The following is a 142482-nucleotide window of genomic DNA, read 5'->3' on the forward strand; positions in this document are numbered from 1 at the left end:
TCTCAGCCTTCTCTTCTCCAGGCTGAACAGGCCCAGCTCCCTCAGCCTCTCCTCAGAGGGCAGATGTTCCAGGCCCCTGATCATCCTTGTGGCCCTGCACTGGACTCTCTCCAGCAGCTCCACATCCCTCTTGTACTGTGGAGCCCAGAACTGGACACAATACTCCAGATGTGGCCTCACCAGGGCTGAGTAGAGGGGCAGGATCACCTCCCTCGACCTGCTGGAGACGCTCTTCTTAATGCACCCCAGGATCCCATTGGCCTTCTTGGCCACAAGAGCACACTGCTGCCTCATGGTCAACTTGTCATCCACCATGACACCCAGGTCCCTCTCTGCAGAGCTGCTCTCCAGAAGGTCAGTCCCCAGCCTGTCCTGGTGTCTAGGGTTATTCCTCCCCAGGTGCAGGACCTTGCACTTGGCCTTGTTGAATTGCATGAGGTTTTTCACTGCCCAGTTGTCCAGTCTGTCCAGGTCCTTCTGGATGGCAGCGCAGCCCTCTGGGGTATCAGCTACTCCTCCCAGTTTGGTATCATCAGCAAACTTGCTGAGGGAGCACTCTGTGCCTTCATCCAGGTCATTGATGAATCAATTGAACAGGACTGGACCAAGGACTGACCCCTGGGGGACACCACTAGCTACAGGCCTCCAACTAGACTCTGCACCGCTGATCACCACTCTCTGGGCCCTGCCATCCAGCCAGTTCCTAATCCACCTCACTGTGCACTCATCTATCCCACACTTCCGAGGTTGCCCAGGAGGATGTTGTGAGGGACGGTGTCAAAAGCCTTGGTGAAGTCGAGATAGACGACATCCACCGCTCTCCCCTCATCTATCCAGCTGGTCATTCCATCATAGAAGGCTATCAGGTTAGTCAGGCAAGATTTCCCCTTGGTGAATCCATGCTGACTACTCCTGAGCACCTTCTTGTCCTCCATGTGCCTGGAGACAACGGCCAGTATGAGCCGTTCCATCACTTTTCCGGGGACGGAGGTGAGGCTGACTGGCCTGTAGTTGCCTGGGTAAATAACTGGAAGTACTGATAAAACTGGACTTCTTGTCATACACTAGTGGATAGATGGAGTGACAGGAATACATCAAAATTGGATCTTTCAGACGTGTCTATCATTTTTAAATACTCCCTATGAGGCTGTTTATACAAGAGTTTAAGCAGAAGCTGTTTAACTGTTTTGAAGGCAAGCCAGAAAACATTTCCTGCATCCTGGTACAAAAGAAATCTTGGTCCTTCTCAATCATAATTAGCCTACAATTGATTCAGTGTTCAAGTGGAATTCTTTTAAAATTATTTAGGTGAAATTAATGAGATACACAGACTTTACTAGAAAACTCAGAGAAACCCTTTTGCCTCACTATACAGACCTAAAGAAAAAAAAAAAAGGTAGAAAAGATAATTGCATTCTCTCACACATTAGCCTGGAAATAATACTAATCATTCTTACTTGCACTATAAATTTCTACTGTACATTGTGTTAATGGAATATACATTTTCAGCACTGCCAACACAGCAAGAGGCATCAAAGAGTGTTTCGATACCTCTGTGCCCTCAAGGCTGCTGGCTGAACGGAACGGTGGCTCCTTCAGAGATGGCCTAGAATTCCATCACCACCTCATGGGCAGCATTAGTAACCCCCTAAAATGCCATACCTATAGAAAGAGCCCTCTGCACCTTTTTGCGCTTCCTGTGACTAGAAGGCATGAAATTGGAAAGCCATATCCTAGGTCATGCAGAAATTGGCCAGTGTTAAATGGAAGACCGGCTACTCTTTCTAGCCTTCAAAATTCTTTTAGTGAAAGACCAAAAAATTTTATTCAGTTTTCTCATCCATACAGCAAACCGGAGGAATATTCTCACAATATGCAAACTCTGTTATATACTAACAGGAGTGTATTGTTGCACAGCACTATAGCAATCCTTAAATAACACAGTAATATCGTACAACACCACTAGTCTTGCACACCTTACGCTAACCATTTTCCAGCACTTTAAATGTTTACAAATACAAACTGAACGCACCACAGACAAAAGAAAGATATTTACAACAACACTGGGACTCATTCTCATTTAGACTTGTACGAATCAAGCATAGCTGCAGTTAGTGGAATGATGCTAGTGTGAAAGCGGCACAAGAGAGCAATACAGCACACTGCAGGGGCATACATTAAAGCATTTGATGTAATCTGCCCCATGACTACTAGGTGTGCCAATTCATCAAGGCAGAGGAGCGCACCGACATTGTCCTGCGCGGCTCACGCGCTGCCCACGCCAGATGAGAGCTGCTGCACTACCTAGAAGGGAACAGATCCCCCAGCGCTGCGACTGGGAGGCCTTTACCCCTTCCTTGTTTCCACATGGGAGTAACTTGGTCACGACTCAGTCATGAGTTACACAAAGGGGGCAGCAGATACTGCACTCACATCAGAACACGGTATGCTAAAACCAAAATACAAGGCATTGGCCTGCATGGCCTTTGATATTGATAGCTGTTAATCTTACAACTGAACCAGAATTACGGAACTAATGATATCCTGAACTGTACTAGAATTAACGGTCACTTAACTGGCCACAGAGTGCTGAGAACACTTTAAATTTTAGATATTTATTAAGTTCAGCCCAGATGAGCTTCCTGACTACAGTTTACATAAAACACCAATCATGATCATTCCTTTTTTTCATGTGAGACATAAAAAGTGAGGAGGAAAGAAAGCAAAAGCAACACAAAATCTACTGAAGATTTCCAAAAGCTGGGGCGTGACAGAAGAACTATAGTAATCGTGCAGTATAATCAGTGACATTCTCATGCAAAGAGAGAATAGGAACCAGCAGACACAAATATCTTAAATCTGTTTTCCAAACTAGCAAAGAAAATGCCACCTTGAAGATGTTGATAACGTAATTTAAAAAAAAAAAAAAAGAGCATCTTCAAATCTACCGTCACTAACACCGATGAACTGCTGGAGCAATCTAGTATTGTTCCAAAAAGCATTCAGAGTCCAGCACAGTGACGATTGCTCTTACAGAGATGGAAACTGATAAGGTCTGCTAACCAATTTTCAAAGATTATAGCAAGTCCAACTCTGCCATTGACAATGCAGTCTGCCAGCTAGCAGCAATTAGCACATATAAAGAGTGAGAGCTTTGAAATGTTTCTTAAATTGTTAAATAAAGATGTTACTATGAAGTTACTCTAGGTTACTTTATTTAAATTAGGCCAAGAGCCTACAGAAAGACAGAAGGAAAATGTTTTTGCTCTGGGTAATGGACTATAGGGGCAGATATTACATGCACAATTCTACTACTGCTTCTCTTATGTAGGAGCTTGTTCACTTTTTTCACAGGGATTTACAAAATTAAAACATCATGTTTATGCACAGCCATTTTCATACTCATTGCAGGCAATGAAACATATTCATCAACCTGTAAATCTCTGTTATCCCCAATAAGATACTGAGATGCGTGACAAATGACTTCGATGTAACGCATCCTTTCTTATATATATAAATTATCTTTTTTTATTTCTTCCCCATACACATGAGACAAATTAATAAATGTTACTGGTTGCAGACTGCCCGGGAAAGTTTACAGTGCATCATTCCCATGGTGCTCAACAAGTAGTATTTTGCATCACAAGTGCCTGGAAGGCTTCTACAGGAAAATTAACACAGTCTGTCACCAGTATACTGCTAATGGTTATCTCTGTTCATGTCAATTCTTTCACCATACATTTCTGCAATGTCTTGCATGGAGCTAAGGCATCCTTGCTGCCTTCCAGGCTTCCGCGTACTTCTAGTATTTCCTCTCCTACCAAAAGAGCAGGGCATGCTCATGGAGAAAAACAAAAGCCATCAGCGCTTGCTAAGAGAAAGGCAAAACTTTGCTAGCATATTTTTTCACTTGCAGTAAGGCACAAAGGAATCTGGCAAGGGGTTTTTTTTGTATTTTTTGCACTTCTACTCTAGAAAGTTGATTGGCCCTTCCTGTTTCATACGCACCTACAAACATGAAAGTACCAGCAACCTGAAATCTCCCTCTTTCTATTGCTTGAAGGATAGCGGACAGTTAAGGGAGACAAGGAACAAAAGGATATTTAAAAAAGATATTTTTTAATGTTTCTGGTACCAGAAATTCTGTTTCACCATCATGTGGACTACTATACATATTTACTGTTCTTCTCACCACAGTCTAGAGGGTCAGGGATCCTCTCATTACCAGGTAGCTAAATACTTAGAGAAAGACAGAAAGGCTAAGTTCACAAGACAAAAGGGAGCCATTTTATTAGAACTTTCACTTCGTTTTAGGAACATTATGTTAATTTTATTAAAAAAGCTCCTCTGCCAACATTGATTCAGCCTAATTTAGTATTTTGTATGGAACTAAGCCAATTTACAGAGCAGATGATGTGGCCAAATGATTTTCCAAATTCTATCACTTCATATGTCAGACAGAAATGCCACTGAGTAAACAGGCAGCTCACGAGTCCCTTTGGTACTGTTCCTGTAAATGTGAGTAGAATACTTCACAATGAACTAACAAAACAGTAAGGTCAAGGTCATTTAAAAACTGAAATGACATTAAAGTTTTGTATTTGATTAAAGAAGACAAAAAATAGAGTAAAATAGGCAAGACTAAAAGCAATCAATTCTAAATTATTCTGTATAATTCTGCGATTCAGAAACAAGAATTAGTTGATGCCCAGGGCAATGAACTGTTGAAGTTTTAATGCGGAAAGTTCTGCCTATTGCCATTAATAAGAACTGCCCTGACAAATGCTTCTCTTTCACATACCAAACGGGTCCATATGCCCAGCAGCAAGTAGGTAATAAGTAATTAATTGCAACCTCTTCTGAAATCTACCTCAGCATAAGCCAAAACTTTCTGTAATTCTGAAATCTACTTTCAGGGAATGAATAATATATGGTGAAACTCTTCTCGGTGGTGGCCAGTGACCAAACAAGAGGTAATGGGTGTAAGTTGAAACACAGAAAGTTTATTCTCCATGTAAGGAAGAACTTCTTTCCTGTGAGGGTGACAGAGCCCTGGAACACGGTGCCCGGAGAGGTTGTGGAGTCTCCTTCTCTGGAGATCTTCAAAACCCACCTGGATGCCACCCTGTGCCATGTGCTCTAGGTGTCCCTGCTGGAGCAGTTGGTTTGGACTAGATGATCTCTAGAGGTCCCTGCCAACTTCAATCATAGGTCCATGCAGTCCAGAAGCAGGATTAACCTCTGTTTTAAACTTATATTGAAATGTGACAAGGGAAAGATTCATCAAAATAGTTCACTTAACCATACTGGTTGACCAGTGAGGCACAACATAATCATACACCCATCCTGTCAGCAATAGTAGCAATAAAGATATTTTTGTCATAAATAATAATCGTGGACAAAAAAATAACTATAATATATAGCAATTGCTTTAAAAAATTCCTGAAGGTAAGATTTAAAAACTTTTAAAAGATGCTGACATGCACATTATTCTGAAAAAAAAGTTTTTAGTGATAAGAAAATACATCTGCATATTTTAGTCAAAGGAGGACCATGACAGTATTCTACATTTGAGCTTATATTTGTTTCTCCGTGATTTATTTTGCTTAAAATTATAAGCTGATTTTTATACATAATATTTGGCTTCTCTTCTGAAGTTTTGCATCAACAAACTCTATGTACCACTTGCATATGGTAACATAAATTTCAAGAAAGATTTAACTAATTTCAGTTCTCAGAAGCAGAGCCTGCTTCTTTTCGGACTTTTGGCATAATTTCAAGTAAATCAGCACCTGTTCAATGTAAATGCCTATTCTAAGACAGTACAGGCTTACAAAATGCACACTGCAAATACCTATATTTATATGCTACATTGCTACATTTGGTTTTGTACTACTGATATTCCTTCAGAGTATATATTACATATTTGTTCTTGAAAAAGCTATTATTGGTTAACGTGGTAGTTTGATTTACAAGCACTGAGCCATAATCAGAATAACCATGGGAAAAGTTAATACAGTAGATTTTAAAACAAAGAAAAATACAGTTTAACAAGAATCTATATGCATCCATTTCCATTAAATTACAAGGGCATTTCTCCTACAGAATAAGATCATAAAAATGTGACTCTTGTCCCATTTTTACTCATTTATGTGGGGTCAGTGTTGGGGCAGGTCCTCTCTAATATCTTTATCAACAATCTGGATGAGGGTATGGAGTGCACCCTCATGCATATGTGTTTACTCATTTGTGTGTACATTTTAAAAGCCAATAAAATCACAATTTTTATCTTGAAGACTTGCCTTCATGGTCTGAGAATGAAAAAAACTTTTACATGCTTTTAAGCCTGTAAGAGCAATTCTTAGAAAAGTTTTGAAATATGACTTTTTACTACTGTCTAGTTTGTCCTAGATCATTGGTAAAAACCTTGATGTTCTTAGTGTCTGCATGGCAATCTATTGTTTATATCCTTTTGAACATATGATTGTTTATTAGTAAAACATACACCAGAGGAAAATAGTTTTCATTACAGACTATATGGAAGTTTAAAATCTACCTTTAGTTGTCATTTGATGAATGGAAGTAGCTACCAGTTAAGCGGAGTTTACTGTTTTTAAGAAAAAAAATAGAAGTATTAAATTCTCTTCTTTCCTGAGAATGAGGTCTGAAGTTTGGGACAGAACGTCTAACAAAATATACTCCCCAACGCTCATCTACAACTAAAGGTGAGAATTCCTGCAAAGTGTCCAAATCCATGGCAAAATCACAACCCCTAAATAGTTGAAATATTCACTGTGGAACGTTCATGTCAGCCCACTGTCTTAATTCATTGATTTTCAAAATAATTTCTTACCACCTTTTCTGCCAACATTTGAGCTGCTTGAGATTTTATTATGAGCTAACTGCTTTCTTTTTCACTGAAACTGGGTGTATGCAACTTGGCAGTTTGATCAGATACCAAGTGATTTGTCATGTAGGCACACCATGTCACTGGGCTACAGCAGGCCCAGTGGGCATGTTATATGTAGCCTGGCAGCTCTCCATATTAAGCATTATAAGATTTTAAGGACTTAATGTATGTGCAAAGAAAAGAATGCTTTGAGAGGCAGCCTGTAGCACATTCCCACTTCTGGACAGTTCACTTAATTCAGAAACTTCTGTTGTGCATCTTCAGTATCAAGCACTGGAACACTAAAAGCTACATGAAAAGGCAGAATGAATGGCATGAATTCATTATCAAGTGTGGAGTAAGAAACATAGTAAAATTAATGTAAATAACTAAGATTTTGAGTTGAAAAATAAGGTAACTATACCAAAAACCATAAAGTTACAGTACTACCAGTAGAATGTGGACTAAATCACTTGTCAGTTATCATAGAATCCCAGAATGCTTGAGGTTGGAAGGGACCTCTAGACATCATCTAGTCCAACCCCCCTGCTCCAGCAGGGACACCCAGAGCACGTGGCACAGGGCGGCATCCAAGAGGGTTTTCTCCAGAGGAGACTGCACAACCTCTCTGGGCAGCCTGTTCCAGGGCTCTGTCTCCCTCACAGGAAAGAAGTTCTTCCTCATTTGGAGACGGAACTCAATTTTACACTCCTTGCTCTTTGTCTTGACACCGGCCACTTCTGAGAAGAGTTTGGCCCCATCTTCTTCACGTTCTCCCCTCAGGTACTTATACATATTGATCAGATCTCCTCTCAATCTTCTCTTCTCCAGGCTGAACAGACTCAGCTCGCTCAGTCTTTCCTCATACCATAGATGCTCCAGTTCTTTAATCATACTTTTATTATTATTATTGTGTATATATATATATATATATATATATATATTTATTTGTCTGTCTGTCTCTCTCTCTAAAACAAGTTGGTAACTGAGACAACACTGCAGACCTCTCGGGGGAGCTCTCAGGAGTGCAGTTACTTTAGAGATGGAGCTACAGCTCAGGGATTATAGAAGGGGTTTGTCAGTGCATTGTCAGGGGATTGTCAGAACATTCTAATTCTAAAACCTATTCCAGTTCAAATGCTCTTTTTGGGTCTACTTCTATTCCTTCAAATCTTAACATTTTTGAATCTGACTGGAACTGTACATTGACTAAGCTTAGTTTAGTACAACTTTCTAGGTTTACTGAAACTAAAATAGATTTACAGTGGCAGTTACGTCCAAGCACAACTGATGTTTTTGACATATCCATTGTCAGTGCTAGTCTCATTTTGTAAAAAACACATTTTTTTTCTCCTTTGCTGTCACTGTGACAATAATATCCCATGACTTGCCATGACAGCATGGGTGGGGATGGAAGTTGTGATAAAAATGAAGTCATAAAAACATTTCTCTTGGTAACAAAAGTAAACCTAAAGTAGAGTAATACTACTATTTTCAATACAAACATCTAACTTTTCCATGTTATCTTGTTAAAGATTCATGGTTGCTATTTCTGAACTTTGTCATGTATGAAAAGTTTTTTGCTTTGGCTCTTAAGATTGGAGAGTACTGATGAGAGTTAAGCTAATAAATTCATGACTTAGCATTTACCTTGATACTCTACCTTGATATACCTATATTCTATTTTATTCCTTCTCACAATTACAGAAAAGCCCTGAGGAGACTCTGGATGCTGATACAGTATAAAAATGAATATTGATTCAGTTGGGCAGGCAAGCATTATCTGATACAGGACATCTACTTTCTAGTGTTCACCTTTCGTCACTGTAGAAATTATTAGAACCATAAATAAAGTTTCTGCAAAGAAAACCTAACTCTGACAAGTAGCTCTGACACAAGAAGCAGTATGCAATAAATATGTATACGAGAGTACCTTATTAATAGGATAACTAGTATTCAAGGTTCTGTAGTAGCACTCTCAATCGTGCCATGAATCAGATGCAACCCGTATTCCCTAGAGGCCAGCTATTAATTCCTTGGCTAAGTAGCAATAAGCAACATCACTTTAAACAAGGGTTGCTTCTCCTCTACTCCTTAACTGTCCTGCAGCACAGAAATTGTAATAAAGAGGTATGGAGCCCAGCCAGGCAGCAGCCTGCAATCCAGTCAAGTGAATATAACTACACATGGACATGTCTATCTTTCCTTTTTTTTTTTTTTAAACAATTTCTTGTTAAATAAATGTGGTTTCTTAAAATTCATATTATCATTCCTGTAAGTACCTAATGACCTTCAAAGTGTTTGTAAATCAACAGATTGTGCAAGACACATGCTGCATGGCCCTGTTTCAGCAAAAGATACGTTTTTAATTTTATGCTTATGAATAATCCCAATTATGCAGTCAAACATTAACCATGAAGACGACTGAACCATGTTTTAAGTGAAAGACATATGTGCTTTCCTAAATAACATTTTTTTTGCATTTTACATTTTAACAACTTTCTTGACAAATAATTCAGTCAAAAAAAAAGATAATTGTTGACTAGATATTTCTGAAATCTGATAGGTTCCAAGCATTACAGTAATGTTGCTTATGGAGAAATACAGAGTTTACTGACATTTCAACTCTCTGCTCAGCATTTACAAATAAACTGTAATTCTAGTAAAGAAAGAAAAAAGACCAATTCAAAATACACAGAATGCACACCACCATGCATCATTGCAGCACAATCTCACACTGCCTCGAGTAGTTTCTAAGCCCCTTTTGCACCCTTCAATAACTTAACCATCGAAGTCTCTATTAGCTGCTCCTGTTTCCCAAACTGCCACTTAACAGAAGCTCCTGGCACTCAACTGGAACCTGATACACCTGAATCATGAGTGAGCTAAAGCCTGAGGATGGAGGCTATTCTTATTCAAGAACCAGAAAATCAGTAAACAGATTTTAAAAAATCACTACTTGCAGATTCCCCTCCAGACAGCTAAAAGCAGAAGTCCGTATCTACATGAAACAAAAGCCAGTGGGCTAGGACATGGAACACGCTCCACAACCCCTGCAGAAAGCTCAGGAGTCCCTGGAGAAGAGCGATCCTTCTCTGCTGTCATCGTCAGCTAGGATCATGAGCGCCTGACAGCTGCCTGTCTTCATATGCTGCTACTAAGACTTTCAGTGGATTTTTGGTCAAGCCACAGCAGGGGATAGGGCTCCACAATTAAAGACAGAGGCCTGCAGTGGACTCTCAACACAAACTGCCTTATCCAACCTCTGTAAACCTTCCCCAGATTTAAAGTGAAGGGCCTGCCAGAACAGTTACTCTCATGTTGGTTTCTCAGCAGCAGCTCAGCTGTGATGTATTGACGGGCATCCTTCTGTGAGCAGCCTTGTGCCAGCCTGGTCCTGCTTCTCCCAGGCCTCCTGCTGGCATTACTACCCACCCCTTCCTCTCTTCCTCCTGACCATTTGCTTCATACCAGCTCTGGAGGTAAGATGGCTACATGGAGAACTGATTCAACCAGCTTACCCAGCAGATTCTTCTGTCTCCTGTTTACTTGTTGAAGGAGGGGGCGGGAACATACGGATTGTGGCAGAAGGAAGGTGGCAGTGGCGAAAAAGGAATGTCCTTGGACGTATATCATGGAATTACACTTGGCAGTTATCTGTGATTTATGTTATTCAAAAAGCATTGAGTTTTTCAGCTGAGGCGTGGCCAAAATTTTGCTATTTCTATTGGTATATCCACAGAGCCTGATGCGGGAACAGTAAACATGAAGTATACTTTTTTCTCTGACTTTAGGCAGAACTAAATTTAATATTTCATGCAGAAAAAAATAATCAGTGCTTTGCCAGGAATTGAGAGCCCAATTCAGGAAAACATATCCTGGGGCATCCTTCTACAAGGGGCTATTTATGCTTCCTTGCTACTGACATAAAAAAACAAATTACATTGGAATTTGTCTTGTCCTCAGTATGAAAGAGATTTCTTTATGCATGTATAAACAAAAGAACAAAACAGGCCCATGTGCCTTTTACTAATGAAATCTCTATTTTTAAATAGTTTAGTCAATGAATTTGTAGACAACATTTATGTGTTACTCAATATTTGGTCATTGAGACTTATGAAGAGAATCATCTGTTAAAAGTCCTCAAATTGCACTAAGGCACCTGCACCATTTCAGTTCAAACAGGACAACCTGCCGAAAACACGCAGTTTTAATGGTATGGAAAGCTTCTGAGGAGATGTGTATTCTCAGAACAAATGAGGATAATGCACTGCCTTCCTCCTAAGATTCCAGTCATGACGATCTGAATAAAACATTATATCCATGACTTAAATACAATAATGTAAAAACTATGCCTTATCACAAGGTCTAAAAACTTTTCGACCATTTTCAAGTGTACATGAAATTTATTTGCAAACTGCAAACTGAATGTCGTAACAGGAAGCTGCTAGGGCCCAGTTATTCCTTTGTTTTCTCATTTTAACTTAATATTTTTGTGTTCTAAAGGTAATGAACAGTTCTGTTCTCAAAAAGAAATATGTCATTTTTGTTTCAGAATGTTTCTCTAACTGCAAACTATTCTAATCACCAGCAAAAATATAATCTGAAATGTATTTTTACATACTGTGTATTTATATATTTAACTATATCTGTATATTTAACTATTCATTTTTAGCAAATATTATGAAAAAAAAGAAAACATATTTCTACCACTAAGACACATGGCTTAGGATATATGCAGAGAATACACAGTTTTGCAATAAAGTAAAGAGTAAGAAGGGAGAACTGAAAAAAAATCAGGAAATAGAGACCAAAATATTATGAGTAGATTTGTGCAACTCTCATCCATTCTATTTTGCACCAGCCTCTAAGGACCACTACAGATGTTTCAGCTTTGTATCTTCACATTGAGAATGCAGCACGCACACTAGACTTGCTACATTTTCACAGCACTTCTCAGCAAACCTGACTTTCTTCTTGTGTTGCTAAACGAACTCTGAGAGTTCAAAATCGCTTCACTGCAAACCCAGAAGGACATGATCTTCTCAAGCAAACTGTGGGTTTGCTTCTTCTAGGGTACCCTCAACTAAACTATCCTTTTCATTTATCTTTTTTTTTTTTTTTTTTTTTTCAAATGGCCTATTCTAGAGGTCAAAACTCACCAAAGTGCCAAATGACAATGCATAATGCAGAGTTTATGCTTATTCTTCATGCATTCTCATTTGGCACCCATTTTCCTTGTAGCTCTCAGATTCCCCGTGCACTTAAATAACTGACTTCAGAAACATACTGTCACAACAACGTCAAGGCCCAGAACTCCAGAGGAAATCAAAACTAGTAACTTTGAGAAAATCTCTCCCCGCCTAGCCAAGCAGTAAAGGTCAAATAATGCAAATAGGATGAATATCAATCATAACTTCACAAAGATTTAACTGACCACTGCTGCATGAAATGTCACTAAATTGTCACCCAGCAGTTCCTGTAACTGACTGGAAAAGAAATTCATATTTTATCTCCTGTCATCAAATATTACAGGATTATGATAAGCTATATAAGTAGTAAAGTGACTGCTCAGCCTTATCACTTTTGACAGCTAACCCCAGCAAACATTCGTTTACATAATCAGATGTTATTACGTTATTGCTCACATACCACTTTACCAATATTACTTTAACCAGTTTCTTTGATCTCCTCATGCAAATTATTATGGTCCTACCTATGCAAATACCAAGCATATTATAGCACCTTAGTAAGTTTCCTTAATTCCGATAGAAAGTTTCAACATGCTTCACCAATCAAAACACAATCTCCTCCCCCAAACTCGATCTGTGTAGAGTCTTTTAACTTTCTCAAAGCTCAAGGGTTTTTTGTTGTTGTCATTGTCTCTGTGACTGAAACCTTACAACAACTGGTATTCTCTTATAACTGTACCTCCACTTACCTGGTTTATTAGTACCTCTGTCACTTTTCTGTCGAGAAAGTCACTACCAGAATCATCTCTCCCGATGACTAATCACAGAACACTTTTCTTTGTACCTATTTATTTGTTTCATATCTCTTGAGATAGCAGTTCTGGACTTCTCAGAAGCCTGCATCATCTTCCTTAATTTCTCTTTTCTTGTTTATTCTTCCTCAGTAAACTTTACCTTACCACTTCCCCAGCGTTTCATCTTTTCCTGTTTGCACCCTTATGACTTTCAACATATGATTCCAATTCAGATTTTAATATACCAGAAAACACCACCTGAGACATTCTACATATTCTACACTCTACATACTCTGAGCATTCTACAGTACATGGATAATCTATAATTGGCAGTAACTGACAAGGCAGTCTAAGCCATCCTGAACATTCGAATCTGACAGACAGCAAATCAGTGCCCCAAATACCTAGAATAGTTGGCCCATTCTCATGTACCTGGGAAGCTGACTCCACTTCCTCCTGTTTTCCACTGCTGCTCTGGGTTATGTACTTGTTTCCCATGTCTTATTTATATTGCAAATTCTTTGGAAGGAGAAACAAAAGGAACATTTTACTCTACTCATGTTATCTTTACGTTGCTTCATTACACCTCCTTTATCATCTATGCTTTATTATCAGAGATTTTTCTCCTAAGAAAAAAAAAACATGTATTTAATACTTCAACCATTTCATTTTTTGCTATCCCCTTCAATTAAACTTCAGATTGCACCTTGAATTGTTATTAATTTATTCCTTTTACTCATTTGAACTTAACTAAGTCTGAAAGCCAATTAGTAATGTGATATCTTCTCTTGAGTTCTACTTTGAAATTGTTTAGTATTATTTTTCAAGGCTCTGTTTAGTTAGCAATTGAATTCTTGACTCAGGTTCAATGAAAACACAGAAAGCTGTTTTTCCAGATTCTGCCATTTTTTTCCCCAAGTTAGAAAACAGCCTTTCCCACAAATCCTTCTCCCTTTTTATTATTTCTTAGCCAAGAGAGAAAGCTCAATTTTCAAAGCATAACGGTGCTTCGACTTTTATTTAATACATTTATTCCTTGCAACAGTCAAAGTGAAAAAAATCTAAATGAATAAAACATATAGGTAACAACTGTTAGCGGATTTACCTTTAATAGAACAATGTGGACTGAAAGAAGCAACACGTTCATTAGATCCTATGTAAAAGAACAATAAAACTAAAGCAAGGTCTGAATTAACCCTGTAGCACACTGTAAAGAAATCTCTACAACTACTAAGAATGCAGTTTTTAAAAATAAAATGCTAAAAGCTATACTTCCCCACAGTATAGTTTATTTGAGTTTGTTCCCTTTGTAGCATGTTCAGAGCTTACTAACTCAGAGACTTGAATTACATCCAGACTGATTTCAATTATATTTAGATCACTAGCAAGAACTGAAATGTGTAATCACTCAGATACTATGGTTATATTTAAAAAAAAAATCCGCAAGGAATTTGCGCTTTCCATAAAAATTACTTTTACATAGATAAACAGATACAGCAGCAGAGAAGTTTAATTTTCCAGTAAGCATGGGATCATCAGCTATTTTTAAAGTTCTGTCTCACAAGGGCTACTGGCAATGATAATTAGCTAAAACTGACAGTGTACTCACTGTGACATCTTATGACAGGGAAGAATTGTAACACATCTCTACTTTAGCACTTCAACATATTATAATAAATTAGCCTCTCAGCCTCAAAAGGATATTCAAGTTTCCTGTCTTTTTATATTTTTGTGAGTATCATCTCTTCTAGTTCATTACTCTGAGTATTTCTATACCACTCAGTTAACTGTGGGTATGAGCCTCTTTACAGAACACCACTTCTGTATATGGCATACATCTGTTTTCTCAGTACCTTGAAAAGTTTTGTGACTAAAGCAAAGGCATAAAAGTTAACAAACTTCAGTCGCTTCCCTATCTCTATCACAGATCCTTGACACCCTTTCCACATCTGAAAACGAGGGCAACAAAATCTGCCTAAAAACTTCTAAGAGTACTTGAGAGCTTTTATTTTACCGTACTGTTAAGGGGGAATGAGATGTTTGTCAGAAGGCAATGAAAGAGTACACAATATATTCTGATTGATCTAGCACTTTCACCTGAAGTGGATTTTTAAGAATCAGGGTATGTGGTAGAATGACTAGAATTTCTTCTGGCCTGGTGTCTGGAGATGTTTATAACTCTGACTCTTGGACCGCCACCAATTTTGATGATTTCTAAAGCATCGCTTCAGTTCTCTGCTTCTCTAAGTGAAAACTGAGAAAACTCTACTTACCTTCAACAGGATTTTCTGTATTTTTAGTTGTATTGTAGGATTCTTCGCTACTGATTTCATCTTGTCTGCTACTTTTTTCCAAATACACAGATGACTTGTAATATGCAGTTATTAGCATACCCAAGCAAGGCAGTTACAAAGCTGTTTGTGAAAAAAAAGGTTGCGTTTATATGTACATATATGCAGTTGTTCTGCATACGAGCAAGAAATTAGGCAGGAGCCATATATGCAAATTTCTAGCAGAAGTTCAGAATCAGGCCGTTGCCTGAAAATATTGCCTCTATTCAAAAACACTTTCACACTTAGCAGAGCAATGGTACCTATAAATACCCCAAGATCAAAGTTCAGAAGCACTGAATTTGGTGTTTAGAAGTTGAGAGTAGAGGGTAAAGGAGAGGCTGAGATTTCTTTTTGTATGACTGCAGTTGGGAAATTTAGTACTCTAATTTTTCTTTTTCAGTGAAGTATTCATAATGTTCATAGTATAAAAGGGTCTGTCCTAAGACAGAAATTGTATGCTACCTTTAGAAGTAAGTTCCTTACTGCTGCTGAATTACCAATTTATGTTGAAACATACATTTTCCTGAGGATGCTGGATTAGGACTAAAAAAAAAAAAAAAGCAGATCAACTATAGCTCTAAATGTGCTTGGTGAATAAACAGTTGTTTAATTAACATTAATACCTGAGCAGGTTGTGAATTTTTCACAAAAAAAAATAATTTGATTGTAAAGTCAAAATCAAATATTTAATGGTAGGTGTCCTTGACATATATTTTGATATAATTCAACTAAGTATTAAATAGCATTTCCCAGACACTATCCTGCACTTCAGAATTGTAGATTAGGTATTCTACAACCTCAGCTCCCCATATAATATTTTTAACGATGCAGCATAAACTTCTTCCTGATCAAACTTGCAGGTTCAACATGAAAGAGGAATTTGAGTTCATCAGTGAATGAAGCAGGAATCTGTAAAGGAGCTTGGATGCAAAGACATTGCACAATATGTGCAAATTAATCTCTTCTTCCCTTATTGACTGCTGAAATCCCAACACATATTTGCTTAAAAAAAAAAAAAAGGCTGAACAGATAGCGACTACTGTCTTTCCAAGTACTGTCTATCTGAATTTCTTTCTGGACAAAAGAGGAAGTAGCCTCTATTAATCCTCCTTATTATATTTTTGGGATAATACACTCCTTTAATCTCTTGCATAGATTTCACTTTCTGCACTGAACCTATGTTGCAAATACTGTATTTGCTGTCAGATCTATGCATGATTGGTTTCTAAGTTTATAGATTCTTAGCGTCAGGATACTTCTTCTTAGTAACTGATGGGAGTCCTGCCAATGTGCTCTAGAAAAGTTTTCTGATGATATATCAGCTTGTTTTTTTTTCTTTGAAGAAAATCTAGAGATATGTTCCTTGCAATAAATTTCCTTAAGAAACAACATGTTGCTAAAATGTTTTGACCAAAAGCTTGATGAGGTGGGAGATGGGCAGTACCACAAGTTCTTTTCAGTGAAACTTGGACCAACTCTAGCAGGGTGCTACATCCTGTTGGCAACTCTTCCACAGGCTTAGCTACCTCACAACTCTCTGAGCTAAGTTAAATGAGCCTCAAAAGGAAACTTGTTGCCTGCAGAGTCCCACTGAACCTTCTCTGCAAAATGACTAGATGTATAGTTGCCAGATACATTTGCAGATCACAATCTCTAAAATATCTTCTCCAAGTTAAGAGATCTCTATCAGACTTTTTGATGCCTTTCTTCAACGTACAGTGGGCAATGGATTTGCCCGAGTGCAAAAATGTAGAATAAAAGCTTAGATCAAATAGCTGGTTGGGTACAAAAAAGCTCAGGTCTAGCATGTACCCTGACTAAAAATTCAGGGGAAGAGAAATGTCTTTTTTTACTTTTCTTTTGGAAGCTCCATTTCACAGGGAGGCCCAGACTGGGCAAAGAAATAAGGGAATACAGACAGTTGAAATAAGAAACAGATGCTGGGAAAAAGTGTTGAAACAATACTCAGTGTCCCTTCAGCTATTTGTTTCAGCATTCTGAAAGAATGCCATGAGTATAACTAATAACAAAATATATATCAGGACAGTGAGGAAATTAAACAACCCGACAATTTTTGAATGTAATCTTACAGAATAAAAAGTATTGGATACAATTTTACATCTTTAACTAATTATTTATAATGCCATTATTTATAATTTCCATAATTAAATTCAAAACTAACATATTAGTGGACTTGGTAAAACAATTTTGCAAGACTTTATTTCGCAAGTTATTTTGAAACTAAACTCATGGGAAAAAACATAATTGAAATAAATTAACAATTGAAGTGGTGGAACAATACAATTGGAGCAGCTTCACTGGCAAGAGCTACTAAGGCTACTCAGGTTTTGGGTCACAGACACAGTCAAAATGCCAAGGTATCAAACAGTCAACAACCGCAAAGACTTTCTGAAATAACAATCCTATTTTATTTCAAAATCTGCAATGTAGATAGACCCAGGGAGGGATTTTCATGTACCATTAACATTTCTACAGGTCAGCTAACTCCCTGTCTTTTCCAGTCAGACGAACACACGTGACCTCTCCAGTGAGCACTTCAGAGTACTATATTGCAGGGTAGTTCTGCTCTTACACATTTGTGTCCTGCTGGTATACGATACATGAGCTCAGGAAAAGAGAATGTCTCATGGCAAATTGTTCCTCATTTTTCTCCCCTGCCCCCGCAAGCAGTCTATGCCATATAATGTTGCATCCAAAGAATTGCAGGTGGTTGGTTAGAAGGTCTGCTGGTTTTTGAGGAGCACTTTGTCCAGTTACATGCTTTCTGAAGGACATGACACCTCAGTTCCATATCACTTGCTATTGTACTTCCTAAAGGAATCACCAGGAACAACTGCAAAAGCATCTGTTACATAGATTGACCTCCGTATTTCCTCATATATATAATCACATATTTCACATCTTGAACTTTGCCACATTTTCTGTAATAATAACTTTTTTCAAGCTTTCTAGAGCTCAAACATCTGAGAAATTCTGAAATTGCTAACCAACTTCAGCTGCTGTGACTCAGTGTTGCAATTTTGTTTTCAGCTACTGCCCATCTTATTCTTTTCTTCAAAATATATTGGCAACAACCATTTCTATTAACTGCTCTCCTATAGAAGGCTGTTTCAATAATCATCCCTACATCAAGCAATCTGGTTTGAATCAGCAGCAGTATCACCATTACTGCAATTGTGTTTCTCACTTTTCTTTTTCTGCTGAGAACTAGTAATGGCTGGTCTTTACATTTAAACCTGAATAACAGCGGCTGAAATGAATGCTACCTTCTGTAGATAAAAGGTCCAAATTTACATGTCATGAAATCCCAAAGTTCTAGCTCTGACTCATTTTTATATACAACACAGGTGAGTAGTAATTTTTAGACAGACTTTTTTTTTTTTTTAAGAGTTTTCCCATCTCAACAAAGCATAAAACTTAAGGATTGATGTACAGAACTGATTGCTAGCGCTATTCAAAGCTATAAGGACTTGATGCAAGGAAGCCTTATCGTAACAACTCTGAATTACACCCTGAAAGTCAAGATCAGATCTAGGCATTGCATTTGATACTGGATGTTTTTCTAAATTAAACAGGGCTTGTATTTTTGAACATTTCATGCTAGAGAGCATTAACAGGTTAATACAGAATGGTTGAGGTTGGAAGGGACCTCGAGAGATCATCTTGTTCAACCCCCCTGCTCCAGCACATGACATCTAGAGCACAGGGCACAGGGTGGCATCCAGGCCGGTTTGGAAGATCTCCAGAGGAGACTCACAGCCTCTCTGGGCAGCCTCTGTTCCAGGGCTCTGTCACCCTCACAGGAAAGAAGTTCTTCCTCATATGGAGGTGGAGCTTCCTGTGTTTCAACTTGTACTCGTTACCCCTTGTCCTGTCACTGACCATCACCAAGAAGAGTTTGGCCCCACCCTCTTTACATTCTCCCCTCAGGTACTTGTACATGTTGATCAGATCCCCTCCCAATCTTCTCTTCTCCAGGCTAAACAGGCCCAGCTTACTTAGTCTTTCCTCATACGATAGATGGTCCAGTCCCTTAATCATCTTAATCCATCTACACTGGACCCTCTCTAGAAGCTCCACATCCCTCTTGTCCTGGGTAGCCCAGAACTGCCCCCAATACTCCAGGTGCGGCCTCACCAGAGCTGAGCAGAGGGGCAGGATCCCCTCCCTCCACCTGCTGGCAACGCTCCTCCTGATGCAGGATCCAGGATCCCTTGGGCCTGCTGGCCACAAGGGCACACTGCTGCCTGATGGTTAACTTGTTGTTCACCAGAACTCCTAAATCCCTCTCTAGGGAGCTGCTTTTCAGCAGGTCAACCCCCAATCTGTCCTGGGGCCTGGGGTTACTCCTCCCCAGGTGCAGGACCCAGCACTTGTCCTTGTTGAACCTCATGAGGTTCCTCCCTGCCCAACTCTCCAGCCAGTCCAGGTTAACTCAAAACATATGAAAATACTCCTACCTAGTTTCTCATAATTGCAAGTAACAACAGAGATCTTGTAATTTGATTCATCTTTTAAACAACTAATATAGTTTAAAGTAATCAGATATTTTCAGATATTTAACATGGTGAAAGGAAAGGGGGGAAAAAAAAACAGGGAAATAAAATCAGCCAATCATTTACAAATGCTAGAATTCTGTTATCTTCAAAGGGAAACTCTTATGACCCGCTCATCTTTACATCTCTCCCTCATTGTCAAAATTTCCTTTGAAGATTTAAAGGGAAATAATTTTCTTCAACAGAATGAGCTTTCAGAAATACAGTGTGAACTCTTACAAAGCTGTCCCTTCTAGCAATGCTGAAAATTCTTGTTTTTCTTTCTTATACATGATGCAAAAAAATGGATTTCAGCACTGAACACATGAAAACATGGGACACACATGCTTATAAGACCCCTGAAAGTCCCCTTATATCAGCAAGTGTTTCCTTTAGCAATTGTGCTTCCACGTTTTAGTGATAGAAAACAAGGTATTTACTTGTTACAGGGCAACAACAAGGGCAAAATCTGTAAGACTAGTTGTTAATATATGATTAGATTTGACTGTTGAGTGATGTTTGCAGGGATTGTTCAGTGATATTAGAAGCTGGAAAATTTCTCCACCCATATCCACCTTAATTAGTAATTGCATAACACTAAGTTGCATTGATCGACTTTAATTTTTTACTCCTACTTGTAAAAAGAAGTACAGTTACTCAAAGAGAAAGAACATATATAATACTTTCATATAAATGTAATCTGGGGAGCCTGTATCATACAACTATTTTCACGGGTTATTATTCCTATCATCTAGATTCACTATATACCAGAGATGTAGTCCAAAATCTACTTACTAAGACTTTTTATGAATTTGTATTCATAAAGCAAGCAATATGTAACAAGTATTACTTTAAAGTTATTTTAAACTCTTTTCTTTCTGCTGAGTAAAGCAGAAAAAATCATCTGATCAACATATTATATTACCATAAAAATGCATTTCAACATATACTGTAATAAATCTCAGCACTTCTAGACTTCCCACTGGCAACAGCCAACTACAGACTCTACAGGAATTCTGCATTTTGATCCATTATAGTAACTGCAAAACTGCTGAGTATCACTGTAACATTTTTACAAGATTATTGAGCTTTTTAAGCGTTGAAATCATTTGGGTAATAATGACTTCTATTGCAATCAATCCTAAATTTAGCAAACATTTTAAATGAGTTTAACATTTCTTGAAATTGAACAGATCCCCACAAAGGTGTAAGAGGTTTGGTGCACCTGCTGTAGATGATAATGCTGCAGGACTAGGCACATTTTAATAAATTATTTCCTGAAAAAATGAGCTCTACTTAAAATTCATCAATAAATTCAGGCTAAATTTACTGAGTATTCTGAGATACATAAAAATGGAGGATTAAAAACTAGCATTCGTAAACATGGGGTTAAGAGATTGTGATGATCCAGCCCCAGCTCGTTCTCTAATTAACAGTAAACTGAAATAACTTCAAAACACACGCATGGAAGCAATTCATAGAATAGTTCAGAAGATCATACACATGAAGTATGAGGACAAAACAAGAAAAAGTGCAATCCTTAATGTATGACTGAAATTAAAATTAAGCTACTTTAAGAGTTGAAAATTCAAAGGACTGGGATAGGAGTATTATTAGTACTAATTAAGGAGGTAAGGAGTTTTTGCATATCATGTACATAACCACTTTTTTTCTAATGTTTAGGATGCAAAGGGAAATCTACTGAAAAGTCTACGCTGACAAAATCAGAAATTGGTAATCTATCACTCAATAACAATAACGTAAGCTACTGCAAATCACCCATATCAGGTAGACAAGGCTTTCCATGAGTCAATAACAGAAACATCCATAGCACTATACTCGGCAGTAACAGATTTCTAACATCCATTGAGAAAACAATATGACAAGACAGAGACTGCACTGCAGCTTCCTCAAAAATATTGTTAAGATATTAAATAGAACTTAAATACACTAACTATAACTGTTTGTTAAATTGTTAGTCAATTATACAACGAAAGGTATGGAAAGCAAAAACTTGCTTTTCCAAAAGCTACTATTCTATAATACAGTAGAAATGACTTTCCAAGTTTATCACTAGACCACAGAAATCTATTATTCACACAGCCTTTTTCAAGAACCTTCTTGTTCCTTTTGCTATACATAAAGGAAATCCAGGCTCAGCTATTATGTTAATGACTGGATAATCATTCAAAAAGTAGCCTGGAAATTGGCTTCTGGTTTACTTCACTAGTGACTTCATACACAAACATATCATACCTAAAAGAAATTTCTCCTAGAGAAAGTGGGAAAATCCCCATTACTCAGATAATTAAAAAGTGGCATAAATAAATACACAAATAAATAAAACACAGCTTTCCAGTATTTAGTTAGAGTAGACCTCAAATTAACTTCCATAAAAAGTAATGGTTAAACAGATGAGTCACATGAGCCACAGCCAGATTCTTTACATGTAAAGTCTACGCACAGGGGTGCTTATGCACTGCAGATTTTAGATATATGATTTCATCCTACATTTGACAGTCCTCACGTGAACTATTAGCACATAGGCCTAAAGCCCTTCAGTTGGGTTACCTTGACCCTCATATAAATTAAAGTATACTGATAGTTTGCTGACAGTAACTGCAGAGAACAAGTCAGTGGCTATGGATTACCCTGACAATGTTTCCTTTTCCACAAGATCTTCTCTGTCAAAATGAGGAGCTGAATTGGAATTCATTAACATTCTTTATCTCTCTGGAAGTTATGCAGAGAAGTCATACAGAGGCTGAGCTATCAAATTTCTATCTACTTTCCAAAACTACTGGACTGCACAGCAGTCGTGCAGAGTCAAGCCTCTGATCCATCAATAAATTAATGAGAAATCAGAGAAGAAGTGACATAGCATTCCTTTGAAAAACAGTGTTTTTGGAGAGATTAAACTTTGCAAATATAAGCCACAAACCTCTAAACATGGACGTAATTTATTTCCTTGGCTTGGTCACAGATTTGGGCAAGAACACTGAGTAAGCCAAACAGGGCCTTAACATATTCAACTCTTAAACCCTAAACAGTCTAAAAAGTCATGTTAACATACCTGTTAAGGTTGTCCTTCTCAGCACAATTATCCCTTAGGTAGCCATGCATCACTGGGCAGCAAAACGTCAGAGGATGCAAAAACATGAGAGGTTTATTCCTTTCATAAATTCATTTGCAAATTGCTCTAGACACATACTTTTTTCTAACTGGAGTAACCTGAATATATGTGTTCATTTTTTACCCATGACTGGCATGAATGGAAGAATTATAAGCACAGCACATATTGATCAAGATGCAGCAGCAGGGATTGTACCTTCACTGTCAGAGAACTAGATAAAATTGTTATGCGCATGTATTCTTTATAAAGTAACTGTTATTTATTCTGTGTCTGTCAACGATGCATTTGATCACGCTAACTGCGACCCATTTATGGCTATTCACCTATAGTCATCATTGCAAGAGAACTCACATGCATATTTACATGCTATCTAAAGCTAATCATCAGTTTCCAACACTAATAAAAACAAAATGTTAGAGGTTGCAAATCACCCATAAATATTGTTAATGAAGAATCACCTGCCACTTCTGTCCCAGCTCTGAGGAGATTTGAAGTTTAAATGAAGCCAAATAGAAGCACCAGAAGAGGTCAAATAATTCACTTAGCTCCCTTCCTATTTTATCTGCTTCAAAGGAATGACAATCTGTGCACATCTGTACTGCCTCAGCTGCACAGATGCTGCTGCTACCTTGTGAAGACATGCCTGCAAGATTTTCTCAATATTATATCAGACTCTTCTACATATTCTCTCGTGCAGTGTTAAAATAAAGATGCAGGTCACACATGCACATCAAACGGTAATGAAACTTTTTTGTGAGCAGATTTAACAAATTTTCTATTACACCAAAATAAAGAGAAAAAGCAAATTAGAAATGCTGGAATATTCTTACTACATTACTATAAATAATAAATAGGCACCAAAAACTTCCTGAAGTACAAAGGAAAACAATGTACTTGCAAGACAAAATGAGAAAAACAAACTTGCATCAATGGCAGACTTATGTATTAAATAAATGAAAGCTAGATCGAGTTAGAACTAAGACCAGATGGTAGAACATTTGAAGACAAGAAAAATCAGGAAAGCACTGACAATCACCAGCCAAAGCCTTTATCCAATCTATTTTTCAATATATTGAAACGCCAGGCCTAATTTGGAGAATAGGAGGCAAATCATGGTAGATGTCCGAACTGTTTACACAGTAAAGCAATCCATGAGTTCTTATACACCCTACATGCATATTCTAGTCACCTGGTACTAACATGAGAGTTTATCTTCATAGAAAATTACATGACAGGAAAAAAAACAACAGGAATGAATCCTTTGTTGTTCAAATTGTTCATCTCTGTTGACTGCTACTTTTTCTTAGCCACTTTTTATCCGAAAAGAAAAATAAAAACTAGTTTATTTAAACTAGTGAAAAATAAACACTAAAACAGCTAGAGCTCTGGCAGTAACAAGGTTACTATAAACACTATAAAAATGAAGTAATGCTTACCCAGTTATTTCTTCTTTTCAAAAAACATTTTTTACCATGAAGTTTTTTTCAAGTGGATAAACCTTACACATGAAAATTCTTTAACTGATTAGCAAAATCTACGAAACACAGCCAACAAAATCCAGTGACTTCTTTCCAAGAGGAAGGAATAGTAAAAAGGTGAACAGCCTTGCAAACACTCGAAACAGTGAGACCAGAACCCCAGCTTGAGAACTCAGTAGCTGCCTTCCATAGGGGCTGTTTAGATGTATTCAAAATCCATGCTTCCTTTTTTATTAATCTCATTCTGATTCTTTGTGACAGTGAAAAAAAACAAGCTTTTTTTTTTTCCTAATTAGAAATTTCTTAAAAATCATCTAAAGAAACCTCTATAACCTTTGTTTTTTCTGGCAACACTAAAGGTGAGTTCAAGTTTATGCAAGTGTGTATATACGCAATTTTGATGGATTTTTCACAACAGCCAGCCCTCATATATAGACATAATTAAAAGATCTAAATTTTGCACACTCTAAAAGTAATCAATTTAGTAGGTAAAAAATATAAGTTGCTTCTTGGTAGAAATTTCATATACAAATTCCTAGGTAACTTTCTCAGTGAAAACAGCAAAAAAAAAAAAAAAAGAAACTTAAAAGTTTCAGTAACATAAATTTGCTGTAAGCTGAAAAATAAGGACTACCTGTATCTACAGCAGAATTTTTTGAGGTGTGATTCCTTTCTAAGCACTCTGAACTACAAACATGTCTCCAAAATGAATATACACAGACTACCATATAAGTGCTAATGTTTCTTTGAAACACTGCTGTAAAACAGGAAAAGATGTATTTGAAGTTAAAAATAATATATTTTAAGTCTTTAGAATTCAGAAAGTTATATCCAGTTTTTACTGTTTTCACGAGCTTCATTTAGCAATTATTTGGCATTGAAAAGACATCAGATTTTTTCCATTATTTTGTGGCTTGGAAACTGTGCAAGTTTAATCTTTGCCGAGGGACCACGTGTTACATAAACTTATAATATATCACATAATATGCACTTTAAAAAAGATGCAGAGTGCTTTTAAATTAAATCCTTTTGCTGGTTCTGCAGAATATACAACTTTGTAAAGTAAGAAGACATTAATTTTTCATCTCTATTTTTCAACTCCATGGAAGACCCAAAACACTGTTCTACTAACACTGCTTAGGTTACGATTCATCAGTCAGAATTTCCACTACATATTCTTACTCTCAAAATACAACACAAGATTGTTTTTGAGGATGAATATTAACTTCAAATTGTATTTTTGGATCAAACTGTAAAATTATTTTTAAGCCAGTACCTTGTAAAATATTTTTTCAAATAGTAAGTGTCCTAGTTTTTGTTTTCCTGTAAGCTGTATAAAAAAAAACACTTGCTTTATAATCTACATTTTGCAGAGAGGTTATCCAAAATGTAGTTTTAATCTTTTATTCATTTTAATTAAAAAATGATGCATTCATCTTCAAAAGCTGGTTATTAGAAATAAGAGAGTATATTTCTATACACAAAAAGAGTATACTAAAAAATGGGAGATTACACCCATTTTAGCACTACAGGGATTTCATATGAGATATTCTTCCCATATATATGCCAGTATACAGGATTTGCTTCCCATATTTAAAGCAGAGCTTGCTGCTGTCAAGATGCTAGCAGCCATCTGCTACATAATACCTATTTTAATATTGTCCAGACATGTATTTTTCTTTTTAGGACTATAACAGATACCTAGGTGTACACAAAAACAGCTTATGAAATACATGTACTGAGAATCTAAAACACAGAATGCACCTAATAATGCCACTTTTACTTAAAACTCTTAGCTGTCCATAAAAACATTTTAAAATCCAATCTCATTTTTATAAGTGGTTATGGTCTCAGCATAACTTAAGTTCCAACTGCTGTTTTTTTCGAGCCAGAAGGTCAATAGTAGAAAAAATTGTAGTTTCAAGAAACTATTGTAAATAATTATTTTAGGAAAATACTTTCTATTCTAGATCTTAGTTTATACTTTACTGTTTTTCTTTGAAAACAGAACTGCATTTTTATCCTACTAGAAATTCAGTGTAAATGAAGAACAGAATCTGATGAAACAATCCCCTTAATAAGCTTAAGCTAAAACACTACCATCCTTCGAATATCTTGGTAAAAACTTTAAAGTGGGATTCCCGTTAATCATCACTTAATAACAGAGCAGATATTCAATTTGAAAGCAGCACTCTCATCATGAAACAGCTGTTCATTTGCATTATTACTGTATTCTCATGCAGCTTCTGCTCATCACTTTAAATGCTTCTGCAGCTTACTTTTCAAATGATCCTCCTGGAGGGCATTGAAGAGGACTTGATCTTTTCTCCTTTTCTCCACCTGAAGCTAGCCTTTGAGTAATATTTAATGTAACCACAAATTCAGCAGTCATCTTGGGGGCGCAAACTTACAAAAGTATGTTTCCATTTCGAATTTGTCCCTCAGTTAATTTCTCTGTCAACCTGTCTTTCTGCTATCCTGCCAACTCTAATCATCAAGTAAGCCACCGTCCTAATTTTATCCCTGGCCATTTCTCCCATGTTCTTCCTGAGCCAACATATGGCTTCTGGTTAACTCATAGGAAAATAAGCAATACTTTCTTTTTGAAATGGGAGAAGGCACACTCACGTCTGTTTGCAATATATTATACGGAGTTATACTACATGGAGTTAGGCAGTCACAGTGCCCTCAACAGTCCTCCTTATGCTCACAATTTCTCTTTCCCTGGGATGCTCTAGGTTTCTCAGAAACATGAGGCCAGTTATTTGCTGGATCTTAGTGTAATCCAGGTAACTGGATTACAAATCCCAGTCACTATTTCCTGTTAATTGTATGTTGTGTCATGTAACTGGTTTAATATGGCTAATCTAATGAAGTCATATGACATAAAAATTCACCAAACTCTTCAGAAGACAGTAATTAAAAACTGCAACTGACTCTGTTTTTAATACTCTAACAAACCATATAACAAATACATAATGAAATTGGTTAATAATTTAATAGTAGTATTGAAATGTGAATTTCCATTTATGTAAGAAAAAGACTGGAAAATACATTTTAAAATGTCCTTGGTACTAAACAAAAAAATTGCTAAATGAAATCTCTTGACTTTTTTTTTTTAAGACAGAACACAAAAATATGTTGGCACTTGTTATTGTAGACTTATTTTTTCTTACTACCGCCTTCCTAAGTATTTTTGTGTTATGCTCACACCTGCGAACTATGTTTATCAGCTAATGCCACTGTTACTTCTACACTATTATGTGTTCTTCTGTAAAATCATTTTCATTTCACTGCATACCCACCTAAAGTGTTTACATCCTTCGAGTATTAAAGGAGTAGAGTTAATTTTTAGACTTATTCTCACTTAGAATCCATAAAATACTCAGCTTAGTGCCATCAAGCTCTTAAATTCCAGAATCATTTTTGAGTATAAAGAATATCTTAGTGTAATGGAATGATGATCTGGCATGTTATGTTTACATGCTTAGTGCTCATAGTTTTCTTCTCCAATCTATGATAAATTGTTTAATAATTTCTGTATGATACACTTCCCTTTTATAAGCTCCAGCATCCCTATCTTATCTGGTTATTCAGTTGCTGGTGTGATAGCAGAAATATTCTCAAACTACACATATGCAGAAAGTCAAACACAAAAGAGATCCCAGTTTCAGATAGATCTCTTAAATTTCAGTAGGATCTCAATGTTAGACAGATGCCTTTGAGTTTCATTATAATTTCCAATTAAAGGAGCAAGTGCAGAAAAGATGTTTTGCTACCACTAAAAGGAAACTCCTCTGGGAAAAATCAGAATGCAAGCTGCAGTACAGAAAACTGTGATTGCAGATGTACAGAACCTTCCATTTTTGTTGTTTTCAATGTTTGGCTAACTTTATGCACTCTCATTCCCTGAAACAGGTTGACTTCTCAAACTTGGTTCATAAAGAAAATAAACAGAAAAACAATTGAACTAAAATTTATTGTCTCTTTTGATATAAACTGCACTTAATATATATTTCATTATGTCTATACTGCGCATACAACACAACAGTCTATATTAATTGCAAATTTTAATCTATACCCAAAATATGACTTATGTGCATGACTCCTAAGATTAAGGACAGATGAATCTGTAAGGCGGTCTGCACAGTTGCTACCATGCAAGCCAGGGGAGCACATGTTATACTGGGTAGTACTGATGTGAAGCAATGGGAAAGAACCCAGTCATGGCACCCTCGTTCCTGTAATAGTTTAACACTCCTACTTAGATTTTCCTATGCTGCCTTACATTCAGTGCTTCTTGAAACAGAGAAGATAACAGTCCAGAGAAATGCATTCAAGCACTGAAAATGCATGCCAAAAATATCTGACTGCAATACTGATATGATAGGAAAAAAAAAAAAAAAAAAACAGAAAAAAGTTACAGAGTGTTGGAAGTGTTATATGGGGCAATGCCTCAAAGCACCCTGATTGTGACGAGATGACAAGAAAATCTTGACTTAGACTGAATTTAAAAGTCAAAAACTAGTATGGCATGGAGCCAGTGAACCAGCTGTGAGTCACTCCTGACGGCTGCTGAAGTTTGAAAAGAGAAAAAGAAACATATTTTCATCAGTGAAATAACACAGTGAATAACAAGAAATCAAATGTTCTAGAAGAAGAAAATTCGTAAGTATATCTTTAGGGTTCATCCAAAAGCTTCACAGCAAATCACTTCACTGTCCAGAGGAAATGGAGAGCAGAACTTTTGGAAAACAACAAAAAAAAGTCATCACCCTGGACTCCTTTGGCTTGAGAGCCAGGGAACAATTCTAATTCATGTAAAGCCAAGCTGGCGTTGGCTGGAGTCAGGGCATGGTAGCTGGTTCCTTGGCACCATTTTGTCTTCCTCTGTGCTGAGGTATGCAAAGAAAATCTTGACTGGCATATTTAGGAATTCATTTTGGATGAAAAATCAAGACAAAAGGAAACACCTCTCTTATTTTCCTTGTCAGAGCTTTGCTTGCTGGGTTGCTGATTCCGATTCTACACTCAGTGCCTACAAACCCAATCTAGATACAAGATTGTATCTTCAATTTTTAACAACATATAGATTTAGATTGGATAGAGCACATCTCATCTGAACCTGCTTTATATGTAGTCATAATTAAATGAGGCTAGTGATGTGGAATGCTATATACTGCTTGCCACAGATGATACTAAAAGGCAAAGCATATTATAAGATAGCCGTCTGACTTCAGGTAGGCCAGGATATAACTGCCAAAAGTCAGAACTCACCCAGAATAACTGTGATAAATACCTCTTACTTGGAGAAAGAGCCAAAGTATTCTTAGCAACTTCCGGTACACGCTTAATCTGAAATGCAGCTCCTTTTGGAATAAAGTATCTTTAACATATTTGAAGGGACAGGTTCAAAGCAATTCCCATTGGCTTTTTAGTGATTTAAACAAGACATCGACTGCAGCTGTACAACCATTATTGCTTTCCAAAGGATCATGAATGTAACCTGGAAGTCTCACTTTGATGGACTAGCCTGGTCTGAACCTACATGTCTGTAGGTTCAATAAAAACTGACAGCCAAAGCTGATCTCACTGCAATTGGCTTAGAAGGAAGGCCTGAGAACGATTTTGAAACCAAACATCACAATGTGGCCATATCTAAAAGCTATAACCTGGAGCTTCTGTATTAAGAGACAGCTGGTACCAGTTTTGATTTTGTTCTCTAAACACTCAAGCTTCAAAGCAAAATAATTCTAAGCTCCACAGTGCCGCCCAGGGGCCAACTAACTACTGGTGAACATCCAAAGTATTCTCTGAAAGTGATTTTATTTGTATAAATAACAGTGTTCACAGTCATTATATCTAAAGCAATTTCCTCAAATATTTTCAAATACAATTTCAAAATATTTTGAAGACCACAACAGACAAACAGAATGTGATTCAGGAGAAGATTCTATGTTTACAAACATATGCTTAATTTTCAGGCATGAGCCCTGAAAAACTGCAATTCAAATAAAATTGAAAAATATATATACTAATCTATGACAATAACAATACTAGAATAAATTCGCATTAACATGTAAAATATTCTGTGAAGCTTTGCCAAACTGTTTAGACTGAAATCTTACAAAATCTAGAATATATTTAGCTGTGCTTCACTACAGCTATCTAAAATGAGTAATATGTGTCTGTGGATTTTTACAGAACTAAGGTTTCAGATGACTTAACTTCTGCACAACCCATATTATCTCCATAAAAAAAGAAAAAAGAAAAAAAGAAAAAAAAAAAAAAAAAAGCAACCAGGAGATGGTTTTGTTTCATGGGAAAATACGGATGGCATAAAGCAAACTCTGGAAACACAGCACTGCTTATTCGCATAACCTCCGAAACAAGAGTTTCATGAGATTAATGAGGTACGAAAAACAACGCTAATCTACTTATAAAAAGATAGATTATTCAGGGGGAAAGATGGCTTTTTAGGGATTCAGAGATGTTCACCGTTACCTTTTTAGATCTGAGACTGAGGACAAAATGCAACCGTTTCCCTTTGAATTTCCTTATGAATCAGGGAAAAAAAAATAAAAATAAAATGGCCCCTTTACCCGCGTTCTTAGGGGACGGGATTCGGCGGCAGGCGCGGGGGCAGCCGCAGCGCCACAGCGCTCACCTCAGCGCAGCCCACGGAAACGTCTCGAAGCGCGGCGGGCAGCGCGGCGGGCAGCGCCCCCGCCACAGCCCCCGCGGCACGGGGCGGCGCGGCGCGCCTGGGGAGGCGGAGCCGGGGAGGCGGAGCCGCGCAGGCGCCGCAGCGCGGCGGCCCTAACCAGCGAGGCGCGGCCTAGAGCGGCCGCCACCAGCGAGGCGCGGCCTAGAGCGGCGCTGCCGCACGGCGCCTGCGCGCACTTTCGCTTCGCGCCGCCTTTGAAACGGCGTGGGGCTCCCGGCGGCAGCGGCACCGCCACCGCCATGGCGCCCGTGCTGAACCTCAACAACGAGGTGAGCCCGCAGCGCGGCCTGCGCCGCGGCGGAGCCGGGACCCGGCGCCGCGAGCGCTGCTGGCGGCGGCCGTTGGGGGCGGGGAGGTGGCGGTTGCAGGTGCAGGCGGCGGCCCTTGACGGGGGTGGCGGTTGCAGGTAGAGGCGGTCGCTTTTAGGCTTCTTGGAGAGGAGGAGCCGCGGCTGGGATGTGTACCGGGCCGCCATGGAGGCCTTGTGTGCCGCGTGCGTTCCCCAGGCCCTGCTGGGGCGCTCACCCAAGTCTCCACCTGCCTCTCTGCATCCTGGGTGGCAAAAATTGGAGTTTTTTCTTGGGAAGTGTAGGGGCTGGGAATGAGTCATTAAGGAGTTAGAAACAACTTTTCCTCTTCTGTAAGAAAACAAGTGTCTTGTATTTCGATCAGATTTTTTTTTTCACATTGAAACATCAATTTTGTGCCTATCTGACTTATCCTGGGTTGATTGCACACTTTATGTACCATACGAGTGACCCAGATGAATAGGCTTTTTATGTGCCTTTAGATAACGTGCTTTATCTAGAGAGCTGTAGATAATCTTACTACAAGTGTATTGGACCACTGTCTGTGGGTATTAAATGGGTATTTCCGAGAATTCTAGATAATTCATAATCTCTCCTTACAGCCTCTGTTTTGCCATCTGTAGAATAACCAAAGACTGCAGATTCTATCAGCATTCCGATTTATTTATGCATCCATAAATGCATTCAGTGTGCGTTTAAAGTAGGTGATATGATCAAGGCTGATGCAAAGCCCAAGAGAGGGTAGAATTTAGCAAGTGGAAGACAGGTCATTAGCATAAAATGTGGTCTGTTATGATAGAAGACATGAGCATCTGTGTAATAACTTTACACATGCTTTTAAGGCTTATTACTGATAAATATAAGAGCAAATGTAGGTGAGTTACTATCAAAATGTGCTGGCAGATCACTAAAGAAAGGAGAGAGCATTTCATTCCCTGTTAAAGTGAGAAGCTTCTTAGTAGAAGGAATGATTGCTCATCTGTTAACAAAGAGACACTTTGTGTATTAGGCATTATGTAATGAAGAATGGCCATTTTTTTTCAGGAAAAAACAAAAGAATAGAATGCATTTCTGTATGAAAGACTGAAACTCCTGGAAGATGTCAGTAAGAGTGCTAATGATGCTTTCGCTTTTTGAAGCTCAAATAAGCACTTATCCTACTAGGAAAATACAAGTTAGTTTTGAGAAAGATCCATAAAGGTGGGAGCCCCTAGTAGAAAACAAATAAACGCTAATAATATCTGCATCCTGAGGAATAAGGTTTTGCAGGGGTGGAAATCCCAAGTGCCATCAGGAAGGACAGCAGGTCAAGGTGGCTAAGGGTAAGAGGCTTCTTGATGGAACCCTGGTGCAAGTAGGTTAAACTTTTTTTTTCTTCACCTATGCTTTTTCAATTGTGCTTTAATAACAGCTGTGGTGACTATTAAAATGTGTGGACTAATTTTTTATTTATCTGCATGTCTTCTCTGTATTTATCACATTTACTGAGATATTCTTATAATATTTGTTCTTTCTTACTAAATATAGGGCGAGGAAATTTGAGCATTAAGAAAATTATTTCAGAAAGTCTAATGCTTTACACTGAATGCTGGATTTTTCTTTTGTCTGTCTGTTCCCTTTGGTAAGGGAAAGACTTACTGCAATTGAAAAGCAGCTCTAAAATATGCACTTTTTGCTTTCTGTAATCAAAAACAAGATGAAATCATACAGGTTCTCCCTTTCCTTCCTCTCCTCTCCCCTCTTCTGGTTAGGATATATGAAATGATGATCTGCAGAAAGAACCTTAAGTAGTACTTAAATAGCTGATAATTGTTGGTCTTATCTGTATTTGCAATAGTTTCATATAAGGCTTTGCATGTCTAGTTGGTTTTGTTACCATTACATGTTTCAGTTTTTGGCAGAAGTCTGTCTTTGCTTCAATTAGTTATTAATAAACTATGATGGCTGTTAAATGATGACATGTTAAGAAATCTTAGATGATAGGTTTCAATTTTTTTTAACCCATTCATCTTTTGCATAAAGAAAAAAAAAATGTTTCTCGGTGATCTAAATTGGCACCACTCCTTATGTTCCAGGCTGTTTTATGTATTCCTATGAACTGGAATGGCACTGGTAAAAGCTATACAGCACCTGCTTTGTACAGGGATAAGATATACTTGTCTGATATTCCTATATAAGGATAGTAAATTACTGCTCCTATAGGTTACTTTAGTCCAATGTAATTGTAAATGTATAGTGAGAGGAGTTTGTTTAAGGATTGTTGTTTTGGAATGGCAAGGTTCATAGGGCTGTGTGCTTTTTTTTTTTTTGTGTGTGTGTGTGCGTGTGTGTGTGTGCGTGTGTGGTGGCGGCGGAGGCTTTTGTGTTGTTTGTTTTTCCTCCTATCAACTACATATGAGTATGCTTGCAGGGTTTGTTTATATTAAGCCATAGTTAGTCTCGTCTCGCATTTAAATTAAATATATAGGCACACAATAAGAAATCTTAAAATATTCCCTGTGCTATGTATGTTTTCTGATTTAAAAATCTTTCTAATAATTTTTAGGGGTCCTATCATAGATTTAGTACTTGAAAGTGCATATAAATTAAGCTCTTCTGAAAACATTTGCTAGATGGCAGCACATAATCATACACTGATGCATGCTTAAAGGCAGATACCTCACATATACACAACACAATACACAAGAATGTGAAACTGAAGCTTGTGAATGAAAACCAAATCAGACTTGCATTCATGCAGAACTCATGCTTCCTAAATGGTGTTGTCTGTTTGAGTATGAAGTAGCAGAGCATGAAAATAAGAGTTTGTTTACCTTTTTTTCTCCTTTTTTCCCCTCTCCTTCCCCTCCGAGTTTTAGAAGTCAATTCTGTGTATAATTAGCTAAATGAATTAAACTCAAAGCTCATGAAATGCCAAAAAACAGAAACTTTGTATGAATAGTTCTGAAAATGTGGCCATTACAGCACTTGTATAGATATACTTTACAAGAACAAATTTGAATGTCAGTAAGATGTCATGTTTCATAAAGCGAATTGAAATCATCTTAGAGTGACATCTGTCACTGATGTCATAAAATTTCATATGCTCCAATGTGGGTTTTTTTTGTTGTTGGTTTGGTTTGGTATTTTAGGATGAAACAAACACGCTAGGCATGCACATATCATTTGTCTTTACACATCCATTTAGTCAACTTCTGTGTTTACAAAAAAATCCATGTGTTGCTTATGTTAACTAAAAACAATTACTTCCATGTTAACTTGTCCACTCTAGAAGAGTATTTTGTTAGAGTTGGTAGAAAAATGTGGTTTGCCTAATGGAAGAAAAACTGTTTCCCTCAAACGAATTGAATTTACCAAATTTGTAAGTTTACATATTACATGAATTTCTCTTGAACTTGCTTTGAATGATCCATCACATGTTCAAAATGCTTTTATAGAAAAAAAGATTTTACAACATCTTATATGTTTAATAAAAAGTTGAACTTTGTTTATAAAACCATGTTTTTTGGGTAATGAAAATGATGTGTGAATAACAATTATTATTATTTCTTATGTTCTTTTTTCATAATAGATATAGTTGAGATTTAAAAAGTATCTTAAGACTAAATGCAGTTATAAATGTGTTTTCAGTCTTCTAAGCAAAGTACATATTTGAAAAAAAGAATAGAGAGAGAGCTTAGTTACTACACTGTAAGGCTCTGGATTCTCTTTAGGGAATGTTTGAGTCCCAAAATTGGATGTTGTGATGTGTTAGCATGTCAGTGCTCAGGCCCTCTTATTTCGTAGTTTTAGGGTTGATATCTTGACCTCTCAATTAGCTAAACTGCAATTTAGATGAGCAAGATGTTCAGAAAGTAGCCTGGACCTGTGGTTAGGGTTTTCGGTGGTAAACAGTGGAGTCAAAGCTGGATGGCTGGATGAAATGATCATGGCTGAAAGCAGTCATGCAGAAAGCTGACAGAAATAGTCTTAACTTATGAAGGAAGTCACCAATAGTAACTAAAGAGATCTTTAGTTACTAAATATATTTCCAAATAATGCGTATTATTTGGAAATGCGTCTACGAAGGCCTAGTTTGCATGGTGTGACAAATAAATGTTGTGTTTTCTGTTAGCTGGTTAGACACAATTAAGATGACTGAAGTAAGCAGAAAATTGGTTGTTGCGGATAAACTTCCTTTTATGCATGCCTTTGCACCCAGTTTGCTTTGTGTCAGCTTGTAAATGAAAGGCCAAATGCATTCTTTAACAGTAAATCACTTTTTGATGATCTGGATTTCCGTATAACAGTGGAAAAATCTTTTATCTCATTGGGTTATTAGGTTGAATTTTAAAGAATTCCTTTAGATTTTTTTTTTCTTTCAGCATATTATGCCCAAGTAGCTCTTCTTACATAAGGAACTTTCCTTAAGTATATTCACAGACATTATCAGTGTTTAAAAAAAAATCTAGACTGAAGCTTTTAAAATAAAAGTTGAGTTCTATAGGGGTAAAAGGTATTTAAAGCAGTCTTAAGTAGTAGGTAACTATCTCAGCTCTGGAATCCAGGATTATCTTTAAAATAAAGTAGCTGGTCCCAAAGATCCCTTTCATGGTCTGTTCTCTCATCATTGACTATGTTAGAATCTAGAAGCTTCTTTAGGGCAATTTAGTAGTTGTCTATACGGATTTTTATGGTTGCCTAAAACAAGCTAGAAAGTGAGGTACAGAGTGACATATCTGACCAGTTGTCTGGTACTGGATTGAACTGAGATCTATTGTCTCCCATAATTCAAAATACTCTCTTTTGGGGGGGGGCATGCCTTTGTGTTATGAAGGAAATACTGTTCCTTTTTAACAGCGTTCAAAAAATGTCCAGTAGCTGAGAAATCTGATTTATAGGTTTCCTCAATGTGAGATGGGTTGCATCCTGTGATCTCGGTCACCTGCAGCAGAGTGCATTAATCACAAATATTAACAAATGTCAGTTCTGGGCCACTGTCCAGGAAAGAAAGTAGACTTAATGGGGCAAGGGGAGCCTCGTCTTGTACAGACACACCTGAGGGTGCATTTCTTTAGAGGATGTCCTTGACTGTGCTCCAAAGACTACTTATCTAGCAATTAACATAAAATTTATGAACAGCCTCAGAGGAAATACTAGATCTGTGGATACTATACCACTGAGAAAGTTCTTACTGGTCTACAATTTAGTTCCCTTTTACTATTTTATCTCTGGCGTATGAATCTAGTATAATCATGCTCTAGCTCCTATCTAGCATGTTGGCCAAGCCTCTCTCTTGGAAGTAGAAGCAGTTATTTTAGACTTTCTCAAATTGAAGAAAGTCTGTAATTTTAGGCTTTTCATTTCTAGCAAAATGCTTCAGACTTCTAGACATTTTCAAAGGTCTCTTAATAGTGTTTTGAGCCACCTGTAAGCATGGTTAAGCTGTATCAAATAAATTACATGTCTTAGGGAACTTACGACAACTCCAGGTTTATCAGCCACCATTTCCAAATTACTGTTAAGACCAAGCCGTTAACACCTAAATATTTTGGGGAAAAAAAAGTATTCTATGGTTGAAATAATAGCTCTGGGTGACTTCTGGCACTGTCAAGATTATCATAACCATGGTTTGTATGTGGTTTTAAATACTTTATTGAAGCCAGTCACGTATTCTCTTATGTGAAATCAATCTAGTATGTTTATGTAAAAATACCATCAAGTTATAAGAATTAATTAAAATGTAACTTTTAAACAGTAGAAAACTTTCTAGACAAATAAATAGCAAAAGGACCAAAAAGTGTGTGTTTTTTTTTTTCTCCTCTGTGAGTATTGGCAAATTGCAGCTTTTTGCTGTAAATTATAAGCATATACAAAGTTAGAAAGTAAAAGGAACTTTAGACTCCAGATTACTTGGGAATAATCATATTTTAGTTCTATGGAAATAAATGTTTAAAAACTTCTTACTTTACTTGTGTAATAATAAATAATTCTAAGTACAACAGTTTCTTGAAGGGGAAAAAATGTGCTAGTTTGGGCTTGAATTCTGCTTAAAACTGTTCAAGTGTTAAATTACTAACATTCTTTTACAGACCATGTAAATGTCCTAAGGAAAAGGTCTTTTCAATTCTATCTCACAGAGTATAAGTTTGGAAATTTCATAAGCTTTCAAGATTTTTTTCCCTCCCTAGGAACTCTTCCAGCAGCTGCTTCCATGGTTTCTGGGGTTGCCACATCATCAGTTACACTATAGTAACAGCAAAATCTCATCAGTAGTTAACACAGCTTTACTTTCAGCGGATTACTGAGCAATTAAACATGGAAAACTATGCAGTTATTTGTTGCTGGCAATATTGTATACAGACAGTATTAAACTACTGTATTTCAGGTCAGGAATGAAATTTTTCCTGAGTTCAAGTGGTTTATATGAAGTGTGTGTGGTAGGCCACGTAGACTAGTAAGATGCTCTCATAAAACAAAACATCTGTGGTTCCTTGGTGCGGTAGTGTACAATAATGAAAAAAGCATGCAAACACAGTCATGAGAAACTCAGTAACTCTTAGTTTGAAGGAGTGGTAAGATACTTGCAGCACAGGGTATAGCTTTTTTATTTTTTTCCTGTAATAGATTTGAGATTTTTTTTCTGAATTAACAGGAATGAATTGTGAATTGTTAAATGACGCAGCACTGATGGCATTCCACTTGATTTGTCTTATGCTATGGAGATCAGTAATGGAGAGCAATTAAGACAAAAAGAGTTTTCAACACAAGTGGGTAGCTACTAGACTCGGGCTTTTTTTGATTATGTTTCATGTTAGAAAAGATATGCTTGTACTGACTTTATTTGAAGAAAGTATTTGATTACATTAATATATTTCCCTTGAAAAGATGGAATATGCAATGATCTATGTTTATTAATTCTGGGATTAATAAGAAATGACAAATTGTGTGTGTGTTTGTAATTAAATACTTAGAATGTAAATGAATTGTGATGTTTAAAAAATGCAAATATTTGGTTACAGTTCACTTTTGTTCTGGTGTATTTTCTCTTTGGTAATTGCTTGGCTTTTGGGGCAGTCGTGTCTTTCCATTCTATTGTTCTTATATTGAATTAATGGGACAAAATTACGCTGAAGTATTTCTTTAAAGGTTCTTAAAGAACTTCCCTTGAAAATCAGTAGTAAGCTTGACATATGTATCTCCAGGATCCCTAGAATAAGCTAGGAGCTCAATTCACAAATTCAAGTTTCAGAATAATGTCCAGAGATTGGTTGGTTATGTTGGAAGCAGTTACTGTGTGCGTCTGTACTTGTTCTAATTCTTCTCATCTGTAGTCAAGCAAACATTGGATATCGAGTAACTCTCAGCAGCAGATTTGGATGATTATTTAAAAATTATTGTTGAGTAGGTTGTTAAGGAGAGTTAGACTGAATGTTCTTTAAAAATGACACAGTGTGAAAGAGTACAGTATAGAAAATGTCCCGACCAGGAGCAGGAGTTGAGTACCATCAGTTGAGTATTAGAAGGGATTTGATTACCCTTTTTTAGGTCTGACTTTTGTTTCTGTTTTGGAGGAATTAAAGATTTACTTTAATGGCTTAGTGCTCTTTCCTAAACACACTTGCGCCTTACCTTAGCACACAATATAAGCAGTGCTTCTGGAATACTGGAATAGCTGTTTATTTGGAAGCTACTCTATTTAAAAAAAATCCTTGAATGAAAGTGTTCTCAAGAAATCCCACCCTCTTTATAAAAATAAATTGCTGGAAGCTGATAGTGAAGTACTACGGAAAAATGTAATTTTGTGTAAGCAGTATATGTCATGCATCATTGGAGAGAGCTACCACTAAAAGCCAAGTATGAATATTTGAATCTCTAAGCAATTAGGGGAACATTTCCATTTAAAATTATTCCCATTATGATATACGAAATAGTTAGTTCCTTACAATTCTTACTGTGGCAGCAGCCACAATGCTTTTTCAGAGTCAGTTGTGCTTCTCTACTGTTTAATGAGAGCATGCTAGTTAAGTCTGATGCAGATATGCCAGCATAGAGAGAAAAGAGTGAACAAGGTTGCATGAGAGGTTGATAAAACTGTTTTGCATAGCTACTGGGTCAGAGGAATGAATAATGGATTTCATCCAGAGGCAAAAATCATTGGAGACCTACTGTAAAGGAAATGAGTAGCATAGGAGCAGGAGTGCATAACTCTCGCTTTGTTGCATGATAAAATAGGAATTTCAGAGGATAAAAAGGAAGAGGGCAGTTAGGGTGATTGCTGCTGTTGGAACAGTTTGGAAATAGAAAGGCTGATGGGAGGAGGGGTATAGCTGGTGATGCTTCAAATTTGCTGTGTTGATGCTGTGTTGGTAATGAGGTGTGTTGGACAGGAGGAACTAAAATAACGGATGAGTAGAGCTAGCAAAGAAAGGAGGTGCATGTGGTTGACATGGAAAACGGGGAGTCTGAAGAAGAAGGAAGCAGTAAGTTTCAGGAAAAGGAAATCCCCCAAGAGAATCAGCACTGGATGTGGGGAAGAGGTTCTAAAAATCTAACAATAAGTGTACTATACTTAGATTAGTAATGTGAGAGCAGCTGTCCTGTTAGAACAAAGAAGGCTGCAGAAACCTTACAACACAGTCATTACTAATACTGGGATGGCTATAGTACATCTTTTGGATTTAGGATCTTGGCAACTGCCTGATGGAAAACTAATTGTGTGAAAGTATAACTGTTAGACAAAAGAACAGTGTCAACCAGACATCTAGCAGGATATTTAAAGTTCTTTATTCCTTCCTTTATATTCATCCTTTCCCCCCAGCTTCTACTTTATGTCATAGAAAACTTTTCAGGAAGAATGGTGATTATCAATTTTCTCTGTACTTTTTCAAACAAACTTAAATATTTCACTTTTGCACACCTATGTGTTTACAAAAAGATTCCATCGCAAAATCAATTTTATTTTTTCTGGTCTCCGAAGAATAAGGAACACTTTAATTAGTATAAAAACTTAATCCAGTTAATCCACTAGAGAGAATTCTGGTTTTCCCTTCCAAAAATACTGAAAAGTTGCATGGCACCCCTGGTAAAAATAGCCATGGCCTTGCTTTCCATTTTAAGATTTTGCTTGGATATTGTTGCTTAAGTTTCAGAAGCAGTACAGCCTAGTGTCTTACAGCTTTGTGGCCAGAGTGTCTTAAATTTTCACACTAGTCTAATCAGTTCATCCTCTGCCTCTACAACTTTCTGCTGTATTATCCGTGGAATTGCTCTTTTTAAACACTAGTCAATGTCTGTAGCTGTTTCTAGTGACGTGGAATGGTGCATTTGCTCCAACAAAATTTTATGGCAGTATTTAAAATACTGGAAAGAACTGCATTTTCAAAGGTAAGTGCAAGTTTTACCTCTCCTTGTAGTATAATCAAGAGAATAGACACACTAAAGGAAGATGCACAAGCGTATGCGCAAAACTTTCGTTTAGTAATCAGATGAATCAGTGGATGCTCCAAATGTAAGTAATTTTATTATTGGTAATCTGCTTATCAAATGGTTCTGATTAGAAATCATAATCTAGGGTATATCTGAGAAAGTATGTTGGATTCTTTGAACTTGCAATTCCAGTATTAGCAACTTAAAATGCTCTTTAATTAAACAACCTTGATGAAAAATGTTGAACTTACAGAATCCTTTTTAAAGGAATACTCCTAATCTTTGAAGTACAAAACTACCTAAGGCATGTCACTGTTTACCACTGCCTTGTTGGAGAATACCATGCATCAGGACCTTGGATTAAACTGCATCCTGAGTGAAGTCTTTAGTCCTGTTGACCAAATCTACCGATCTTCTCTATAGCTTTGTAGAGTTTATCTTGGGGGCGAAAATTTTGAAGTACATTAAAAATAGACTTTGGAACGTAAGCATATGAAATCACTAATACTCTAATAGGAATCCTAGTGACATTTTAAGAGGTAATGATGTTTGTAAAGTACCTTTTGGCTCTTACATCCTTACCAGTAAGCTTTATAGATTTTTTTTTTTACTCTTAGCCAGCCTTTTCTCTTAGCTTAGTTATTCACAGATACTTCACTACCTTTCAGTATCTGCAGATAGCAGTGAGTAGCAAAAAGTCTTTCGATTTTTGATCCAGTAAAGAAATCTTGGTTTTAATTTGGATCTCTATTTAAATTTGGATCCCTTAAAAAATGTGCATAACATCTGCCTTTCAGAGCTTTTAAAGTTGATTTGAAAAGCTTAATCCGAACAAATGTTGGTAAATATAAACATTTATGGTTTTTTTTTTTGTTTTTTTCTCTTATTGATTAGGTACTAAATAGCTTTTCATAAGGATTAAGCACACAGGCCTCTTAAATAGGACATCTTCAGTTGATAGCTATACCTCCATAGACTCTCCAAATCTATTAAGAATGTGAAGCAAAATGGGCTTTTGCATGCTACAATCCAGACCCTACTGATACAGCTGTTACTTTATAAGCCTGCCATAAACCTTATGGATGTAGAATAAGGGAAAATGGTCCAATGCAACTACGAATTTGTGCTTCTGTGCCTGTTTTTCTTGTGAGATAGAATTAAATGATATTCATTTTTTTAATGTTAGATTTTGTTGCAGTATGGTTTGTATATCAAATTCAGGGTCAATACTTACTACATTATAGAGTAATCATAGAATAATAGAATTTTTAAGGTTGGAAGGGACTTCTAGAGGTCATCTAGTCCAACCCCCCTGCACACGCAGGGTCACCTAGAGCACGTGGCACAGGACTGCGTCCAAGCCGGTTTTGAAGATCTCCAGAGAAGGAGACTCCACAACCTCTCTGGGCAGCCTGTTCCAGTGCTCTGTCACCCTCACTGCTAAGAAGTTTTTCCTTAAGTTCCTGTGGAACTTTTGATGCTTCAGTTTCTGACTGTTTCCTCTAGTTCTGTCGGTGGCCACCACTGAAAAGAGACCAGCACCATCCTCCTCACTGCCTCCCTTGAGGTACTTATAGACACTGATCAGGTCCCCTCTCAGCCTTCTCTTCTCGAGGCTGAACAGGCCCAGCTCCCTCAGCCTCTCCTCATAGGGCAGATGTTCCAGGCCCCTCATCATCCTTGCAGCCCTGCGCTGGACTCTCTCCAGCAGCTCCACATCCCTCTTGTACTGTGGAGCCCAGAACTGGACACAATACTCCAGATGTGGCCTCACCAGGGCTGAGTAGAGGGGCAGGATCCCCTCCCTCGACCTGCTGGAGACGCTCTTCTTAATGCAGCCCAGGATCCCATTGGCCTTCTTGGCCACGAGGGCACACTGCTGCCTCATGGTTAACTTGTCCGTCCACCACGACGCCCAGGTCCCTCTCTGCAGAGCTGCTCTCCAGAAGGTCAGTCCCCAGCCTGTACTGGTGTCTGGGGTTATTCTTCCCCAGGTGCAGGACCTTGCACTTGGCTTTGTTGAATTGCATGAGGTTTTTCACTGCCCAATTGTCCAGTCTGTCCAGGTCCCTCTGGATGGCAGCGCAGCCCTCTGGGGTATCAGCTACTCCTCCCAGTTTGGTATCATCAGCAAACTTGCTGAGGGAGCACTCTGTGCCTTCATCCAGGTCATTGATGAATAAATTGAACAGGACTGGACCAAGGGCTGACCCCTGGGGGACCCCGCTAGCCACAGGCCTCCAACTAGACTCTGCACCACTGATCACCACCCTCTGGGCCCTGCCATCCAGCCAGTTCCTAATCCACCTCACTGTGCACTCATCTATCCCACACTTCGGAGCTTGCCCAGGAGGATGCTGTGAGGGATGATGTCAAAGCCTTGGTGAAGTCGAGATAGAGACATCCACCACTCTGCCCTCATCTATCGAACTAGTCATTCCATCATAGAAGGCTATCAGGTTAGTCAAGAACATATTCCCCTTGGTGAATAATATTTCTCTAAAGCTATTACCGATCATGTACCAGCAAGTTAGAAGTGCACATTCTAACTTTTAATGGTGGATGAGGCTAATACTTTGATTTGTGGGTTGTGGTGACTGAGGGGATGGCACGTATTTCTTTCTCCTTTAAGGAAAAATACTGTAAGATAGAGCTTGCAAAAGAGAACTGGTAGAAAAAACTTTGCTGCTTGCAGGCTAACACAGGCTCTCTAGGCAGATGGCCTCTTCTAGCTGCTATAGACTCAGATGGGACCTTTCCACAATATTGACCAAGGCAGAAAATACTCAACAATGTTACTTTTGGAATATTTTTAGATAAAAGGAGTTTGTGGGTTGTTTGTTTTTTGACCTTTTAAAAACTAGAGTAATTCAAATGTTCTTTAGACATAATGCAGTTAGTTCAGTGAAAAGCAACTTCTAAAGTGGGATATGAGTTTTCAGTCTAATTTGACTATCTTTTTTGTTTAAGCCACTTGTGCAATTTATACGTAAAGATACATATCCTTCTTGATGTGGAGGGAGTAGAAACATGATAGTGAATATTTAAAAAAAAATAATAATGCAACACAATCTCACCAGAAAATCAATCCCGTTGCATTGCTGCGTTGTACCATATCCATTTCTGCCAAATTTTCCTTTTTCTTGGCAGCAGTTCAACAACCCAGGCTTGCATAGATGTTTGCAATACTTATAATTAATGCAAAAATGATACAAAGTGGTAAGTCACATAACTGGGATATTCTACCAAATGTGCAAATAAACTAAAGGTTGTTAAGGTTATGTGGGGAGTGCTTTCTTATTCATTTGTTTTTAAAAAGTTCACAATTTGAAGGAAAAAACAAACTTAGTACTCTCCTGATTTACTCATGTTATGTTTATGCTGATAATTTTCAGCTGATACGGTAGCTTTTTCTGTTACTGTCTTTGTATGAAATCAAAGGATAAGGGGACGTGAAATGCACATGTGTCCTCTAGATAGAATTTTGGTTTAATTAAGAAGTCCTAATATAGAAATCCATTGTTCTGAGCTTGGTTGTGCTGGCTGCCTTGATCTCATGCCCCTGCAGCATTTCATGGAAATACTTTTAGCAGTGTGTTAGATGTGGATTTTCAAGCTCAAGTCCAGATGATGAATTAAATCTAAGGGAAGAAATTGTTTTCAGGTTGTTATCATTTTGAAGGACTTCTGCATTTTTCTTCTTCCCCAAGCCTCAGCATTGCTGATATGGTTACCAACACACTGATCAATGTAGCCTGGCATCTGTGGGCTGTTTTGACAGCTATTTCTTATCCGCAAGTTTACAACTACCAACTTTTTTTGGTATATTTTTTGTTAAAAGTATGTACTTAGCCAGCTCAAGACTGGTTTAGACTTGAGAGGCTCACATGTTCTCTTAAGTTCTGCATGGAGCCAGATTCTTTACAATGAGACGTCGACTTTGAAGCAATAAATCTATTAAATTTTGGTCATTGGCTATAAGCAAGTAATTCTATACTAGCCTTACTCCTTCCCAACTGTCTCAGATCCTTTGAATCACTTTTCAAAACCTTTAGCTGAGAATGATCTTTGCTAGCACTCTGAGTACTTACTGTGGTTTCCACTTGGAGAAACTGTTAGAAATGACAAGAGTTCTCCATATTTACGCAGACAGTGTTGTATTGAAGAAATACTCGTGTATCCATGTTTCTGTTGAGAAGGTACAGAGAAAGCAGCACAGATTAGACCGTGAAAGGAAAGTTTCTCCATAATTTGTAAGGACTGTGTCTATGTTGCATTGCCCCAAGGATGGTGGCAACATGCCCATGGGTCTAGAGTGCTCTCTGCTCCCCTTGAGCGAGCAGCTGAGGACTGGGAGGATGGGGCTCTGGGGGCCTGAGAGGCAGCGGGTGCTTTGCGTCTAGACCTGCTGCGAGTGGCCCCATCTTGGGCATTAGCACGGGGAGCTCTGCAGATGGCTGTGCTTTAATCCAGAAAAAATTGTGTCCCTTGTTTCAGAGTTTTTATTTATTTGATTGGATGTGCTAGGATATAATCCAGTCCGTTTGGTTTGAACCTGTTTACTTGTAGCTGGTAGGGTTAAAGGTGTGATTAATGCTGCTTATTGCACAGAAACTTGCTAAACAAACGGTATATTTCCTAGCCATTGCTTTGATCTGGTTTGGTACTCTACCTCTTCTCTAACTTATATTTTAACATTGTTTTTCTGCCCTGAAAATTATCACTCATGTGACCATAACAGGAAGCCAAGAGGAGCTGACCTGAAATCTAGCCTTTTTTGTTGTTTTGTTTTTGCTTGGTAGCTGTATCTTTTCTTTTTCTTCCTCTTTTTGTTTTACTTAATGTATATATTTGTATAAAAGCATTTATTTACATTTAAATTTTATTTATTAATGCTTTCATAAAGCTGTCTTAGAACTGAACCCCAGTTGTCCATGTAGGTACACTTAAATCTTTCTTTTGCCTTTACCTCTCTCCTAGTTTATATATGCATTATTGCAAATACTTGCAATAATTGAAAATTGCTAAAATCTAAGGGTGGTTATTTTCAGGTATATTCACACATATAAAATATGTACAATAATGCAATGATCCTTTAAAACAGGGGGAAAAAGGAGAAGTAAACTTGGCGATTTCTAACTTTTCCTAAGAATCTAAATATCCTTAGATCTTTCAGGCTGCCATTCCAGATGAGAGAGAAATATTTGTAGAGAAGTTCCAGAAACATTTTTTCACTTGGATTATTCACTCAGAAGATTATGAACTATTGTTAGTTCTGGCGAATGTGTGATCCAACCACAGGTGTTTTGAATTTTAAAATTGTCTGTTGCCAAATAACACCAAAAATGAATGTTGAGAGTACTATGCTGCTATGGAAACTTCTTGGTTAGAAAGACTTCCAAGTAACTAAAATGAAACCAATATTTCTGGTGTGCCCCAAAACTAGGAAAGGAAAGAACCTTGGTGAGATATAAAATGGAGAACAAAGTCTAATGTCTTTCTTCCACGTATTGGAGAGACATTGAGTACTCCTTTAAATACATTTCACTTTTTTCTTTCTTTTAGCGTAGGGCTTCTTACTGCAGCTTATGTTCATGTGCAACTTCAGCAGCATACACAAATGCTTTTGAGTATTAATGTTGTTCCCTTTCTGTTGCTGAAAACTGCAACTTAAGCTGGGACTTCTTAAGCAAATTTCCTATTGCAGCAAAGCTAAAGAATCTAATGTATGCTTTGGGGAGCATCTTAAACAACTTGCTCCTTTCACATTGTGCCATTCTGATGTCAGCAGAGGCCACCTTTGCTTCAGTGTCAGCAATGCTTCTCTTGCTGTGAAAGGTTTCTGTAGATGGAAGTGAGACATAGCTGTCACCTGTGACTTTCTTCAGCAGTTCTTTCACTAGGCTCAGTGGGAGCAAGTATATGGTAGTCTGTTGACAGTGCTACGCTTAGGTATATTAAAAGGGATCCTCTTCTGAGGCAGAATGTATGATACATTCTTGGTATTTTTTTAGTGTCATTTGCTAGCCTACTCATATCCTGTCAGATGAGATCTGTTAGCCTTGAAAGCAAAGGAAGAAACTCTTGTGAGAAGTAAACTCAGAACTCTTCCTTTTATTCATCAAGTGATAACACAAGAATTCCAGTTGCTTTGAGGAAAGTGTTTTCACTTTTCAAGTGCGGGAATTGCTCATGTCGAAACACTTGTTGAGGGAGACATAAGACACTGTTTTCCAAAGCAGATTCAGACATGTCTGTAATATGACAGGACTTTATTTAGGACAAATCTCTTCAAGCTGTAAAAGAAAATTTTGCTTCAATGACTTCCCAGCCTTGAAGACAACTTTTTTTTTTTTTTTTTTTTTTTTTTTTTTTTTTTTTTAGGGATATCATCATTTTTGGGGAGCAGGATGGAGAAACACTCAATGTGTATGCATGTTCATATAACATTATGGATTTTTCAGAATGCTCCACACTTGAATTGATTACTTCTTTTTACTTGATGAGGATAGATGCAGAGTCCTCCACTGAAGACAACAGGATGGTTTATCTATTCTGCTTGCTAGTACAGGAACTAGGACTAGACTGTGAGCTGGCATGCAAAGGCAGAAGCAGATGAAGGAACTCCAATCCATTGTCCAGTCCTGGTTGTTCAAAGGTTTAATACTCTGTTTAAGTGCATTATTGGGTCAGGACCAAGATGTTCAGGACCTTATGGGCTGAAGCCCAAGGAGAACAGTTATATGTGCTTCAGACTTCTTGGAGGAAGGAAGACATGGCCATCTATTTACTGGCTTTCCTGCCTTTTGGAAGCAGGGCCCTGCTGCATAAGTAAACTTGTAATAACTTTTAGCTTCAAAAATTTAAGACATGCTTTGTCTTGCACATACTTTCATGTACAATACTAGCTATTGTATATGGTAACATAATAAAATATTTTAGATTTCTTGTAGATCTCGTAAACCTACACAGAACATCTGATATTTCAGGATTTTGAACAGAAGATACTAAACCAGTCCTGGGCGGAAAAGTATTATTACTTTTTTTTTTTTTCCCCCCCCTTTTTAATCTATTGGATTAATTTTTTTTGAAGAACTTTTTTTTTGAGGTACAGTTAATGCTGTGTTTAAGAGTAGACATGTACCTTTCTTGACACATCTACAAATATTTAGTAACACTTTCCTATATTTTTTCATAATTGGCTGAAGGGTGGCTTGGTTTGGAGACATATTCCCTGAACAAACCTCAAAACAAGTTTCAAAAGTAGCCAAATATAACATTTTATTGTAATGTAATGTTCCTCTGAGAAATTTGCTGCTGTTGTCTTCAAAATCAAAAGGCAAATACCTTTTGATTGTTCATGTGAATTTCTGTGTAACGTGAGCCTAAACACCAAGCATTATGGATGAAAAAAGTTATTGCCATCACACATCAGAGGCCCTTTCCAAAGCGTTTGATTTTATGATTGAATTCCTTAGAGCTGTTGTGAAACTTTAACATATTTTTTTCTTATGCTCTTCACATCTGTGAGTGATCTAATTTGCTTTATCCAGATTTCTAAGTTTATCGCTAGCTTTTGTAAAATGTTTGCATTTTACCTGGGAAAAAAGTTAATGTATAGTTTGTACTAGAGGATCAAACGAATGCAGAGAGACTAGTTCCTATTCTAAATGTGTTGTCCTTTGTTGCATTTAATTAAAAATTAGCTTCATTTCAAGTTTTAAGTACATATATCAACATTTTTTACAGGTGGAACTGATATTCACTATAGATATCGGATGAGACACTTGTTCGTTTTGTTTTGTTTTTTAATGCTTTTATTATGATTAAACTTCCTGCAATAACTTTAAGATGCCAAGAAAAGGCTTGGTCCTAGACAAGGAAGAAGTTGGAATTAAGTTTAGGGCTGTCTTCTAAAAACCATTTTCCACATTGTAGAACCACTTTCTTTTGATTTGACAAACGCCATCATGTTTCTTTGTACCATGCCAAATACACCTAGCCTTTAGATCAGGGCTTTCTTTTCATTGCCAGGTGCTGCTGTTACTAGCAGTGAGTAGCAGCTGTGAGAACTGCCAGCTGAGTGCCAAGTTACTGCCTTAACATGACTTCTTGTGGAATTGAGGCAATTCTGATTTAATCCTCTCAAGGTAACATGCACTCCATGGGCAAAGATGCAAAAATGCAGGAGCAAGTGTAGTTCTTTCCTGGCCATTAATTTCTTGTTGCTCCTGCCATTGTTTGCATGTCACTTTGAAATGGCCTGTATGCAGTTGGCTGGTGTGCATATTTTGGGGAGCTCTTCCTGTATCTTGTAAGCTCTTGGGGAAATGGAAGCCTGTCTTTGAGATACTTATAGCCATAAACTTTTTTATTATTCTCCATTTTATTTTTATTTAGGATCTCTAGTAAGAGAAATACCCATTCTACTTACGGTGGCAGTGGGGAGCATACGATGACTTAGGTGTGATTTCCAAAGATAACATTTGAAACCTGCTAATGTGTATTTCAGGCTGTTATGTTATTACCTAGGTTTCTTTTAGTGAAGAAGAATACATTTTCAAAGACTTCTTCGAATTTGCATAGTTTGTGGGAGAAGTCACATCAATTTGTCCTATTCCTTATAACCTCGCTTATAATTTGATAGTCATTAGTGCAGTTGCTTGTTAGATGGCTTTATTCTGTGGAATAAAGCAATGTGTTCAAGAAAGGAATGCATCTTATGGTCTTTATTGCAGAGTCCTTGAAATGTTTCTTTCCCCTACCTGGCTCCTGAATTTCCAGCAATTTTGGAATGTGCAGTTACTGATACAGAAATCATATGGCTTGAGATGCGCATGGCTGTAATTATTCCTTTGAGTTTACTACCACCTATAAAAAGATAAAAATCTTTGTTGCCAAGTCTGAAAGTAAGGTTAAGTCTGATCTTGTCTTAAAGCTGAAGCCATTTTAAGGTTTACTGTGAAAAATCGTTTTCTTAGACATTTATAACAGAAATATATATTATTTGGCATGAGAAAATATTTATTGTTTTTGAAATTGTTGGCTGGGGTGGCGAGAGTGTTCTGTTTTCTCAGGAAAAACATCTTGCTTTTTAACCTGAGGAATTGATAGTTTAATGAGTCCTATGAGCCATAACGGTGGTCTAATAGTCATTTTTTCAGGAATGTTGGAAAAGAGCAAAACTCTTTTTGATTTCTGTCCCAGAAAACTGACTGCTTTCTTGAGAACTTCATGAGTACTTCCAAGAACACAGTTGATGCATATTGTCCCGTGTGAAAGAAGTAACTGTGGATTACATAAACTGATAGGTCTGGACTGCCAAAGCGCAAATACCTTCCCTCATTCCTGCTGTCATCTGTCTACAGAACGTTCATTGGCTGGCAGCTCTAGAGGCTGGGTCTTGGCTCGCTTGGGCCCCAGAAACATGCTGTGTCTGCATTAATATTTCTATTTAAAAATACATTGCAAAATATTTTGGAGGGGAAGTTAAATATACTTGGTGTTTGGTTATGCGTGAATTATTTGAATTCAAACGTGTTTGTAGCTCATGGATGTTTTTAATAACTTAAAAAAAATACTGAAACTCCTTATGAGAAGGCATAGGGATGTTTAGATGATAAGGATGTTCAGGTGTTTTGCATCTGAAATGCCAAACTATGTACTTAGTGATGTGAAATAGGAATGTATTTTTCTTAAAGACAGATCAGAAAACTTGTAGCAATTTCATTCATCCTATAAAATGCAGTATTTATGTGCTCAGAATATAGGTAATGTAGGGAAAAATATGCTAAGGAATAAACCTTAACTTCTAATCTTCTGATATGTTCATCCACTCTTCTAGCTATTCTTTCTAAAAATATCCACTTATTTAAATAGTTTTCATGTCCGAAGTTCCACAGTGGGCAGTGCTGGCATGGTTGGGTTTGTGCAGCTCTATCCAACATGTGCTGTCAGACTTCCGTGTGCGCCCTGGAAAAAGCATGTGTGTAATAAACTCGTGAGGCTTAAATAGGGCAGGTCTCGCGCAGACATGGCAATAAGCACAGACCTGTGTTGTATGTTGTTAACTGGAAAGAAAATGCTTGTGAGTCCATCTAATAAGCAAAATTGTTTTTTTTTTTTTTTTTTTTTCCCCTAGTAGGGTTGAAGTATTGACTCTTGCTGCTCAGACTTAAACAAGACACCACTTCTCAGTATTGACTGGTTTTGCTCCAAATCTTCCTACTTTTCCCCCTTTCTCTCTATAGGTGCCAATAACTCCAGCCCCTTCTCTACTTGCAGCAGTTGCAGTGCTAGGCAGGCTCCCTTCTTTGGTTGGACATACCAGGAGGCTTGGCAGCTCAAAATCCTTCACCAACAGGCCTTCACCTGCCTCTAGAAATTGTTTAGCTCCCTGATTCAGCAGTGCTCAGCACTGGTCAGGGCTTAAATAGTTAGTTGTGGAGGTATCCAGGCTATAGGCTGGCTGTAAGTAGGTGAACTACTTTTTATTTTTTATTTTTTTTTATTTTTTTTATTTTTTCTTTTTTTAAAAAAATAAAAATCTTTTGATCTTTTTTCTTTTTATCATTTTTATCTTTTTTTGTTTTTTGGGGTTTTTTGTTTGTTTTTGTTTTTTTCTTTTTTCTTAGTAAGTGTTACTTTCTCATCTTTTTGGTGACAGTGCATGGGATCAATGAAAATAGTCTTGCTGGTATTTGAGTATGCCCCAGAAGTAAAAATTAGAGAATTCACCAAAAATAGAAATTTCCCTCCATGAGCTCTGATTAAAGCTGTGCCTTCTGCCAAGCTTGTTGGAGACTGGAGATGCTGATACTCCTAGTGAAACTGCATTAACAAACAGTGTTAATGCTTGGGCATAGATGCAATTGTTTCGATGGTATGTCTAAATAATTAGATATGATAGAAATCTGATGTATAATAAAGTGCTGCCGTTTATTAATTTTTATTATTGTGGGAGAGAAATAAAACCAAATTATCATTATCAAGTTTTTTTTTTTTTAACACTGAATTTTGAAATATATTTTGGGTGGAGCAGAGGACCGAAAGTAGACAGTGAAAATAAATGTTGTGAGGAGGAAATCTTTTTTGTCAAAAACAAAAGCGAAGTCAGGCACACAGAATCTGAGAAGTGAATATCTACTTATATAATTAAATAATGTTTATTTTGGGGGGGTCTTCCCATACATATTAGGTGTTTCATAATTAAAATATTTTCAATGCAATATGTTACAGTAATGGAAAAATACTGGTCCATTTTTAAGTGAAGGTGAAAGGTGAGTCTCTTCAAATCTTTAGTCCAGTGTAGTTCTAAGAATAATATTAAAGAAACGTATTAAAGTAGTCAGGAATGTCTTGTCTCGTGTGTCGACCTCAGACACATTTTTAGACTACTGGTTGTTCTTCCTCTGATGTTTATGGAAACAGCATGATTTTTGAATGAAATATGAGTTCTGTTTAACTAAGATATGTGTTAACAGGGGAACGAACTCTATTTTCAACATTTTTTGTTGTTGTGATTGAGCTGATTTACAAAATCAGTGTCAGTGTAACAGATGTACATGAAAACAAATAAGAAAACCAAGTTTCATGATGTTTTCCCTCTTTTGACAGGTTGTGAAGATGAGAAAAGATGTGAAGAAGGTCAGGGTGCTGACTATTCGCCGACTAACCAGACACATTGGGAAATTAAAGTTGAAAAAGTCAGTTTTTAATATTGGTATTCTTCTTCATGTTTTTAACACTATAATAATTATCTTCTGGAAACAACAAAGACATGGACAGACTAACCACTTTTCTATTGAAGAACAAATTTGAATATGTGCATGTTTAATTGAAAAACCAAAATATGAAATAGATCAAGATTTCTAAAGCTATAGCCTGCCTTGTAAAAAAAAAAATATATATATATATATATACACATATAATATATAAATGTGATATAAACTACAGGTCTACATAAACATAAAATATGTTTGCAAAGAATGCAGAATTATTTGAATCAGATTTGGTCCTCTCCCTGTATTTTAGGTACTGTAATACATGATGTCTGTCTGTTTTTATTGTATTTTAGATGCAATAAAAATGCTAACAAATAAGTGGTTTTGTAAAGCAGAACTGGGATAACCTTCCCCCACACACTCACTTCACCCAAACTATTTAATGTCTTCAGACTTAATTCCGATCAGTTGCAAAACCTTTTTACAGCACTTTTAAAAGTGTGGAGCTTGAGCTTTTGGGTCATTGTACTGTTGAAAGTAAGTCATACAAATCTTTCCTCTCTCTAGTAGGCTGAAAGATTCTACAGCAAAAACTTTTTTGTTTGCATAGATACACAATTTGTACTTCTTTTCCTTTCAATAAGTGTTTTTTAAATCAAAATTTTGTAGAATCTATTTTTAAAGCTAACTGTCCCAAAGTGATCTGGAAACTTGCCACTGGATACAACAAAAGGGGAATCTTGTTACTGTGTTTGAAGTGTAAATGAGTATGCTGCCTGTCTGCCCACTCTCCCCCGCGAACACACACACCCACCCAATTTTATTCAATTGTGTAAACAAGAAACAGGTCCAATTATCTTGTATGTTTTGAAAATACAGATTTTAGAATTTAGTAATATCTGAGGTTAGTGTCTTTTATCAGCAGAATTTTCAACAGGAAAAGCATAAGGTGATGATCACTCTTAAAATATTGCTTGTAACACTCCTCTGTTTTTGTGTTTTACTTGATATTACCACATAGGAAAACCATGTTAACAAAGGCTTTTTAATAAACAGATTTTGTTTACAGGGGCTCAGAAGACTTGATATTGAAGAACCAAAAAAGAGCTGAGAGACTGATAGAAGAAATCCATGCTATGAAGGTAATATCATATATAGATATTTAAATATAGTTTATTTTAGAAATGAAAAGCTCTGTCTCTTTTGTGGGACTCTGTTGTTGAAGCTTGCCTGAACTGTTCCCAATGTCAGCTTGTGCATTTTCTATAACACAGGTGGAAAACTGTGAATATTTGCATATTTACCCATTCATTTGCTGCATCTGTCAAGGAGTTAGGCTAATTTATTGGCAATCTCTTAAGTTTGTGTAATGCTACTAGTATCCTACTTTTAATTTCAAAGTTCTTTAGCTCCTGCAGTTTAAGTTGTAAGAGACTTATAATGATTGGTGGACAGCAAATGGTGGATGACAAGTTGACCATGAGGCAGCAGTGTGCCCTCGTGGCCAAGAAGGCCAGTGGGATCCTGGGCTGCATTAAGAAGAGCATCTCTAGCAGGTCGAGGGAGGTGATCCTGCCCCTCTACTCAGCCCTGGTGAGGCCGCATCTGGAGTACTGTGTCCAGTTCTGGGCTCCACAGTACAAGAGGGATGTGGAGCTGCTGGAGAGAGTCCAGCGCAGGGCTACAAGGATGATCAGGGGCCTGGAACATCTGCCCTATGAGGAGAGGCTGAGGGAGCTGGGCCTGTTCAGCCTGGAGAAGAGAAGGCTGAGAGGGGACCTGATCAGTGTAAATAAACATCTCAAGGAGGATGGGCCTCTTTTCAGTGGTGGCCACTGATAGGAAAGAGGAAACTGAACTGGCCACAAACTGAAGCACCAAAAATTCCACAGGAACTTAAGGAAAAATTTCTTAACAGTGAGGGTGACAGAGCCCTGGAACAGGCTGCCCAGAGAGGCTGTGGAGTCTCCTTCTCTGGAGATCTTCAAAACTCGCCTGGATGCCACCCTGTGCCACGTGCTCTAAGTGACCCTGCGTGTGCAGGGGGGTTGGATGAGATGACCTCTAGAGGTCCCTTCCAACCTTAAGCATTCTGTCCTTACAGCTGGCCTTTTTTAACCTTCAGACTTGCAGTTAATTAATACAGTTCTCATATCTTATCTCCAAAGCATTAGCTGGTATGTCATTATATATATATATATTTTAATGCCCTGTCACTTTGTACTGATCATCTCAGTTTTAACAGATTCTTAATACTATGTACATTGAAATAAAGTGCAAAATTCCTTCTAGGATTTGAACACAGGATGTATAATCAGAGGAAAATGTGTATTGACTCATTTGTTTTGTTGAAAGCTTTAGTGGTTATCAACCTTACCTACATTAGCCTATTTTCTGATTATTTTACTGATCTTCAAACAAAATGACAATTTTAAAGGCTGTATTGACCAGTAGGAACAGCTTTTTAACAAATTTTTAAGGTGGCATGGTAGTGTCATGGGTTTTTTTTTTTTTTTTTTTTTTGGTTGTCTTTTTGGGGGTTGGTTTGTTGTGTTTGGGGTTTTTGTTTGTTTTTACATAGTATTTGCAAAACAAGAGAGTCTCAACAAACCAACCGAACTTAAACAAAATAAGCTTTGGCTAAACAAAAGTGGCCGCACTACAGTAGCATAAAATAATAGTCAAGCTAGAAGACTGTCGAGTAGAAACATACTGCTTTTTTTGGCTAGGTGCTGCTATGTTTGTATTGCTGGGTGTCACAAACCATAGTTTGTGTCTTTCAGTCACTTTCATATGTCATTTAAAATGTCTGCTGGAATAGAAGGTATGGGTATTCTGAAAGAATTGTAAGAGTGTATGTTGAGCAACCAAGTGTGTTGCAGTTGTTAACAAAATAGCACTAAATTTACTAAGCTAAACAGCACCAAGATCTTGTCAAATGGGACTCCTGTGGGGATTCCTGAGGGGATTTTGGTGCAAGATCATTGCTGACAGAACATCTTCCAAAACTGTTCATGTCATCTATGTTGTGTTTTTACTTCCAGGGTTGGTTCATACTGATGTTTCAAAGTATGCATGCACTTAGGACTATATGACCCACTTAGGACTATATGCTGAAAAGTAGGAGACTGGTTCTGGTATTAAGGGTGTGACAGACTCCTTTTGGCAGAAAATTTTTCACTGTGAGATTGTCATTTGGTCAAGTGGAGAGATATGCAGAATTAAAGGAAAACATCAATTGCTAGTAGTGAGTCATTGATGCTACATAAGTTTACTGAGTCGAGGACTTTTAAGTGTTAACTCTGAGAGTCATTGTTAAAAGAGGATGGATGTGTAATCTGGAAAGCTAGAGGCAAACTCAAAATTTTTCTTTGAAATTGTTTATAGAAAGAGAGGAGTCTTAAAAGTTAGCAACTGAGAGCAAATGCTGCCTTTTCAGGCAAACAGCTATTTAAATGATCTCAGTTGCCTGTGAAATGGTTCCATGAGTGGTCTTTATTGTGAAAATGTGCCTTTAATAATGGTATTTTTATAGCCAAAAATTGTGTTTCCTGTTTTCTTCAGTCTTTAAAAATGAACAAATAGGCACTTTACTGGCTCTACAGTATGTTTGTTTCTTAGTCAAAAGAAAAATTCTTATGTGCTTACAATGTCCTGTCAAAAGCTATTCTTAGCAAGATGGAGATACTTGCAATCTGTGTTTTTCTTAATACTGAAAAAATTACCTCCAGGAAGAGGAGCAGGTAGAAAATATAGTCTTTGGCAAATTTCTTTACACAAATTATTAAGAGTACTTTTCAACTTGAAAGACTTTAGTATAGCTGTCAACATGCAGTGGTAAAACAGGAAGAGGAAAGTTCTACTTAAGTTACAATTTCTTTATGGAAAACAGGAACCGCTTGCCCTGTGTGCCAAATTATATTCCTGAAGATGAGGAATGATGAAAGATTGAGCAGGCTTTTTGTGTTAGTTGTGGAAAGTGATTGTGGGAACTTGGGATGGGCAGGTCCTTGAGCTGAGTAGATAAATTTACTTGTGGATGTAGGATAATAAGTATTAAACTGCTTATTGCAGTCATGTTCTGTAACTTAGTAAAAATAAGATTAAGAGCTACTACTTTGACACTGCCTAGCTGGGCCCCTCTCCTTGGTTTTAGGCAAAATATTACGTATAAACTCTACTCAGTATTAATTTGCCACATTTCAGCTCCCATATGTGGGGAAAGAAAATGTAAACTTGATGATAAAAAAGAAGTGTTAAGAGTATGCTACTCTAATACCGCATGGTGATCACTGAAGTCAAGAACTTACTACAGAAAAGTAAACTTAACTCTTTTCTTTTATTTTTAAACTCTGTTTTTTTTTTATTCCCTATTCCATTACTAACCTTTAAAGGTATGTAGTTTCAAATTGTGAACAGCCTAACAGTTGATTAAATGAGACTGCAGATCACTGGATGCTTGCTTGCCTAGAATGGTAAGTGAATGCAGGCTGGATGAATGATTCATCTGAATAGTCCCTAGAGATGTGGGGTATGACTCACATGTATACAGTGTTTAGAGTAATATACACCTGAAGCTGTGCAGAGCTGTGAAGCTCTTAAACCTTTCTTGTTTTTCTCAGTTGCTCTTTTTATTTTGCTTCTTCCTGTGTTTTCTTTTGTCAATTTACTTTTCCTTTACAAACCTCCTCTCATAGCTTTCTTCATCTGCTAAAGCATAAAGCTTTTAATTCCGGTGCTGATGTACTTCTTGCCCTGCAAAATCACTGTATTTTACCCACTGGCTTTGGTCCTCTCACACTGTCACTTAGGTTTGAGGAGCACAGCAACCTGTAAGACCAGAGAAGCTGCCCACAACAATAATTACTCTGGCCAGAGTGGCTTGCAGTTAGAAAATGAGTGTTACTCCAGGATCTGTATGCTTTCATCTAAAAGTTTGTTGCTTATAGCTTTATTTTTTTAATTGATTAAAGCCATAAGTGTAGACACTGTCTTTGTGAAAATCCAAGAGAAGTAAAGAAATAGTACTTTTTTTTTTTTTTTTGAGTTTTCCTCTTTTTCCTCTCAGTTTGCAGATAGCACTTCTTTCTAAACATGATTTTTTTTTTTTTCTTCCAAACAAAAACAGACCCAGACCACCTTTCCCCTCCCACATGTTTGAAAAAAAGCTTTTTAGAAACTGCTAGCACGGACAAGTACCTGTTTGGAAGGGTTTTTGTGCTGGTGCCCTTGGAAGGCACAAGAGGAGGGTTCTATTTTGCAAGGGATTTATTTCAAACTTTAGGAATCAAGACTGGAATTCTGTGATTTGTTGATAGCTTTTTGTTAATGAAGAAATTAATGAATGTGGAAATTAGTTACAAATTAATACAACAGTAAAGAGAATTCAGATTTCCCATGTAAGAAACCTGCATATTTTGTCTTTTGAATATTGTAGCATTATCTATTACGGCAATTCTGAATTTTTATGTGGTAGGATCTCTTCTATCTCATTTCCACTGCTTCTTCATTAACATCCTAGTGTGGACCGTTACTAATTCCCATTTAGAATAATGGAGAAGAGAAAGTGCTTGCTGACATCTGATAATAGTTGGTGATAGTTTTTTCCTCTCTGGGAGTGGATCCAGACACTTCTAACAGTTTCACTGTCAACAGGATGGTCTGCTCATTTTTCAGGTTCAATATTGTCAGAGAAGTTTGCCATCTGTTTTGTAGTGACATTTCATTTCTGATTCTTGTGGGGTTTTGTTATTAGAGCTAGAGATTTAAGAAAAGTTAATAGGCAAACACAGCTAATACTGTCTCAAGCACAACAGTCAGAAATAAACATTGTGGGAAGTGAGAGCAGTTAAAAATTCCAGCTACGTGGATGCAGGAACTGGGTTAATTGTTTGCAGAAGTTGTCAAAGCTGTTGGAATAGAGCACTGTTTTCTGAGTTCTTCGGCAGTTTTTGTTTTTTGTTTTTTCAAAACCATATAAAATATTTAGTGACTCATGAAAGCTGGGGGGGAAAAAAGAATACAATGATCCTTGCTAGGCCTTGTGCTATGATTCTACTTCTCTGAAACAGACCACTGTATGTGCTTGCAGGAGATGTTTTTAGTGTTTATCAAATGTGCTTTTGTGTTAACGGATTAATCATCCATTATAGAGTACTTATCCTATTTAGGAAACTGCAGTACTTAGTTGTTTACACAAAAATAGCTCATACCTAACAAATTATTAGCAATAGTTAATATATTAGCTGTTATATAAAATTAGCAAGAGTTATCTTGAATTGTTTAAATGTCTGTGTTAAAAATTGATTCCAATTTAATACAATTTAGCACAGTTTTGATTAAAGATTTAGAACTCTTTTTTTAATGTCATAAGAGGAAAATGGTAGCATTAAAGCAAGTGATGATATACCTGTATTGTATGGAGGAGATATTGAAGACAGGATATTTGAAGTGCCTAAAAGGAAAATGTTTTACTTGTTTGGATAGAATAGCACTTGGATAGTAGCATTCTTAAAATGGCTTGCAATGATCCATACTCTTCTGTTTTTAAAGTTATTGCTGGAAAAACAAGTCAAGGCAATTCTTTTCCATTTAGAAAATAATATCTAGTGACTTTATTGCAAGAGGAGAGAGCAGAGGGAAAAGAATTTTCTCCTCATCTTGAGCTTACAAATTTTAACAAGGTATGAACAGAGGCAGCGTTAAAAGACAAACTCTTAACAAAGTTGCATTTATGAAAGCCAAATTGTTTGATAAAGGTAAGCTTTATTCATATGGGTGTCTTTAAAATCTTTAATCTTGGAATAAAAATCATCCAATTACAGGAAAGTAAGATTTAGAAAGGTCTTTTTATTCAAACCTGGGTAACTGAAGCTTTTAGAGTGGTTCAGCCTAAGCAGTGTATAGATCTTGCTTGAAGTATCATCATTTTGAGTTTGGAGTTCTTGTTCTCCAAACTGTCAGACTTTTTGAAAAGTAGTTGTGTATTGTGTGTGTGTGCTTGTTTTTAACAGCTGTAGTTTAGAGTGTTGGTTGATGCTTTCATCTTCCGGAGCCTCATTTCAGTTAACATCTTGCTGTAAATATTTGCTTACGGTAAGAGTAAAGATTGATGTTCCTTTTTGCTGTTGTGCTCGTACCTTTAAGTATGTTTCCAACAAAAATCTCTTTAATATTTTCTTTCGTATTAGAGCTTTTAGAAAAAGTAGCAGGAAACTCTTAATTCTTGAGTATAATCAGTTCAAGAAAGATCATTGCTTCTCAAGGAAAATAGGGTAGTCATATTTTGACAACAGAGTGGTCCAGATGCCACTCCCAGACCACTGCAAGGAGGGAGGGATGGAGTGAGGACAAAGTGTGATCAAGTTCCTCAGCAGAGCATCTTCTGGAAGACGAGGTGGTGCTGGCAACCTGGAAGGCACAGCCAGGAGTCCCCCAGCTCTGTCAGGCAGCGGCTGCTGCTGAAGCGTTGCTGAGCAAAGGAGAAGTTCATCCACATTCATTTACTATCCATTAGAAGATTATTTTGATTTTGTCCAGTCACTCCCAGTGCCAGCAGTCCTAGTCAGTCTGACAGTGCCTACACTCGGTACTTCTAGTCAGATGTTTGTGTATGTATCTTAAAACTCTGGATGTGACCACAACAAACTTCTACAAGTTTGATGCTTTAGGCATGTCTCTCACTACTGCAGCATGACAAGTCATGTAGGAAACAGAGTGTTTTGAATAAGGGATTGATCCACAGATGCACTAATTACCTTTCTATGCACAATAAGAATATATTGCATAAAGCAATACAGTACCTGCATGTTTGACCAGTGGAACTTAATATTCTTTTTAATAGATAAACTTAAAACACTTTGTGCTAGTTTGTATTGTTGCATTGATATTACCAGAACATAAACTGTTTCAGAGAAGATGTAAACAAATGTCTGTTAGTATTTTTTCCACACAAAAATAGCAAGGGTATTTGTATAACAACTAGTGTCTCATGACTGCAGCTGGGGAAGAAAGCCTCATATATTTCTAATTTGCTTGGTTACAGCATTGTGTCTTCCTCATATGAATATTAAGGCATCTTGGGCAGATTACACTGTTCTCTCTCTCTCTCTTTTTTGGAGGTCTTTGTCTATCAGTATAGCCTCAGTACTCTCTTTGCTTCAGAACAGGAACAAAACACAGTAAGCAAAGGGTAGAGCATCCTGATAGCCTGCATGGAGTTGGATGTGCCCTTTCTCTTTCTTCATGGAGCTCCTTTGAATTCCATTTCTGCCATGTTGTTGTTGGAAATCTTTCCTTAGTAATTCATGAGCATTAGAATCAGAAGTAGCAACTTTCTGATAAGTTTGAAAGTTTCTTGCAAGAAAGAACTACTTTCCTTCTATTGGTAAAATAATTCATTTTTAATTTCAGAATTGAAATAGCACAATTTTACACTTCTAGAAAGAGGTAACAGAGCCTGAGCACATGCAGATTAGTCCTGGAGCAAACGCGTTATTACTTCCAAGTCATGACAATAAGGTTGTTGCTTCATTACGGAATTTGCTTCAGGGAAATTTCACTTATTGCTGTCTGGCAAACACTCATATGTGCTTATTCAAGCACATTATTCATTAGAAGTGAATCATAACAGCTTTTTCCTAGAATACCAATGTTCTGATGTTGCAGAGGTGAAATGTATTAAAAGTATATGGATGAGATAGATGATTGTCTGTTAGAAGTCATTTCTCTGTTAATGAAGTCTGACACTTTAATTCTTTGTATTCCTGGTCAATAATAAAAGTATGAAGAAAGAAAGCTTTGTAAATAGAGCACTTAACGCTGTCTCTTCCACTCCTACCCTTTTGTCCTGAATGCTCCCCCTGTTACCACCTACTGATGTGAATTTTGGAGCCATGGGAAGACAGGTTGGTAGACTGCCAGGCTGAAGTTTTCTGTTCTGTTCTTGCTGTTTTTTAGCATTTGAAACTGTCACTGACGCATTGTTTTCATTCATGTTTATCTTTAAATGAGAAATCGTAGATTAATGCAATTGCTTCCCTAAGTCAGTCTCCAGTATCTGTTTGGTCCTTTCATAGAGTCAAAATACCTTAATTTAGCAAGTTTAACACCCCTGGTAGGGGAAAGAGATATGGTGCATCTAACCTAGGTAGTAAACCGTAAGAAAACAGAGGAAAAAGGAGAATATTGAACAACTCTAAATTGGGGGTAAAAAAAAAAAAAAACAAAAAAAAAACAAAGCCATTTCTAACTTCGATTTCAACATGAAAACAGAAGTAATGATTTTTTTTAACAAAAATATTGCTTCTGATTACATAAAAAGCCTATGGATGGCGTTTCTTTAATATGTTTATGTAGAAAAATTAAATGACTGATTAATGTACTATGTGTATTACTGTATTTTTAAGCCCTCCCCATTGATAAAATACTTAATAGAAGCAGTCTTTTTTTTCCTTATACACAGTAGATTCTTAGTAATAAAGTGAAAACAGATCAAGAAGACAGTGTTCTGTTGGACTTGAGACAACTTAAGGAAAATATAAAAATAAGTCCTATAATAAAGGTTGTCAACTATCTTCACTCTAAAAATATGGTTTACAGATGAAGCTTTTTCATCTTGAGCCTTGTGTAAGAATTTTACTGTCTTATTTTTTCATAAGGATGCAAAAAAAAGGTACTTTCACTTTTTTAAAAAAATATGGCTTGCAGATGAGACTTCATCTTTCTGGATATTGCATAACTATTTGTATTGCTTTTCATGAAGATGCAACCTTTACAGTAGTACAGAAAAACAAATTAATGCAACCCATATGCCTAGTTTTGTTTGAAAATTGACTAGTGACAGCAAACCAAAACACTTACTCAGAATAATTACAGAAGTGTGATCATATTCCTGTAGTATTTTTAAAAGTGTATGCTTTTAATGAATGTAGTTTTTTATTTTGTTTACTTCCATTGTCCCCAGTGGGTTTTAGTGCACCAAACTGGACCTCCTCATTAACTATCTTCCTAATCCATCTGAACCTTAAAAGCATGCCTGTTTCTGTAAGCACTCCTTCCTTTTTCCTTGGTCTTTCTGTGCTGTGACCTAATAAACACCAGGGTGACAGCTCCTGTTGAGCTCAGGCACTTTTGGTCATTCTCTTACTGTAGACCAACCTGTCTTCATAGTTTAAATTATTTTGGAAAAGTTAAGCAAAACATCTTTAAACAACAATGAATCTGCTTAGTTGATGTGGTGGTTTGGTACTTAAACTGCCTCCATACTCCTAATCAGTCTCATTTTGGAACTCTCTCCTGTAAAGTTTCTGACAGAAGTTCTCTTAGTCTTCACAACTGTAAAACAGATTCTTTGCAAATAACATAATAAAGATTTTATTCTTATTTACTCTAGTTTAGGGACAAGGGCTCAACTCTAGACCTACTAACCGTCTTTTTATGCACTGGGAAAGTGATTAATTCAGAATGGTAACAGCAGCTGTTTTAACTCTTTCCTTAAAACTAAGTGGTTGCTCTTGTGTATAGAATCCTGTTTACCCCATGGATGTCTTTTGCTTGCAAAAAGTATGTAAGATCTCTGTGGGGAATATGCTACTAACATAAACATGTCTTCAGTGCTGGACAGACATATTGGTACTTTTAGTAAAGAGTGAATTAGTGAGTGTGCAGATTAATACAACAGAGCAGAGTAAGTGTAAGTGTGGGAGATGGAAGTAATGACTTGCAAGTTTGTGGGAATTCTGAGGGAATAAATGCCTAATGCTAGAATTGCTGAGAATCAACATAAGTTTCCAAAAAGCTTTCCATCACCTTCTGTAAAAGCTTCTATGGGAAGACTAAGGTGTCCAGAGATTTGAAAGGTTTTTTTCTTTAGTAATAAAGTTAAGTATACTAAATGAATGGGAAGAATAATGATTAGCCTTCACAATATGGAAATGTTAACGTGGAGATCTGCAGGGGTCTATGTTGGAAATTGTGCGGAAAATCTCGCTGTCAAGAACTGAATGTCCAAAAGGAGACAGAGGAGTCCTAAAACTTTATTCGAATAAAGGGAGAGTCCACCGGGCATATCCCTGTGGGGTCTCTCAAATTGCTGGGGGACGCAGCCCCCCTTTTATCCTAATTTCCCGACCGAGGGACACCCTCTCCTTTTCCCCATTGGCTGAGGTACTCAGAAGTTACAGCCTTCCCGGCCCGCCTACACCGAACTCCGGCCTCCCGCCATCTGTTCTCACCTGAGCTCACCAACTCCTTTGTCCCCCTTGCTGAAGAATGTGGGGGACTTGCCCTATTTCCCTCCTTTGTAAAGGCCCCATCTCCTTGCAGATGGCTCTCTTTGTCCCACTTGGCCCATGGCTCCACTCAGTCTCCCCTCCCTTTGTCCTGCTCTTCAGCCAAACTGTGGAGAAACCCCCTTATTGATGAATACAGAAACTTGAGCATTCCGCTCAAAATGATCTGGAAAATGGAATGAATATGACAAGTTTTGATCATCCAGTGTTTCAGGGTAGTAAAATTGTAATATTCTACAGTTTTTGATATTACTAATAATGAGTAACTGGAGGAAAAAAATGACTAAAGAAATTCAGTATTGTTAAATGTGTGAGGCATCTGGGGGGAGATTACATTCACTAAATATTTGGTTTGTGAACATACATCTGCAATTACGCATTAGGAGGTGCGTTTCTGGAGTTGCTGTAGATGTGTATATCAAAGTGCCATGCCAGGCAGAAGAGTCATCTTATGTTTAAGTTTCTTTTTCTCCTGTATAGTATAAAAGATTTTTCTTATTTAAAAAAAAGAAAAAAAAAGCAGCAAATAACGATCATAGATATAGCCTAGAATCTAAAAGGAGTGGTGAAATAAGATTAGGATTCCTCACGATGTGACTTAAGCAACTAATACTGGAGGTGTATACTACTAACACATTTGGGCTGGGCATTTCTTTTGCACTCTGTGTACCATAACTTGTTCAGGAATCTTTAGCAGACATTTTGGAAATCTTTGGAAAAATTTTCTTGCTGGATCTCTTCCTTCCAGTTTACCCTCAAAGAGGTGCAAAGCAATTCAGAAGGGAAATGTTCTGAAAAGACTTTGCAATGACATGAACAGGCCTCTCACAACTTGTAATATATTGATGGAGTTGGGATACACTTATTGAAAACAAGAATTTGAAAACTCTGGCAAATGCTCATCTTATTATGTTTTTTGTTCTGTTATTCAGTATTGTTTGTTTGTTTCATTGGTTTGTTTTCATCCTCACCTTGTGCAAAATTTGTATAGCTTCCTAGAAGATGTCTGGAAGATGTCCAGTACCTTATTTTTTTACTTATGTCCTCTCTGTTTGTGCCTTAAAGGCTGGAGGAGGAGTACTTTTCTTAGAGAGAGGATGCACTGGGAAGGGGAATGGAAAGATTTCTGTGTCAAATCTTTGAACTCTTCCCCACACTCCCGAAGCAGGAGGAGGAACTGAATATGTGGTTCTGTCTTCTGTATCTTTCTGCTTTTCTGGATTCTTTTGCATTCATTATTCATTTTTCTTTCTGTATCTCTTTAAAACAAGAATCTGGAGGTGGAGATTATTAGCTGGAGCGCACATTGTTAGCAGCCATGGTTGTCTTCGGTGGGAAGCTTCTTTGTTAGAACATAGTGTGTCCTTTTCCAGGCTGCTTTAGTTGTTGGCTCAAGTTTCTGCTGTGAGAAAAGAGGCTAAATGGAGAAATAGGTGGCTTTTTGCTAGTGGAATACAGCGTCCTCTTCTGACAGAAGAGGATGTTTTTCTTTCATCTGTAGAAAAACAGTTCACCTGGCAACCAATGATATTGGCAAGTGTTGTGAATACCAGGGATACTAATCCAAAACTGAAGATAGACCCAGCCAGCTCAGGATTGCTTGCAAGTATGTTAACCCTGAAATTGCGTGTGATTATTATTTTAATATTAGAAAAGCAGCATTGAACAAATTGCCAGTATAGAGTGAAAGTACATGTTATACCAGTCCAAGTGAAGGCTGACAGTCAGAACCAAAAGCTGTATGAGGAGGGGGAAAAAAGGATATTCAAATATGAAAACTTGTCATCCTCATGCTTGTATTGGATAACACTGTGAGCTTACTTTGTCCTTTTGTGTAAATTTTTGCTAAAGGCTTGTAATTGTTTACTATCATAATTGCTACTGCTTTTAAAATTGTCATAAGATTACAGACTTGGTAACTTTGTATGTTATGATAAAAAAAACAGTGATTATTGCTCCATAAATATGACTACTGAATAAGATGGGAACCTCCAAAATAAAACAATTCATTTAATCTAATTGACTAAATAAAATGCCAAGTTCACAGTGTTCATCTCTTTAGACTGATGTAATTGCTGGCATTTGACTCGCATAACTCTTGAAATATTAAATTAGTTTATAAACGTGGCAGAAAAGAGCAGCTTATGCTTGCCAAATAAAGTTTGGGTATTTTACAACATCTTAAAAAGATCAGCCATGTTAACTCTTGTTTTGGGGAATTGTTTGTTTCGTTTTATTATTAAACTGTACAAACAGGTAGGTTTTATGTCAGTTGTTATGCTCTGCTTTTAAGAGGGCTTGTGTGACAATAGCAGGCGAAGGATATTCAACTAGGCAAAAGTACCAATTTGCACAAAATCATTTTTGTGTTGCTACTATATGGCTTTATATTCTTTTAAACAAAGGAATGAAGTCATTAATAATTTCATTCTCCTAGAAAACACTAAAATCAGAGAAAATATTACAAGTTCTTTATTGTGAGTATATGAGGACTCAGGTTGACACTGAATTTCACTTGGATCTAAACTGAGACAGCAGTTCTGTAGACATTTAGTAATGTTTAACATCGGTGCCAGCAAAAACCTGACATTAGCGTAGTTTACAAAAAGAACAATTGCTAGACAAGTTAAATCAGTCATTGAAATCATTAATTTTCATTTTTGTTGGAAGACCAGCCTTTCAGTTGAATATATGGCTTCTCAAAGTGAAGCTAAAACGGTATTAAGTTCTATAAAGCTTTTGAAAAATGTATGGTGACTGAAAGATGCAGAGTCATATTCAGCAATGCATGGTATTTTCTTGAGTATAGTTAGCAACTCTAGGATATAGTCCTTCCTTATAGTACAGAATCTGATTCCTGATAAGTTAAAAATGCTGTAATTATTGCAACACATGGTAATAATCTTCAGCCCTAATCACATAGGGGAATATATTTAAATTATAACTCATTTCACTTAGTTTGTCTATAATCAGACAGAAAATGTATTCATTTTAACTGGATAAAATTCCTGGTTCTGGTATGTGATGATACAGAAGTTCCAGCACAAGTTTGCCATTTCCAGTCTGTTTGCCAGCAAAAGCTTTGTTGGCTAGACTGGCAGAACAAAAAGAGGGCCGTGGACCTCTCTTTCGTTGTGGTTTTGTTTTCAAGTAGTTGTCTGTTCCTCGCGACATGCGTATTTAGAATAAAACGTTTCTGTGGAAACCTAAATATGCGTATCTGTATATTTTCAGCCTATGTCAGATTTATTACATTGCCTATAGGTAGTCTTTATTTAGTATGTATTTAGCATATATAAAAATATAATATATTTTGAATATTTAGTATTCATAAAACTTGTTTAAAAACAGCTTGAGTGATAAGTAGTTCACATAATATGCAGAATATATCTCACTCTAAAGCCATTCCTAATCTCATATGATCTGTGTTGTTCTTTTATAAAAAGGAATGTATTAATAATCATAGGATCATAGAACGCTTAAGGTTGGGCGGGACCTCCAGGAATCACCTAGTCCAACCCCCTGCACACACAGGGTCACCCAGAGCACGTGGCACAGGACTGTGTCCAGGCAGCCCATATGCCTGTTCATCCTGTTTGTTTGCAGTGAGTACCCCTTTGTCTGTAGTTCTTGTTCTGTATGTTATATATTTACCTATATAATGTGTGTTACATTATACTAGATGAAAAGTTTGGGGGTTCATCTTCCCAAACACATTCTTACCTCACAGTAGTTGTATACTGAGCTTCATGGTCCCTAACATGCAGAGTCTGTTTGTAAGGCTTTTATCACTTACATTTTATGTCTATCTGTAAATTAAAAAGTAGGGCTTTATGTTAAAATGTCCCAGTCAGGCAGCAAAAATCGTGACAGGGGTTTCTAGACACTCTCTGAAAGATGCAGCCTCGAGTATAAGGTACACACAAAGACTGAAGTCCTGCCTGCCACCTTGTCAGGAAGGATTGCAAGTCAGTCTGAATAAGGCAGAGAAATCTGAAACCTTAACTTGAGCAGATTAAGCATAGTTTGTCTTTCTTTTCTTTTACCCTCCCTCCCACCCCAGGAGTAAAATAGGTTACTGACTGTGCAATCTATTTGGTGACACCAAGTAAGGCAAATGGAACCATTGAATCCTTTAGGCATTCTTATGTCCTCTCTAGGCCAGAAAGGATGAATTATGTTTTCAGGATTACTTGTCACAGTCGCAAAAGCTTTTTACTGCAGAAATTGCAGTCACAAAAAAAGTAGCATGTATAGAGCTCTAGGTTGACGTAATGCTGAGTTACAACTGGGAATGCTTGAGACAAATCCATAAATTCACCTGGAAGGACTTTATGTAATTTAGAGATGACGGATAAAGATGAGGGTGACCCAGATTGCGCAAATTCCATTGAAGGGAGCCAAATGAAAGATTAAGCTTCCAGGAGTAAAGAAAGACACAATACTATATCCCCTTATATTCCTATTTTAAAAATCATAGTTTAAAAAAATGTGAGCAAGTGCGGAAAAGAGCTATAGAAGTTATGTAGAAAGAATTTCATACTCTAGGAGATAGTCCCTTTGATTAATTAAAAGGGTCCTAAGAAGACACAGGGAGCAAGATAGTTTTGAAGTACTGTCAGGAGAGCAGCCAGCTACTCACCATGCTTTCATTCTCTTTTTACTGGGAAAAAATATATAGTAACTTTATAATAATGTAAATATATCAGTGTAACTTTTTTGTAGATATATAAGTATATATTCAACTTTTTAATAAATTTTCTCCTAAGTAGATGTAACTTTTTCTTCATAATTAATCTGATTATAATGGATAAGAGTATGGAATTCCTGGGAAATGGGCCTTCCTAGATGATTCCTGTACACTTATTATGGATATAGTTTTTTACGAAAGTGTGAAACCTTTTGTTTGAACCAGAGTTCATATGTTTCACTGTCTGGAAAGATCCTGTTTGTGAGTGAATGATCCATTTTTATGTGAAAGAACAGATACTTTCACAGTGGTAGTATTTACACTAAGAGTCAAAGAATACTTTTGGTCTGAATGATTAAAATACCTAACTGCTACGGACTTGGAGAGGGGAACAAATTGATCATGACAGGAAGCCATGCAGTCATTAAATTATAGAAAAAGATGCCAAAGAGCTGTTATGAAGAGAGTATTTTTCTACCATTTTCTCCTCACTAAGCAACCTAGAAAAATGTCAGGAAAAGGCGAAATGAAACTGGATTCATTTGAAAGAAATGAAAAAGAAAGCAAGAAACTTTATGAAGTGTAATCTAGAACACTCATTCAAGTGTAAGAAAGCAATATTTTAAAAGATCTACAGGCAGTAATGCATAACAAAATACAGCAGAAGTTTCATCTAAAATATTTGATGTTAGTTTGAAATGTTTTGTTATCTATTTATACATGCTCTGATTTTGCAGCTTTTACTTTTTTAGAAATTCTTCCTTTTTAAGGAAAAACTTGTCCTACTAGACTTGCAAAGTTACTGTGAGGGAAGTTTTAACACTTGGACAGTTAAGAAATGTGAAGAAATAATGGGAAAATTATTGAATTCAATCATAAAGAAAGGTAAAGGGATAATACTAGGCAGAACAACATTGAGCTGAGTAGGTAAAACTTTTAAATGTGACAACTGAGTTTCCTAAATTGTTTCCACAGGCCGCTACTGGCAAACTTTTCTGAGTAATCTAAAACAGATTTAGACAGGATAACTGGCAATATATTTTATATGAATAATCTTGCGCTTCTGAGATGTGTCAAAGCCTCATCTGACAGTTTTTTTTGTCTCTTTCCTGTTTTCTGAAGGCTGTTCAATATGTTATATTTCCATTCCTGTTAAACTGCATCTTTCTCCTGAAAAAAGAGTTTATAGTTTGTGTTGCATAAACAGTAATCTGAGCAACCATGAGCAATTATTATAGGGGGAATTGTCTTTTTTTTTTTCTTTTTTTGGATATGTTTATGCTTGATGTACTTTTTGTTCAATATGGAGTCTTGTTTTTCTGCATAATACAATTATGGTTAATTTAAATAACCTCATCATATTTAAAAAAAATATATTGTCTTAATTTCTGTAGGTGAATTCTCTGCCTCTAATATATGAACTGAGCTCAGCAGAGCTCTGCCTCTGGAGAGAAAGGTGGAAAGGCCTGGCAGGGCGCAGGTGTGGTATTGGGAAATGCTTGGTGCGGTCAGGCACTCAGCTGACACCAGCATGGTGTTGGTGGGACGCTCAGCCTGCCGGTCCTTGGTGCTCCTTTGCCAGCAGGAGCCGCGGAAGAGCCGTGCTCCCCTCGGCCATGGAAGCAGGTCTGGTGTGTGGCAGGGAGAGCAGCAGGCTGGGCTGTCCTTGCTGCCCTTCCCAAACATGGGTCTGACCACAGGTACACTTCGATATCCCATTGCACACCTTAATATCCCTTTTCCCTACATCGTGGGCATGATTTTCCACCCCAATAATGCCCTTACCCAGTCCTGGTTATGGGTTTTTTTGTTTTGTTTTGTTTTGTTTTTTTCCTCCTTCTTCCCAGTTCTGCTGCCCCTATACCTGAATTGGGGATGTCTAGCTGCATAGATAATCTTGCTTTTATAAGGGATTACAGATATGGTTTCTTAGGTACTGTTGCCTTGCAGGATTTCCTGCCCATAAGCTCCCCAATACTTTTCTTCAGCTATCTGTTATGCTTCTGTTTCCTAGTGTAACTTGCCTTTAATTATCTGTAAAATCCAGCCATTTTGTCAGCTTCTCACATCTGCCACATCCAGCAGTTTTCTTATGTTATGTCCAGTAGTTTTTCATATCCTGTTTATTTAGCTTAACCTCAAGCCAAGGCCTAGTAATCTAACTTTAGCCTTAGCGAGGTCCAACTGGATGACAGGTCCATTTCGACTGATTTTTGTTGTTGCTTTTATTTATTTATTTTCTTTTGGAGAATGTCCAGAGGAGCAGCTCCTGCAGTTAATGCAGCCTGACTTGAAGAGCTAGGCTGTTGCTGTAGTTACCTATTGCATCCCTTCAAGTTTCATCTTCATTGACTCTATCAGAGCTCTCCTGTACCAGGCAAAAGATAAAAGCACAATAGCATAGTTATTTTGCATACATCAGCCTACAGAGGTTCTTCCTTTATCTCCCTTTTGCTTTACAAATTTTCATATTGGAAGCTTAGATAGGGATGCGGGCTGTAAGCAAGAGGGAACAATCTCTTTCCCATCTCGCTGATGGCTCTTATGGCTGCTTTTACAAGGACAGAATAATACTGAAGATTGTATAAATCTATTAAATGCTTCCTCTGCCTTAAATTTAAGGGGAGTGAAGGACTTTGTTTGCCCTAAAGAGGAGGCTGGTGGTCTCATTCTGGACAGTAGGCACTTCAGTGAAGGTAAATTTATGACTCTGCATCTCAAACCGTGGATCTCACTCAATTACCAGGCATGAATTGGCAATTCTAATGTAGTTTTGCAATGATGCCATATAAAAATTACCTCACTTTACCTTTCTTTACCCTTCACAGTTTTCTCTGTTTAAATTCTAAAGGGCACAGTTTTATCTGGGATACAATTCAGGAAATATATCCTATTTAATATAAAGAAACAGTATGGTTTAACTCCGCTGAGCTCCAAAACTTCCTTCTTAGCCTCTGGCCAGCTATGTGACTGTGAGCATGTCACCTAACTACTCTGTCCTAGTTTTGCCATCTGTGAAACACTTTGGGAAGTCATGGAAAACTGAATCATAGGTCTTTTCCATCTCTATATTCTATTAGGTCATCCAGTCTGTCTATCTGCCAGTGTAAGATTGTTTCCTATATTCAGCAGTGTTTTTGCAGTCTGGTTTCTGTGCGCCAAGTGATTGGACTCCCACCAGTATCTTTGGGAGATGATTTTACAGACTGCTGAATCTCACTCACAGGAAGCTCTTCTGACACATAAAGTGAATTTTTAGATTCTTAATTTTGACCTGTCATGTTATTCTAGCACCTTAACAATCAAGGTAAGATGCATCCTCTCTATAGAGAATCTAATAAATGGAAGTTAGGTTTTTGGATTGAGAGGCATAAACTGCTTGGATGGCATTTCAGGAGGAACCATGTAAGTGTACAGACAAACTGTTCTGGATTTAGGATAAAAACAGGAAAGAATATAGAAATTTAACAGAGTGGGAAAAAAATGGAGCAGAATATTAAGTGAAAGCATTGGAATGCCTATCAAGGATGGTTAAGTAGAGATAAAAAAGCAATACCTTTAGTTTGTGAACCTGTAAGTAATACCCTCTTTTTCCAGACACTTGTAAGTTAGCACAACTCCCATTATTTGAATTAAATTAGAATAACTGACACAGTAGCAAAGCTTCGAAGTCATTAATTGCAGTAATTTCTTTTAGATATTTTTTACTTAGTGTTATCTCAACTGTATCGGAACACAGTGTTGCAGATATAGCCAAAGGTGGACATGTGTCACTTTATAAAAACTAATCACTTAATCACTTGCATCTTGCCAATGGCCCCCTTTTTTATTTTTTTGTTCTCAATTCATCCACTTTCTTGGAGTTTCAGAAATTCAGCTTATAGATGGTTTTCTTCAGATGTTGAAACTGGCAGTATTGAAATACCGTCTGGTAACAGCTATCAAATTTTTGTATGAAAACCTTTAGTGAATCTTCATTTTCCAGAACTACGAATATGTGGAAGTTATTTAGGTCTTGCATAACTCCATAGTTAAGCTGCTTTTAAAGTAGCCATCTGGCAAACAACTGGTATGTAAGATGATTTATTTGACATAGTACCCCTAGCAGGAAAACAAATCATTAGATGTCTAAAATTCCATTTTTAAGATTTATAAACACTAATACAACATAAATAGAATATATGCTTAAAAATAAGGGAAAGCCTGTCACAAGGGCATGTTGCATTGAAATAGGCATCTTCTAAAGAACTTTGCTTTCAGTTCCTCCTTTTCAGTTGCTAATGCAAAAAAAAAACCTAAATGTGCAGTGTTTTCAGAAAAGAAGAACTTGGCGGGGGGGGGCATTTTCTTCCTTCTCTGCCCTACCACCCCTCTCCCCTCATGTAATGGTTTTAATTATTTCATTACCTTCCAAAGTATTTTGGTTTCTTTGGGGTTTTTTGTTTGTTTTTGAGTTTTGGGGGGGGTTTGTTTGTTTGTGTACCTGTATGGGTACATTAAGTGTTTCTAAAAATAAAGTCATTGTCTTTCATACTTGACTGCTGAAATGGTCCTTTGCACTCAGATTGGATATCATAGAATGACGGAATTTTTAAGGTTGGAAGGGACCTCTAGGGATTATCTTGTCCAACCCCCCTGCACACACAGGGTCACCTAGAGCACGTGGCACAGGACTGCATCCAAGTGGGTTTTGAAGATCTCCAGAGAAGGAGACTCCACAACCTCTCTGGGCAGCCTGTTCCAGTGCTCTGTCACCCCCACTGTCAAGAAATTTTTCCTTAAGTTCCTGTGGAACTTTTGGTGCTTCAGTTTGTGGCCATTACCTCTAGTTCTGTCAGTGGCCACCAGTGAAAAGAGGCCAGCACCATCCTCCTCACTGCCTCCTTTGAGGTACTTACAGACACTGATCAGGTCCCCTCTCAGCCTTCTCTTCTCCAGGCTGAACAGGCCCAGCTCCCTCAGCCTGTCCTCATAGGGCAGATGTTCCAGGCCCCTGATCATCCTTGTAGCCCTGCGCTGGACTCTCTCCAGCAGCTCCACATCCCTCTTGTACTGTGGGGCCCAGAACTGGACACAATACTCCAGATGTGGAGTATCAGGGTGGATGCAATTAATAAGTAAGTGTATCTTTCATTTTAATTAAAAGCAGTATTTACAGTAAAAAAAAAAAAAAAAAAAAAAACTATATATGAGAAATTGTTTTTCCTTCCTTTAAGAAATAGCAGGGCATGCCATAAAGCCATAATATTTGAGGAAGATGAATCATTCTAAAATTCAGTAAAGGTCCATCATAAAAAGAATAAATATATCTTTCATTCACAGGAAATAAAGCCAGATCAAGTTACCAGACTTGCTCTTAGGAAGGAAGTAAATTTTGAAAGTGTCTGCAGAAAGGTAAGGTTTAAATTTTCTTTCTCTTGCTTCTATGTCAGAGAGAGAGCACATTAAACATTTCTTGGCAAAAACGGACGTGTTGGTGAGAGTATGTTACATGACCTTTTTCTCAGTTATAGACTCCTTTTAATATATACACTAAGACCTGCCACAAGAATTTGTATAGATGTTTAGCAGAAGTGGCTTGTCATCAGAGCTTGGTGAGCTAATCCCTTGTTGACTGGAAGAGAATATTAGGAAGCATAGCAGTAGTCTTTCTGTCTTAGAAACATATTAGCTATGTTTTACATAATGCACTTCTGGGGTTCGGTTAACATAAATAATCTAAACTTTCAACAGCTGTTGAAAAACAGCTAATACTTTAGCATGCAGATAAAAGTTTCCAAATACGAATATAGCATAAGAAATGGCCTGAAAAGCACAGAAAGTCAGACACTCCTGAGACTCATTACCTTCAGTGGAATGTCCCCTTGGACACCCATTGATGGTGCATTATTATATGTTTACTGTTTAACTAGCATAACAAGCAAAACGGGGTCATAAAGGTGAGAAGATGCTCCTTGAAATAGTTGAGGTGGAGAGCAGACAGGACTCTCAGAAAGGAGGGGGGAAAAACAGCAGAATCAGATCCCTTTGAATGGAAAAGCTGAAGAAGTGATCTCCCACAACAATCCTGTGTCAAAAATTATCAGTAAATGAAGTTACATGTATTCTCTTGAAGTTCTGTTGACAAGCAGTGCCTAAACTGTCATAACTTGTATTACTTGTTAGTGTTTGCTATACCATACCAGCAAATAAACACAGTATTGCTATTATACTTTAAAAACTTCAACGTATAATACTTCTGCCTTTCCAATAGTTCTGTTGTTGTTGTTGTTGTTGTTATTATTGCTAAGAGGTAGCTTTCTATCCCCAGGAATGTTCAACAGGTCACATGAAACTCAGAGCACACTGTTTACCTTTTCATTAACTTGACTTTCAGAATATTTGAAGGAAAACATCCTGTGGCTATTTTCCCTTTTGGAATAGGTTTGTTTTCATTGATAGAAGGCAATCTGCTTTTAATTCACTGTGGAATGCTGAATATTAGTTTTGCATACTGGACATGTAGTCAAGATATTTGTTTAATTCTTTCTGCCCGCTGAGATTTTATGTTCCATTACCATGTTTTCCCATGTATTTTTCAGAGTAAAATAAGCATATTTTCTCCTTCAGAGTTTGCATGTTTTTCAATCAGTGTAATAAAATGGATCTAGATGTTTAGCAGTCACACTCTCACTGAAGATTGCTGCTCAAACTTTTGTGACTTGTGGTTGGTTCCTAAGAAGATAATCAAATTGTAACAATTGAAGAATTTCCAGCAATATGACACTTCTTTTTTTTTCTCCCAGTTAATTTATAGAAATATATGACTTTCCACCTTAATCTAAGGCAAGAAGAAGGAGGTAGACATCATCTATGAACTTTGTTTTTAATTTTACTGCAGCTGGTGCCTGTGCTATCCACCATGATGAAATGTTGCTCTAAAGATAGTAAAAATATTGCCATGTGTTTTTAACTAGACTTTGTTTGTGGTGTTTAGGTATAGTTGTTGAAAAATGGAAATCTTCGTTCTGCTTTGACTGAAGGCTTTGTGTTAAACTTGCTTTCTGTTTCTTTGTGTGTATTTGCCAGCCATTAATTAAAAAGGTGGGGGGGAGGAGTTGGAGCAAAGAAGAATGATATAGTGCATCCATTATCTAAGCTTTCTGCTTCTAATACTTCTAATTTGGTTGAATTTTAAAGCTTTCCTTGTAGAAGGTGTACTGAGCAGGTAAGGGTGGCTTGGTTGATTGTTGTTATGTTGCAAAATAATATGCCTAATACAGCACCTCAAAGTGTATATCGGTAGTCTGTCCGGGAAATGTGTTTCATTAGAGATAGGCGATTGACTTAGGAGCTAGTAAAGCCCTTAACTCTTACATTCAGCTTCCTCTTAACATAGATTTAAGATAGGCAGGTTAGATCATATCTGTTACCTTTGTAGTATAGAATGCATCATTTTGCCAAAAAGGGGGTACTTTTCCATCTGTGAATACCTCTGTATTTACTGCAGTTTCTTTTATTGCCTTTGCAGTAGTGATAGCAATAAGTGATTAATTTACTGTAATATCTGGTTTATTTTTATTCCTGTATGTGTTTGGCATAAAAGACATTTAAAAATTAGATTTTTTTTTAGAACTGGAAGCCATAGAATCCTATGGTGGCACTTTTTACTCTAAGCAAATATTTGGAGTACTGATTTGTCAGGAATCAAAATGTTTTTTATTCTGCTAAGTGATAAAATCTATATGCTTCCAATTTCAATACCTCATTTAAAATAAAATCTTTACTCTGAAGCTTCAAAGAACTAGAATACTACCATTCCATAAATAAAGAAGAATACAGCTCTAGTATACATTAATATCAGAGCTTAAATTTAGCATATGTTTAGTATTTCTGCATGAGTTTGCTGCTGATAAATACTTTTTTACTTCCGGATATCTCCATGTATTTCAGTAGCGTAGTTTTCTCTCTGCTCTGGACTTTACATGATGTTCCTTAAGAGCTAAGAGCACCTACTTTCAGCTGTTTCTCCAGACCAGATTTGAAGCTTTCTAGATGTTTCTCTAGAGCAGAGAATCCTCGGCACAAGCAAATTTTGTGTATGTTGTGATAGTTGAAGTTTTAGGCACGTGCAGCATCCCCCTGATCCTAAGATTATTGAAAAAATTGTCTCAATTTTTGGGTGTGTTGGGAAATTTCCAATAGAAAGAAGCTGTATGGGGTTTCACTGGGCAAGGACAGGCGAATGCGATTAAAATGTATGGTCGAAATGGACTGATAGAAATAAGAGGGTAAAGCTTACTCTACATTGCACTAGGTATTACGAACATTCAAAAAAGAAAATAGCAGCAAACTAACAGAAGCTAGTTTCTAAAAACATAACTTGCAATAACAGTTTTTCCATGAAGCTGAAGTTACAGGCCTGATTGCATATTTCCTTTATCTCCTTTAAAGGGTTTTTAAATCTCATCAAAGTAACAGTTCTCAGATTTGTCTTGCCAAGTTGTTAAACTGTACAAGCGATGGCCTGTGGAAGCTGCATATCAATCTGCAATATCTATCTCGTCAGTACGAGGTAGGGGAGAAAACTGTAAGCAAACAGGACAGTTGTTTTTTAATTAAAAAAAAAAAAGAAAAAACGATTTTATTTGATGTTCCTAAGCATATATTTGTGAACCTGACTTTAATTTATTAAACATATATATTTTGTAATGGCGAGTGTATAAAATCAAAACCTCTGAATCTTTCATGGATTTAGTTTTAGAAAGGGCAGTAAGCCATAGGAGGAGTGTGATGCAGATTAATCAGAGACTTTCTGTTAACTTCAAAGGCTTGGGATTGGGCACAAAATAGTTGCTGTCTTTTCGTGTAGGCCTTTGGAGGATATTTCCACAACTCCCTCCATTCTATCCTCCATCCAAGAATTTTTCTAGCTACAAAAAAATAATTCTGATAGATTTTGCAATTGATGTAAAACAGTTTCTGTTGTTAGTGCATTTAATAGCAGCTTAACTAGATAATTACTTATGTGGATTTTTAACATTCTTTGCTTATGAAAATATTTTGCTTGTAATCCATCAGCCCTAGCAAAAGGGCTACTGTATGAATCGGTCTTTGTGTGATTCTGATGTGATCATCCATCAGTTTTGTGTTGCATGGTTATCACTAGTTTTTTGCATGTAGGTTGACTTTGGCAATGGGGAAAGCAGCTGTTGTATTTGAGGTACCTATGAACTTTATTCTGTTTTTTAATTATCTGAATTCTTGTTGCTAGCGCTCTCCTTAAGTTAGAAATCCTGTGTGGATAGTCAGCGTTCAGTTAGCATAAAAATGTGTTTCGGAACATTTAATAACTTAATCCTTACCTACCTGGATTTCAGTCATGAGAACTCTTGCTTTTTTTTATATCCTTCCTAGTAAGCAACAATTATTATAAACATTATTATCAACTTAAAAGACGTTTTAACAGTCTGGATTTATGGATTAGCATTTTTTGTTTTAGTTCATTATGAATATATATTGCTTATGATTCACAACAAATCTCCAACAATTTATTTATGCTAAAGGTACTAAAATAATGTTTATCCATTCATTTTCCTGTAGATACGATGTTGCATGATGTTGCATTTGCTTTTTTACATCAGGATGGAAATAAGGATAGCCATTTGCGCATTAGCTATGAGCTATGCTTTCTCTACCTAATAGTTGCATGATCACCAACATTTATTTTTGGAAGTGTGGTGCATAGTTTTTTTTTTTTTTAATAGCACAATTTCTTTTAATACAGACTAAAATAATTTGACGCTGGGAATCAATGTTGCAGAGTTGATTTTCCTTTCCTGCCCTTCTCTCCTCCAAGGATTTTGAATCTGTTTGAATGAAAGTTGCTCTGGGCTCTGGATGTACAAAACCACTGTTTCCTGAGAATTTTCCATGTCAAACACCAGATGTTAACTTTGAACAAGAATGACTGTGGTCTTCTAAAGGCTGCTGATGAAGTGAAGAATTTTGCATTCAGTGATGAATGTCACATTCAGGCATAAATACTTTTTCTGTGTGACTTTTTGTCTCCAAGAGCTCCTTGTCTTCCAAATCACTTAAACTGTGAGATGTTTAGTATACCTCTTATGCATGCTTTTAAGTAGTCCTCTGTACTAATGCTAATCTAGTGTAGCCATAGTACAAACAAGGACAGCCATAACCCGCTGCTGTTGTTGCAGCTCTAGATTCGTGTCAGTATAAAATTTAAGTCTATCAGTTTTAGGCAAATCTTTCTCCACCTTCTCTAATCTCCCTCTTCACTGATTCTTACTGCTAGTCTAACCAGTATCAACCTTCCCAGGCTTTCTATAGGAGGATTCAGTCTCCTTTAAGTCATGTTCACTCTGCTACCCTCCCACTTCCTGTTAGCTGTTCTTTCCATCACCAGATTTTTCTTTTTTTTTTTTTTTCTGGGTCAATTCACCTGTGTTTTCCTAATAGTCCCTTTGCATTCAAGTCAGGTTACTTCCTGAGCTCAGCAGGGAGCAAGGAGATGGGCTCCGTTTTATGACTAGGCAGAAAATTACAACCATCAAGCTGGCAATTGCAATGAATAGCCTAGGATTATTATTAAAATAATCTTTAAAGTCTTCAAATCGTGTAATTCTGAAATAAGCTTCTAATAACTTTGTCAGTTATTCATGACGATGGTATGGTCATTTCTGACACAGTCTGTTTCCTGTCATATTTGAGTTACTGGTGCAAGGATCTTTCTATCATTCATTTGCATCCATATAAAGAAGTTGTATCAATTAAGTTTGCCCATTGAAACTGATTGTTCAAAATTATTAAGAGATATCCCTATAATTAAACAAGGATGAGTCTTGAGTGTGGTATGACTGCTTTTTTTTTTTTTTTTTTTTTAAATGTGCTCACTTCAGGTATTTGGTTTGTCAAAAGTGGAGTATGAGCAGTCTGTCATCAGAAATAAGGGCAATCGGTGCTCTGTTTTGGTTTTGTTTTTCAAGCAGGCAGGCAGTGTGTGGCTGGGATTGTCTCAATAGTTCAAATGCAATATTGCTATAGGAGTGTAAAAGGACAGAAAGGCAGGTGGGGAAGAGCTATGTTTTAAGCACAGATATTCTCATGCTACTGAGGACTTGAGGCATCATGTTTCAAGTACTGCCTGTGCTGCTTCCAGCCCAGAAATACTCTTTAGCAAGCACCCATGAAAGCACGGTCAGCTTTCATCCCTCTTTCAAATGGTCTTTGCAATATGTGCAAATATTTTACTGTACATGAGTTGTCAGGGGAAATATTGTAAAATATTCTCGTTCCTATGCTTTCCTTTGAAAAAATGCAAGGAAAAGATATGTTAGCAAGAAATGCTGACAATTTTGCACATTTGATTTTTTTGACTTAAAAGCCAAGATACTTAAGTCCAGGATCTCTGTGAGAGCATCCTCTGAAACACTGTTCAGACTTCTATGCAATACCCGAGAGACAGAAGCAAATCCAGAACTGCAATGCATGGATGAATCCTTGCTATAAGAAGGAGAGATTTAGTGCTTTGGGAAACACTGAAACTTCAGAAATAGGAAAATGTACAGAGAGAGGAGCTGTCTCTTCATCAAAACTGAACCAGGCTGCCATTACAGACAAGTAAAAAGAGTCACAGGAAAGGATGTAAGCTAAAGGGGTAGTGAAAGCACCTGACATGTCATGATTTAAATAAGTAACAGGTGGCTAGTTTTCAGTAGCCAGATCTAGTAAGTAATAAAGGCATATTAAACAACCTACTAAGTGTAGAACTGAGAAAATGAGAACACCTGACATAAAACAACCTCCCTATACAACAGATGTTCCCAAGACCTGGCAAATGAAGGATGATTAATGAAACAGTGTAGCCAAGTAGGGATAAGTTAGGACATACATGAATGAGAGCAGAGCTGTGTTGTGAAGGAACATCCCCAACTGCAGTAAGTTTGACAGTAGTATTGTATTACAAGTCCTATTCAGAATGATGATGGTAAACCAAAACCACTGAGATTAGAGAAGCTACAGACTTAGGACAAGTAGTAAGAGCAGGAGATTTCAGTTACCCTTCATTAACTCATGTATTAAAGAAGAAATCTTAAAATTGTATCCATTAGGTAGCTAACAGAGAAAGAGGCCTGTTTTTGAAGTAACAGTGCGGTTGAAAGGAGCGGTCAACAATATGCCCTTAGGAGAAGCCCGTTTCCCCAAATGAGACAGCAAAATACTTTCCCTATTTTACCAGTCAATTTTTCTTTGACTATCTGCTAGTGCTTCATAGACAACTGAAGAAAAAGCAGAATTGTCCCATCAGATATTTAACACCTGAAATACATCTGATGATAGTGTCTTAATTCACTGAAAATGTCATCCTCAACCAGCTTACCTAAGGAAAAAGGGAATGTGTACATGCTGTCTGTCTGTCTGCTAATGCTCAAAGTAATGGTACCCATTGATTAATGTCAGCCAAGGTTAATAAAGGTGGGTTGAAGGGTGGTAAGAGTTCCAGCAGGTTATTTATGTGAGACAGTTCCTGTTTGCAGAGGCTGAGAAACCCAAATCAGTGTTGCCAGTGAGGGAAGGTAACTAGAGTTCATCTTGTTTTGTGAGACACCATAAAGTTGGCACAAATGATCTCTGCAAGGAAAGAGGACATAAAATGGAATACACATCTGTTAAGTGCTTCATTACTTCTGTTGCTTGTAGAATGCACAGTGCTAAGATATGCTTAATCCTGATACTGTATAAACAATTGTAACTACTTATGTTAAAGATTTTCAGCTGCTCACATGTTAGAGAGAATTCTACATATATGCTTTGTAGTGTGACTCAGAATTGCATTACAAATCACAAAAAAACAAGTCTGACATTCCTGATATTTCTAAAATGAAAAACAGCTGCAGGTGTCTTTTATTTTTATAAGTGAAACTTTCAAATTTTGATGTGAACTATGTAGAAATAGAGTACAAAACTATTCCCATTTCTTCTCCCCCTTTCCTATGCATATTAGTTTTTAAAGTGCTGTAACTCAGAGTTAATCAATTAAGAACTCTTAAGAACAAAGAAGTTTTGAAATTAAGAAGGCTCCTTCAGCTCAGTGTGAGGCCCATCAGTGTGTTAATGCTGGAAAGCCATATGAGAAGTAGTGGAGGTATTAGTGCTTGTTTTTTAAAAAAATAACTACAGAAGATGAAAATGAGATGTTTTTGAATTACTGGAATTTTGAAAAAAATCTTATATGATGACATTGCATATAGCTGCTAAGACTAGCAATATAAAAAGCTGAGGTACAGCGCACATTTATAGTACTCAGCTATAAGCCCCCAACTTAGTAATGACCTATTTTTTTTCTTGTTTTGGAATACAAATAATTGCATAATGATTAACATGTTTGAGTAGTGCAATGACCCTAAAAGATGCTGGTAAATATAAAGTTTTTGGGTTTTGTGTGCTATATGGTGAAATACTTGCTATTAAATTTGATGTACAATATGAATTTATTTTTGTATTCATTAGTGGCTATACACTTAAGCAATATCAAGTCTTCCATATATATTTGACATTGTGCATCATTATAGTAAATTCTGAATGCATTTACTCCCCAATAGACTTAATGATGAAAAATCTGCATTTTCATGCCATCAGTATGTTTATCTTGCATATTTAATAGCTTTTCAGTGAGCTGAATTTGTGTTTCCATTGTCTTTTTCAGAAAGTGCTTTAAAAACATATAGATTAAAAGAAATCTGTTTTCAATTGTGCACAAAAAGCATATCGTAATACGCCAAGAAATTTTGTCCTTTGAACAGCATATTCTAAGATGATTTCTCCCTGGTTAGTGTGTGCAATAGCCATCTAGTTTACAGTTCTTCTGTGCCCTTTAATTCCTTGCTCTCCTGATTGGTTTCCGCAGTAGTGCTTTGAACATAAATACATTTCTGAAAACAGTGTTATTAGAAGCTGTTGGCCTGACAGCACATCATTTACATGTGGGTATGTTGCTTTGAGTCCTGTGTGTGGAAAGGTCTAAGCAATGGAAGGTTTGTTGAGAGAGATAAATCTGTTGCCTTTTCCATTAGAAATGATGCAGTACATATCTGATTAAATGCTAAACACTTTTCAGCTGTCTGAAGCTTTGCATCTGTTTTGAAATCTGAAGTATGTCTACTTTCTCCAGTGTTACCAGTTGAGAGAGATTGTTATGAACAACATCTTGCATATGTTTGTGTATGTATGTTGTTTTATTGCCCAGTAAAGCAATGGGGAAGTTATACGTTGAGGTTTCGACATCTGTCTTAGAGTGAAATACTGTAGTGATATCTCAGGGCTATGTGCCTGGAAGTTGCTTACAGAGGTTTTTTTGTCAGTTTGACTTCACAAGGAGACTGGAGGAGGACTCAATGCTGGCATGCCTCAGTTTCATCTGAAAATGCTAAATATTGTGAACTCCCTGGCCCATTGAGTGAATTTAAGATTGCAGAGATCATCCCTTTTATCTTGCCAGTTTGTTTTCTATCATCTGCTTCCACTTGAGTCTTTGGGTATGTCTGTGATGCCCTTTTGGATCTTGGGAAATGCTGAGAAACTCAGGTTACAGCTAATGCAGACAATTCTGTTTCCTGGTTGGCTTGCAGCTCTGAAAAGTGTTAGTGATCAACCTCCTGTTTCTGTTCTCTCTTTTAGAAATAAACAAGTATATGTAACCAACTTTGTTTTCTCAAACATTAGAAGCAGTTTCTTTCAAATGGCCTTTTTTATTAGTGCCGGCCAGTTTAACACCTTATTTTGGAAATAACTACTTATTTTGGTCCTCTAGACCCTCAGTCTAGGTGGACAGTTACTGTGAACTTGTCAAGATGAGCATTTTCTGAAAAATAGTAAGTGTGGTTTCAAATGTAATATCCAGTGGTTGGGAAATTAATCTATATATGATCTTAAAGCTTTTCTCCAAATTTCATGTTATATCTGAAAAAGTCTGTGTGAATTTTATAGTAAAGACCTTGATATTTTTCATAGTCACTGCCTGTTATCTGGGATTTATTTTGTTCTTTTTTGCTTTGGTATTTCAGTTTCATCATATTTAGATTTGACAGTTTACTTTCCCAATGTCATTGGGCTTTGACTTTTTTTTTATTACTGGCACCTATTTTATCCTGCTATTGGCTGAAAATTTTTATACAGTTTACCAAAACTCAAATATTTACTGAAATAGTGCTTCAAATATTAATATGCACATGTACACATAGACTACACATTTTTTCACTTAATATATTCTTTTATACTGTTATATACTTGAATTCAAATGTTAGTACTACTTTTTATACTCTAGAAATTAATAAGGCTTATCTATACAATTAGATAACATGTGTAAATTTTTAAAAAGTTAAGAAATCTCTGGAGTCCCCCATGACAGATGTTCTTTTCACATCTGCTGCAGAGTGGGAATTTGTCCCCATAAAATGCAGTTCATTTTTTTTTCCTAACAGCCAACAGAGGTTTCAGGGTTTGGGGAGTCACAATGAGACAGATTCTCACAACTGCACAGAGTTGGCACAGTGCTGGCTCTACAACTGCTTTTATCACCTGGGGAAACTTTTTTTCTTCAAAAATACATCTACAGTCATGACAGTGATTTTTAGGGATAAAAAGGAAGAGGAAGGAATCAGTAGCAGACTAAGTATGTAATTTTTACTCTGGCAGGTCTGGATTTCATGCCAAACTCTGCTGTAGATCGCAATGACAGTTTGAGATCACATGCTGTCTTTCTTTTTAACCCTTTCTCAATCTGGAAAACAAAAATTTACCTCAGAGAATTGTATGGGTGCTAAATTACTTGTGACAGGTTCATCCAGAGAAACTCTATTGATTCTTCTATACAACTAAAATTTGGCTTGGTAACATTGAGGCACTGTGTTAGACTCTTTAAAGCGCTTATAGACTCCTTAAACTGCTAGGAAGGAAGATATTTTTCACCATGCATGGAGGGGAGAGAAAAAAAGGAAATGTGATTTTTTTTTTCTTGAATTTCTGACATATTTGGAAGTTCTTCATTTTGACAAAAGAGGCACCATTAGAAATATTAGAAACACACTCCTTTTTAATAAGAGATCAGCCAAACTGGATGTAGGTGTCAAAGTAAACCTAAATGAACAAATCATGGGACAAAGGACAGCATTGATCCAGATATAAAACAGTGTAAGCATCCCCACACTACTTAGAAGAATTGGATGCTTCCTCCTGAAGCCTCCGCAAAAGTCAGCGGTGAAATGCCAGTCAGTGTGACTGTCATTGGTAGAGGGAAGTTCTCCAAGGCTCTGCTTGCTGATGCAAGCTTTTGCTAGAAAGGAAAAGAGCAAGAAACAGGAGCTCAAGTGGGAGTTGTAAGGGCTGCCCTGATGCTTTGCATGAAATTGATCAGTAAAGCCCCTATTATATTACATTTTGCTGCAAAGTTTTTTGCAAAGGTATTAGATCTTTCAGGATCCATGTCTTAGCTTCAATTGACATTTTTGCTTTAGTCCATTTTTAAAAAGTGTAGTCTATTTAAAAAAAAAAAAAAAAAAAAGTTGAAACTTTCCTTGAGATTCATACTGAATTAATTGCTGTAAGAGAACTTCCTGTCTGTGTTGCTATTATGCTTGTGTAACTAATCCTTTATAATCCTTATCCCTTGTCATCCTTCCAAGGTTACATGGAAAAAGTGGAAGACTGGGGCTCAGTTGAATAAACGACTGACAATACCTACATTTCCAGTGCAAAATCTGAAGCATTTAAAGCTGAAGTTTCTTTCTTATAGATGCTCTTTGATTCCTTCCTGTTATTGCTGTGTATGGGAGATCTGTTCTTTAGTTCCTTTTCTATCCACTAGAGATCCATTTCACAGAATCACAAAAAGGCTGAGGTTGGAAGGGACCTTTAGAAATGTAGAAATAGCCCAACCCACCCTACTTAAGCAGGGACACCTAGAGCACATGGCATGGGGTGGAATCCAGGTGGATTTGGAAGATCTCCAGGGAAGGAGATTCCACAGTCTCTCTGTGCTGCCTCCAGTGCTCCAGTCACCCTCCCAGGAAAGGAGTTCTACCTCATATGGAGGTGGAGCTTCCTGTGTTTTTAATTTATACCGCTTGTTCTGTCACTGGCCACCACTGAGAAGAGTTTAGTCCCATCCTTTTTACATTCACCCCTCAGGTATTTGTACATATTGATAAGATCCCCTATTGATCTTCTCCAGGCTAAACAGGCCCAGGTCACTTAGTCTTTCCTCATACGATAGCTGCTCCAGTCCCTTAATCATCTTTTGTTGCTACACTGGACCCTCTCTGAAAGCTCCACATCCCTCTTGTCCTGGGGAGCTCAGAACTGCCCCCAATACTCCAGGTGCAGCCTCACCAGAGCTGAGCAGAGGGGCAGGATCCCCTCCCTCCACCTGCTGGCAACGCTCCTCCTGATGCAGGCCAGGATCCCATGGGCCTGCTTGGCCATGAGGGCACATTGCTGCCTCATGGTTAACCTGTTGTCAGCCAGGACTCCCAAATCCCTCTCTGTGGAGCTGCTTTCCAGCAGGTCAATTCCTAATTTGTCCTGGTGCCTACATTTTACATGTTTCCTGCTTGATTTACCCTTCTACTATGGAGGGGAACCCAGTCAACAAATGCATCTCCCTGCCAGGAACTGGGAAACAATCTACTATTACAACTGGTACCAATAACCAAGTGCTTCTCACACTAAAGTCTCATTTGGGCAGATAGGCAAGGTTGCGTACCATGTATTTTACAAACATAAAGGGCTCTAGAAGCATTTCACAGTCGGAAAATAACCGCTTCTCTAGGATCTTATTTCATAGCAGGATGGAGCTAACAGTATGGAATCAGGGGATAGGCTTGGATAGCAGCTGTGATTTAGCACCTTCACTTTACATTAACCACAGTTTTTCTGCTATTATGTAGAGCAGTTAGAACTAGTTACAGCTCTGGGGAGAGCCTATGAATCCATAGTAAGTAAGTGCTCTGTATGGTTAGTAGAGAAATAGTCCTCTAAGCTCCTACAAAGGGTACTGCAATGATATCTTGTTTTGGCTGAGAATTTGGGATTGCTGTTGTGCTCTCTGTTAGACTGCCCTTATAGTTAATTTAGAAACTTGAATATGAGATGCATCAGGGTTTTCCTGTGTGATATCTTTTGTTGTGTACTACATACTTTGTACTTATGTGTAGTTTCTAGCTGACTGCATTTGAGTATCATTATTTTAACTAGAAGAGATAAATCTAAGTGACAGATGCTGGGCCAGACGGCATTACCTGTTTGGCTGCGCTCTGCCGTGATCTAGCAGAAATTCTAGTAGTTGTCTGTGATTGTATCAGGTGAGACCACACTAGGCCATTGCTTCTTGTGCAGAAGTGCTTCATGGTGAGAAATACTAGTTGAGGCAAACTTGTTACTTATGAGAGGTTTGAAAATACCCAAGCAGGTTTAGTGAACTCTCTTAAATATCTACATGGAGTTTTAATGAAGCGTGGCAGTGATGACACATAGGCATCTTTAACGCATAGGCATCTGCTGAAATAATGCACCATTTAGCCAGCTAAAGAATTGCAGGAAACTTTGACTTTGAAATTCCTGTGTAGGTGGCTTATAATATTTGACTGGAAAGTGTGAATAGACAATGCTTAGTTGTTCATTTTGCAGCTTCTTTCTTGGACACTGAACACAGTTCCTATGGAAAGTATTAGTACCTTCTTGCATGAAAAAAAATGGTGCAAAATAATGGAGAGAATAAACATTTACAGTTCCAATGTCTGTATAAGCAAACATGGGGGAAGATATCCTGATGAAGTTGACGTTTTTCTACTGTAGTTTATTTTCTGACAATATTTTATATACTGGAAAATATTAAGGAAAAATGAATTTAACATTGCATGTGCTGAAGAACAGAAAAATTGAAAGTTTTTAAGAATGTGTATATCACATTGTATGTTTGTTGGCTGCTGTGTGTCAGTGTGAGTCGTGTTTGTAAAGTATTTTGCTAGAAGGAAAAAAAAAGTGGTTATTCCATATGAATTGGCATGTATATGCTTAAACGCGTTCTATAAATACTTGAATTAAAGGACACCAGATGTTGTACAGAAGCTGCTGCTGCTGTTTTCTGAACTTCATAGTATATTCTTTCAAAACCCACAGGAAGTAGCTGAGGGGAAAAGTATATTAATTAAGTTCAGAAATATATTTTCCAGTTATAGAAAAATCTCCAAAGAAAATACTGTTTGATCTTCAGAAATAAGAGCTTGCTGTCCCAGGAATCTGGTTGCAGCATGCAGCGCTGTCTCATGGGGAACAAAATTCAAACTCCAAGTTTACAAAGCTAGGCTAGCTGAGAGCAAGCCAGTCTGGCCCCTTGGAAATGGACCCATCTCTGTGACCCATCTCCTCTGGCTAGTGTTCAGAGCGCTGTAGACTGGATAAAGAAAATAAAAATAAGAAAAAAGAGAAGGTGTTTTTTTCTGTATCTGAAGGAATAATCCTGTAATAACAGGACTTCAGAAGAAAAGGAATGTATTCAGAATGTATTTCATAAGCTCTAGAGCTAAGGTAAAATACCTTGTTAAGTGTACCTTGGTTGAGAAATAAGATGTACAGTGAACCTCTATTTCTACATTTAAAAAGACTAGTTCTGGTGTAGTAACTTCTTTGTCAGGCGATTTAGTGAGAATGTGTCCCTATTTCAGAGTCCTTCAGATCCAAGCGCTGAAACAGTGTCTTCCATCAGTGTTTGACATCAGGTGTCCATCTGTCTCAACCCAATGATTATTTAACTGCCCATATGAAATGGAAGACTGCACAAGAAGGTTCATAAACCCTGATAAGATTCCTTAATCAAGTTCTCTTATGTCAAACAGATACTTTGAGCAGGCATTGTCATACTTCAACCGTTTTTGGAGTAGCAGGTCTTTTTCTTCTCTATCCCAAAGAATTCTACTGTAGGCTTTAAGAAACTTGCCTGCTGAATTTGTGTTTTACAAAGCTGTATACTCTCTTCTTTCCCTCCTGAACAGAAGGCAAAAATATCTTTTAAGTCATTTCATATAGACCTAGTATTTTTTTCTTTAAACATAGTGATGAGATGAACCTGAAGCTGAATTATCTCTTCCAATATGTAACCTATATAGTAGATAAAAATCCGTGACCTATAATAGATAAGAGAGTGAGAAATGGAAGAGATACCACTTCTTCTTCTTTTTTTTTTTCTAATTAATGCCTTAATATAACTTCTAATCTTTGAGTCAGTCTACAGAGTTTTCATTTTCTTCCACATCATATTTGAAGACTCACACATTATTTCAGAATCTGCAATAGCATATTGCCAATTTTAAAGGCATTTTGGTACTCACAAGCTGCTTTTTTCTTTTATTTAGAATATCTTCTATTGATAGAATGTTTTTGTGGGGTGGAATATTGTTATATGATAGTTTCATAAGCTTGTTCTCTTAGTCACTGGTCAGATTTGCTTTAGTATGTGGCCTAACCCATATGGACCTACGTAAGTCTTCCCTATTCTGAACTCATTCCCTTTAATCTTTTTTTGTAAAGCCAAAGTCTACTGCTACTGAGCGAGCCATTGCAAGACTTGCAACACACCCCATCTTGAAGTCAAAAATTGCTGAGCTTAAAGGTATGAAGTAGTATACTAACTTGTTTGTGAGTGCATCACCTACAGGGATGTTACCTTGCTCCTGTATATTTCTGACATGAACACACAGTAAGTGTATCAGTTCTTGCTGCTGTCTTACCTAACTGCAGCTAAAATAGTATCACAAGTTTGTAGTTATGTGAAGTGGTTGAAACTATCTTTTATACAGCAGTATGCCATAACATGTTAAGATATGGACTGTAGGACAAAAAGGGCTCAGCTGGAATTCTAAAAAGCCAATGGATGTAGTGGAATGTCTCCAAAATAAGACAGACTGAACTGGCGATGAAAGTAGCAATAGGTACAGATAAGTTCTCAAATTTATTTTGTAATGGAATCTATTACCAAGGTCCTTGGGGAATTGTTCCTGGTTCTATAAGATAACTGCTTTTTTCTGTAACCTCATATGCCAAAAAAAAAAAAGAAAAAAATGTTAAAAGGGGTGAAGTCCTAGGGAGAGTGCCATGAAATTCCTTCATTTTAAGAAACTATATCAAGTACTCATTCAATCATATCTGAACAATCTGCTGTTTCTTTACAGATTTTATGCACAAGGAATTGCCCTAGACAAGCATGGTTATAAACTGCCAATGACTTGTTGTCGTAGTTTAAACCCAAGTTCAAAAACATTGTATTGACCTGGTAATAATTTCAAGCTGTTTTCCCCACTTTCATTGTCATTATATTGTAAGACATTCTCTGTCCCATTTGTTCATAACTGAGTGATAGATATTCAAAATATACCTACTCAATATTATAAATACAATTTGCAAAAGTGTTTTGCTAAGATAAGTCATATACTCTTATGTATAAATGCAGAAATGGTGTTTTTCTGCCATTTTTACAGCTGCTGTAAAAGCTTTTAAGGATGCAAGAAAGACATCAGCCAGTACTCAGCTTTCAATAAAGAACAAGTCAGAAGAACAGCCTGAGTCTGCACCTCTCAATAGCAATATGGGTGACCAAGTTCTTAAAGTATTTCAAAAGCAGCAAGCATGTGAAAACAAAGCAAAAAAGAGTATGAAATTAGGAGCTAACACAGAGAAAGAACTTTGTGAGAGTGAATATGAAGAGAAAATTGGGGAAAGTGAGGAAGCATACACTCCAAAAGAAGTTTCATTACAGGCAGCAAAAGAGCAAGCAGTTGCCCAGAGTAAAATAGGAAAGAAATTTGACTATCCAAATAGAAAACAAGCCATAAGCATAACCAAATTCACTGCAACAAAAGAATCAGTTAGTGATGTTAGTGATGGGGAACAACATAATGAAAAAGAGTACTTTGATGACAGTACTGAGGAAAGGTTTTATAACCAGTCATCGGACTCTGACAGTGATAGCAATGATGATTTCTTCATTGGCAAAGTAAAAAGGAAGAAGAAGATAGCAGCAGCTAGTGACTTTTCTTCAGCAAAAGGAAAAAACAGACCACAGAAAACAACACTGAAGAAAGAAAATAACACAATGCCCACGACACTGCAGGATTTGATTGGAGAAGAAAAGCTACAAGCAAAAACAACAAAGCTGGAATCAGTGTTCTGCAGCTCACTGTCTACCTCTTCCAATCAGAAACCCAAAAATAAAAGGTAAACCTTTTCTTTTGTGCTCTTCACTGTTCTGTTTCCCCCCAATAATGGAAATAGTGATTTCTACTAATTTTAGTAGCTATCAGCAAACGATCAGAACTTCAGCTAAAATTTGCATATGCTATAACACTTGAAGAGCCATACACATTATTTTGATGACCACCCTTTATTCACAAATCCTTCTTCTTACTAATTTCATGAGAAATCATAAATAACGTTTTTATTTTTAGGAATACTAAAGACCAGCCTCTGAAAAACAGGAGAACGGGTATGTATTATTTAATATGATAAAACTATAAGTGTTAAAATATCTTTAGGTATTTGAAGTAAGACTCACAAGGATCAGTGTTTTTTTATCTGCCTTTATATTGCCCAGTTTAGTGCTACCTGTGCACAAACAAGACTGTCAGATTGTAATATTTGTCTCTAATATGTAGTTTACCCTTTAATGAACTCATAGCTCTTTCATTATTTTACTGAACTTACACTATATAGTTCCATTTTTCAACTTATTAAATAGGTCATATTGAGTTGCATTAGTTTAATATACAGAAAAAAGTAGAGATTGTTGAATATTAGATTGATATAGCATTCCTGATATAGTTAATGTTCTATATTCTATTTCCTGTACAGCTTTTCCTAAAAAAGAACCACAGCTCAAGAAACTTCAATTTGATAAAGTTGCAGGTACTAAGTGCAAAAACAAAAAAGCGTGTTTGGAGCAGCCTCTTCATCCTTCATGGGAAGCAAGCAAGAAACGTCGAGAACAAATGTCTCAAATTACAGTGTTCCAAGGGAAGAGGATTAAATTTGATGACTAGACTTTATATAAATTCAGATTTTAAAAGAAGATTCTTGCAGATTTGCATCTGGTGATATTTTCTTTTGGGGCAACAACTGGTGTTAGAAGCCTTTTTTTTCCCCTCTGTGCTAAGCTTGAAAGGCAGACTAGAAGTCCTCACTGAGATAATATTTCTACAAGTTTTATGAATATATATCTTTTTAAAGACATATTTAGATGCCTTTAAATTATTTTTATTAAACCATTCTTATCCTTTGAAGTCTGTAAAAGAATACTTTTAAAAAGTTCTTGCTAGAATTAATCATCTGTTTCTAATGAAGATCTGCTAAATAATGCAGTGTGGTGTCTTGACTAACAGGAGGTCATGTGGTGTGGGTTTGCAAGCTCTGTTACATAGTCTTGCCGTTAACAAAATACACCCTAATGTGAATGAATGTTACGAGGAATGTCATTTATGCTCTCCAAGGACAGTATGGATTCTTTAGTGTTTTGTTTGAGTAAAAATACACTTAAGACTATTTGAGATCTTGGATGTGAGGACAGAGGGGACAAGGTAAAATATCATCAGAAGAGGTAATCCAAAGAAAAATTATCATGTTCATCTCTGCTAAGAAAAGGTAAGAGATCTCTTAAACTTGAACAGACTTAAATTCATATGTTTATTAAATAAAGAAGTAGATCAGTGATATGCATGTTATGAAAAATTCTATATATTAATAAAATATTGGCCTTCATAAATTGTAATCTCTATCTTTCTTTGGTTATGTTGGCAGTTTGAAGAACTGAAAATGTCTTAAATATTCCGGGAAAAAATCTGAGTGCTCTGATATGCTGATATGTTTTTCACTTGTAAATCAAAGTCATCTTTCTCATTCCTCATGTTGACGCATAAGGAAATATAACACATATGAAAACGTAGTGTTACAACTACTATTGGTAGTCAAAATGATTTGGTTGTTTATCAATGAATGCTGAAAATTAAGATTTCCACAATTAGGAACATTCGACTGGCTAAGGTGACATTTCTTAGTTTTGGAGCAAGTTTGGAGATATGAGAATCTTCACTAATTTTTTTTTGAGAGACTTTTGCTAGTGGTTATTAGAAATGAAAATTGTGAGCTGTTAATTAATCTTCAATTATGTGGTTTATTTAACTATAATTGTCTTTCAGAATATACCAAATTAATCCAGAAACTTGATAAAAGACTACTGTAGCTGTAAGATGAATTGCCCTGTGCAATTCATATAGCATGTTGTGGGGACTTAGATTTATTAAATGCCCCTGGCTTCTGCATTCGAAGGAAACAATGAGCAACAGATTCGTACTCATTCGTACTCACGAGCATACTCGTGTATGCTGCTTGGGTTTTATGGATGTCTGCTTTTGTCATTGTGGCAGCTCTTTAATGACTGAAGACCCTTATTTATTTGTTCCTGTTATAGAAACTGTTTCAGACAGAAGGCAGTTCTTTCTGATGTTACCTGAAAAAAAATCAATTTTTATGTGCCCTTTTTGAAAAGTTCTTTTTGGAAAGCCAGAGGAGACAGTTGCACTCACTGTCCAATAGGCAGATATGCCCTGCAGCTTTTACAGTGTCATAGTACTGTCTTTTAACGTGTGTATTCCTTTCTCAGTAATTCCTAATAATACTGAAATTGCTTTATTTTATTGTGTTTGAGCTTTGGACTGACATTCTTAAGCTATTGTAACCTGCATGTTTTGTTCTAATAACTGTGTCCCTGCTGGAGCAGAGGGTTGGACTAGATGATCCCTAGAGGTCCCTTCCAGCCTCAACCATTGTGTGTGTGTGTGAACTGCTGGTGCGTTTGTAGCCTATTATATGTGAAGATAAAATTGTTATTACTGTAGCATTTTAAATGTTATCTACATAACATTTAATTACTGCTCTAGTATCTGATCACTTGGTCTCAGACACTAACTTGAATAAGCTTCTATGATTTGCAAAACTTGTTTGAAAGTTTGTTGCTCTTTCTTACGTCATTTATAAATATACTGAATAGGATAGGACTTACTGGTGACCTCAATCCACTATGAAAGTTGAGCAATTATTACCGTCTTTCAGTTTCTTCTTCATAGCTAATTATTTATCCATGCAGGAGCCTTCTCATTTATTTTGTGGCTGTTATTCCTTGAAAGCCTGTGCTAAGGGAACTTGTTAGAAGTCTTCTGAAAGTCCAGCTGAACAGTGTCATCTAGTTTTCCGTGCTTACGAAACCCTTCAAGGAATTCCAGTAGGCTTTTAAGGCATGATTTCCCTTACAAAAACCAAGTTGACTCTTCCCTAATCTTTTATTTAAATTAATTAATTATTAAATCAAATTCTCTTCTCTCTGCTTATTTGCCTCAGGCACATAAGACATAGACCTGCAAGGGTATAGTTGCCTGAATCACCTCTTCAAGGTTTATTGAATGTTGGAAATTTCAAAAAATCTGCTGCTGTCTGCTGACACCACTGAGTGTCAGGGGCTTTAAGATGAACTGTGCCTCAGTCAGTAGCTCTGCTGTTTCACCCTTGACTTCTTTTAGACTTGAGTGAATATCATCTGACCTTGGTGACTTGCTTATGTTCATTATTTATGTTTTCCACTTCCACTGTGGGAACACACTCTTCTTTTTTTTTTTTTTCTCTCTCCCATCTCTCTCTCCCTTTTTTTTGCCACAACTACTACTAAGCAAATTACAATTTTTTTTCTGCTATGGCTTTCTGCTCTGAGTTTTCCTCAAATACCATGGTCCTACAGACACTGGCAAGTGTCCTTGCTGATATGTTTTGAGAAGGATTTAGGAAGCAGACTCCTCCTGGCCTGGCTTGTAGTATTTTTACTTTGCTATAGTTTGTTCATGTTTTCCTCCTGATACATCTTCAGCTCTATCACAGATGCTCCTCTTAATCTCCCTAATCTTACGGCTTAGTCACACAAGCTCTCTTTTGCTTTTTCTCAAATCTGTATTATTAAAGCAGGATTATTGAGTGCCCGTGCCCACAGTATAGCATCCCGAAATATTTCTGAGCCGTCTGCAAGCACTTAACTGTCAACTTGTTTTGAGGCAATTGTTTTGTTTATGGCTCTCCTTTCAGAAACAGAGAGCAGCTTTGCAGTTTGTGTTTCTCTTTGACTGCTTCCACAAACGCATGGTCTGAATGATTAGGTTTATTACTGGAGATGCGATTTTGATCTAATACGTTGTGAACTGGGGCGGCAAAGCAGGATGAAAGCAATCCAGGAGGAGGCTTTTGGAGAGCATTGATGACAGCTGAAGGTGGCGAAGATGATTGGGGGAGATGCTCTACTGGGCCTTCTTTGTCCATCCATCCTTCTGTTAAGATCCTAAACACTAAATTGTTCCAGTTGCTGATTTTATTTATTATTATCTAAATACGATCTTTACTCTTCCTTTTGATTTCTCTTCTGTATCCAAAGCAAATGTCAGTATACAGATAAAACAGTGATAACTTCCTGAGTTGTATTGCTACTCAGAAGAATCTAAATTTCAAATACCCTTTCATTTTTCAAAGTGCTCTTCTTTTTATTGTGTTACAGGGAACAACCTTAAATTCTAGGCCAGATCTAAAAGAACAGAAACAGAACTTGAGGAACACGAAACATAAAAATTAAATAGGAAAATATATTTGTTAGGTTTTCCATAGGAAAGGATCGTGTTTTGTGGAAAAATCCATCCGTTTACTAGATATATACAAAATACTTCTAAGTGTTCCAGAACCCAGTGCTAGTTCCTAGCGTTAAAATAAATAAATAAATACTAGCTGAATGAGAGTCCAAACAAATGTTTGATATGCAACATTTCTGGTTCTAATAAAAGGCCAGAAACATTTCTTTTGTTAGCTGTCATCGGTTATAAAACATTTCTTCATGGACAGCTAATCTTTCTCTGAGTAGATGAGTTCCATATTTTAAGAACTGACTCATTCTAAAGACCAAGAAGTTAAAGGTGCAAATACTTCAAAAAAAAAATAAGTATTTACAACTGTATCTGTAAAAATCAAGGAGTTTATGTCCTAAGCTGCCTTTTTGCATGTGCTTAGGCATCTAGGACCATTAGTTTTTATTGGCATTTAAGCAAATTTCTGGCAGTAGCATTCTTCCTGGAGGAAGTCTGACTTAATCAAAATATCTCCCTTCTTTTCCTCCTTCCTCTTTAAAAACACTTCTACTAAAAAAGATTGAAAAACTATTTTGGATATGAATGAGAGAGAGATTAGGTTACTGACATTGCTTTATATTTTTATCAGTTATTACCGTTTTTAAGATGGTATTTAGTGACCCACCTGGATCACACCCTTAATATGCTAAGCAGTATACAAGTGAGTAGTAATGGTTGAGACTTGATAATACTTTGTAAGTGCAACTGAGTAGTTTTTGAACTGATAAACCTAGTGAGTTTCCTGATCAAGTTCAGACTTTTTTCTCTTATAATGACATTTTCAGTATAACATAACTTCTTAACATAACTTCTATCTGTAACATTATTTTGAAAAAGACCTCTTGAAGCACTGTCTGTTTATTATTATAGTGATATGGGAAGTTATTTCCTTCTGGGATTATTAGATTAAAAACTTTGCAAATTCTGCCCAACTTCCCAGATCAGTACCATAACATGGCCAAAGTGTTCTCGGTCTGGGTACACATTGCAAGATAATTGTAGACTGCTTTCAGATATACTGTATGGAGGGTGAAAATCTTAACCATTTGATAAAACAATATTGGTATTTTTGAGTATTAGTTTAAATGTTGTAAATTTCTTTAAAATGTTATTGTTATCCTGAGGTTAAAGATATCTGAACAGGCGGAAATATTTACTTCATCAGGCAAGCTTATGTGGGTTAAATAAGGAGAATTGAGTGAGAATTAATTCAGTTGCATACATTATTAAGTGAAAGTTTTGGGCTACTTTCTAATTGTAGAATGATGCTACCCAATTTTTGTAATTTTAGGCATGTGGTTTAATGTGAACACAAGGTCCAACATGAGATCCAAGTAGTGGAAATCTGGAGTAGGAGATTACTTGCTTTTCAACAAATTTGAATATAGTTTCTGCATTATATGTATACTTTTTTTTTAACTGAATTGTTCTAGTTATGCGTATTTCTCTTCAGCGTGAGCTTTGAGCTCTAAGTCTAGCACTTTGTTAAAATATAGAAGCATCACAGCACTGCTTAAATCTGAAATAATTATACGAATTACAGGGTTTTTTTCTTTCATTATGCTATTTATCTGAAGGTAAGAGTGCTATAGTTGATATTAAATGGTTGAAAAGCTGTTACTTAAAGGAACACCTTAGTGCTTTTAGCTGAACAGAAATGCTTCACATTTCAGCCTACTTAGTCAATGGACCATACAGATTGGGTGCAGCAGGGGTGACAGTTCAGCTGGCAGACAAATTTGTTTTTCATTCCCTGTTCTGTTGTTTTTCATGTGCCAGAAGAGTGGCTCATGTCTATATCAGTGTGTTTGCTAGAAACTGTGAAGACAGGCAAGACTGTCCATCAAAAAAGGAACCAACTTAATGAAATATCTCATGTCTAAAGACAAGGAAAATCTAAGACAAAATTAGCCATTTTCTTCATGTTTTTTTTTCGGAATAACGACTGCTTAAAAGCACATTTTTTCTTGTTTTGAAGACACTTCCTCCATTTGAAGACACTTAACACATCTTTCAAAATTTGTACAGTATTTTGCTAAAAAAAAAAGGAATTATTTTTGTAGTCTTTGATAGAGAAATACAGTAATGCTTTATGTAAAAAGGAAGACTTGTTTTCCTTGGTATTTACCATCATTGATACAGTAAAGTCACTACCAAGGTTGTTTTTAATAACATCATATTGAAGAGCAATTTTTACTCCTATTTTGTGTGAAATGGCTGACTTTTCACAAAAGTGAAGTCTTCTGCCTAATTAACTAAACTGAACATACCCTGTAATGTTGTTGTAATATTTATTTCCAAAGAATGCAGTGTTCACAGTCATGTAAATACATGCAAGCACTTGACATATGTTTCTCTTGCATATGTTAACAGGTGTTTTCTTTTACAAATGAAGCCCTTTAAGACAAAGGGTTAACAGAAATATGGGATAACTAAGTTTAAGAAAAATAGAGGTTTCCTCTTATAAATGAATTCCTGCCCTTTTCGTACTTGAACAAAATCATTAAACAAACATCCTGCATTTGTGCTGATTTCTAATACAGTCTAACTCAAATCTGCAGACTCTTTGGCTAAGGCATAGACCCACCTTTCACTTAATACTTGTCAAAAAGCAGCCTTTCGCATTTATGTGCAGATGCACACAACTTTCTTCAAGGCTTTTTCATTGAGAGGTGGCTTTTTGTCAAGTGCTACAATAAATACAATGCTTTGACAAGTTGAACGCTTGAAACACTTTATTCAAGTCATTTTCACATAAACTTGCAACCATAATATGGGCATGTAACACAAGAATATGAAAGTGCAATGAAAAATACAAAGCTAGTGTCTGAATATTATAAATAAGAGCTCTTCAGATAAAGATGCAAAGTTTTTGAAATTAAGATTCTTGGAAGAAAAGAGTAGGAAATAATGAAAAGTTGAAAAAATAAAAAAGTGGCATTTCACTGTATTTGTAGCATTTAGTTGCATAATAAAAATGTCCCCAATAACATACTCCTCAGTTTCTAATTCAAGTTACAATATTTCAGCACCTTCTAGAATTTGGAGAATATGAAAATGCCATGTTGGCATAAATGTGAGACACAGGATAAACTGTCTTTCAATGTCATTTATGAAAGTTGCCCTGCTGGTCTGGATAAGTACAATATAAACCATGTATGAATGACTTAAGATGGTTGATGTTTGCACCCCTTCAATGCTGCATGATAAACTTTGCAGCACAGCGAAAATGGATAGGCTTTTTCTAATATAAAAACATCATCTACACAATATGTTGGTTCAATTTGTGACCAATCTGTCATTTTTGTTACACTTTTGACTAAAAATATGAAAATAACAAATATATTTGAGGATTTAAAAAAATATAACAAAGCTCTCTGTATTGAGACTGGTGTTCAGAATATTCCTTATGTGCATTTTTTATGTAAAGATCTGAAATGTGGGAGGTAATTGCTTCACGCACATTTTTAACACTGGCATCTCAAAGGATATTAGACTGTTAAGACAGCAATTTTCTACTAGAATTTTCACAAAGTTAGACCACTTAGACCAATGACAAGAGGAACAAGCCCTATGCCTGGTCTAAAAAGGATTTCAAAGTAGTATTGTCTTTATAAATTAAACTCTTTATCAAAACTTTTTTATATTTTTTTTTCCACAAAAATGCAAGTAATCTCTTAAATATGATTCCAGTATAAAAGAAGTAGGGTAAGGTGTCTGGGTCAAAACTGCAGAGCCAAATTATTGAAAATACTGGTTGGCATTCCCCTATTTAGAACGCTTCCTCATATGCTACATAATCAGCTCTTCAACTTTTCCTGCATTTACTATAGCTAACAAGGGAAGTTAGAGATGCATTTCTGCATTATTAATTCTAAACCACATCATTGTTATCTTTTAAATAGATGATTCTTGTTAAACAATTATGTGATATTTTCTATATTTGTGTCATGTTGCTTAACACATCTTTCAAAAATTGTACTGTATTTTGCTAAGAACATTTTTGTAGCTTCAGCATTCCACATATGCTGGTGAGCAGATACCACTTGCCTCAAACAGAGCCCTACAGTCACGCTGTTCATCCTTCTCCCATGTACTGTGCCTCAACAATTTTCTAAAATTGCTGTCCAATACTTTCCAGATTAAGGTGTTCTCAGTGAAAGGATGAAGTCCAATATTACCGTATGTTCCAGTTTCACAGCTACTTCTGCTCTTCTGGTTCTTACTGACTTCAGTGGAGTTCTGCAGGCAGCTGGCATAGCAACACGTGAATGTGTTATTGCCTGTTACTGGTTACACCTGTGGGGTAAATTGAATTTCTGCTGGCTGCTCTGTTGCCAGTTGGCATTTCTGTATCCCATGCTTGCTGTCAGGCACAAGGTGTGTGGGTGAGCTCTTAACTGGCAAGCAGTCTGTGCTCACAGCCTGGTTTGCACAACAGCAATTTCTGGGTCCATTGCCGAAGCTGTCATCTTTCCTGCCAACTTTGACCTAAGCTTGTAGAAATGTGACAGAAGGAGATGCAAAAAGCTTTTGGGCTGAGATTTCAGAGGCCTAAACTCCTAACAAATCCTCATTTTGCAGCCACATATAATAATGCAGTTCTCAAAACTCCTGTTAGATGCCTGTACTGATGGTTACTAAAATGGATCTCTGAGCAAATGAGAGGGGACCTGCAGGTATAAACTGCATTCTGTAGCCACATCTTATCTTGAGCAGTAAACACTGGGTTGATGGTTCTTAGATTCTTTTCTTTTCGGTATACTTCCTAAGTAATGCAAGTTCCTGGCATAGTTATAATTGAGATGGAAGTACTTAATCATAAAATAAATATACATCATAAAGAAGAAGCTGATCCTTCAGAGATGGTATGGTAATTCATTAAACTTCCAAATGAAATTTGTAGAGTTCTACTGCATAAAATAGACAATATTGCCAGTATTCTCAGAAGTAATAGTAAAACCTCTCCATATTCCTCAGACTTTCATTTTAACTTTAATCAACAGCACATATATTAAAAAAAAAAAAAACTCTGTTGCATAATTCGGTGTTTTGAACTGCCAGTTAAAAATAACCAAAGAAATCAATCATTCCTATGCCACTTAGTTTCAAAAGTAAATCCTTCATTTTACATGATCTGTGATCTCATTTTTTATATATATATATATAAACAGATCTTCTTGTGATATTTAATTTCACAGTTTAAAAATAAAATCACAGCTACTTTAGCTTACAGCAGGGTGCACTGCCAAAGCAAAATAATTTGGGGAGGGGGGATGAGTGGGGTGGTATATCCAGCACCAGTAAGTAATTTGGGCTGAGGTTTTTTTCCCCTTAAGGATGTTGTATTTGGTTCCTGAACTGCCTAAGAAAGGATATGTTAAATATATTCACTTTTCTTCTCCCTCTCTATATAGTATTTTCCACTTCATTGTTTCAATGCTGAGATATGAGTTTTAAAAGTCAAGTACAGTACTTAAGGGGGAGGCAGGTAGTAGGCTTTTTCACAATATGAATTCCTTGTTAAAAGATGCTGACCTACTTCTGTCTGTGGTGCCCCCTGAGTAAATTGCCTGCATTATTTTAATAGTGAACCTGTTCAAGTTGGTTGCTTTTCCAGAGATGACTACATCAGGGACTCTTGTTTGTGTCTAAGAGCCCCATTTCTTCTTGATGGGTATTTATTTTAATTGTCATTACATGTGCAGAGATCTTTTTAAAACCCCACCTTGAAAAAATTGTTCAACCTAAAGAGGTGGGTCAGTTCTTTAATTTGGTTGCCAAAGATAAAAAGGCTTCTTTCAAATACCTATTTGTGTTTGATTTAACCAAAAAAAAAAAAAATCTAAGGTTTTCAAAATGTAAGCATAACTTTTCTCACAGGGGTATAACTAGTAGATATATATTTCTTTGCTATATTTTTAATATCCTTTGAAAACTGAATATATTTTTCTCTTATATCAATGTGTCCCAGTGAGTTTTATTATAATGGCATTGTAGCATTACTCTCAAATTTTCATTCTGGTATTTTCTGAGATAGCTGGCATTGTACTTTCTATTGCATTTAATGCATTTTACATATTGTTAAACACATTCACTAATAATATTCTGACTGATATCTATCACCTGAACTCCAAAGTTTCAAGAGTTAAGAAATAATTCATGTTTTTATGAATGAGTTAGATTTTCAAAATCTAAAAAAATCTGTGCATGAATCACCATTTCCACACATTTCAGTAGCATAAAAAGGAATGCCAATTCAAATTCTTAAAATCCAGTTGCAGATTTTGTTGAGAAGCAGTTGAAGTGCTTCAGCATCACATAAGGTGTGTGAGTGTATGCATGTATGTTCTGTAGTTTTCCTCCTATAGCGTTTACATTCTATTGAAGTTTATATAATGATACTTCTGTTCAAAACACTTGGCAATGCTCATCCATTTTCTTCCATCTTAATATCTGTTTAAAAAGAAAACAGTAAATGACATAAAAATAGCAAAGTAAACACAATATAAAAAATTCCTTTGTCCAGTTGAAGATGCAGCTTAACAAAGGTTCACAGGAATTTTTTTGTCTTCTCACTGGCATTAATATATTTGATTACATTTATAGAGGTAAGGTGGGAGACTGTAAGTTAAATGACTCGTTTCCTTCAACCTGAATGTGAATAAATAGGTGTTCGTGGAGGAACCAATTAAGTCAGTCCTGTCCTGTTAAGAGAAATCCTTTAAAAGCTTTTTCTCACAGGTCTGCCAAGAATGACTGCTCATGACCTGCAGAATACTCTCGTTGTTTCCTAGAAGGACAACGGACATATGCTGAGAACAAGTAAAGGATTATGCTGAAGCCGCTTAACTTGTTGTATTTATGACCTAACTGTGATTATAAATGCCTCTCTCAACACTGGGGTGAAAAAAATGTTTCTCTCTTTAGCCTCAATGAATCACTGACAAAGGGAGGAATGAGCACTTTAATGAGTCTAAGTAAGCAATATTCTCATTTTTCAATATTCTCATGTTTAAGGCTGTTATAGCAGACTTTACTATTCATTCATTTTACCCTTCATTAACGACTCAATCTTATGTAGATTAGTACACAGTGTCAAGGTATCACTTGTGCCATTCAGATGAAACAATTTGATAAGTATTTTGTGTAAGTTACTATGTTAGTACCAGAGTAACTGCTTACCTCTGTTAAAAACTACTGATTGGTCTTCTGTGCATGCAGGTCTAGATTATGAACGCTTATTAAATGTAAATTTGCCTTGCGGGGATAGAGGAGAGACACACACAATTGTGTCCTTGTTCAAACATTTGAAGAACTAATGGGAAAACTATAAATGGAGTGTGTCTGGAAGAACTGTTCCAGGAAGGATGGCTGCTGAGGCAGAAGCAGCAAAATAACATCTGTGTATGTGTTCTTATGAAAGGTTTTAAGAGTTCTGTTACTGTCTTACCAAAAGTCTTTACTGGAGAATTTTACTCCTGCAATCTTGCTATCAGAATTATATAGCCCTTTCAAAACTGCTAGTGCTGTCTGAGGATATTCAATATCAATTTATAGCATCCACACACAACTTCTGAGCAGAGTCCTGCACTGACTGAGGAATGTATTCTGGAAACTTAAGATCATTTTTCAAGTTCAAATACTTTCAAAAATTCAGTACTAGACTTACAGAATTAGCTTAAGTACCAGGGCTAAGGATTGAAAGCTATGCAGTTATGAGGAAAGTAACTGTTCCCATCCTGTTCCCATAAACAGACCTTTGTTAGAAATACCAGCTCTAATTCTAATTAATATACTAGAAGTTTCTGAAACTCATGAAATGATATAGTCATAGGAAAACAATATTAACCAATATTATCAGAGCACACAGTGGAAGTTATTTTGCAATATAAAATTAATCTCTACGCTTTATAAATATGTTCATCAATCTTAATATTATGAATATAAAACAACAAAAAGGAAAAGGAGTGTACTTACGGTGAAATTGTACAGCCAGAGGCATATGCATGGTGGCCAGTATAGCGTATATCACAGCGTACTATATTGTTGGAATAATCAGACTCAGGTACTAAATAGCTGGGGTTTACACTGACCTTGAGGGGAGAAGGCATAGTATTGTTTATTTTCTAAATTTGAGTTGTTAACATACCAAATCAGTTCAAAAGGATAGACATATATGCTTGCTTCTTAAAAAACAAAAAACAACCCATCTCCTCCTCAAAAGACCCCAAAGAATTACCTTCAGAATGTAATTTCCAGGTTTTACATCTGTAATATCAATCCACTGGCAATCTATATCAGCATTGTAAGTGTCGTAACAGCCAGGGCTCAGTCCCTTAAAAAATAATTTAAATAGGCATCAAAATTTTTAGGGAAAGTAACATTTCAGAAATTAATAAAAGACAAAATTATACATAACCATCACAGCCTTTCACTAAGAATAAATAATAATGCTTCGATTTTTTGCAGCATCATACTTGAATATCTAAACTGGAATACTTAATTCTGACATAGCAGTTTTAGAGACCCCATTTTATTTCTGCTATATAAAAACAGCCATACTACTGTTAGCTGTATATCAGAGATATTCCTATTTATTTAGCCAAAAAATAAAATATTTTAGAAATACTTTATTCTAAAAAGATCTTACAGCACTTTGAGAAGTGTTCTTTACCTGTTTGCATTTTTGACCCTCCACTAAACTAGAGTTCTGATGAGTAGGAGACCATACAGTCAGTCGAGCTGCATGATTAGTGTAGTGCCGGAATGGTTATTTGGCAGGTCATCCCATGCACTGCCATGCAGGAAGGAGAGCAAAAGACACTTAAGTTATAGGATGAGAGCATGTTGTGTTGCTTTTTTAAGATTGATTTTTGACACTATTCCACCTATCCGAATTTTAAAAAGTCAGGATCATTGTTAAAAAGATGCTCTTCATTGTATGGTGGGGTTCCGTTTCAGCAAGTGCAGGCTTTGAAAAATTTAGGACGCAAAAAAATCAGACAAAATTTAAATTGTAGCCTTTCTTCCAGACATATGCTTTCAGAAAACTTCTTTGCTGTTAAGCACATTATAACAAATTCTATACACAAATGTAACGATGGTTCAAAATGGTCCACATCCAAAATAGCTGTCTTTAGTCAGAGTCAGTATGTTCTGATAACATACAGAGTGCACAGAACAAAATCCTGCAGGAATTCCCTCCTCACCCAGCTGGTGATCAGCTCAGACCTGCTTATATGTGCCAAGTCTGAGGCTGGAGGAAAGTTTTACGGTCTTATTACAAACCCCTGAAATATGGGCTTCCAGTGGAAATGCTGACACAGACATGATTCTAGTGACACAAATACTCCAGCTGTAAAATGTGTATGTTTAGTTAGATGTCATAGTCTATACAAGGAGAAAAGATATTTTTAAAACCTCTTCAAAGCATTGTGGATGATTCATATTTAAAACTCAAGTATGGACACATCAGCCAACAGAGCAGAGCTGGCATTTCTCTGTGATAAAATAAATACCTACTAGATTAAAAACTGTGGAATCATGAATACAAATTTATGTGTAAGTATGGCCACAGTGAGTTAGACCACAGTTTCATCAAGCCAACGTCATGTCCCTAACAGCAGTCAGCAGCAAATACTTAAGGAAAAAGAACATAAAAAATGGGATGTGCTATGTCTTTTACCCAAGCAAACATCTTCCATCAGGCATTTAATAGATTTTGAGACAGAGAATGCCTTCAGATTGTGTTTAACGGCTTCTACTACTCTAAATTGGAATTCCTGTGTATGGTTTTGGTCTCTGCAGCATCCTGTGTCAAGTTTAACAATTTACCTGTGTGTGACAAGAGCTCTCCTCTCTGTTTTAAAGCCGTTACGTGACAGGGTTTTTTTGGATAGTCTTAAATTATTGTACTGTTTCAGGTAAGTTTTCAGCACTTTGCTTTTGCCATCCAAGACCACTCAAGATTTGGTATTTTTCTCTGCTTTTCTGAATCAAATTATCATCGTCTATGAAATCTCCTATTGTGATGGCCATACTACCTACCTACTTAATCTTCTCATGGGGAGAAGCTGTATGTGGGAGGAGAGGGAAGGGGTAGCGTTACTGTAACCTTTCTGAGATATGACCAGAACTGTGTGTAATATTCAGGGTGCAAGTCTATCTCAAACTTGTATGGAATCATAATGACACGTTCCATTTTTTATCCATTACTTTAAGCTTTAACATCTTGCTCTTCATTTATATGTGACTAATAACAATGTTCACATAGCCTCTATTCTCTTTAATGGCCTTCTGTACATGCACGCAGATTTCCTGTACTGGACTGCCTCTCAGTAGCTCTAAGTGTTAAAGAAATTCTTTACTTACACTTTCTGAGAGGGAGAGAATACTAGCCTAGCTATGAACTCTGGGACATGGCAAAGCAGTTTGGGAAGGAAAGACAACCAAAACCACTTTTTTATTGACTTTATCTGGATCTCTCCCTTTAGCTTGCTTGTCTAGTCCTCTAGCTATAAACAGCAAGAACTTGTGGTGTGTCTAAATCATTTGCTAGTGACCCATGATTGGGAGCCTCTAAACACCTACATTTAGCAGTCCCTGGGTTGATCATAACTCTGCAAGTTGTTACCCTGGCCATTCTGACAGAGAATTTCAGAGCCTCTTAGGGCATCAGATGATTTAGCATCAATTGGTATAGAAAGACACCTGAAGATAAACTCTAAAGGAAAAAGAAACTCGTTTATCTTACCTGTGTATGTGCAGTACATGCATATCGTCTGTAATAGCCATAGTCACAGGATGTGTCTTCCAGACAGAAACTTGCTTTGTGTCCTTCAGCAACTTTTCTGTGTGAGCTTGCATCCAGCAAGTCATAGTGGCTGAATTCATCCATGCTGTGATAATGTCTGTGAGACCATAGATATGTTGTTGAGGATGGATCAGATGTTACCAGTATCATTCTGTTACATTACTATCTGATTGACTTTCCAACAGAATTGTCTAAACTTTTTCATGCAGAACTAATCTTCCTCTTTCAAGCCATTCAGTTCTGTTTTATTCTCATTATCCTAATTTTCATATAAAAATGCTATTTGCTACAAAAAAAAAAGAAAAATGAGGAAAAGACTATTTAAATATAGCACTTTTTTGTTTTCCTCAAAATTTTCCCTTTTCTCCTCTATATAGTAACAATAACATTAAGTATTCGTATTTGAATTGTGTATCTTAAGCTTTGCCTTTGGGCAGAGTTTGATTGGAATGCTTACCTTACATACTATGAATTCCATTGAAGTTTGCAATTGTTTTTTTTTCCCATTTTCATGGTCCCTCAATACATGCAACGCATAATATTAGTGAAAGCAAATTCCACATAATCAGCCTCTGTACACTGATCTTACAGATCTCTTTATCATGTTGCTAACTACTAAGAACTAAAGGACACTGTACAGTGATGTCTCTGTAATCTGTGCTTAATGTGGTCTCATTACTTCAAAACCATTCATTACCTTCAACCTGGGCTGAGATCTGTTTTTCTAGCTCTATTAGTTTCTAGCTCTTACTGTGAACCTGAACACCTGTTGTTGTAATTTTAATTTATAGTACGTGGAAAAGTAAATCTGTACTACCTCAGCATCTTGTCTGTGCAGCATTTGACTATTGTTATGAATGCTATGAACCCACGTGTTCAGTATGTGAGAAAAATGTAATTAAATAGAATTCAATCATATTATTTTAAATGAAGAGAAATATAGAAGTCTCACAAATTTACAAGACAAGATCACCAAGAATGGTCTACAGAAGATGATGACTAACACTGAAATCTGATGGCTGGCCAAACTAATTGATAGTTACAGTTCATTTCCAGCTGGACTTGTTTTGGTGTCATGAAAATGAGCATGAGAAATAGATTTTTTTTTTTGTTGCTGTTGGCAATGTGTTTTCTGTCCAAGAGCTGAATTAGCATCAGAGATGCTTTACATCTGGATAGCTATAGCTGGGTTATATTGGCAGAGTAATAAACTGCTTGATCTACAAACAGAAAAATTCAATTTCTCTGTATTTTATCTGCCATCACCTTTCTAAGCACTAGATAGTGTTTGCAGGGTGGCAGGGCAGAGTCAACTAAACTTTTATAGAGACTTTTTGTTTGTTTGATTTGGTTTTAGCTCTCTGATCCTTACAAGATTACCATCCTTTCTTTGAAAGAATTTGTTTGAATGATAGCAATTTCACATCTGAGTTTGATTACAACCCTATAAACTTAAAATCCTTGATGCTTTAAGGGGGAAATAGTCGATTGACTCCAGCAGGCTTTGGATCAATGGATCACATTACATAATCATTTCTACAGGAGAGTAATAACAAAAGATCACCAGGGTGAAAGTTTTCAAGCATTTTATAATTGGTCCTGCTATGAAGTAGCTAAAAAAACCTGCAAAATCTTACATACAAATTTTCGTAAGTGGTACAAGTTTGCAGTGCTACCTGCTCACATTGCAAATGTTCTATGTTTGTCTCGCCCTGCTTCCAGAAATGTTGCCTTTCAAGACCAATACTGCTATGTGGAAATATCATATATGTATCGATAATGAGGTCAATCAACTCAATACCTTCTGTTACCTATATTGATCAGAAAGTTGCTTGTCTAAACTAAACCATGAAACTAAGACTAAAATTCTGGTTCCATGTTTAAGATGACATATTATAGGAACATACTAGTAAATGAACATTTTGGGGCCTACACAGTAATTTTAACACACACCAATTTTTATTTACTAGTTTCACTTATAACAAAATAGTGATTTATATAATTAAAGGGAAATGGACTCATAGTCAAAACTAACTTGAGATTTATATTGATATAAAATTTTACATTTATAGATAAGCTTTGTATCATCCATTCTGATTTGATACATATAGCAATGTAAAGAGTATTTACCATTACCATAAAATGGGTGAGACAGCAGAATTCTAAGGCCTCCCTATTTCTTCCCCACTTCACCACAGTTCTAAAACATATCGCTTTATAATTAACAATTTGCTTAATAAATAACAATTTGCTTTCAATTAACAATTGAAAGAGATAATTAGAAGGTACCATACTGAGCCCTTCACTCACTGGTGACAGCTGTGCCACTCCCATGAATATCGGGGTCTGCTTGGTAGGAAATCTGATGTGCCTTGATTTTTCACTCTTTGGGGGAATCTCAGGAGCACTCGATTATCGTAGTCTCTAACATCTGCCCGATATGCTGAACTATAATAATGCAAAAAAGAAGAATAAGGATATGCAAAAAAATAATAACAACTAATCCTTTACATAACCCTGATAAGACCTTTAAATCTCAAGTGTTAAAAGTCACAGAAGAATTCCACGTGATGTGTTCAGAAGTGCCTGGTATCAGACCAAGAAATGAGTAAGATTCAGATCTGCTTCTAATAATGTAAACAGGAGTTTGATCACTGACTCTTTGGCTGTAGCACTTATGCAGAGCTGCTGCCTGGCTGTAAGATTGCTCTGGTACCAGAAAAGCAATTCCTCTAGTTGCTATAAAACAAAATATCTTATTGTGTGATCTCATACCCACAAATAGCTTGTGTCTGTTGTACTATATATATATATATACACGTATATATATATATATATATAATTTAAAATGTCCCATGCTTATCCTATTTTACGTAGCAATGACCTACAATCCTTTAAATATTGCAATATTTTAACCAATTGATGTCTCAGTCAATTATAAACTTTCAAGTATGCTTTGTACTAACTTTAAAAAAAAATGCCTTTTCTTATGCCTTTTTCATTCTAGAGCAAACTAACAAGAGCATGATCCTGGAAACAGACTAACATCAATTTATGATGCTGGCAAATAAATAAATCTGTTTTGCATGATAAGGTATCACACAAGCAGAATCGGTTAAAACCGCCACGGCTGATTCCATTCCAAACTAAACAGGAAAAATTCTTCCTTGCCAAGTGGATAGGAGTTAACTTGATAGCAAAGCTGTTACTTCAAACTCTTAAAAGGCTTTGAAAATACTTTTCTGATAGATTTTAGTCTTTAAGAGACATGCTTATGTCTTTTATGCTCTTATGTCTCAATAGTTATGTCCAGAAAAAAAAGTTAATAGTAAGTTGTGCTGGTTAGGTTTTTTTTTTTTTTTTAAAAAAAAGTACTTTTTAGAATTAGAGAAGGAAGATGAAAATGACCAGATTCAAGTGGGGTTCAGAAGCCTGCCATTTTGCACAATTCAGATATGTTCAAAGGAGCCTGGTAAAAGAAATGTGCAGTATCCTTTCTTAAAATGTGCACTTTCCTCAAACTCATGTGGCTGTATCCTTTCTTGTGAGCACACTTTGTCAAAGCAGAGGGCCAGCTCTGCACAAAGGCAAAGATGCAGGAAGGGGTTACAAACTGGGGTGTGTGTTAGGCCCTCCAGGTTTACTTTTCTCCCTCTCCCCAGGCAGGTCGGAGATGTGCAGACACATGGGCCCGTGAAGCAAAGCGAGGAAGTCGGGCGCTGCCTACCTTGCCAGACAGTTCTCCTCAGCCGCACACCTCAAGTTATACATAGACATCCTCTGGACGTACGTGGACGCCTGGATGTAATAGGGATCCGGAACTAAGTCGGGGAGACCTGCAGTTCATCAAACCAACCACAAAACAGCAAGATCAACCCGGGACAGGACCACAGCACTCGCCTTCACTCCGATCCATTAGGAGCCGCCCGGCTCCGGCCGGGGCCGGGATCAACGGCCGAGGTGGCGAGCCGGCCGGTCCGTGTGGCGGCAAGGAGGGGGGCATGGGGGCTCTTACCGTACTGGAAGTAGCCGGTGCCGTAGCCGGGTCGGTACCTGCTGCCCTGGCGCGGCCGCTCGTAGGTGTCGTAGTAGTTGTAGTAGGGGTTGTCGTCCGTGTACTTGTAGGGGTTGTAGGGATCGTCTCCTACCATGACATCCTCCCGCCCAGGCCTGAAGTTGCTGAGCGGGGGCGGGCTGGCGCCGCCGCCGCCGGCGCTGCTGCGGCCGGGGCCGCTGGTGGGAGCGCCGGGCCGCGACGCCCCGGACGAGGAGGAGGAAGAGCTCCTGGCCGCCACCGTGGCGGCCCCATGACCCCTGGCCCCCGAGGCGGCGGCGCCGCGGCCCGCGGCAGGCGTCTGGTAGCCCGCCTGGAACCAGTGGCGAGCGCCGGAGCCGCGGGCGCCGCTGCTGCTGGCGGCGGCGCGGGGCTCGGCGCGGGGCTCGGCGGCGGGCGCGCGCCGCGGCAGGGAGCCGTTGTTCCGCAGCAGCAGGATGGGGCTGGCGGCGGGCTCGGCCGCCTGCCGGCGGCGCGGCGGCTGGTACTGCGAGCCGAGGCTGAGCAGGCTGTACACCTGCCCGTTGTTCTCCCACTGGATCCGCTGCCTCCAGGCGGCGGGCGGCGGCGGCGGCTGCTGGCAGGCGGCGGGCGCCAGGCGGCTCCAGTAGATGCACGCGTGGAGCTGCACGAGCAGCAGCGCCGGCGGCGCCAGATGCATCTTCACCTCCTTGCTTGGTATTCGCCGGGGAAAGTGGGGGGGCAAAAAAAATAAAAGGGAGGGAGGGGAGAGAGAATGGGGCGGGGGGTGTCTTCCTGCCCGGGCCGGGGGTAGGGGGGTCCCGGCCGCGCCTGGAGGAGAGGGCGGGAAGCGCGGGCTCAGGCTGCGCTGGCGCTGGGCGATGCCATGGGGGCTCAGCGGCTGGAGGAGGAGAGGCGGCCAGGGGCCGGGCGGCGCGGCCGCCTTTCCCTCTGCCCGCTATTTATAGGCGCGGGGGATGCGAGTAGGAGCCGGAGCGAAACAATCAGCCTCTCATCTTCCTCCGGCCCGCGCTGGTGTCTGCACTGAGGGAAGGAGGAGGAGGAGAGACGAGGCACTTTAAACTTTCTGGCACATGTGCAAAGTTACACAAGCGCCGCTGGCTGGCTGGCTGGCGGGCCGGCTGCTCCCCCCTCCCCGCTCTTCCTTCACGTAGTGCGGCTGCAAACGTGCGCGATCGGCGAGTTCCCCCCGCCGCCGCCCCCCACCCCGGCCCCGGCTCCGGCCCGGCCCGCGCGGGGGCGGCCGGAGCGGGCGGGGGGCCGGGCGGGCAACGGGGCAGCAACGGCCGCCGGCGACCGTTGGGCGGCCTCCGCGCCCCCTCCGCGGCGCGCGCGCGTTTCAGGCCGTTGGGCGCGCTGAGAGGCGCCGAGCGCTGCCAGGCCGCGGGGCAGCGCCAAAGTATGCCGTGGGGCAAGGCCAAAGTATGCAAAGGAAAAATGCTATTAGCTCATCAGCGCTGGAGAGACTAGAAAGAGGGCGGTGGGGCGGGGGGGAGGGGGGACTGTTAGTAAGAGAGGAAACATGTTTCTGGAAAAATGCGCTGGCCCGCGCGTTGCACAGACTGGAGCGCCCCGCCGGGGACCTTCACTCGGCGTTGAGTAACCGTCCGTTTCCCTTAATGACCTTTTAATTAGGAGAAAACCTTCATCAAATAAACTCTTGACTATTGACTTTTGGTTTTCTGTGCATGAGTCACACGAGAAGTGCACCAGCAGTGCTCCTCCCAGAGTAGGTTTTCATTGAAAAATGAAATTTCGCATGGGAGCGACTTAGCCCTCACTAGAACAAATAAACGTGTCTCCAGGAGCGTCTCCCCAAAACTATGCTTGGAGAAAAGCATCAGGTTGTGTTCTGAAATGTGGCTCCCTTCCTTCCTGCTATTACAAGAACTCATAAATGCTCTGTTTTGATAAGTCTGGTCACCCAGCGAGGCGGACAAATTATGATCCGTGGATTTCAGCCAGAAATCCTTTTGGGTGTATTTTTCCAAAGGCTGTTTGCTTATGAATCCTTACAAAGGAATGGAGGAGAATACAAAAGTACTCCTTCACCACAAGTTTGATGGAGGTGAGGATTTTTCATACTCATGAAACCTTGCAGTTTATAGGTTGGAAGTTTTCATCCTGCTTAGTGAATTCACAGTACCCTTCTCATGTGGGCAGGCTTGACAGGTCAAATTGACAGGTCAGGCTGAGTGGCACTTGTAATTGTATTCTAGTGATCTTGAGAAAAAAGAAGGTGTAATTTAATTATATATTGCTTGAAAAGGTTACACTTAATAATAAAAATCCTGCAAAACACAAACCTGCGGCAAAGGATTGTGAATGCTGACTTAAGCTGCTATCCAATTAGCAACAGCAGCAGTCATAATAGGGGTAGTAGTAGTAGTGATGTTAGTAGTAGTAGTAGTGCTGCATTTTAAAGTTGCTCTTTATAGCCTCTGAAATCAGTGGTGCAGTGTGGAGTGTCGAAATTACTGCATGAACAGGTGGGTTGGAAGGTGAGGCTGGTGACGGCATCGGCTGCTCCCCGAGCCCTGCTCTGCTCACTCCGTGGTTCACCTCAGGAGAGCTGCATTGCAGAGAGCTGTGCAGCCCTAGTGGACTTTTGAGCACTGCCCACAGCCCTGTAGTCATCCAGATGATCTAAGGGTTAAAATCACAGGGAAAGCACTGGCTTCCCTGAACATTGCCCAGCTGGAGAACACTCCGAGAAGCATGGGGAGGTTATGCATCCAGGAAAGCATACGTTTCCTTCTTGGAATAATCCAGTTGGCTAAATGGGCATTGGTTATCGTTGCTGGTGAGCACTGGGCTGGTAGGGAGCATCTGCTGGAGTGGGCCTTTAAAGGGAATGAGTAACCGGTCTCTTCTGACATGCAGGAGCCAGACGTTACATTTGGCACTCTGCTGGGTAGCCCACTGCTGAGGTTTCGGGGTTTGGGTTTTCTTATTCATCATATCTGCAGACTGTTCATTCTCTCAGGTATTTTTCAGTGGCTTTACAAATGTTGTTCTCCATTTTAGGTTTTGCCTGGAACAATCAGTGACTAACACCGAGAAAAATGGAAAGCTTGAAAAATAAGGAAAATACAACGCTGAAGAAATGAGGTTTCTGTCTTTCTAATCTTCCTGTAAATCTTACGAGTGTTACAAACAGCAGGTTGTTTCCCAATATGTGATATTAGAAAATGTTTCCACACACTGGGATTCTAGCCATGATTCTGTATGCTTTGTGTGATTAAGCAACTGTTTTTTCATAAAACTGGAGAAGCTATAGTTAGAGGTAGCCCCGTGCATTTATCAGCCAGTTTTTCCATGGCATAACTTTTTTTTTTTAATTAATTTAGACTTCATAAATCATAGAAAGTGCTAGCAGCATCCCTGGAGAGTCAAACACTTTATTTGTTGTTAGATGCCTGTGTCCAGTAAAGTACTGTTCTCTCCTGAAAGGCTCCTAATCATGCCCATCTTTTATGAGTTGATCTGTTTAGACCATTTGAAAGCCCATTACTGGCTGTGGTCCCAAGATAAGCAGATACCAATACTTTATAAGTATAGCCAGTAATTTCCAAAAACCTGGCATTATAAGATATTTTTTATTAGGCATCATGGGTAAATTGTTGCAGACTCACCCAAAAGTAAGAAATGGAAAAATGTCTTAAGTGGCATATGTAGCACGCAGTGTTTTCCTTATGGGCATACTACTATCAAATAGCGGTTATGAATCTCAAAATGGAAAAAGATTAATTTGAATTTAAAAAAAACACCAATAAAAAAACAGAGCCATAAACATTTGAATTTGTTATGTCTTAAAATGCATGTTTTAAGAAGGGCATTTTAAGGTCCTTCAAGGTTATGACTCTTTAGTTTGTTGATGAAAAACTCTGATAGTCTAAACTAGGGAAATTTATTTTAAATGTAAATAGGGTTTATATCAATCATATCAGGTGTTAGGCTTAATTTTATTATTCTTAAAATCATCAGCTTTATTGTTATAGATGCATTTTTGATAAAATTTAATTGTGTAAGGAGGGCAAATTTGTGTTCTTGCTTAAACTGAGTTGCTTAGCCAGACACAAATACATGAAATGAGAAATATAAATAACTTAATAAAATCTTTACATGACACTGGACAAATTTTATACTGTGTAGTTCTTTGGGATCATTATTTATGTGTTTGGGATGAAAGTAGAGCCATTCTGTTGGTTGCTTAGAGAAAAGTCTTCATTTGTTGTAGTTTTAGCTTGAATAGTTTTGAGGACTTTCTGTATTTGCAAAAAAATTAGTTTACTCATCCATTAGTTATGCATGAGTAGGCAAAGTATGTCCTCTGATGTTTCTGCTTGCAGTTAGATTATTCAATTTTCTCTTGTTTTGTAGATGTTACTGTTTTTCATTTTTGTACTTGTCCTTTTTACATTGAAATATTCAAAGCAAATACTTTTGTCATGTACTGCAATACTGCCTATTTTTTCTGAAGTATATTGAACAGCAGGTCCAGATGTCCTTGTTTAAATTCTCACTTATAAATACATTGCATAAAAAGGATCATAATTGTAATGAATTCCCCTTAATAATTTGACTTAAGATGTTAAGATAGTCATTCCAGGATGTGAACTTCACTGCAAATAAAAGATTCCGAGTATTTGCGGGCATAAGTCTGTAATGAAATTTTCTTTTTTAACAAACCAACCTAATTGCAGACCAAAGTCAATAACTTTTTCTGACATCAGTAGGCTTTGAAGCAGACTCTGTAATAAATTACTTTTACAAAAGTTAATCTTCTAGCTAAATTTAGTTACAATTTTTAGGTTTGATTTAAAATATCTAATCTGGCGACCTCCTGTGATCATAAATACAGATCAGAAGCAAAGTTTCAAACTACTACTTTTCTTCTCTAAACTAATAAGGAAATGAAAAGATTTTTATTCCTGTAATGGACTTGTCATCAAACAGTGAAAATGATTAAAATTTTAAGTCAGGGAGTTACCTCCCCACATCAAGATCATCAGTCAAAATGTCATATCCTTGGCCTCTGTATAATATTTTTGGTTTATCTATGTACATTGCAAAATTATTCTGCAGTATTTTGTTTTGTACCTAGTGAGTAGACCTGCAATGTTTGCAAGTGTCTATCTCCAATGAATAAAGTTAAGCAAATATATACAGGACATGCACAAGGTCCTAGACAACCTGCTGTACGTGGCCTTGCTTGAGCAGCAGACTTGAACTAGATGATCTCTAAAGGTCATTTCCAATGTCAACTGGTCTGTCTGATTCTGTACATTTCTGCAATGCTCTCAGAGCATAGTCAAGGAAAATAGCTATAGAAGCTGAGATAAGTGTTCTTGTGTTGTGCAAGGCCTGAGGATAAAAGCCTTTTGAAACTTGTAGAGTTTCTGTTAAGCCAGGGTTTTGCACTGGGGCTTTAATAGCAGAATTTTAAAAGTTAAGAGTGTTAGTGTGTTAGTAAAGCTGAATAAGGATGGTTTCACTGCATGTTATTGCATGGTTTTTTACTTGAACCTAGACATACAAAGATCACAGTACAAATGAAAAAACTTCCTTCTGACTTTCTGGTGTGCTTCATTTTCAAATAGAGTTTTTTATCACCATGTTGATCTCTCAAAGGTTCGTGTAACACGTGGCGTTTCTTTAAAAGTGCAGTAAATAGTAAGTCAGCTACTGCAGTTTCAAATAGAGATTTGAAAATCCACTGACATTCCTTCTTTTCCTATATGCCAGCACCTGTAATGGAAGCTTTCCTAACTTTTGTCCTTGAAGTATTCATTGTAATATGCAAAACTTACCATCAGTGATTATTATGTTTAGTTTGAATTCAATGAATTATCTGATAACACGAAGAATAGAAGTGCAAGGTACTCAGAGCTAAGAGCCCGCTGTCTATACATTGACGCCCCTGGTGGGTGGTGGTGAGTTTCATCTAGGGAAGTTAATGAAATTAGACTGGTACAATGGTGCTTTTTTGATTTTAGGAATCTTGCTCTTCAGTTGTCTTTACAAGCAGAGCACGAACTCTCTGGCACTACCCACCATATCAAACACGCCTACCTAATTTCACTGAGACTTTTGAGTATTGAAAGGTGGATGTCTTGATAAACCAGATATACCTAAGGAAATTCAAAAAAAAATTGCTTGTTTGAACTGTTTTATGCACACATGTTTCCATGGTAGGGCTCCAGAAGTGAGTCTTCTCTTCTGCATATGGACATTTCATACAGAAGCCCAAAAACATGGCTAGTATGTCCAAGTTGAGGAAAACGTGAGGAAACACTTAATTTTGTATTGAGGCACTCTCACTCTGAGAATAAGAACTTCAATTATGAAAGGAGAGGAATGGATGCCATGTTGAATTGGTCATTACGTTTTACAAGGTAGGACACTATTCAACATATTACAAAAGCAGAACATATTTGCAGAAATTTTGAAACATGATTTCACTGTGCACCTCTTCAAAGATACTTAGACTGTGCAGCACCAATATTGCTAAAATGAGACTAATTTTATAAAAATGGCATACAGGGGTTTTAGATTCATACTCTCCTTCATTTTCAAATCTAAGTTACTTAGGTTACAAATAAGAATCTCTAACTGTCTTGTGTACGGGGGGGTCCTATTCATTCTTTTCAATCTTGTATATAGCATCTTCATAATAATTCCTGAATTTGCATGTTTATCATAAAGATAGGTAGTTTTCTCTGTGGAATCTCAGATCTTCTATAGCAAATTAGCAGAACCTGCTTTCAAATTCCAAGCTGAATTTGTAGAATTGATATGGGAAAAGAACTTTATTTTATGCTGATGAAGTGCATACAAAGCTACAATAAAAACAGCCGCCAGTCATGCCATCAGTAAAGTGTGAGTGTGTATCAAATGCACAGATGGTGAGATGATGGTGGAGAAAATAAACAACTGACAGAATAATTACAGAATCCTTATAGGTAGGATTTGAATTGTCACTACTTCATTTTTCATTGAAGACTAATTAGCACACACACAACAAAAGTACATCTTCTTTGCATTAAGGAGAATGTTTTTCTAGCTAAATGTCCAGGACATTAGAAATACAGTTTGCAATTTGCACTCAAAAAGAAATGAAAAGAGGGTACAATGTCTCCACAGTGAAATCTACTTTGGCAGGACACAGAAACCTACCTGAAAAAGTGTCTTTTTCAGGAAGAGTGAGATTCAGGTTCCTACTTAAAAAGAAGCCAAGTCTTATAGAAAAAGAAATGTGATTTAGGCCTCTTCCTGCTATTAATATCTTCTAGATGTCGTAGATTTATTGGTGTATCTAATTTTGTCACAGTGTAAATGTGTTCTTTTCAGAGAACAAGATGTATATAGCCTCACATTTTCAATTCAGGCTGGGTTCATAACTTGACATTAACAAGCATATGTTTGTTATTCTCAAGAGACATGTTAGCTCTATTTTGCTTATCAGACAGAATTACGTGTAGGAGGTTCCATCTATACATCCTGGAAAAGTGAAGTTTCTGTGGAGATTAAGTAAATAGATGAGTTGCAAAACATATACTTTTCCACTCCTGGAACAAATCAAAATATGTACAACAGTGGGAGATAATGTCAGTTTGCCTAAACTCATAGTTTAGGTAAGCATTAAGTAGACTGGTAAGCATTTCTTGGTTGCTGAGCCTGTCTTTCTGAAGACAAGTGTTACTATTCTGGGAAGTTTGAAAAAAAGTAATATCTAATTGAAAGAGTCTTGGGAAAAGCTGACTTTATTTATTTACCTTCCTTCTGAGGCAAGGAGAGTACTAAATCTATTGAGAGGTTGTTTGTTGTTCTTGTTTCTACCCAATCCAGCTGCATGAGGCCGCACTTCAAACACTGTGTTCAGGTTTGGGGCCCTCACTACAAGAAGGACATGGAGGTGCTGGAGTGTGTCCGAAGAAGGGCAACAAAGCTGAGGAAGGGGCTGGAGCAGAGACCTTACGAGGAGCGGCTGAGGGAGCTGGAGTTGCTTAGTCTGGAGAGGAGGAGGATCAGGGGAGACCTTATTGCTCTCTGCAATTACCTGAAAGGAGGTTGTTATGAGGTGGGGCATCCGTTTCTTCTCCAGAATAACGACCGTCAGGACAAGAGGAAATGGCCTCAAGCTGCACCAGAGGAGGTTCAGTTTAGGAAGAATTTCTACACGGGACGAGTTGTGAAGCCTTGGAACATACTGCCCAGGGAAGTGGTGGAGACAGCATCCCTGGCAGTGTTCAATAACCATGTAGATGAGGCACTTACAGACGTGGTTTCATAGGCAGGGTGATGATGCACAGTTGGACTCAGTGATCTTAAAGGTCTTTTTTAACCATAATTGTTATGTGATTCTATGATCTTGGTACCATTATCATTCTTCCTTGCTCCTCTCCTAGTTTTCCCAGTTGTATATTTCTCAGGCCAGATTGCAAGCTCTCCAGGGACCGCAACTCCCTAGGTACAGGTTCAGTGATACTCACAGTAGGGCAGTGAGTCTGCCTGTTACTTTTGGCCACTACTACAATGTGAATAGCACTGAATACAGGCTGTTGTCTTGAGCATGCAACGTTCAGAACATGTGAAAGCCTCACGCAGCTGTGTGTATTATTGAACAAAGTTGACACTCAGCAATTCTGACTCAAATAAAACACCCACAGCAGTTTTTCCTTTGGTCTAATTTTCATCATAATATTTTGTCTTGCATACCGATATTATGAACCTTTTTTTTTTTAACTGTTCCTCTTGTAGCTCTATAACAGATCTATTTGAAATGTATTTCTAGCCGAATGACTGTTTTCATCTACAGGTATTTGTAAAATTTCATTTTAACTCTTCTCATTGCTCAGATAATTCAATAAATTATTGGAAATAAAGCATTAAGTAGTGGGGTTAGATTGGCAGGAATATTTGCAAAAAGATATAGAAGACAGGGCAGTCCCTGTAATATTTACCTTACCAACTAAGAATAGCATCAAAACAATACATTTAGACAGTCCGTGTTCAGTTTTAATGAGCCAAAATAAAAAATAGTTTAATATTGTTTTCACAGTCAATAGAGTCAAGCAGATACTAGTTGAGTACCAGTCCTTAGGAGCAAGCACAGAAATTGTCATGGCATGCCAAGATGATTTTGTTGTTTTTATTCCGTTCGATTTGAAGTCTAACACCGCAGTAACTGCATTACATGTGCAACTTTTGCCAGTCATTGTTTACCAGATTACAGCTTCTAGTATTATGATCAGAAAGGACTGTAGAGAGGTACTTAAGCCCGTAGGAATTCTACTTTTCCTCATTGAAGGCCTTTGGAAGTGCTATACTGGAATCAAGGTTCATAGAGGAAGCAAGTAAAAAGGGTGCTGCCAGGAAGAGTTTCTCCAGAGAACCATGAGAAATCAGTAAGGAGTTAAGTAAGTCTTGACTTGATGTCAAGATTTTGCTCCCTGTCTTACTTGGACCTCTTAAGGAATAGAAGTAAAGAGCAGTGCCCTTAGCTCCCATAGGGACTGTATCAGCAGAAGAGACCTTGTAGGAAGAGAGAACCTGAATAAACTTTGACAAATGTCTGGAACAAAGACGTTGCTTGAGCAGGATGGCACTTACTGAATGCCTGGTTTCAGAAACAGGTGTTTCCTCCACGAGCACACAGGAGATGATAAATCCAGCGTGTCTGGAGCAGAATCCTCTTCAAAATTTTGTGGGCAGTGCTTGTTTCTAGTGAACAACTCCCATCGAAATCAGCTGAGTTACAATAGAGTGGGACCTCACAGCTGCCAATAGAGCATTTAGTGTGTTTCCATATGACCACTGATGGATTTTTTTTTAAGAACACAAATTCCTGAGCATGCTGTGTTTTTTTCACCCAGTTTATTGCCACTCCGGCTTTTCATTTTAGTTTGAATTGCAAGTAGAATAATTTCCTGTCTACTCTCCTGCTGTAAAATTTTATTTAGTTAAAATTTAAATTTTGCTTTGGTAGGATGTAAGAGCAGATCACGATTTAAAATGTCTGATCTACTTAACAACGAGAAGATACTCTCCCAAACTGCCATCTGTCTTTCCACTATTACTGTAACTATCCTCACAGGTTAAAATTCCACAGACACCGAACATTAATGAATAGTAACTTAAATCTTTAGTTTTTATTATGTTATTCTTCATGGGAGATACAAAAGCATTTTACAGAATAAATTCCCCTATCACTGTTCTTTGCCACCCTTTAAGGGAGAACATGTCGCCTATGTTAAAATAATGTTACTGAGCAGTATTGGACAGGAAGTGTATGGAATAGTCTTTTTTTAGAAAACTCTGGGGAAAGTTATAAGTAAGATTACATGTGTTAGAATTTGGATGGGAATTTGGTTTACAAGATTTTAAAGCCAAAAAGGGCCAGTATAACTATATAGTCTGATCTGCATAATACAGGCCATACGATTTCACCCAGTCATTTCTGTGTAAGGCTTGTAATTAGTAGCTGAGCTAAGATAACTTTTTTAGAAAAAGAGTTTTTGATTAAAGATGTCAAATGACAAAGAATGCACCACATCCCAAAGTCAGCAGATGCAAGTGTTTCTTCTCTTCACTTAAAAACAAAACAAAATTGTCCCTTATTTGTAATCTAAATTGAACACCTCTACTGAGGTGGACAACTCAAGTACAGCACAAGCAGTAAGAAGGCCCTTCTTCCAAAACCACAATGTTGGTGTTTTGGGCATGAACAGTGGTGACTGGAGATGTTGAAAAATGCAGGTCGTGTTTTGTTCATTTCCCTTATCGTTCACCTTTCCTTTCTGGCTGCTTGCTTGGTGAAAGGGTGACACTGCTGTTCAGAAACACTTTCTAAAATGAACTTTGTATTATCTCAGGTTCTTGAAGGACTACCCTTCAGGGGTTGTCTGCCTGAGAGAAAGGTACATGTTGCTGTAAAGCAGTAGTTTTGGATATGGCATCTGATGAGCAGAAAATATACTTACTTAATTTTGCTTTCTTCATTCAAAACAATACAGTGCTACTGGACTGATGAAAACACTCATGAGGGTCAACTAGCAGCAGAGAGAGACATTTATTCTCCAGCATAATTTTCTCGACCAGGAAGTTTAAATATTCAAGCACTTAACAGACAATCTGACCCTTCTCAGTAAATCATCCAGCAGGTTAGTTGAGTAAGAGAAATTACTAAATCTTCTATTAAATGGCTTATCTTTTCTAAACACTGGAAGTGTAGCTTGAAACTGTAAGATTTTTTTTAGCCACTTGGAATTTATGTTCAGAACGCATGATCATAGTAGCTGTTTCTAAAACAGCTTTACTTTGTTCTTTGAAGATCCACATTCTACTGGAAATCCATATGCAGGAAGTACAGCTCAAAAGTTGGTAGAACAGAAGAGAATTAGCTGAATGCAGAGTTCCAAGGAGAGGAGTCCTTCATCAAATGGTAATGTAATGTTGTTCTTCATAATTCACAGCTTTCACCCAAGCTTAAAATGTATTTGATAAACTGTATCTTATATACTAAAAAAAAAAAAAACCACTATCAAGACTCCTTTCTTAGAGGCTAAAAGATGGCTAACAGTTCAATCCAGTCATTCTTTTCTCAGCTTCCTGTGCTGTCCCTGTCAGTCCCACTCCAGACTGCCTTACAGGTCTCCACAGTCCCATTTCCTCCACCTTTTTCTTAAAATACATTTCTTCCAAGAAGCATCCATTCCTGTTTATTCCAACGTTTGATGACCATGTGGCATTTAGAGTCTTTAAGTTTTTAAATGCCTCTCATGTAAATTTGTCTTTACTTCTATCTTGTTAATTATAGCAACACCTTTATTAAATAAATACTACTTTCATAAATAATACATTTTTGTTTGTATCAGAATGTAGCATACAATACAGAAATTTTCTGTGGTATAAAATGGATGTATTATTGTTTGTGCCACATTAAATCATGTTTGCCTAGTCTCTGCAAATATTCCCAATATTTGTATAGAAGGATGTTCCAAACAGTGAACAAACTATATATGTCAAATGTGAAATAGTAATATCTTTGAGGAAAACTAATTAACTCATTTGAACCCATAAAAAAACTAAGCACTGAGGTTAAGCCATAAAATGTGGTGGATAGTTTCTCACTGCACTAGACTCTTAGGTATGCAGGCAATATGTGTTTGTTTGCTCATGTGGATATTAAAAGTATTCTGAATTCCTCAAGAGGTCTTTAAATATTATGTTACAAAATGTTAAACCAAAACCTTTAGGACAAAAACAGAATCCAACACATGCCACCTGGATTATTAAAGAAGGTTGAAAAATAAAAAAAAAAAATCAGGACCCAAGCTTATGAAGATTTTTTTTAAATGGAACATATTTTCATTTCAGCTATAAAAGGCTCTAGTTTAAACACCTGCACTTGTTTACACCTGAGAATAATCATGTACTTTATTCAATCGGTTTTGGAAAAGGTTATTTTTGTTTCAACCAAAGCAGCTCTTTTTTTTTTCTTTGTATTTTAGCATCTTTGAAATTAGAAGTTACCCTGTCTTTTTAAAGGGAGTTTCCAGTTAAAGAAAACAAAGAAAATTATATGCTTGATACTAGTAGGACAATTTGTTGTTTATGTCTACAGTAGACCTAAGAGCAATGTGCATGGCAGTGAGTTTCCTTTCTGGAAAAAAAAAAAAAGTCCTCATTTTTTTAATGGACATATTGACTTCAGCAAAAGTTATACATTCTGAAGGAAAACAAAGTGCACTAAATAGGCTTCTTGAAAAGAAAATGCACTGGGAAACAAGCAATTCAGAGAGAGTGTATTCATGTGAGGGTTGTTGTGAAAGCGATTTCTTAGAACAGATCTTTGCAATGTTTTTTCCTCTTCTAAATGATGATTGTTGGTTTTGTTAATGCAGATTTCTGTGGCATTAATTCTGGGAATTTGTCCAGTTAAACAGATTCTTCCATTTAGCCTAAGAGGAAATTTTCAACAGCAATTTTGAATTGTTTTTTATTTAGTAAGAGTCATGTGGAAACCTTGCTTTGTTTTGAGAGAGCTTTAGACTTAGTATACGTAATGCAATGATACTTAGTCTCAGAAATGCGGGCTTTTCAGGCCTGAGAATGTGGCAAATAAATACTGATCCAAAAGGAAAATTTCATGCCATTCAGGAGCTTGGGCCTTCCTAGCTATCAGCAATATTATATGTGCTCATTGCCCTCTCCTGGTTTCATCTGGTAATTTTTCAGGTTTAAATATCTGAATTAGATCTCCTAAGATCCTTCTGCTTTCCTCTGGTACATTTCTTTCTCCTTGTGCCATCCTTTGTATCAATAGTGAACCTGTTTTCTCAGCTAGTACAAATTAACCTCTCTTATCAGTGTGCTGGAAATCCAGACTAAGAGACAGCACTGCTTTGAATATTCTCTAGTGAGAACTAGTGGAATATTTTTACTCACCTGTGCAATCATGTACTTAAGGCAATTCAGGCAATGCCTGAATTTGAAAAGTGCCTTTGCCATGAAAAGGTCCTGCAGTGAATGTTTGTAACAAAAGGAAGCTGTCATGAGAAAAGAGACCATTAAAGATAGGGCTCTCACAGGTAAAAAGTGCCTTCATAAAACTTATAAAGTTGCTTTCTTCACTAGTGGGAGAGGACATTCATTGTTCCTGCAGTGGTCAACTGTATGTGGAGACTTTTGTAGTTTAAATTAGAAAGCAATTACAGTGATGTGCTCAAAAACAACTGTTACCTTCAAGAAAGGAGAGCTTATTTGTGAAAATGTCTGTATAATGCTAAGAAACTGAAAAGAAACAAACAATAACAAAAAACCTACCACAAACAAAGAACCAAACAGAAAAATGCAATTGGATAAGTGATGAATAAGTCAGTAAAATCAATAATAGCATACAGGCCAGCAGGTCTCTGTTTCAGTGACCTTATGGCGATTTTTTTTCTTCTACTAAGTCAGAATTTTCCCAGTTCAAACTTGTTTCTGAAGCTTCCATCCTGCTGTAGACCTCTGAATATAGCTCCTCTTATGATAAGTTAATAGCTAAGAATGGGACCCTTCAGTTCATAATGAGAAAACTGAAAGAGGCAAAGGGATGATGAAGGTTAAAAGTCAAAAATGATATGAAGAAGGAGAATATAGAAAAAATTCATTTATATTAAAAAGTAGGAGAAATTCCAAGTTTACATTAGAAAGAAAAATGAAGTTCTTTTTTGCAGTCTGTAATTATGTGGACTATCTACCAGTGCGTAACATACAGGGCATAAAAAGAGATTTAGAAATTAATGACAGATCGATCCATATGTGTCTTAAATCCAGTGGTCTGAAAGCAGCTGCCTGACTTCTAAAAGTTTGGAAAGTGTTACGAAGGAAGATTGCTCTAGATACAGCCTGTTTATCTGTGCCACCCAAGCCATCTTGTACTGGATGCTGCCGCAGGTAGTGTATAATATATGGGTGGTCCTGAATGAAGAGTACTGGAGTCCACCTTTATTGGATAGAGAAATGTGATATTTTAAGCTGCACCTTCAATAGCATGGGATGCAAAATACAATGAAAAGGGAAGTGGAACTGAGCCCGACTCAACATAAACTGTCTTATGTGGGGACATGGAGTCTGATTCTTGTGTTCATAAATTAAAGGAAATCAGGCTGGAGCCCTTTATTGACTGCTAGTGCAACCCTGAACCTGTTGTGCATATCTGGTGTGCCTGTTGTCTGTACTGCGAACAGATGCTGTTACCTGGACATACACATATGTGTGCATATGTACACACACGTGGGTATGTATGTATAAAATATGAAAAGAATTATTACATTTTATTTATTTAGTTGCTCTCTGCCCTACTATCTGCTGTTTATGTGAAGTGAGAATACCGGAGCAGTAAAAGAGGTTTCAAAAACCTACATGTGAGGAAGGATTATTCCACCAAGGGAAGCGAGAAGGGCAGCCAGAAGCTTTTCAGATACCTTGCAAGGACACCTTCATAAATGTCACATCAGCAGTGAGGCTGGATGAGTGAAGAATGCCTCATAGGCAGCATCGCAGCATAGAGTGCTGTGACAACTTTGAGTTTCGCGGTTAAATTTTCAGAACAGGCTAAATTATGCAGATGGCCACAGTGAAAACTCAGAAACAAAGGCAATCTGAGAGTATCCATACATCCCATGTTCCTGTGGGTGACAAGATCTATACTGTATCACTTAAAGACACAGCACAGAATCATCCCAGTTTTTCCTGCTTTTAATGAAGGCCCCTGTGTTTTCCAGTTCAGATTCTGATTCTTGGCTTGCATTTGTTATTTATCAAATCCTAATTCCTCAATCTGTTAGAAGTAGTACATTAAAATATACAAGCATTTAAGCAAGATTTTGGATCTAACATATTCCCAGGAACAAGTCTGATACAGTGTTGTCCCGAAAGCTAGTATGCTAGGACATTTTGGAAACTTCACTTATCCTTTAGCTATGTTATTTATTAATCTTCTCTATTTGAAGATAATTCCATTCAGATCCCAAATTGTCCAGGAGGAATGTTAGTGGTTCAGGGACCTCCCAGGCATCAACGAACTCTTTAATTTGTGATGGGATGAGACTTGAGTTGAATGTTTAGACTAAAGAATTTGTCTAAAATAACTTCCTTTGACTTCATTATGCTCCCAAACTAATCTGTCTGCCAGATTTAGCAGGCATTCTGGTAGGTCTGGTAGGAAAATGTCCACATCCTGGAATCTGCCTTTTATATAACATGGTAACGCCAGAAGGAAATAATACTTAGGTTCTACTTATGGCTAGAGAAGTAGAATTATTGCTGATATGCTAGGTAACATACACTAGTCACTAGGCTTCATGTGCTATATTGGACTAGGTAGATGTTCAGAATATAAGAGTTTAAAGCGTGTCTCAGCAGAAGCAAATATCTGTGGCACAGGTATTGTAAGGATATCTCTATCAGTAATCTCTCAAGTGAAAGATTCTTGTTCTTTAAACTGAAAATAAGGAGATATTCCGGCAATTAATAGAATTAGATTTTTTTTTTAAAGACGCGTTTTGTTTAAAACAGATCAGATGTTCTAAATCCATGAAAACATTCCTGGCTTTTAAGGAGAGATAATGTTTTAAAGTCAGCTGCCAGAAAGGTAAATACATTTTCTTCCTTCCTTTAGTAAAATCTTCGTTTTTCTGCTGAGGGCTAGAGGTTGGTTTTAATTTGTATCAAGACAATAAGACCATACAGTGCAACTGACTTGAATTAGTCACCTGAATACTTTGTATGGTTTCACATCTATTTCCTATTTTATTTCTGCTGAGTTTTAACCTTGTAAATTAAAATGGCTTTTGTCATTATTCTACGCCTCTTCTTTTGCCACTTTTTGATGTTATTACTTTGTTGATATGTTCTCTTTTTTTCTCCTATAAACCCTTGTCCTGCATCTTATGTGTCATGTCTTCTTTTCTCCAAGCTCCATTAAAAAAAAAAATTATTTTATTTTCCAAATAATATCACCAAATTAATATCCACTCTGAGATTTTTAGTAATGGTTTGAAAACTTCATATTTTTACCTGGCACTTTGACCTCCCTGCTCATCTCTAAGTGATGATTTATTTAACCAAGGTCAGAAAAGCCATAGTGGTTAAAAAATGGCAAATGTTTTTTTCTTAAAAGTTTTATATGTATTAGAAAATTAAACGTCATGAAGTATGAAGCAATTTGAAGTAGACGTCTGGATGCTATTTAAAGCATATAAGAGGATAGACGAGAAGCAGTATCTTAAATGTAGTCCAGAAGCAGTTACATCATATGTGTCGAAAACTCTGTAATTTGTTGGAAGGATTGTTGTTAAATGCTTCACTGTATGGTTACAGTAGCTTATTGGTTGACAGCTTTATTTTTAGTCATTGCCAACTAACCTCTTTGTCCACATGAGGAGATGCTATGTTGTTCAATCTACTGTGTTTTATGTCAAATCCAGGTAAAATTTGGGTGTCAATACCCTGCAGCCACCATATATCTAATAGTAATCATGAAATACAGGACATCAGCCTTGGCATAACAGGTGAATTATAATATGGACAAGTAACAACACTCATGTAAATTCTGCTTTATACTTGCATTGTATTGGTTGACACAATAATTACATATAACTTTTTTTCTTATCAAAACAACTCATCATCAATAAGCAGAGTTTAGCAAGTCTGGTGTGGCAATTATATTAATAATTCATATATTCTTCACCTATATAAATAAATTCATAATATTAATTTAGGAAAATAGCGCATTTAATTATTATACAATTTCATCTTTAATTGCCTCGACCTGCCAATTGCACAACTTTTTATGTAGTAAAAAGAGATATAACTCTATGTAAAGCTTAATTATACCTGTAGATTGCATTTAGATTTTTTGGAGCTTGTGGCAATCAGATGGCCTTTCGTTTCTCATCAATTCTGTACTCCTGGCTGAACTGTGGTTACCGTGTATGAATGTTTTCTTAGAATTGCTAATCTATTTTGGGGCATAAGGTAATCTCTACTGTATTTTGTTCCTTCAGTTTTCTATTCCGTTGTTTTCTACTGTCCCACCTATACTTCCCAGAATTTGACAAGAAAAAGTCATACAGCTGATGGCCCTACTGTTGTAGTCTCTTATCAGTATGGGCTTTAGCCTTATCCCAGGACAGGTAGTCATGCAGCACATATATGGACAAGTTTTACTCCTCTCCTTGTATAGTGGGGAAACAGGGAAATAGGAACAGCTGAAGTGATCAATCCCCATAAGCAGTGTATATAAAGTAATGCTTAACATTCTCATTATGTCTGAGATAAATGAATAAATCGTTCTATACCACAGTCAGTAATTCAGCTGTTGAGTAGTTGTAATACTTTACAATTTAATTATTTGAGGTATTCAGATAAATATTTTCTCTGTAAGTTTTCTGTGAGAGTTGAGGGCAAAAAAACCCCACAACCTAAAGAATTGTCACATTATTTTTAAAAAGTAATTATTTTGAGTGTCAACTTTCTGGCAAAATAGAAAAATCATAACTGATTTTTCAATATTGATTGTAAAAGGTTGACAGACACCAAAATTGTCTTCCACCAAAAGAATTAATATATGCTGTGAAAACATGCATCTTCTCAATGCCTCAGGCTCCTCTCAATGCCTACTATTTGCTTTAGTGCTCACCTGGAGGCATTCTCTAGAAATGAATAGACATGGTTGGTACTCGATATACTGCCTCTCTCTTTGTGCACCCATAAATACTAATGACAGAAAAAGTTGTATTTCATATTTCACTAAACGTCTAACTACAAAATAATGAGGCAATAGGAAATTTTCAGACATGGTTCTCCATCAAGGTAGTGAAAATCTTGAAACCTGTTGGTTAAAAGGATTCTTTTCCTTTTCTTAATTCCTTATTTCAGTAAATTTTACTCTAGAGCTGTTTTGAGAAAAAACTGAGCTCTGAAAAGATGAGAAAGAAGGAAACTCAGAAAAATCAATTCTTTCTAGAACAAAATAGGTTATGACTGGAAACTGGTTCTTGTGAAAATGGTAATCTTTTTCAAAAAAGATATTAAATGTGATGGCATCTTTCAGTTTGCTTCATCAAATTAAGGATTCAGTGCAACTACAAAGCATGTTTGTGTTGCATATATAGTTTTTAACTTCCACAGGTTTCCCAATAGCAGATTTTTATGTTTCTTTGCTCACATGATACACTGTATTTTATTGCTCATAGTCTGAGTAAAGCCCAGACCGTTATATATTAAGGGGCTGTTACAGGAAGGATTACTAGTCCCAAGAGATCAGAATTTGTCTTAAAGTCTGTAGTTGCTTTCAGAATTCCTTTCTTTAAAATACTTACTATTAATGTAATCTCAAACAGATGCTGATTTTTTGTGATGTAACACAGATTCAATCAGATATGCTTTAAATGCCACCATCCACAACAGATTGCATTTTTCAGCCAAGATCTGCATTCACATTTGAAATGCAGTAAGACTCTCTTAGCATTCTCTTAATCCTTTTTATTTACCTTTATATTTCTTCCAGCTTTGGCACTTAAGCAGAGAAAAAGAGAGATCTTTTACGTGAACTAAATTACAGTCAAGTGACCACTGCATGAGGCCAGTTTCTGCATCAACAGATGTATTTTGTTTTGCCATATTTAAGAATTGTACCTGCGGTTGATTGCACTGCTTGTAAACCTTGCATAATGAGAGGAATGTGCAAGTTCTCAAGCTGTTCTTGTTTCTTTTGTTTGCATTGTCCCCTCTTCCTCATTTTCTTTCTTTCTCCTGTATATGTAAATGCATGCACATGCCTATACATATATATATATATATATATATAGTGGCTTATACATATATATATGCATTTCCTTTCACTTGGTGTGAAGATTTTGCATATCCCTGTAAGTCTGCTTATTGTTTTCTGGAAAGGAGGAAGTAGAGAAATTTCATAGGAAGAGAATTTGAACATTGTCATCAAGTGCTATTTTTTATACCACATTCCGATCATGAACCATTGTCACTTTGTATTAATTAATGTCACAGCACAACAAAATAGCAAAAATGGCATTATGTACAGGCATTTTGTAGAACTGGAAAAATTAATGACATACTTTTTATTTTGAGATGGTGGCATATAGAGGTCTCAGTTGTTGTTAGAAGAGGAATTATCCTTGATCATACAGGATCACAAGGTGACGAGGATCATATAGGAAGACCATCCAGGAATGAGACTCAGAACTCCTGTGCTGCACACCTGTGAATTAGCTACACAGTCAATAAATAGCCTTTCTCACAGTTTCATATATTTTTCCCAGGTGCAAATGAAACCTTCAAATAAAATGGCACACAGGATGAATTGATACCTGTGTAACCAATAATTATTATTTGCAACTTCCATAAGTCAAGGTCTGTGGAGCTTCTGTGTGAGACACTGTGGACAGCAAAACTCTAGCAACAACTCATCACTGTTTTTAAAAGAGAGGTCTCCATTCCCTGTTCAGTTTTTCGCTAGTGCATTGCACATCACAAAAAAAAAAGAAAAAGATCCCACTGAAATAATGACAATGTAAGTCAAAGCTGGATTTGATTTGATGAGGACTTCAGGGCTACATAACAAGTCAAACAAAGTCATTTTGTATTGTCAGCTTTTTTTTCAGCTGCCTTTGCAACCTTCCAAAAGAATAGAAACTTGAGCAGCTGAGGGCAATGCATAGAGGCGCTCTTGCCATGATGACCCTGTCACTTCTATCCCATGTTCTCAGGAACCAAGTTATCTTTCCTTCACCACAGAATAATATCTGTCAAAATCTAGTGCAGCTTTAGACAAAATCTAGCTAGAACATCAAAGAAAGAGGAATTGCTCATATTTACTTTGTATTTGTTAAAAAAAAAAAAATCAATGTTGAAAGATTTTGTCTGAGTGTTATTTACAGATATCCACAACTGGAAGGGATCCAAACATTGTGTGTCTGTGTTGTTACTGTATTTATGAATGGCTGTGCACTGAGAAAATCTGTTCATCAACTTTGTTAACAATCTGCACTTAATCTGCTGAGAAAGACAGCTAGCTAATATATATTAAATTTCTCACTTTTTCACCACATCAGATATATTAGCATGACCAGTTCATTTTTTTCTCTATCTATATTTAGTGTTTCAGAAACTTGTTGCCTTAGGTCTTCTGTGTAAGTCAGTTGGACTGCTGCTCTATCATCACCTAAGGTTGCAAGTTCATTACAGCAGGATTTTTTAATTGATTTCCTCTGTGCTTGGAACGGTGCGTAGACCTGTGTTCACAAATACAAATAATTACTCATTTGAGCAGTGATAGGTTGTGGCAAGAGTCATTGCCTTAGTCTTTTGTATGCACACACACACACACAAATGAATAAATAAAATGCTTAACAAAATATGTATAAAATATTTTTGTTTACCCATCTGGACAAGACCATTCTTAGAAATTGTTTGAAGTGCATGAATAGTGATGTAATTTTGGAAAATGCATTAAGTAGGAAAAAATGCTTTCCTTTATTGCAAGTCAATATTAGGAGGGAAAGAAGTACAGTGTAATTTAAATGATCTCTCAAAGGACCAACAAAGATTGACTGCTTAATGGAGATGGTCTCCTAAGAGAGACCAAAAATTACTTTTTAGAGAGCAATGTTATAGATGTGTTCAGGGATATTTAGAAGCCGTTTAGAGATATATGTTTGATAAACTTTAAAATTTTTATAGCTTTTTGTGCAGGTTTATTAAACAAAATATTTTCTTGTGAAGGATGTCTCCCTCTTTATAATCAACCCTTTGATTTAATAATTGTTCTATCTTTAACAAAAAATCTTGCAAACACAAACTGAAATGTGTCATTTCCTGTGTGAGTGGTTATAGTTTTATAAATATATTGGTTATAAAATTCTCAGTATATGTTTCCCTTGAGCTGCATTACTAGGTCAGTGAGTCTGCTTGAAGGGACTTCTGGGGTCTCTGTTTGTACTTTGAATAGCCAACTGTTTTCTGAAACAGGAAAATGTTCTATTAAGCAATAGAGAGCTTTGTCATAAAATGAGAGTGGCTTCTGTCTGGCTGACTGTGTGTGGTAAGGAAAAGTGGGCTCTGATCTTCGTGGAAAGGTGATGTTGAAGTGATATACAAACTATCTCCTGTGGAGAATTGCTGTGAGCTATGATTATGCATTCTGGAGCATAAATAACTTACATGTATTTAGTATAATCAATTTTACGGAGTAAATATTCATCTCCTATCAATGTAACTCTCTTTGGTTATACTGTATACATCAATAGGTGGTATACACCAATAGGTGGATTACACTTCCAGAGAACTTTGGTTGCATGAAGAGGGATCCATGTTTCCTGGATGCAGCCAGGCAGACAACTGCACAAAGGTTCTTGTCAGAACTAATGTTTTTCATAAAACCTCAGCCCCATGAATCTCTGAGGATCTCTGCCTTTATTTATAAATGAAATAACTTTTGATCCTAGGATCCTATACCAAATATTGCAAGTTGGTTTGCTCTGAGGCCTGCAAAAAATGCTGAAGGAGTAGGAAACATGAAGCACCAGCTTTTTGGTAGAATTTGGTAGAATTTAGAATCTGGAGCTACATTTCTACCTCCCCCTCTTGCCCAGCAAGGAGCACTTTTCCAGCCAAAAAGCAAATAGGGAGAGCCCAATACTTATACTAGATATCAGTTATACCCCATGATTTTTAAACCTGGGAGGGGGCGGGGAACTCATCATACCAGATACTAGATACCAGAAATGGCATTGACAAGTCTAAGTTATCAATGCTTCTTTCCTTACAGAAGTTGCCTTTTTTAAAAACAGTGAAGATCTTTTTATTCAGCTTATTCTGGGTGGTGGCACCTGAGAATCAACTGTTAACCAACATTAGTTTTAACTTCAGGCATCAGACAGTAGCTATAACTGAGGGATAACTGAAAGGAGAAAAAAAGGTAGTCGATTGATAAGACTTGCTTGTGAATGGAAGGAGATGGAAGATAGAGGTGGCAGGAACCTAAGGCCCAGTGTTGCTTTTAAGAGTACTACAACACTTAATTATATTATTTATGTATGTATTTCCCTACTCTATTTGTGGCTCTATAACTATAGCCTTCCATATATGAAAGTCAGAGTGGGAAGCAATATGGCTTTCAGAAAGTAACTGGGAAACAATCAGGCCTTCAGAAATCAACTGTGAAAAAATTATGAAGCTGGAAATAATATAAAGTTTGTAATGTAAATATTTTGTTAGTAACACAGGAAAAGAACTTCTAAGGCCAACAACTCAGTGCTGTTAAGTTTCTTCAGTAACTTCATTGGAGCTACAGCAGTTTGCCCCACAGTTTTTAGCTTGGTTAATTTCCCCTTAAGGAGGATGTCAGTGACCTTGGCAACATTACCAGAGTAGCATAGTTTCACTAGCATGAACTGTTCTTGGAAATTTTTTTCCCTGTCTGCATCACAATCAGATTTTCCTTCTTCAGTAAGAATGTGTGCTGTTCTTCCCCTTCCTCCCCTCTCCTGGAGCACTGCAAGCAAATTCCAGCTCTCTGGTCTAACATTTCTGTTTCTGTAAGGCCTCATGTTGTCACAGTGTACACATTTTTACATTTTGCTTTACTCTTTTAAAACTGTGCTTCTGTAGAGCACCTAGCTGGAGAGTTCAGTGGTAAGACTTTGAAAAGTCTTTTCTTTTATTTTTTGCTTTTTTTGCCTTCGTTCATAAAAATGAACTGAAATGATTAATTTGTCTCTTCCTTGTGGCCTGCAAAATAATCAGAGACATTTGCAGTGGTAGCAACAATTGCAGAAGACATTATACATAAGCTTAAGAAAAGAGTAATGAGGATATTCATGTGTGAAATACTAGGCAATCCATCTGTTAATAATTTTCAGATATTCAGAAAAAGATGGGGGATGCTTGGAGAAGGGCACATGCCATTTAAACATCAAATATATTGTGAATAGATATTTTTACTTTCTGCTGAACAAAAGTAAAAAATATATATTGTTCAAATTCTACCACATGTAGTGATTTTGTTTGTTTCTTTCTTTTTGTCTCTTTTCACAAGAACATAAACTTCCCTCCAAAAAAAAGAAATCATGTAAGGCATTTTAAATACTTCTAAAACTCGATGGTGATGGTAGTGCTTTTAATCATTAGCAAAGTGTACAGAGCACTAAGTGATATGGAGGATGCAGATTTTATGGCACTCTCTGGTCACGGTAACCTTCCAAACACTGAAGGAAACAAGTTCCCTGCTCACTGGGCTAGAATATACTGCAATAGATGTGCTCTCTGTCCTTCAGCCCAACACTGTTTTCTCCAGAAGCCTGTTATCCTAATCACCAGGTTAGAAAGTGTTTCTGTCTCAGTAACTGCTGTTATATTTTGAGCAAAATAGATGAGTGCGAATAGGTAGAGGTCCTTCCTTAAAATGTGGTCTGTCCCAGTGATTAAAATACTGTTGTGAAGTAGGTAACATTGGTTCAACCCACTGCCATGTATCATCAGGAAAGGGCTTTGTTTGGGATTCCTCATGTCTTAATCTGACCTTCAAAAACATCATTTCTCCAGACCTAAGGAACCTCTTCACTGGCATGAAACTACTCTACTACACTTTGAAATAGCTCTTAGCAACAGTACACCAGCCAAAAATAATTATGGTCAATTCTCTGTTATCTGAGGGAAGGAAACAAACATTTTCCCAATAGTAGAAAAACATGGATGATGCGAGTACTGGGAGCAATCACAGAACCAGTTTTAATAAGACTGGCCAGACCTAGTAGTATCTCTGCTCTACACGCTCTTGACACTCCAGATTAGAGGAGAACTTGTTCATTCAGACACAGCGCCCAACTGCAACAGAGCTAGTAAATTTTCTAGGAATCTGGAGTGCTCTGCAGCATAGTAGCAGCCATATCTTATTAGATACGGCACAAACACATGTGCTTAAAATCTGCTGGTCTCCTGCTGACAAAGAAGAGCCCCTTGAATGTGTCTTCAGAAGGTTCCACAGTACTGGTTCAGAGAGGATGGTGCAGAGACAACAGGTCTGGCTTCCCATTGAGCTAATTCAGTCCTGGCCTAGGTTGTGCGCTACACCTAAATTCTGCCTGAAGATAATAACTCAAGAAGCCTGAAGAGTTTCTTGCAGAGCAAGCTGTACTGTCTTTCCTTCAAAGTGAAGTAATAGTAATGATTGCAATGAGTTTCTTTAGTTACACAATAAAACAAGACAAATAAATGCAGTATTTGCCATGAAAAGGAAGATATGATTTGCAAGCTTTCTAGCTGGATCTCCAAGCAATAAGAGTAAAGCCTTGTAAAGTACTTGACCATGCAATGTTCTTTAAAAGTAATTTCACATGCTCTGTTTAATCTCTATTGGCAGAAGTGTTCATCCAGTGCACAGTGAAGAGCTAAAGTGGAATGGCTGAGCAAACCACTCATATTCTTGGTTCTGAGAAAACAAGAGAATTCAGCATAGTTTTGTATTTTTCTTGAAGGTATATCATGTAAGAAAAAGGTTTCATTTTTTCTCCCTCTTCTTTTCCAAAGCAGATACCAAAAGTGCCATTTTCCAGTGTCTCATGGAAGTTCCTATATAATTCAGGGAGTACCCAAAAGTACTTTTTGCATACAGAGGGGAGCATAGGGTAGAAGGCTGTTATGGAATGAAGGAGGAGAAAATCTAAAAGGAGATGCGAAGACAACTCTACTTAGACTGTCCAGATTAAATTCTACAGGTTCTTGCAGCCAAGACCAAAAAAAGAAAGAAAAAAAAAGGCAAACAAGCAGAAAATGCCCCAGCAAAATAAAACAAAATACTGTTTAAATCCTTTACTTCTTGTTATTAATACTACTGTTTCTATCTTCCTCCTGCAGCTTTTGGCAAATCGCTGACAGTAAATATTTGGAAAAACAGTTGTTTCTTCCCACCTCATCCCTGCCTTTCTTTAACCCTTGAAATCTTTGAGCATTGTTATACTGACGGAAATCCTGTTTACCAATGCTGCTTTTTTTCATGAGTATTTTCATATTTTTAAAGGAACTTTTTGTTCGTATAGACCAGGACTCCTATAATAAAGACTTATTTTGTCATGCCATTGCCAAGTCAGCAAAAGTGCTGTTAGGCCCCTGCAGTGAAGGAACGTTAGGAAGGAGAAAAACTGGGAGAAACAGAGCAAGTTTCTCAACTATCAACATTTATTTAAATGTAATCATGAAATTTGGCTGTTCTTGAGGCCGTATTATGTCTGCCCATTCTTTAGGGTGGGGCTGGAACTACTGCTGGCATGAAATTGTTTGACCTCTTATTTTCATAATCCTTCGGAACCATACAAGGGGAAAACAAGTACATTCAAGATATAAATGTTTTTGTGGCATGCTTGCATCATACAAGACTTGAAAGGAACAAGGAAATCCTCTAAGCTTAGGGAATGTGAAGTAAATTGTCGAGATTAATATACAGATAGCAGGCTGACATAAGAAGGGAAAATACATTATGCAGGTACTGAGACAGGTCAATATATGTGAATGAGCTCTGGAGGAGAAAAGGGGTAGAAGATTAACCTTCCATGTCCTCCGTTATTATGGCTTTAAATCTGCTTACAACTTGCAGATTAGTGGGGCTTTATGTTCTGTGAACTTTTGTCTCCTGCAGGAAAGGGATGTGCCTTTTGATCTCATCCTGGTCTGTGGTTTTCAATAGCCTCTGTGGCCATGTTTCGGGCCCTACAGACCATCTAGTTTCATTTGTAGCACCCTCTTTGCCCCTACTTCCTCAGAAACCTTTTTCTTCAGAATCTACTCTGTCTTTTTACAGTTCTGCTCCTATGCAGGTCTGTATTGTTCCCTGCTTCTGTTTAGACTGTAACAAAGAAAGAGGTGCAGCTGCTGCTCTTTCTGCTCAATGGGAGACAGGATGTGTACAAGCAGGGTTGGCTCTAGAAATGATGCCCATTATGTCTTCAACTCGTTTGCCTCTGTACCTGCAGCAGCAGTAGGAGAAAGTGAGTATAAAATCATGAGAAGGATGTAAATCCTAGAGAAGCTGTGTGTCTTAGTGATATCCAATGCATCTGAAGGAAATCTAGAAGATGGGTGGTGTTTGGGAACAGTAAATATGACCGAAGTAGATGTGTGACTGACCAGGGAGGAAGTTTTGTGTTAATGGCTGAATATGATCAACAAGTATGGTTGGGCAATGAAGAGGGAACTTGGAAAGAGGAAAACTGAAATGGGAGAGAAATAGAAGAAAACTAAAGGAAGAGAAAAGAGATTGAAGAATAAAGTACTGGGAACTAGTTCGTTTTATAGGATACCATCGTGCCAAAGGAGAAGAAAATAACATTAAAGAAGTCAAGTGCTTGAGGATGTAAGAATTTTAAATGGAAAGTGGTATAGAAAAACTAAGAGACAGAAGATTTTGAAATGGAAAAGAAAAGAAAAAACAGATCAAAAGAGAGGGAGACAGTGAAGTAAGCTTTTATTAATACAAAGGAACTGCTGATCTTGCAGTTGGTTTGCATTGTAAATCTTACTATGAAACTCTATGTTTCCCAGACCAAGACTTTGATTCGTCTCTTCCAGAATGTACTTTGTCATTCTCAGGAAAAGCCTTGGTGGATGTTTTACATTTTTGGCATGTGTTTACTCTGATGCCTTAACAGACCACATATTGGGGACCTTCAAGTGTTTTCAGACCCATCCGAAGACTGAAGGAACTCTGACTTTCTTCACTCCTTGTTTGAGTGTGGAGAGATTTTAGATTCCATGTCATGTTTAAAATACACAGCTGTTCTTTTAATGACATCTTGGCTTAGAGAGGATTATGGCAGAAAAACTGGCCTAAGTGCAGTTCTCATATTTTTCAGCTGTAATAAAATTCTGGATCTTGCCTAAGTGTGATTTTTAAGGGAGAATTGAAAATCTGTCCTTTTTGCTGACACTATTCCTGGCTCGTTTAGTTTCCAATGCAGTTTATGGATGGAAAAAGAGTAAGTATAGGGAACTTGTAACTGTACTACTTGCAAACCCATTTTGGGGCATACTGTGAAAAAAATGCAAATGGTAGGCGGGTCGGGCAAAACATCAAAAATCTTTCATTTGTAACTGAAAATAGAGAAGGTAGAGGTTTAAAGTCACCGAGGCTTAAATCCCTGTGAGGGCCACTTAGGAAGAATTATGTGATTCACAAATTTTAGAGCCAGGAAGGAACAACAGATTGTTAGTCTGACCGACTATATTACATAGGCCATAGTATTTCATGTAAGTTTGTTTTGTAGCAAACCCGAAGATATATTTCCCAATTTCAGATGGACTTGATTTGGTGCCTTCAAGAGATGAATAATTCTGTATCAATTAGAAGTTTATCCTGTGGAAGTTTGTATTTTACTGGTTTAGGTCTGTTGCTATTATTTTAACTCCAATTTGTAGAGCTGCAACCTCTTCTTCTTCTTCTTCCTGCTATGTCTTTTCTGCTGTATTAGAGGCCTGTGTGACCTATTACTTTTTCCATGTGAAGGATGCTTCTGATGTGATGGAGATGTATAAGATATAAAGGATGTGCAAAAAAAAAAAAAAAGAAGGCTCTGTCGAGACAGAGGAGTAATATGAGAATATGAGTCATTAGAAGGTTGAACATCTGTTCTCAAGAAAGTTGCCTCATTCTGAGTATACTGTGTGTAGTTCGGCCCTCCTGCAGTGCAGTTGCAGTGATAATGAATTGGAGGCAGTTTTGTCCCAAAGTTGACTGAATATTATTGCATTTTACATCTCTCTGCTAATACTAGGAGTCTAGGAACACAGGATCTTAGGGAGCTCTTTGTAGTTTTCTTGATTGAGTGGCAATAAAATGGCATGGTTGAGCAGGCTGCCTTGGGTACAAGGTGATTCCAGCTCTTAGGAAAGATTTTGGCAACAGTGGCTGCATATGTGGGGTTCTGTGAAAGTGAGAGTACAAGTGAAAAGGCAGACTGCAATGAGTCACCACTCCAAGAGAGTTGAAAGAAACGTACAGTCTGCATAGGGGAACATTGGTCTGCCTTGAACTGAAGGCAAAGGTGTTCTGTTTTCTGCAAATCCAAATCATCTGATGTTCTTGGCAGTCTGTGTAAGAAAATTTACAGCAGAAAGCTCTAGTGTGTGAGGAGTGATGACTCTCAAGCTGCCTTCTGGGTAGGTAGGCCAATAAATTTGGTTACCATGAATTGCAACAACAGTCCAGGAGAGGGAGCATAAACTCAGAGCAGTATCCAGGGCAATATAAATTGTCGTCCTTGTGGTGAGCATTGTATGACTAATAGCTAGAGTGAGGACAGGCATTCACAGGAAAAAAATTGTCTATGAATGTTTCTCATAACTAATGATTTTACCCTTTTTTGCCAAGGCAGGGAAGTTCGATAATTTAATTAAAATTTGTCTTCATGAAAGTATTTTTCTAGAAAGTTCACATCTCACAGTGTTTACACTGTTATTTAATCTTCTGTTGCTTCTTCTGTATACTATGTACATTCTTTTCTAGCCAAACACAGAAATTCTTTCCATTCCTTTATTACTTTTTGCAATCTCAAAACTCAGTCTCAAAACTTCTCTTGTTAATGGTTGCAGTTTGAAAGATTTCACATTTCTTCTTCTAATTTGTGTTACTGACATGTGATACAATTACAGAGAAGCTGTTGAATATGTCATAGGAGCATAACTGTGATTTATAAATGTTTTGTGGAAAAGAAGCAGTAGGTATTTCCAAGTGATCACAACAGTGAAATATCACTAACGCTCCGTAATTTGCTAATATTCCCACCTTGGAATGTATGGTAGTATTTCACTGTGTGAAAAATTATTGTTGCTTCAGCTGCAGCCGTATCCATCTCCCTGGGAAGACTTCCAGCTTCAAAGGGAAATCTAGTTGTACATGTTTGAACTGTGTTCTTAGCAGAAACAAAATATTTTCTGTCTTCTGGCTGCCCATTAGAAATGGTAGTGAAAAAAATGGCTCAAGGTTTGTTCAGTTCAGTGTAACCTTTTTCTTTCTCAAGAAATAAGAGTTCTGCAACTGCATTTCTGGCAGTTCCTGACATCCTTTTAGATGCTTTGGAGATATACTTCTCTGGAGTGTCTGTAGTCTGTGTAGTGGCCCATAGAGTAAAAGGACATTACCTACCAAGACAATGTCAAAATAAATACATTAGTCCTCCAATTAATTGCTTTATAGCAACTGAATCATATTAAATGTAGATTGCTTTTATGCCATGAAGGTCAAGTTTTTAAATCTTGTATTATCAAAGCACGCTGTAATTAAGAAAGTCTTAGATGAATCCAACAGCACTGTACAGCACACTGCAGAAAAGAAACATCAGAAATGGATAGCCATATTACAAGCACTTGTGAACTGGAAAAGCAAGCTGCGAAGTAAAGGTAATGTGTAATAAAATGGGCTTTCCTCGTTTATTTTTCTCTGCATAAAAAAATCTACAGTAAACAATAAAAATAAGGAAGTCCTAGAAACTGATGACCCCTTACATTCACCCCATCTCAGCTACTTTTTAAGGCATTTTTCATATTCTTCATTTGTTTATTGTTCCTGTGCTTTTTCCAAGTTGACCTTTAAATAGCATCCCACCCAGAGTTTTGCAAGATGCAAAATACAATGATAGAACTGAAAGAGTTATTAGCAGTCTTGATAATTATAAAAATGTTTACTAATTAAGTTTATTGTGAGTGTTCGTGTCCTGATTAAATATGAATATGTTATTGATGTTCATTTCAGACATTAGGGAGATCCCATGGATATTCTCCATGTAATGCATTGACATCCTAGCATAATTTTCTGTGAAAATAGAATAAGTCAATGGTAGTGATTTTTTTTATACTGTTTGTCAACTCTCCTCAAGGATCTTTACTGATGTTCCAGAACACTCTGTTTGGTAGATGTTGAGGTCATTATTATTGATTAAGTAATAGGGAAAAATAAAATAATGATTAGAATACATTCTTCCCTGTATAAATTCTCAGAAACTACGTATCTACATGCAATTGAAATTCATATGATAAAGCCTATTCTAGTGAGCTTTTTGGTTGATTATATGGTTTAGTCTTTCTTTAAAGAAGATGTTCTGTGGAAATAATTGGCCTCTGACTTTGTCTTGTTTTTCCTCAGGTCTACCGCTGATATGAGTTCCAACCTAAAATCTTAGGGAATCAAAGGAAAAATATCTTTTCCTGAGATATATAAATTAAGTTTGTATATAAGTGTTTGCAAGATGGAAGCGTGTTTTCATTTCTGATTACGTTTTTTTCTCTTAGATATACGAAGTAATAGTCTTAATCTTAATGTCTTAATCTTCATGTTTCCTGCCTTATGACTCTGTAACTCTAGTATTCTCTTCTAACACAGTTATCATTTTTTCTACTGTATATTATACATATGTAGCTCCACAACTAAAATTGTTTCTGATCTAAATATTGAACCATTTACATATTAGGGTGTTATGACATAAATATGTTATATATACATATTTATATAGCATAAATATGTTACATATAATATGTTAAGTACCTTGAAATAGATTAAGTAATTATTAATAATCACTTAAAAAGTCAAGTACAAATGGTCATTCAAAATATCAGAGTGTCTGTGTATGTCTGCCTTGGAAAATCAAGGCTTCTTCAAGAATATAACAAGCCATGATATTTCCTTGAAGTCTTCTTTAGAACAATTTGAATACTCTGCCTTCAGCAGCTAAGTTTTTCAAAACTGAAATTCGGTCAGCTAAGAAGAGGCTGTGAATGTGAATGATGCTGGTAATAGACTGTCAGTTGGTAACCATCATTGTCAAATGAAGTCAAATAGCACATACTTACTTATTGTTTATAAATTGAAATGTAGGTCATGAATGTCTACACCGACCATGTCAGTACAAAGCTGATATGAGAGTTTGATTGAAGTAAACTTTTGTTGCAGCAGACATTGTCCCTGCCAAACCTCAGTGCAGAGTCTCTTCTGTATTTGCAGGTCTTCAGTAATTGGGGAATTATATTTTTGGTGCAGAAAGGGATGAAATGAAAGAAGCAGAATGGATGTGTACTCTGAACTGCCAGGAAGGCACTTGCCATAGAAATTTTAGATTTCCTAGGATGGTTTCCTGCAGTGGTCATTTATTATTATTTTTGCAGCATTGTTGCAATTTTTAATTGGGGGAAATCTCAAACACTGAAATAGTTTTGCCAAAAATGGGGGCTCCTGGGAGCCTCCCTGACAGCCCTTCTTATTGGCTGAGCCAGACTTCAGCTCCTCCCTCTTACAGTGCCCGATTGGCGCGTGGCCAATCAGCACCCGAGGAGCGGCAGAATTTGCATTTGTTGACAGGTTGCTGGGCAACGGCGGGCCCCAAGGGCAGAGTGTCCGTGGCCATGGCACCGGCGCCGGCCGGGCTGCCGAGGCCCAGGTCCATCCGGGAGGAAGCGCTGGTCAAAAATCAAAAAGGTAGAACCCAGGAAAAGCTCTGCCGACGGGATGGGGCTGATATCTATTCCGTAAGTGTTTGCCTAACTCTGTGCTTTGGCTTGTACATAGAAGGTAAGCCGGCTAGAAACACAATATCAGAAAAGCCAAGATCTCAGGAAAAAGCAGTGCTTCCATCCATTCTCTGCAGCAAAGGTAATACTTAGGAAATGATGTTGTGCTTGCCCTTTCTCCATCTTTAAGCATTGAATCTTCTTCTGAAATTCAACTGATAATACTGATAATAATCTCAAGACAAGATAATGAAAGATTAAATAACTAAGTTCTCTTACTCCTATCCCCTT

At 37.3% G+C, this 142482-nt stretch overlaps 2 protein-coding genes across 2 annotated transcripts; one reads left to right on the plus strand and one right to left on the minus strand.

Moving 5' to 3' along the window:
- The first annotated feature begins 31331 nt into the window (after positions 1 to 31331).
- On the plus strand, positions 31332 to 91672 carry SRFBP1 (serum response factor binding protein 1). Its single transcript, XM_088534715.1, has 8 exons — positions 31332 to 31371; positions 52435 to 52523; positions 53611 to 53683; positions 73845 to 73916; positions 89106 to 89187; positions 90053 to 90788; positions 91019 to 91056; positions 91422 to 91672. The coding sequence occupies exons 1-8, from the start codon at positions 31342 to 31344 to the stop codon at positions 91607 to 91609; spliced, it is 1308 nt and encodes a 435-aa protein (XP_088390841.1). The 5' UTR covers positions 31332 to 31341; the 3' UTR covers positions 91610 to 91672.
- Positions 91673 to 103251: 11579 nt separating this feature from the next.
- LOX (lysyl oxidase) lies at positions 103252 to 110835 on the minus strand. The gene is made up of 6 exons (XM_088534699.1): positions 110107 to 110835; positions 109819 to 109927; positions 108402 to 108539; positions 106032 to 106188; positions 103518 to 103613; positions 103252 to 103371 (listed from the first exon to the last, which is right to left on the minus strand). Exons 1-6 carry the CDS (start codon positions 110804 to 110806, stop codon positions 103252 to 103254), a joined length of 1320 nt encoding a protein of 439 aa, XP_088390825.1. The 5' UTR covers positions 110807 to 110835.
- Between the last annotated feature and the right edge of the window lie 31647 nt (positions 110836 to 142482).

Source organism: Tinamus guttatus, unplaced genomic scaffold (assembly GCF_059628265.1).
Source record: "Tinamus guttatus ecotype Peru unplaced genomic scaffold, ASM5962826v1 Tinamus_guttatus_pri_ptg000591l, whole genome shotgun sequence".
Classification (NCBI taxonomy): domain Eukaryota; kingdom Metazoa; phylum Chordata; class Aves; order Tinamiformes; family Tinamidae; genus Tinamus; species Tinamus guttatus.

Bases quoted from the DNA above. Each gene is read 5' to 3' on its own strand.
- LOX (XM_088534699.1), bottom strand. From the start codon at position 110,806: ATGCATCTGGCGCCGCCGGCGCTGCTGCTCGTGCAGCTCCACGCGTGC. The intron at 108,540-109,818 runs GTAGGCAGCGCC...GCATTATTATAG, and splicing joins GAGGAGAACTGTCTGGCAAG to TTCAGCATATCGGGCAGATG. The intron at 103,614-106,031 runs GTAAGATAAACG...TTATTTTTTAAG, and splicing joins CATGTACTGCACATACACAG to GGACTGAGCCCTGGCTGTTA.
- SRFBP1 (XM_088534715.1), top strand. From the start codon at position 31,342: ATGGCGCCCGTGCTGAACCTCAACAACGAG. The intron at 31,372-52,434 runs GTGAGCCCGCAG...CTCTTTTGACAG, and splicing joins TGCTGAACCTCAACAACGAG to GTTGTGAAGATGAGAAAAGA. The intron at 91,057-91,421 runs GTATGTATTATT...TTTCCTGTACAG, and splicing joins TCTGAAAAACAGGAGAACGG to CTTTTCCTAAAAAAGAACCA.